Source organism: Drosophila simulans, unplaced genomic scaffold (assembly GCF_016746395.2).
Source record: "Drosophila simulans strain w501 unplaced genomic scaffold, Prin_Dsim_3.1 Segkk94_quiver_pilon, whole genome shotgun sequence".
In the NCBI taxonomy this organism is placed as follows: Eukaryota; Metazoa; Arthropoda; class Insecta; order Diptera; family Drosophilidae; genus Drosophila; species Drosophila simulans.
The window spans coordinates 1-144,179 of NW_025416889.1; the positions used below are offsets into that span (position 1 = coordinate 1).

The window sequence follows — 144,179 nt, forward strand, 5'->3', positions numbered from 1 at the left end:
ATACATATGAAAATGATTAATTATTATATGTAAGGGAAAAAATGCTGAATATTCCCACATTCTCTCAGTATTATAGAGAAAAAGCCATTATAGTGAGAGTATAGTAGTGTAAACGACCGGAATTACGACAGAGGGTTCAAAAACTACTATAGGTAGGCAGTGGTTGCCGACCTCTCATATTCAAAACTTATGTATTCATATGATTTTGGCAATTATATGAGTAAATTAAATAATATACATATGAAAATGATTAATTATTATATGTATAAGGGAAAAAATGCTGAAATATTCCCACATTCTCTCAGTATTATAGAGAAAGCCATTATAGTGAGAGGGTATAGTAGTGTAAACGACCGGAATTACGACAGAGGTTCAAAAACTACTATAGGTAGGCAGTGGTTGCCGACCTCTCATATTTTCAAAACTTATGTATTCATATGATTTTGGGAATTATATGAGTAAATTAAATAATATAATATGAAAATGATTAATTATTATATGTATAAGGAAAAAATGCTGAAATATTCCCACATTCTCTCAGTATTATAGAGAAAAGCCATTATAGTGAGAGGTATAGTAGTGTAAACGACCGGAATTACGACAGAGGGTTCAAAAACTACTATAGGTAGGCAGTGGTTGCCGACCTCTCATATTGTTCAAAACTTATGAATTCATATGATTTTGGGAATTATATGAGTAAATTAAATTATACATATGAAAATGATTAATTATTATATGTATAAGGAAAAAAATGCTGAAATATTCCCACATTCTCTTAGTATTATAGAGAAAAGCCATTATAGGGAGGGGTATAGTAGTGTAAACGACCGGAATTACGACAGAGGTTCAAAAAACTACTATAGGTAGGCAGTGGTTGCCGACCTCTCATATTGTTCAAAACTTATGTATTCATATGATTTTGGCAATAATATGAGTAAATTAAATAATAAACATATGAAAATTAATATGTATTATATGTATAAAGAAAAAAATAATCATATTATATATGAATAATGGAAAAAAAAATGAAATGTTCATATAATCTCTTAATATATAAGAGAATAGCCCGTATGTTGGGTGGCAAACGGAATTGAAAATACCCGCTTTGACGACAGCGGGTTCAAAAACTACTATAGGTAGGCAGTGGTTGCCGACCTCCCGCATTATTCGAAATATTTATTTCGGATTATGTTTATATTGGTTACATACAATAAAGTATATTATTATCCGTACAAATTTGTTTCTCAGTTCTATAGAACACGGGACTTGGCTCCGCGGATAATAGGAATATACGCTTTTTAGATAATATCGTTGAAACAAAAGTCAAGTTTCTATTATATATAGAATAACAAATCGTTTCCATATATTATCGTTAATTTTTGGAGGCAGGCAAATATTTATTTATTACCTGCCGTATAGTTGGATTATTATATCGTTACGGTATAATACAAATATGGATTCTTATGAAAGAAATATAAAATTATATATTAAATGTGGAAATATTATCATATGCGCTTGGTTTTATGTTATATATTACCAGAGAGATATATGAAAAGAGATAAATTTTAAATTTATCTTCAAAATGCAAATGATTTAACTTAATATTTATATTGGTTAAACAAAAATTGTACATGTGTGGATACAATAATTATGTATGTTGGAAATAAAATGATATTTTATAATGAAATATGTATATATAAAAAGATATAATTATAGAAACATATATATTACAATAATTATATGAAATTCTTGTTATATTGGTAAAACAAGTATAAATTAAAAATGAAATTATGGATTACGAATGCTATATAAAAATGGCCGTAATCGAATGGATATTTTACTTATAAATATATATTTAAAATTTTACCCAAAGGCGAAATATTGAATTTTATTCAATATAATAAAAATCATGGAATTATATAAAGTGAAAAATCCATATATCTATTATATTGCTTATTTCGATTCAAAAAATATGAATGGAATATGAAGGAAAAACATTATTCTGGTTGATCCTGCCAGTAGTTATATGCTTGTCTCAAAGATTAAGCCATGCATGTCTAAGTACACACGAATTAAAAGTGAAACCGCAAAAGGCTCATTATATCAGTTATGGTTCCTTAGATCGTTAACAGTTACTTGGATAACTGTGGTAATTCTAGAGCTAATACATGCAATTAAAACATGAACCTTATGGGACATGTGCTTTTATTAGGCTAAAACCAAGCGATCGCAAGATCGTTATATTGGTTGAACTCTAGATAACATGCAGATCGTATGGTCTTGTACCGACGACAGATCTTTCAAATGTCTGCCCTATCAACTTTTGATGGTAGTATCTAGGACTACCATGGTTGCAACGGGTAACGGGGAATCAGGGTTCGATTCCGGAGAGGGAGCCTGAGAAACGGCTACCACATCTAAGGAAGGCAGCAGGCGCGTAAATTACCCACTCCCAGCTCGGGGAGGTAGTGACGAAAAATAACAATACAGGACTCATATCCGAGGCCCTGTAATTGGAATGAGTACACTTTAAATCCTTTAACAAGGACCAATTGGAGGGCAAGTCTGGTGCCAGCAGCCGCGGTAATTCCAGCTCCAATAGCGTATATTAAAGTTGTTGCGGTTAAAACGTTCGTAGTTGAACTTGTGCTTCATACGGGTAGTACAACTTACAATTGTGGTTAGTACTATACCTTTATGTATGTAAGCGTATTACCGGTGGAGTTCTTATATGTGATTAAATACTTGTATTTTTTCATATGTTCCTCCTATTTAAAAACCTGCACTAGTGCTCTTAAACGAGTGTTATTGTGGGCCGGTACTATTACTTTGAACAAATTAGAGTGCTTAAAGCAGGCTTCAAATGCCTGAATATTCTGTGCATGGGATAATGAAATAAGACCTCTGTTCTGCTTTCATTGGTTTTCAGATCAAGAGGTAATGATTAATAGAAGCAGTTTGGGGGCATTAGTATTACGACGCGAGAGGTGAAATTCTTGGACCGTCGTAAGACTAACTTAAGCGAAAGCATTTGCCAAAGATGTTTTCATTAATCAAGAACGAAAGTTAGAGGTTCGAAGGCGATCAGATACCGCCCTAGTTCTAACCATAAACGATGCCAGCTAGCAATTGGGTGTAGCTACTTTTATGGCTCTCTCAGTCGCTTCCCGGGAAACCAAAGCTTTTGGGCTCCGGGGGAAGTATGGTTGCAAAGCTGAAACTTAAAGGAATTGACGGAAGGGCACCACCAGGAGTGGAGCCTGCGGCTTAATTTGACTCAACACGGGAAAACTTACCAGGTCCGAACATAAGTGTGTAAGACAGATTGATAGCTCTTTCTCGAATCTATGGGTGGTGGTGCATGGCCGTTCTTAGTTCGTGGAGTGATTTGTCTGGTTAATTCCGATAACGAACGAGACTCAAATATATTAAATAGATATCTTCAGGATTATGGTGCTGAAGCTTATGTAGCCTTCATTCATGGTGGCAGTAAAATGTTTATTGTGTTTGAATGTGTTTATGTAAGTGGAGCCGTACCTGTTGGTTTGTCCCATTATAAGGACACTAGCTTCTTAAATGGACAAATTGCGTCTAGCAATAATGAGATTGAGCAATAACAGGTCTGTGATGCCCTTAGATGTCCTGGGCTGCACGCGCGCTACAATGAAAGTATCAACGTGTATTTCCTAGACCGAGAGGTCCGGGTAAACCGCTGAACCACTTTCATGCTTGGGATTGTGAACTGAAACTGTTCACATGAACTTGGAATTCCCAGTAAGTGTGAGTCATTAACTCGCATTGATTACGTCCCTGCCCTTTGTACACACCGCCCGTCGCTACTACCGATTGAATTATTTAGTGAGGTCTCCGGACGTGATCACTGTGACGCCTTGCGTGTTACGGTTGTTTCGCAAAAGTTGACCGAACTTGATTATTTAGAGGAAGTAAAAGTCGTAACAAGGTTTCCGTAGGTGAACCTGCGGAAGGATCATTATTGTATAATATCCTTACCGTTAATAAACATTTGTTATAATACAAATAAATACAATTTACCAAAATAAAAATATTACAAAATGATTCTACGGAATCAAAAGTTAAAGTGAAAATAAAATGTAGATGGCTTTTATTTTATTTATATGTGGGGCTTGGCAACCTCATAAAAAGACTTTAACATTATTAATGTTGTTGTGCGTATTTGTGGCAGTACTTACTACAACAACGGCGTTTCCTATAAAAACAAATTCTCGAAAATGGAAATCGAAGAAACTAAACTAAATTCGAAAGTGGAAGTCGAATTAAAATTAAAATAATTTTGAATGTGGTAATCGAAATAAGTTTGTGTGTATATGGACCATAATATACACGCGTTGCGAATATGTATTGTTCATCTATGTTATGAGCATACGTTGGCTAATGCAACAACCTAAAATATACAATGTTTGTACCTGTCATCCATCAGGTTAATGTTTTATATAAATTTTGCAGTATGTGTCACCCAAAATAGCAAACCATAACCAGATTATTATGATACATAATGCTTATATGAAACTAAGACATTTCGCAACATTTATTTTAGGTATAAAAATAAATTTATTGAAGGAATTGATATATGCCAGTAAAATGGTGTATTTTTAATTTCTTTCAATAAAAACAATATTGACATTATATAAAAATGAATTATAAAACTCTAAGCGGTGGATCACTCGGCTCATGGGTCGATGAAGAACGCAGCAAACTGTGCGTCATCGTGTGAACTGCAGGACACATGAACATCGACATTTTGAACGCATATCGCAGTCCATGCTGTTATGTACTTTAATTAATTTTATAGTGCTGCTTGGACTACATATGGTTGAGGGTTGTAAGACTATGCTAATTAAGTTGTTTATAAATTTTTTATAAGCATATGGTATATTATTGGATTAAATAATGATTTTATTCATAATATTAAAAAAGAAATGAAAAACATTATCTCACATTTGAATGTGAAAAACGAAGAGAAATATTTTCTTTTTCAATCAAATAATACTGAGAAATGTCTAGCATAAAAAATTGAAATATTTTTCATCTAGAATTGTCTCTTATTAATGATTCGAAAAAAAAAAAACTTGGTTATGTTATTATTCTTCGTTGGTTCGTTAAATGGATAAAAAATAACTTTGCTTACAAGAACTATTGGAACTATTTATAACGAATTTAATTGATTGTTTTATCATTTATATATAAAGAATTTATGGCAAAATATAGTTATATATACAACCTCAACTCATATGGGACTACCCCCTGAATTTAAGCATATTAATTAGGGGAGGAAAAGAAACTAACAAGGATTTTCTTAGTAGCGGCGAGCGAAAAGAAAACAGTTCAGCACTAAGTCACTTTGTCTATATGGCAAATGTGAGATGCAGTGTATGGAGCGTCAATATTCTAGTATGAGAAATTAATGATTTAAGTCCTTCTTAAATGAGGCCATTTACCCATAGAGGGTGCCAGGCCCGTATAACGTTAATGATTACTAGATGATGTTTCCAAAGAGTCGTGTTGCTTGATAGTGCAGCACTAAGTGGGTGGTAAACTCCATCTAAAACTAAATATAACCATGAGACCGATAGTAAACAAGTACCGTGAGGGAAAGTTGAAAAGAACTCTGAATAGAGAGTTAAACAGTACGTGAAACTGCTTAGAGGTTAAGCCCGATGAACCTGAATATCCGTTATGGAAAATTCATCATTAAAATTGTAATATTTAAATAATATTATTAAGAATAATGTGCATTTTTTCCATATAAGGACATTGTAATCTATTAGCATATCCCAAATTTATCATAAAATATAACTTATAGTTTATTCCAATTAAATTGCTTGCATTTTAACACAGAATAAATGTTATTAATTTGATAAAGTGCTGATAGATTTATATTATTACAGAGCGTTAATTTTTCGGAATTATATAATGGCATAATTATCATTGATTTTTGTGTTTATTATATGCTCTTGTATGATTAACAATGCGAAAGATTCAGGATACCTTCGGGACCCGTCTTGAAACACGGACCAAGGAGTCTAACATATGTGCAAGTTATTGGGATGTAAACCTAATAGCGTAATTAACTTGACTAATAATGGGATTAGTTTTTTAGCTATTTATAGCTAATTAACACAATCCCGGGGCGTTCTATATAGTTATGTATAATGTATATTTATATTATTTATGCCTCTAACTGGAACGTACCTTGAGCATATATGCTGTGACCCGAAAGATGGTGAACTATACTTGATCAGGTTGAAGTCAGGGGAAACCCTGATGGAAGACCGAAACAGTTCTGACGTGCAAATCGATTGTCAGAATTGAGTATAGGGGCGAAAGACCAATCGAACCATCTAGTAGCTGGTTCCTTCCGAAGTTTCCCTCAGGATAGCTGGTGCATTTTAATATTATATAAAATAATCTTATCTGGTAAAGCGAATGATTAGAGGCCTTAGGGTCGAAACGATCTTAACCTATTCTCAAACTTTAAATGGGTAAGAACCTTAACTTTCTTGATATGAAGTTCAAGGTTATGATATAATGTGCCCAGTGGGCCACTTTTGGTAAGCAGAACTGGCGCTGTGGGATGAACCAAACGTAATGTTACGGTGCCCAAATTAACAACTCATGCAGATACCATGAAAGGCGTTGGTTGCTTAAAACAGCAGGACGGTGATCATGGAAGTCGAAATCCGCTAAGGAGTGTGTAACAACTCACCTGCCGAAGCAACTAGCCCTTAAAATGGATGGCGCTTAAGTTGTATACCTATACATTACCGCTAAAGTAGATGATTTATATTACTTGTGATATAAATTTTGAAACTTTAGTGAGTAGGAAGGTACAATGGTATGCGTAGAAGTGTTTGGCGTAAGCCTGCATGGAGCTGCCATTGGTACAGATCTTGGTGGTAGTAGCAAATAATCGAATGAGACCTTGGAGGACTGAAGTGGAGAAGGGTTTCGTGTGAACAGTGGTTGATCACGAGTTAGTCGGTCCTAAGTTCAAGGCGAAAGCCGAAAATTTTCAAGTAAAACAAAAATGCCTAACTATATAAACAAAGCGAATATAATACACTTGAATAATTTTGAACGAAAGGGAATACGGTTCCAATTCCGTAACCTGTTGAGTATCCGTTTGTTATTAAATATGGGCCTCGTGCTCATCCTGGCAACAGGAACGACCATAAAGAAGCCGTCGAGAGATATCGGAAGAGTTTTCTTTTCTGTTTTATAGCCGTACTACCATGGAAGTCTTTCGCAGAGAGATATGGTAGATGGGCTAGAAGAGCATGACATATACTGTTGTGTCGATATTTTCTCCTCGGACCTTGAAAATTTATGGTGGGGACACGCAAACTTCTCAACAGGCCGTACCAATATCCGCAGCTGGTCTCCAAGGTGAAGAGTCTCTAGTCGATAGAATAATGTAGGTAAGGGAAGTCGGCAAATTAGATCCGTAACTTCGGGATAAGGATTGGCTCTGAAGATTGAGATAGTCGGGCTTGATTGGGAAACAATAACATGGTTTATGTGCTCGTTCTGGGTAAATAGAGTTTCTAGCATTTATGTTAGTTACTTGTTCCCCGGATAGTTTAGTTACGTAGCCAATTGTGGAACTTTCTTGCTAAAATTTTTAAGAATACTATTTGGGTTAAACCAATTAGTTCTTATCAATTATAACGATTATCAATTAACAATCAATTCAGAACTGGCACGGACTTGGGGAATCCGACTGTCTAATTAAAACAAAGCATTGTGATGGCCCTAGCGGGTGTTGACACAATGTGATTTCTGCCCAGTGCTCTGAATGTCAAAGTGAAGAAATTCAAGTAAGCGCGGGTCAACGGCGGGAGTAACTATGACTCTCTTAAGGGGATCTGGGGTAATTGCGAGCAGAGGGGGAGTATTTTTCTGTAATTCGTAAGTCATATCATATGGTGTGCGGAAGGGGAATTTTACTCTGTAACTCACAAGTCTCTCCTTTACTCAAGTCGACTCAAAACCTCCTCGTGGTGGTCCCCGGTAATGCTAAACTTGTTTAGCAGCTAATTTGAGCGGCAAAAACTTTTTCCGATGGGCTGGTTACCCAGAGGAAATTTACTCATATTGGAACTACGAACACAAATAACGAGCCTCGGATATCTTTACACAATCTGATGACGACCCGACCCTCCGTGGATATCTTCCCGGAGGACCAATATGAACCAAACGCAGCGGCTACTCTATCTAGGGTTCCCTGCACAGTATGTGGCCGGTCCTTTAACAGCAAGAGAGGACTCGGTGTTCACATGCGATCTCGGCACCCAGACGAACTTGATGAAGAACGTCGACGTGTCGATATAAAGGCAAGGTGGAGTGAGGAAGAGAAGTGGATGATGGCGAGAAAGGAGGTTGAGCTCACAGCAAATGGACATAAACACATGAACAAGCAACTAGCGGTGTATTTTGCAAACCGCAGCGTCGAAGCCATCAAAAAGCTAAGACAGAGGGGCGATTATAAGGAGAAAATAGAGCAGATAAGAGGGCAATCTGCTCTCGTCCCGGAAGTTGCAAATCTAACCATAAGGCGCCGCCCTAGTAGAAGTGAGCAAAACCACCAAGTAACAACATCAGAAACAACTCCAATCACTCCCTTCGAACAGTCGAACAGGGAAATTTTGCGGACACTGCGTGGGTATAGCCCCGTAGAATGCCATTCCAAATGGAGAGCCCAAGAGCTACAAACGATCATTGACAGGGCAGAGCTCGAGGGAAAGGAAACCACTCTCCAATGCTTATCGCTATATCTCCTGGGAATTTTTCCGGCACAGGGTGTACGACACACGCTGACGAGACCTCCTCGGAGACCTCGGAATAGGAGAGAAAGCAGAAGGCAGCAGTATGCTGTCGTCCAGCGTAACTGGGATAAGCATAAAGGAAGATGCATCAAGTCCTTGCTAAATGGAACTGATGAGTCGGTAATGCCAAGCCAAGAAGTAATGGTTCCCTACTGGAGAGAAGTAATGACTCAGCCTAGCCCAAGCTCTTGCAGTGGAGAAGTGATACAAATGGATCACTCGCTTGAGAGGGTTTGGTCTGCTATTACGGAGCATGACCTTCGGGCGTCAAGAATCTCATTATCTTCATCTCCGGGGCCTGACGGGATAACTCCAAAATCTGCCAGGGAGGTGCCGTCAGGTATTATGTTGCGAATAATGAACCTAATTCTATGGTGCGGTAATCTACCACACTCTATCCGACTGGCCAGAACCGTCTTCATCCCGAAAACGGTGACGGCGAAGCGACCGCAAGACTTTCGTCCAATATCGGTGCCTTCAGTCCTGGTAAGACAGCTAAATGCCATATTGGCAACCCGGTTGAACTCATCAATCAATTGGGACCCGCGCCAGCGGGGCTTCTTACCTACCGACGGATGTGCCGATAATGCGACGATAGTTGACTTAGTCTTGAGGCATAGCCATAAGCACTTTAGATCTTGCTACATAGCTAATTTAGATGTAAGCAAGGCATTCGATTCTTTATCGCATGCATCTATATATGACACCTTACGTGCTTATGGTGCGCCAAAGGGCTTCGTTGACTACGTACAGAATACGTACGAGGGTGGCGGTACCAGTCTCAATGGGGACGGTTGGAGTTCAGAGGAATTCGTCCCTGCTAGAGGAGTGAAGCAGGGTGACCCTTTGTCTCCTATTCTATTTAACTTGGTAATGGACAGGTTACTTAGAAACCTACCCAGCGAAATTGGTGCCAAAGTCGGAAATGCCATTACTAACGCGGCCGCGTTTGCAGATGATTTGGTACTATTTGCTGAAACTCGAATGGGACTTCAAGTATTGTTGGACAGAACGTTGGATTTTCTATCTCTCGTCGGCCTTAAACTTAATGCCGACAAATGTTTTACCGTTGGCATTAAGGGCCAGCCGAAACAGAAGTGTACCGTGCTAGAGGCACAGAGCTTCTACGTAGGCTCGAGAGAGATTCCATCATTGAAGCGAACGGACGAGTGGAAGTACTTAGGCATCAACTTCACTGCAACTGGGAGGGTTCGATGCAATCCGGCCGAGGACATTGGTCCAAAGCTACAAAGATTGACAAAGGCCCCCCTCAAACCACAACAGAGGATGTTCGCCCTTAGGACTGTCCTTATCCCACAGCTCTATCACAAGTTAGCCCTTGGGAGTGTGGCGATAGGCGTCCTACGAAAAACTGACAAATTAATAAGATACTATGTGCGAAGATGGCTAAATCTTCCGCTGGATATGCCGATAGCATTCATTCATGCACCCCCAAAAAGTGGAGGTCTCGGAATTCCATCACTAAGATGGGTAGCTCCAATGTTAAGGCTAAGACGATTGAGTAATATTAAATGGCCTCACCTCACGCAAAACGAGGTAGCCAGCTCTTTCCTCGAAGCCGAAAAACAACGGGCCCGAGATAGATTATTAGCTGAACAAAATGAATTGTTATCGCGTCCGGCAATAGAAAAATATTGGGCGAACAAATTGTACCTCTCAGTTGATGGCAGCGGACTCCGTGAAGCGGGCCATTGGGGACCGCAACACGGGTGGGTTAATCAACCCACGCGTTTACTAACAGGAAAGGAATATATAGACGGTATTCGTCTGCGGATAAATGCCCTACCCACGAAGTCTCGTACTACAAGGGGAAGGCACGAATTGGAACGACAGTGTCGTGCAGGATGTGACGCTCCCGAAACAACAAACCACATAATGCAAAAATGTTATCGATCGCATGGGAGGCGCGTAGCTAGACACAACTGCGTAGTAAATCGAATCAAGCGGGGACTTGAGGAGAGAGGCTGCGTGGTCATTGTTGAACCAAGTCTGCAGTGCGAATCCGGCCTTAATAAACCGGACCTGGTGGCACTACGACAAGATCACATTGATGTGATCGACATACAAATTGTGACAGACGGACACTCTATGGATGATGCACACCAGCGCAAAATCAATAGATACGACAGACCGGACATACGAACTGAATTGCGTCGCAGATTCGAAGCCGCAGGTGACATTGAATTCCATTCTGCCACCCTGAACTGGAGGGGGATCTGGAGTGGTCAATCCGTTAAAAGATTGATAGCAAAGGGTCTCCTCAGCAAATATGATAGTCATATCATTAGCGTCCAGGTTATGAGAGGCAGTCTCGGTTGTTTTAAACAGTTCATGTACCTGAGCGGGTTTTCCCGAGATTGGACTTAGCTAAAACGTTTGGTTCAAAACATTTGCTTGCTGTCTTGGCATAACATCAATAAAGGCATAAACATCGCAAAACAATGGTTATATATAAATGGCTATGAGGATGGTTTTAGTACGTAGGCGTTGCGGAACTTCGGTTCAGATAGAGCAATGAATCGTGCATGCTAGGAAAACTGACCACACGCAGTGTTGGCAGCCCTAGTATCTTTCGATAGATTTCCATACCTCCGCGATCAAAAAAAAAAAAAAAAATAGCCAAATGCCTCGTCATCTAATTAGTGACGCGCATGAATGGATTAACGAGATTCCTACTGTCCCTATCTACTATCTAGCGAAACCACAGCCAAGGGAACGGGCTTGGAATAATTAGCGGGGAAAGAAGACCCTTTTGAGCTTGACTCTAATCTGGCAGTGTAAGGAGACATAAGAGGTGTAGAATAAGTGGGAGATATTAGACCTCGGTTTGGTATCGTCAATGAAATACCACTACTCTTATTGTTTCCTTACTTACTTGATTAAATGGAACGTGTATCATTTCCTAGCCATTATACGGATATATTTATTATATCTTATGGTATTGGGTTTTGATGCAAGCTTCTTGATCAAAGTATCACGAGTTTGTTATATAATCGCAAACAAATTCTTTAATAAAACGATGCATTTATGTATTTTTGATTTGAAAATTTGGTATAACTCCAATTACTCAGGTATGATCCAATTCAAGGACATTGCCAGGTAGGGAGTTTGACTGGGGCGGTACATCTCTCAAATAATAACGGAGGTGTCCCAAGGCCAGCTCAGTGCGGACAGAAACCACACATAGAGCAAAAGGGCAAATGCTGACTTGATCTCGGTGTTCAGTACACACAGGGACAGCAAAAGCTCGGCCTATCGATCCTTTTGGTTTAAAGAGTTTTTAACAAGAGGTGTCAGAAAAGTTACCATAGGGATAACTGGCTTGTGGCGGCCAAGCGTTCATAGCGACGTCGCTTTTTGATCCTTCGATGTCGGCTCTTCCTATCATTGTGAAGCAAAATTCACCAAGCGTTGGATTGTTCACCCATGCAAGGGAACGTGAGCTGGGTTTAGACCGTCGTGAGACAGGTTAGTTTTACCCTACTAATGACAAAACGTTGTTGCGACAGCATTCCTGCGTAGTACGAGAGGAACCGCAGGTACGGACCAATGGCACAATACTTGTTCGAGCGAACAGTGGTATGACGCTACGTCCGTTGGATTATGCCTGAACGCCTCTAAGGTCGTATCCGTGCTGGACTGCAATGATAAATAAGGGGCAATTTGCATTGTATGGCTTCTAAACCATTTAAAGTTTATAATTTATTTTATAAACGACAATGGATGTGATGCCAATGTAATTTGTAACATAGTAAATTAGGAGGATCTTCGATCACCTGATGCCGCGCTAGTTACATATAAAAGCATTATTTAATACAATGACAAAGCCTAGAATCAATTGTAAACGACTTTTGTAACAGGCAAGGTGTTGTAAGTGGTTGAGCAGCTGCCATACTGCGATCCACTGAAGCTTATCCTTTGCTTGATGATTCGATAAATAAATGATTTTTTCCTGTAGCCAAACACCTCGTCATCAATTTAGTGACGCATATGATATTGTCCCTATCATATAATTTTTGATATAAAGACTTTAAAGAATTGTATCAAGTTGCCAAACACCTCGTCATCAATTTAGTGACGCATATGATATTGTCCCTATCATATAATTAATATAAAGACTTTAATGAATTGTGTCAAGTTGCCAAACACCTCGTCATCAATTTAGTGACGCATATGATATTGTCCCTATCATATAATTAATATAAAGAATTTTAATGAATTGTGTCAAGTTGCCAAACACCTCGTCATCAATTTAGTGACGCATATGATATTGTCCCTATCATATAATTTTTGATATAAAGACTTTAAAGAATTGTATCAAGTTGCCAAACACCTCGTCATCAATTTAGTGACGCATATGATATTGTCCATATCATATAATTAATATAAAGACTTTAATGAATTGTGTCAAGTTGCCAAACACCTCGTCATCAATTTAGTGACGCATATGATATTGTCCCTATCATATAATTTTTGATATAAAGACTTTAAAGAATTGTATCAAGTTGCCAAACACCTCGTCATCAATTTAGTGACGCATATGATATTGTCCATATCATATAATTAATATAAAGACTTTAATGAATTGTGTCAAGTTGCCAAACACCTCGTCATCAATTTAGTGACGCATATGATATTGTCCCTATCATATAATTAATATAAAGACTTTAATGAATTGTGTCAAGTTGCCAAACACCTCGTCATCAATTTAGTGACGCATATGATATTGTCCATATCATATAATTAATATAAAGACTTTAATGAATTGTGTCAAGTTGCAAACATTCATAATTAGTGACATATGATATGTCCATAAAAAAAAAAAAAAAAAAAACACCTCGTCATCAATTTAGTGACGCATATGATATTGTCCATATCATATAATTAATATAAAGACTTTAATGAATTGTGTCAAGTTGCCAAACACCTCGTCATCAATTTAGTGACGCATATGATATTGTCCCTATCATATAATTTTTGATATAAAGACTTTAAAGAATTGTATCAAGTTGCCAAACACCTCGTCATCAATTTAGTGACGCATATGATATTGTCCATATCATATAATTAATATAAAGACTTTAATGAATTGTGTCAAGTTGCCAAACACCTCGTCATCAATTTAGTGACGCATATGATATTGTCCCTATCATATAATTAATATAAAGACTTTAATGAATTGTGTCAAGTTGCCAAACACCTCGTCATCAATTTAGTGACGCATATGATATTGTCCCTATCATATAATTAATATAAAGAATTTTAATGAATTGTGTCAAGTTGCCAAACACCTCGTCATCAATTTAGTGACGCATATGATATTGTCCCTATCATATAATTAATATAAAAACTTTTAATGAATTGTGTCAAGTTGCCAAACACCTCGTCATCAATTTAGTGACGCATATGATATTGTCCCTATCATATAATTTTTGATATAAAGACTTTAAAGAATTGTATCAAGTTGCCAAACACCTCGTCATCAACTACTATATTATGGTTGCGCCGACCTCTCATATTGTATTCTCTTATGTGTTCATAGGATTTTGGCAATTATATACGAGTAAATTAAATAATATACTTATGAAAATGATTAATTATTATATGTATAAGGGAAAAAATGCTGAAATATTCCCATATTATCTTAGTATTATAGAGGAAAGACCGTTGCCGACCTCTCATATTGTTCAAAACTTATGTATTCATATGATTTTGGCAATTAAATGAGTAAATTAAATAATATACATATGAAAATGATTAATTATTATATGTATAAGGGAAAAAATGCTGAAATATTCCCACATTCTCTCAGTATTATAGAGAAAAGCCATTATAGTGAGAGGGTATAGTAGTGTAAACGACCGGAATTACGACAGAGGGTTCAAAAACTACTATAGGTAGGCAGTGGTTGCCGACCTCTCATATTGTTCAAAACTTATGTATTCATATGATTTTGGCAATTATATGAGTAAATTAAATAATATACATATGAAAATGATTAATTATTATATGTATAAGGGAAAAAATGCTGAAATATTCCCACATTCTCTCAGTATTATAGAGAAAAGCCATTATAGTGAGAGGGTATAGTAGTGTAAACGACCGGAATTACGACAGAGGGTTCAAAAACTACTATAGGTAGGCAGTGGTTGCCGACCTCTCATATTGTTCAAAACTTATGTATTCATATGATTTTGGGAATTATATGAGTAAATTAAATAATATACATATGAAAATGATTAATTATTATATGTATAAGGGAAAAAATGCTGAAATATTCCCACATTCTCTCAGTATTATAGAGAAAAGCCATTATAGTGAGAGGGTATAGTAGTGTAAACGACCGGAATTACGACAGAGGGTTCAAAAACTACTATAGGTAGGCAGTGGTTGCCGACCTCTCATATTGTTCAAAACTTATGAATTCATATGATTTTGGGAATTATATGAGTAAATTAAATAATATACATATGAAAATGATTAATTATTATATGTATAAGGAAAAAAATGCTGAAATATTCCCACATTCTCTTAGTATTATAGAGAAAAGCCATTATAGGGAGAGGGTATAGTAGTGTAAACGACCGGAATTACGACAGAGGGTTCAAAAACTACTATAGGTAGGCAGTGGTTGCCGACCTCTCATATTGTTCAAAACTTATGTATTCATATGATTTTGGCAATAATATGAGTAAATTAAATAATAAACATATGAAAATTAATATGTATTATATGTATAAAGAAAAAAATAATCATATTATATATGAATAATGGAAAAAAAAATGAAATGTTCATATAATCTCTTAATATATAAGAGAATAGCCCGTATGTTGGGTGGCAAACGGAATTGAAAATACCCGCTTTGACGACAGCGGGTTCAAAAACTACTATAGGTAGGCAGTGGTTGCCGACCTCCCGCATTATTCGAAATATTTATTTCGGATTATGTTTATATTGGTTACATACAATAAAGTATATTATTATCCGTACAAATTTGTTTCTCAGTTCTATAGAACACGGGACTTGGCTCCGCGGATAATAGGAATATACGCTTTTTAGATAATATCGTTGAAACAAAAGTCAAGTTTCTATTATATATAGAATAACAAATCGTTTCCATATATTATCGTTAATTTTTGGAGGCAGGCAAATATTTATTTATTACCTGCCGTATAGTTGGATTATTATATCGTTACGGTATAATACAAATATGGATTCTTATGAAAGAAATATAAAATTATATATTAAATGTGGAAATATTATCATATGCGCTTGGTTTTATGTTATATATTACCAGAGAGATATATGAAAAGAGATAAATTTTAAATTTATCTTCAAAATGCAAATGATTTAACTTAATATTTATATTGGTTAAACAAAAATTGTACATGTGTGGATACAATAATTATGTATGTTGGAAATAAAATGATATTTTATAATGAAATATGTATATATAAAAAGATATAATTATAGAAACATATATATTACAATAATTATATGAAATTCTTGTTATATTGGTAAAACAAGTATAAATTAAAAATGAAATTATGGATTACGAATGCTATATAAAAATGGCCGTAATCGAATGGATATTTTACTTATAAATATATATTTAAAATTTTACCCAAAGGCGAAATATTGAATTTTATTCAATATAATAAAAATCATGGAATTATATAAAGTGAAAAATCCATATATCTATTATATTGCTTATTTCGATTCAAAAAATATGAATGGAATATGAAGGAAAAACATTATTCTGGTTGATCCTGCCAGTAGTTATATGCTTGTCTCAAAGATTAAGCCATGCATGTCTAAGTACACACGAATTAAAAGTGAAACCGCAAAAGGCTCATTATATCAGTTATGGTTCCTTAGATCGTTAACAGTTACTTGGATAACTGTGGTAATTCTAGAGCTAATACATGCAATTAAAACATGAACCTTATGGGACATGTGCTTTTATTAGGCTAAAACCAAGCGATCGCAAGATCGTTATATTGGTTGAACTCTAGATAACATGCAGATCGTATGGTCTTGTACCGACGACAGATCTTTCAAATGTCTGCCCTATCAACTTTTGATGGTAGTATCTAGGACTACCATGGTTGCAACGGGTAACGGGGAATCAGGGTTCGATTCCGGAGAGGGAGCCTGAGAAACGGCTACCACATCTAAGGAAGGCAGCAGGCGCGTAAATTACCCACTCCCAGCTCGGGGAGGTAGTGACGAAAAATAACAATACAGGACTCATATCCGAGGCCCTGTAATTGGAATGAGTACACTTTAAATCCTTTAACAAGGACCAATTGGAGGGCAAGTCTGGTGCCAGCAGCCGCGGTAATTCCAGCTCCAATAGCGTATATTAAAGTTGTTGCGGTTAAAACGTTCGTAGTTGAACTTGTGCTTCATACGGGTAGTACAACTTACAATTGTGGTTAGTACTATACCTTTATGTATGTAAGCGTATTACCGGTGGAGTTCTTATATGTGATTAAATACTTGTATTTTTTCATATGTTCCTCCTATTTAAAAACCTGCACTAGTGCTCTTAAACGAGTGTTATTGTGGGCCGGTACTATTACTTTGAACAAATTAGAGTGCTTAAAGCAGGCTTCAAATGCCTGAATATTCTGTGCATGGGATAATGAAATAAGACCTCTGTTCTGCTTTCATTGGTTTTCAGATCAAGAGGTAATGATTAATAGAAGCAGTTTGGGGGCATTAGTATTACGACGCGAGAGGTGAAATTCTTGGACCGTCGTAAGACTAACTTAAGCGAAAGCATTTGCCAAAGATGTTTTCATTAATCAAGAACGAAAGTTAGAGGTTCGAAGGCGATCAGATACCGCCCTAGTTCTAACCATAAACGATGCCAGCTAGCAATTGGGTGTAGCTACTTTTATGGCTCTCTCAGTCGCTTCCCGGGAAACCAAAGCTTTTGGGCTCCGGGGGAAGTATGGTTGCAAAGCTGAAACTTAAAGGAATTGACGGAAGGGCACCACCAGGAGTGGAGCCTGCGGCTTAATTTGACTCAACACGGGAAAACTTACCAGGTCCGAACATAAGTGTGTAAGACAGATTGATAGCTCTTTCTCGAATCTATGGGTGGTGGTGCATGGCCGTTCTTAGTTCGTGGAGTGATTTGTCTGGTTAATTCCGATAACGAACGAGACTCAAATATATTAAATAGATATCTTCAGGATTATGGTGCTGAAGCTTATGTAGCCTTCATTCATGGTGGCAGTAAAATGTTTATTGTGTTTGAATGTGTTTATGTAAGTGGAGCCGTACCTGTTGGTTTGTCCCATTATAAGGACACTAGCTTCTTAAATGGACAAATTGCGTCTAGCAATAATGAGATTGAGCAATAACAGGTCTGTGATGCCCTTAGATGTCCTGGGCTGCACGCGCGCTACAATGAAAGTATCAACGTGTATTTCCTAGACCGAGAGGTCCGGGTAAACCGCTGAACCACTTTCATGCTTGGGATTGTGAACTGAAACTGTTCACATGAACTTGGAATTCCCAGTAAGTGTGAGTCATTAACTCGCATTGATTACGTCCCTGCCCTTTGTACACACCGCCCGTCGCTACTACCGATTGAATTATTTAGTGAGGTCTCCGGACGTGATCACTGTGACGCCTTGCGTGTTACGGTTGTTTCGCAAAAGTTGACCGAACTTGATTATTTAGAGGAAGTAAAAGTCGTAACAAGGTTTCCGTAGGTGAACCTGCGGAAGGATCATTATTGTATAATATCCTTACCGTTAATAAACATTTGTTATAATACAAATAAATACAATTTACCAAAATAAAAATATTACAAAATGATTCTACGGAATCAAAAGTTAAAGTGAAAATAAAATGTAGATGGCTTTTATTTTATTTATATGTGGGGCTTGGCAACCTCATAAAAAGACTTTAACATTATTAATGTTGTTGTGCGTATTTGTGGCAGTACTTACTACAACAACGGCGTTTCCTATAAAAACAAATTCTCGAAAATGGAAATCGAAGAAACTAAACTAAATTCGAAAGTGGAAGTCGAATTAAAATTAAAATAATTTTGAATGTGGTAATCGAAATAAGTTTGTGTGTATATGGACCATAATATACACGCGTTGCGAATATGTATTGTTCATCTATGTTATGAGCATACGTTGGCTAATGCAACAACCTAAAATATACAATGTTTGTACCTGTCATCCATCAGGTTAATGTTTTATATAAATTTTGCAGTATGTGTCACCCAAAATAGCAAACCATAACCAGATTATTATGATACATAATGCTTATATGAAACTAAGACATTTCGCAACATTTATTTTAGGTATAAAAATAAATTTATTGAAGGAATTGATATATGCCAGTAAAATGGTGTATTTTTAATTTCTTTCAATAAAAACAATATTGACATTATATAAAAATGAATTATAAAACTCTAAGCGGTGGATCACTCGGCTCATGGGTCGATGAAGAACGCAGCAAACTGTGCGTCATCGTGTGAACTGCAGGACACATGAACATCGACATTTTGAACGCATATCGCAGTCCATGCTGTTATGTACTTTAATTAATTTTATAGTGCTGCTTGGACTACATATGGTTGAGGGTTGTAAGACTATGCTAATTAAGTTGTTTATAAATTTTTTATAAGCATATGGTATATTATTGGATTAAATAATGATTTTATTCATAATATTAAAAAAGAAATGAAAAACATTATCTCACATTTGAATGTGAAAAACGAAGAGAAATATTTTCTTTTTCAATCAAATAATACTGAGAAATGTCTAGCATAAAAAATTGAAATATTTTTCATCTAGAATTGTCTCTTATTAATGATTCGAAAAAAAAAAAACTTGGTTATGTTATTATTCTTCGTTGGTTCGTTAAATGGATAAAAAATAACTTTGCTTACAAGAACTATTGGAACTATTTATAACGAATTTAATTGATTGTTTTATCATTTATATATAAAGAATTTATGGCAAAATATAGTTATATATACAACCTCAACTCATATGGGACTACCCCCTGAATTTAAGCATATTAATTAGGGGAGGAAAAGAAACTAACAAGGATTTTCTTAGTAGCGGCGAGCGAAAAGAAAACAGTTCAGCACTAAGTCACTTTGTCTATATGGCAAATGTGAGATGCAGTGTATGGAGCGTCAATATTCTAGTATGAGAAATTAATGATTTAAGTCCTTCTTAAATGAGGCCATTTACCCATAGAGGGTGCCAGGCCCGTATAACGTTAATGATTACTAGATGATGTTTCCAAAGAGTCGTGTTGCTTGATAGTGCAGCACTAAGTGGGTGGTAAACTCCATCTAAAACTAAATATAACCATGAGACCGATAGTAAACAAGTACCGTGAGGGAAAGTTGAAAAGAACTCTGAATAGAGAGTTAAACAGTACGTGAAACTGCTTAGAGGTTAAGCCCGATGAACCTGAATATCCGTTATGGAAAATTCATCATTAAAATTGTAATATTTAAATAATATTATTAAGAATAATGTGCATTTTTTCCATATAAGGACATTGTAATCTATTAGCATATCCCAAATTTATCATAAAATATAACTTATAGTTTATTCCAATTAAATTGCTTGCATTTTAACACAGAATAAATGTTATTAATTTGATAAAGTGCTGATAGATTTATATTATTACAGAGCGTTAATTTTTCGGAATTATATAATGGCATAATTATCATTGATTTTTGTGTTTATTATATGCTCTTGTATGATTAACAATGCGAAAGATTCAGGATACCTTCGGGACCCGTCTTGAAACACGGACCAAGGAGTCTAACATATGTGCAAGTTATTGGGATGTAAACCTAATAGCGTAATTAACTTCACTAATAATGGGATTAGTTTTTTAGCTATTTATAGCTAATTAACACAATCCCGGGGCGTTCTATATAGTTATGTATAATGTATATTTATATTATTTATGCCTCTAACTGGAACGTACCTTGAGCATATATGCTGTGACCCGAAAGATGGTGAACTATACTTGATCAGGTTGAAGTCAGGGGAAACCCTGATGGAAGACCGAAACAGTTCTGACGTGCAAATCGATTGTCAGAATTGAGTATAGGGGCGAAAGACCAATCGAACCATCTAGTAGCTGGTTCCTTCCGAAGTTTCCCTCAGGATAGCTGGTGCATTTTAATATTATATAAAATAATCTTATCTGGTAAAGCGAATGATTAGAGGCCTTAGGGTCGAAACGATCTTAACCTATTCTCAAACTTTAAATGGGTAAGAACCTTAACTTTCTTGATATGAAGTTCAAGGTTATGATATAATGTGCCCAGTGGGCCACTTTTGGTAAGCAGAACTGGCGCTGTGGGATGAACCAAACGTAATGTTACGGTGCCCAAATTAACAACTCATGCAGATACCATGAAAGGCGTTGGTTGCTTAAAACAGCAGGACGGTGATCATGGAAGTCGAAATCCGCTAAGGAGTGTGTAACAACTCACCTGCCGAAGCAACTAGCCCTTAAAATGGATGGCGCTTAAGTTGTATACCTATACATTACCGCTAAAGTAGATGATTTATATTACTTGTGATATAAATTTTGAAACTTTAGTGAGTAGGAAGGTACAATGGTATGCGTAGAAGTGTTTGGCGTAAGCCTGCATGGAGCTGCCATTGGTACAGATCTTGGTGGTAGTAGCAAATAATCGAATGAGACCTTGGAGGACTGAAGTGGAGAAGGGTTTCGTGTGAACAGTGGTTGATCACGAGTTAGTCGGTCCTAAGTTCAAGGCGAAAGCCGAAAATTTTCAAGTAAAACAAAAATGCCTAACTATATAAACAAAGCGAATATAATACACTTGAATAATTTTGAACGAAAGGGAATACGGTTCCAATTCCGTAACCTGTTGAGTATCCGTTTGTTATTAAATATGGGCCTCGTGCTCATCCTGGCAACAGGAACGACCATAAAGAAGCCGTCGAGAGATATCGGAAGAGTTTTCTTTTCTGTTTTATAGCCGTACTACCATGGAAGTCTTTCGCAGAGAGATATGGTAGATGGGCTAGAAGAGCATGACATATACTGTTGTGTCGATATTTTCTCCTCGGACCTTGAAAATTTATGGTGGGGACACGCAAACTTCTCAACAGGCCGTACCAATATCCGCAGCTGGTCTCCAAGGTGAAGAGTCTCTAGTCGATAGAATAATGTAGGTAAGGGAAGTCGGCAAATTAGATCCGTAACTTCGGGATAAGGATTGGCTCTGAAGATTGAGATAGTCGGGCTTGATTGGGAAACAATAACATGGTTTATGTGCTCGTTCTGGGTAAATAGAGTTTCTAGCATTTATGTTAGTTACTTGTTCCCCGGATAGTTTAGTTACGTAGCCAATTGTGGAACTTTCTTGCTAAAATTTTTAAGAATACTATTTGGGTTAAACCAATTAGTTCTTATCAATTATAACGATTATCAATTAACAATCAATTCAGAACTGGCACGGACTTGGGGAATCCGACTGTCTAATTAAAACAAAGCATTGTGATGGCCCTAGCGGGTGTTGACACAATGTGATTTCTGCCCAGTGCTCTGAATGTCAAAGTGAAGAAATTCAAGTAAGCGCGGGTCAACGGCGGGAGTAACTATGACTCTCTTAAGGGGATCTCTTGGGGATCTGGGGTAATTGCGAGCAGAGGGGGAGTATTTTTCTGTAATTCGTAAGTCATATCATATGGTGTGCGGAAGGGGAATTTTACTCTGTAACTCACAAGTCTCTCCTTTACTCAAGTCGACTCAAAACCTCCTCGTGGTGGTCCCCGGTAATGCTAAACTTGTTTAGCAGCTAATTTGAGCGGCAAAAACTTTTTCCGATGGGCTGGTTACCCAGAGGAAATTTACTCATATTGGAACTACGAACACAAATAACGAGCCTCGGATATCTTTACACAATCTGATGACGACCCGACCCTCCGTGGATATCTTCCCGGAGGACCAATATGAACCAAACGCAGCGGCTACTCTATCTAGGGTTCCCTGCACAGTATGTGGCCGGTCCTTTAACAGCAAGAGAGGACTCGGTGTTCACATGCGATCTCGGCACCCAGACGAACTTGATGAAGAACGTCGACGTGTCGATATAAAGGCAAGGTGGAGTGAGGAAGAGAAGTGGATGATGGCGAGAAAGGAGGTTGAGCTCGCAGCAAATGGACATAAACACATGAACAAGCAACTAGCGGTGTATTTTGCAAACCGCAGCGTCGAAGCCATCAAAAAGCTAAGACAGAGGGGCGATTATAAGGAGAAAATAGAGCAGATAAGAGGGCAATCTGCTCTCGTCCCGGAAGTTGCAAATCTAACCATAAGGCGCCGCCCTAGTAGAAGTGAGCAAAACCACCAAGTAACAACATCAGAAACAACTCCAATCACTCCCTTCGAACAGTCGAACAGGGAAATTTTGCGGACACTGCGTGGGTATAGCCCCGTAGAATGCCATTCCAAATGGAGAGCCCAAGAGCTACAAACGATCATTGACAGGGCAGAGCTCGAGGGAAAGGAAACCACTCTCCAATGCTTATCGCTATATCTCCTGGGAATTTTTCCGGCACAGGGTGTACGACACACGCTGACGAGACCTCCTCGGAGACCTCGGAATAGGAGAGAAAGCAGAAGGCAGCAGTATGCTGTCGTCCAGCGTAACTGGGATAAGCATAAAGGAAGATGCATCAAGTCCTTGCTAAATGGAACTGATGAGTCGGTAATGCCAAGCCAAGAAGTAATGGTTCCCTACTGGAGAGAAGTAATGACTCAGCCTAGCCCAAGCTCTTGCAGTGGAGAAGTGATACAAATGGATCACTCGCTTGAGAGGGTTTGGTCTGCTATTACGGAGCATGACCTTCGGGCGTCAAGAATCTCATTATCTTCATCTCCGGGGCCTGACGGGATAACTCCAAAATCTGCCAGGGAGGTGCCGTCAGGTATTATGTTGCGAATAATGAACCTAATTCTATGGTGCGGTAATCTACCACACTCTATCCGACTGGCCAGAACCGTCTTCATCCCGAAAACGGTGACGGCGAAGCGACCGCAAGACTTTCGTCCAATATCGGTGCCTTCAGTCCTGGTAAGACAGCTAAATGCCATATTGGCAACCCGGTTGAACTCATCAATCAATTGGGACCCGCGCCAGCGGGGCTTCTTACCTACCGACGGATGTGCCGATAATGCGACGATAGTTGACTTAGTCTTGAGGCATAGCCATAAGCACTTTAGATCTTGCTACATAGCTAATTTAGATGTAAGCAAGGCATTCGATTCTTTATCGCATGCATCTATATATGACACCTTACGTGCTTATGGTGCGCCAAAGGGCTTCGTTGACTACGTACAGAATACGTACGAGGGTGGCGGTACCAGTCTCAATGGGGACGGTTGGAGTTCAGAGGAATTCGTCCCTGCTAGAGGAGTGAAGCAGGGTGACCCTTTGTCTCCTATTCTATTTAACTTGGTAATGGACAGGTTACTTAGAAACCTACCCAGCGAAATTGGTGCCAAAGTCGGAAATGCCATTACTAACGCGGCCGCGTTTGCAGATGATTTGGTACTATTTGCTGAAACTCGAATGGGACTTCAAGTATTGTTGGACAGAACGTTGGATTTTCTATCTCTCGTCGGCCTTAAACTTAATGCCGACAAATGTTTTACCGTTGGCATTAAGGGCCAGCCGAAACAGAAGTGTACCGTGCTAGAGGCACAGAGCTTCTACGTAGGCTCGAGAGAGATTCCATCATTGAAGCGAACGGACGAGTGGAAGTACTTAGGCATCAACTTCACTGCAACTGGGAGGGTTCGATGCAATCCGGCCGAGGACATTGGTCCAAAGCTACAAAGATTGACAAAGGCCCCCCTCAAACCACAACAGAGGATGTTCGCCCTTAGGACTGTCCTTATCCCACAGCTCTATCACAAGTTAGCCCTTGGGAGTGTGGCGATAGGCGTCCTACGAAAAACTGACAAATTAATAAGATACTATGTGCGAAGATGGCTAAATCTTCCGCTGGATATGCCGATAGCATTCATTCATGCACCCCCAAAAAGTGGAGGTCTCGGAATTCCATCACTAAGATGGGTAGCTCCAATGTTAAGGCTAAGACGATTGAGTAATATTAAATGGCCTCACCTCACGCAAAACGAGGTAGCCAGCTCTTTCCTCGAAGCCGAAAAACAACGGGCCCGAGATAGATTATTAGCTGAACAAAATGAATTGTTATCGCGTCCGGCAATAGAAAAATATTGGGCGAACAAATTGTACCTCTCAGTTGATGGCAGCGGACTCCGTGAAGCGGGCCATTGGGGACCGCAACACGGGTGGGTTAATCAACCCACGCGTTTACTAACAGGAAAGGAATATATAGACGGTATTCGTCTGCGGATAAATGCCCTACCCACGAAGTCTCGTACTACAAGGGGAAGGCACGAATTGGAACGACAGTGTCGTGCAGGATGTGACGCTCCCGAAACAACAAACCACATAATGCAAAAATGTTATCGATCGCATGGGAGGCGCGTAGCTAGACACAACTGCGTAGTAAATCGAATCAAGCGGGGACTTGAGGAGAGAGGCTGCGTGGTCATTGTTGAACCAAGTCTGCAGTGCGAATCCGGCCTTAATAAACCGGACCTGGTGGCACTACGACAAGATCACATTGATGTGATCGACATACAAATTGTGACAGACGGACACTCTATGGATGATGCACACCAGCGCAAAATCAATAGATACGACAGACCGGACATACGAACTGAATTGCGTCGCAGATTCGAAGCCGCAGGTGACATTGAATTCCATTCTGCCACCCTGAACTGGAGGGGGATCTGGAGTGGTCAATCCGTTAAAAGATTGATAGCAAAGGGTCTCCTCAGCAAATATGATAGTCATATCATTAGCGTCCAGGTTATGAGAGGCAGTCTCGGTTGTTTTAAACAGTTCATGTACCTGAGCGGGTTTTCCCGAGATTGGACTTAGCTAAAACGTTTGGTTCAAAACATTTGCTTGCTGTCTTGGCATAACATCAATAAAGGCATAAACATCGCAAAACAATGGTTATATATAAATGGCTATGAGGATGGTTTTAGTACGTAGGCGTTGCGGAACTTCGGTTCAGATAGAGCAATGAATCGTGCATGCTAGGAAAACTGACCACACGCAGTGTTGGCAGCCCTAGTATCTTTCGATAGATTTCCATACCTCCGCGATCAAAAAAAAAAAAAAAATAGCCAAATGCCTCGTCATCTAATTAGTGACGCGCATGAATGGATTAACGAGATTCCTACTGTCCCTATCTACTATCTAGCGAAACCACAGCCAAGGGAACGGGCTTGGAATAATTAGCGGGGAAAGAAGACCCTTTTGAGCTTGACTCTAATCTGGCAGTGTAAGGAGACATAAGAGGTGTAGAATAAGTGGGAGATATTAGACCTCGGTTTGGTATCGTCAATGAAATACCACTACTCTTATTGTTTCCTTACTTACTTGATTAAATGGAACGTGTATCATTTCCTAGCCATTATACGGATATATTTATTATATCTTATGGTATTGGGTTTTGATGCAAGCTTCTTGATCAAAGTATCACGAGTTTGTTATATAATCGCAAACAAATTCTTTAATAAAACGATGCATTTATGTATTTTTGATTTGAAAATTTGGTATAACTCCAATTACTCAGGTATGATCCAATTCAAGGACATTGCCAGGTAGGGAGTTTGACTGGGGCGGTACATCTCTCAAATAATAACGGAGGTGTCCCAAGGCCAGCTCAGTGCGGACAGAAACCACACATAGAGCAAAAGGGCAAATGCTGACTTGATCTCGGTGTTCAGTACACACAGGGACAGCAAAAGCTCGGCCTATCGATCCTTTTGGTTTAAAGAGTTTTTAACAAGAGGTGTCAGAAAAGTTACCATAGGGATAACTGGCTTGTGGCGGCCAAGCGTTCATAGCGACGTCGCTTTTTGATCCTTCGATGTCGGCTCTTCCTATCATTGTGAAGCAAAATTCACCAAGCGTTGGATTGTTCACCCATGCAAGGGAACGTGAGCTGGGTTTAGACCGTCGTGAGACAGGTTAGTTTTACCCTACTAATGACAAAACGTTGTTGCGACAGCATTCCTGCGTAGTACGAGAGGAACCGCAGGTACGGACCAATGGCACAATACTTGTTCGAGCGAACAGTGGTATGACGCTACGTCCGTTGGATTATGCCTGAACGCCTCTAAGGTCGTATCCGTGCTGGACTGCAATGATAAATAAGGGGCAATTTGCATTGTATGGCTTCTAAACCATTTAAAGTTTATAATTTATTTTATAAACGACAATGGATGTGATGCCAATGTAATTTGTAACATAGTAAATTAGGAGGATCTTCGATCACCTGATGCCGCGCTAGTTACATATAAAAGCATTATTTAATACAATGACAAAGCCTAGAATCAATTGTAAACGACTTTTGTAACAGGCAAGGTGTTGTAAGTGGTTGAGCAGCTGCCATACTGCGATCCACTGAAGCTTATCCTTTGCTTGATGATTCGATAAATAAATGATTTTTTCCTGTAGCCAAACACCTCGTCATCAATTTAGTGACGCATATGATATTGTCCCTATCATATAATTTTTGATATAAAGACTTTAAAGAATTGTATCAAGTTGCCTAACACCTCGTCATCAATTTAGTGACGCATATGATATTGTCCCTATCATATAATTAATATAAAGACTTTAATGAATTGTGTCAAGTTGCCAAACACCTCGTCATCAATTTAGTGACGCATATGATATTGTCCCTATCATATAATTAATATAAAGAATTTTAATGAATTGTGTCAAGTTGCCAAACACCTCGTCATCAATTTAGTGACGCATATGATATTGTCCCTATCATATAATTTTTGATATAAAGACTTTAAAGAATTGTATCAAGTTGCCAAACACCTCGTCATCAATTTAGTGACGCATATGATATTGTCCATATCATATAATTAATATAAAGACTTTAATGAATTGTGTCAAGTTGCCAAACACCTCGTCATCAATTTAGTGACGCATATGATATATTGTCCCTATCATATAATTTTTGATATAAAGACTTTAAAGAATTGTATCAAGTTGCCAAACACCTCGTCATCAATTTAGTGACGCATATGATATTGTCCATATCATATAATTAATATAAAGACTTTAATGAATTGTGTCAAGTTGCCAAACACCTCGTCATCAATTTAGTGACGCATATGATATTGTCCCTATCATATAATTAATATAAAGACTTTAATGAATTGTGTCAAGTTGCCAAACACCTCGTCATCAATTTAGTGACGCATATGATATTGTCCATATCATATAATTAATATAAAGACTTTAATGAATTGTGTCAAGTTGCCAAACACCTCGTCATCAATTTAGTGACGCATATGATATTGTCCCTATCATATAATTTTTGATATAAAGACTTTAAAGAATTGTATCAAGTTGCCAAACACCTCGTCATCAATTTAGTGACGCATATGATATTGTCCATATCATATAATTAATATAAAGACTTTAATGAATTGTGTCAAGTTGCCAAACACCTCGTCATCAATTTAGTGACGCATATGATATTGTCCCTATCATATAATTAATATAAAGACTTTAATGAATTGTGTCAAGTTGCCAAACACCTCGTCATCAATTTAGTGACGCATATGATATTGTCCCTATCATATAATTAATATAAAGAATTTTAATGAATTGTGTCAAGTTGCCAAACACCTCGTCATCAATTTAGTGACGCATATGATATTGTCCCTATCATATAATTAATATAAAACTTTAATGAATTGTGTCAAGTTGCCAAACACCTCGTCATCAATTTAGTTTTTTTTTTTTTTTTTTTTTTTTTTAGCGTGCGTTTATTTATTTAAAATCTGTCCTAGTGGACAATAATTAAATGGTTTTGCGGGGGAACATTAGCTTAAGGGATACTATTGTACATGTATTTGTGGCGGGTTTTATATGTGTTGTCTATTGTTGTGGAAGATCGAGAGGGTGTCTCCTCATGAGACGTCTGCTTGTTTGGCTATTGTCTAACAGGTTGGTGGCGAGGTGGTTAGGGTGGTTTTCGAGCCTTTTCAGGTATCTCTCGCTGAGCCTGGAGATTTCATCAGCGACTTGTGGGATTCCAAGTTCCCTATGTATGGCGACATTCTCGTGGTAGGGATGCGCATTACAGGCAATTCTCAAGCACCTATTCTGGAACCGCTGTATACGCAGGCGATTCGTGTGGCTTGCCGTGCCCCATAGCTGTATCCCGTAGGTCCAGATGGGCTTGAGAATTGCCTTGTACACCAGGATTTTGTGGTTCTGCCTTAGCTTGGACCCTCTCCCAATAAGCCAATGCATCTGCCTCAGACGCGCATCGGCCTGTATGCGTTTGCTGACGATGTGGGGACGCCAAGTGAGCCTGCGGTCCAGGGTAAGTCCTAGGTACTTGGGTGCGGGTGCGTTGGGAATGATGACTCCGTTTAGCGTGACCGGTGGGCAGTCTCCTCTCCTTAGTGCAAATGTTGTTTGGGTAGATTTTTCCGCGTTCACTACGATGTTCCACCTGCTGAGCCAGGGATGTAGCGCGTCCATTTGCCTTTGGATTGTTTCGGAGGCTTCTCGTGGGTCGGATGAGGAGGCGAGGAAAGCCGTGTCATCTGCATAAGTCGCTATAGTTAGGTTCCTGGAGGGGATTATGGGAAGGTCTGCGGTGTAAAGGGTGTACAGTATTGGTCCGAGCACACTGCCTTGCGGAACTCCAGCTCTGATCAGTCTGGGTAGGCTTATTGCACTTCCGCATCTGACTTGGAATGCTCTTCCCTCAGTGTAGGATTTGAGGAGGGTAAAATGGGGGCTTGGGAGGTAGGATTTGAGTTTATGGAGGAGTCCAGGATGCCAAACTCTGTCGAATGCCTGCTTCACGTCGAGCATTACAGCGCAGCAGTATTTCTTTTGCTCGAATGCCTCGAGGATCCGTTCGACTAGCCGGTGGCATTGCTCTGGTGTTCCGTGGGAGCGCCTGAAGCCAAACTGGTGATCGGGGATCAAACCAGCCTCATCCAGTACTGGCAATACTCTGCGCAAAAATACTCTTTCGAGTATTTTGGAGAGGATTGCCAGCAAACTAATCGGACGATAGGAGGCGAGATTGGCTTCAGGCTTACCAGGCTTGAGGAGGACAATAACCTCTGCTCTTTTCCACTCTTCCGGGAAGTACCCTAGCCGGAAGCAGCTGTTGTAAATGCTGGCCAGCATTTGTGTGCAGCGGAATGGGAGCATTTTTAGGGCCGCCGCATCTATACGATCCAGGCCTGGAGATTTGTTGTTCTTCAGTAGAGCAATCTCCTGCGCAACTTCCTCAGGGTCGACTGGTTCCAACGGGGGACCGGGAGAGCTTGGGCTATTGAGAAACCGGGCTGTTTCAGCATGTTCTTCGGCAGTGCAGCAGTCGAACGGAGAGAAGGCGTTGTAAAGGTGTTCGGCGAAAGCTTCTGCTCTTTCAGCATCCGAACGGCACCAGGATCCATCTGCTTTGCGCACTGCGGAAACCTTTTTGGCTGGTCGTTTAATGTGGCGGGTGACGTTCCACAGATTGTGGTCTGGGTCCCCGGGAGAGAGTTCCTCGAGGAATCTGAGGAAGGAGTCCTGGCGTAGGCTGGAGATCTTGTCCTTCAACTCCTTTGTGGCGTGATTGAGCGCTGTTTTGTCTCTTGGATTGCGCGTCAAGAACCAAACTCTCCTGAGACGCCTCTTCTCAGTCACGAGTGCCGCAATTTCCGGGGACCAGAGGTGGAGGTCCCTGCTAGGTGTTCTCGCAGTCTTTGGTGGCGGTGGGCTTGCGAATTCCGCAGCGTTTTGCATCTGCCTGGTGAGATTCCCGATAGCTTCATCAATGTTCCTGGGTGTGTTGAGGATGGGGTTCGGATTGACGGTGGAGAGCATCCAGGACGCGAACTTGGCGGCGTCGGTATATTTTCCAGTGAGCCTTCTGAGCGGGGTTTTCCTGAGGACTGGCGTGTTGATTAGCACGTTTATTGCACAGTGGTCTGACAGGAGGTCAGCATTTGTTGTGCAGCTGATCTTCGCATGCCCTATGCCTTTCGACACAGCAAAGTCCAGCAGGTCTGGAGTCTTGAGGGGATTCGTTGGCCAGTGAGTGGGCTCGCCAGTGGAGTGGCAGTCCAGTCGGTGGCGTTGCAGGTACCCAAACAGAGTTTTCCCTTTGGGGTTGTTGGCGCGCGATCCCCACCAAGAATGTTTGGCGTTATAATCTCCAGCTGCTATGAAGCGGGGCCCAAAATGCTCGAAGAACTCACTGAGGTGAGATGCTGTTATGCGGTATCTGGGGGGAAAGTAGACCGCTCCAATGTCTAAATCTCCTTGCGGGCTGACAATCCTGATGACAGGACATTGTGCCCAGTCTTGCTGAAACGCGGGCAGCTCTAGGTATTGAATACCGCTCCTGATGAGGATGGCTGCTCCACCGCGTGCTCTGCCAGAAGGATGGTCTGCATGGATGAGGTCATATCCGCTGATATTAAAGTGGGATCTGGGGGAGAAGTGGGTTTCGGCTACGAGTAGGATATCGATCTGGTGGGTCTTCAGATGGTGCTCGACTATGGCCTTGCTGTTCTGCAGGCCGTTCGCATTCCAGACGACTAGGTGGAGCTTTAGTTGCATGACTTGCTGTTGAGAATGGTGGCCACCAGCTGTGTCATCTGGGTGAACATGCGCTCCATCATCCTTTCCATCATTCCTTCCATGCGAGCGAACATCGCTTCTATCTGACCGGAGTGTGGGGTTTCTGTTTGGGTTTGGACTGGGGTTGTGGGATTCTGCGGTGCTGCGTGCACTCCGTTGAGGGCGTCTCGGTAGCTCCTGCCAGAGGTGACGTTTGGTGATGCCACGGGCGGCGCCTTGTTAGCATTAGCGACGGGCCTTGTTTTCGGAGCAGCGAGTGCTTTGGCCCTTTTGTATGCAGGGCATCCCTTGAAAGACGCAGGATGGTCCGCCTGGCAGTGGAAGCAGCACGCTTTGTCGTCCTCCCTCTTCTCACATGCCCTCGATTCGTGAGGGCCTCCACACTTTACACATCGGTATTCCAGGAAGCAGTAACGCTGTGTATGACCGAATCCTTGGCACCTGAAGCATTGAGGCACGTCGTTGAACTTCTGCGGCGGTTCAATGGTTACTACCGACCTGCAGATCCGCTTGACTTGGTAGACGTCTTTGTTGTTGCTGGAAGGCTCCAGGTTGGCGAAGAATATTCCCAGCGGTTCTTTAGTTCTTCTGCCAATGGGATTGTGCAGATCTCTAACAGCGTGCCCTTGTCTGCGAAGGTCTTCAATGATTTCCTCACGATCGGTGGAGTGGTGGAGTCCTTTGATGACAACCTTGTATGCACGTTCATCTTTCGGCTGGAAAGTCCGATGCCTCTTGTTTTGGGCCACAAGTTGGAGACGCAGAGCTGTATAGGACTCTTTGTCCGGCATCATGACACGTACGTTGTTGCCATTCACGGTCTTGTAGGTAAAATTGTTCTTCGGGCCTACAAGAGTCGTGATCATCTTGACGAGTGCCGAGATGTTGGTCACATCGGGGATAAAAATCGGAGGTGGCTTGATGGTCTTCGGGGTGGGCTTTGGTTTCTCGGGGGTCTTGGGCTTGGAATCATCTTTAGGTCCGGGTTCGTCATCAGAGCTCTCTTGGTCGTACTCGTCTTCTTCGGTCGAGAGTAAAGCGAAGGCGTTGTTGGCGAGCTTCTTGCGCAGAGCTGCGCTAGTGCTTGGCTTATCTTCCAGCTCCTCTCCCTGTGCTTTCTTTGCCGGTTTTCGCTTTATCTCGCCCGGCTCTGTATGCGAGGTGCTTCCCTCGCTGCTGGAGCTGCTCTTGCGTGTTCTCAGAGCCTTTTTGCGTGGTGTTGTTCCAAGCTTGTGGGTGCGCGGGGGGGCCTGCCAGTCCATCTTCTCCAAAGTTGATAAGGAGTGAGGAGGGGGGGGGGGGGGGAAGCTGGGCACCGTAAGCCGGTGAGCCAGGCAGCACGTGGCTGCTGCTTTGCAATTATACCGCTGCTTCGAGCACTGGGTTTTTTGCGCTGATAACACGCACACTCGGGTGTGCGATGGTGTTAGTGCGAACTACCGTTAGGTACGTTGGCTGGGCCAATCAAAACGCGCGACAAGATCACGCGACGCGAAGTGGCTGGGCACAAGTAACGGGACTTACAACTGTGAACAATTTGCTAACAATTTGCTAACAATTTGCTGTCGATCCGCAGGCACGTCTGCACTCGTCGAGTGTTCGATCGCGACTGATCAATTTAGTGACGCATATGATATTGTCCCTATCATATAATTTTTGATATAAAGACTTTAAAGAATTGTATCAAGTTGCCAAACACCTCGTCATCAATTTAGTGACGCATATGATATTGTCCATATCATATAATTAATATAAAGACTTTAATGAATTGTGTCAAGTTGCCAAACACCTCGTCATCAATTTAGTGACGCATATGATATTGTCCCTATCATATAATTAATATAAAGACTTTAATGAATTGTGTCAAGTTGCCAAACACCTCGTCATCAATTTAGTGACGCATATGATATTGTCCCTATCATATAATTTTTGATATAAAGACTTTAAAGAATTGTATCAAGTTGCCAAACACCTCGTCATCAACTACTATATTATGGTTGCGCCGACCTCTCATATTGTATTCTCTTATGTGTTCATAGGATTTTGGCAATTATATACGAGTAAATTAAATAATATACTTATGAAAATGATTAATTATTATATGTATAAGGGAAAAAATGCTGAAATATTCCCATATTATCTTAGTATTATAGAGGAAAGACCGTTGCCGACCTCTCATATTGTTCAAAACTTATGTATTCATATGATTTTGGCAATTAAATGAGTAAATTAAATAATATACATATGAAAATGATTAATTATTATATGTATAAGGGAAAAAATGCTGAAATATTCCCACATTCTCTCAGTATTATAGAGAAAAGCCATTATAGTGAGAGGGTATAGTAGTGTAAACGACCGGAATTACGACAGAGGGTTCAAAAACTACTATAGGTAGGCAGTGGTTGCCGACCTCTCATATTGTTCAAAACTTATGTATTCATATGATTTTGGCAATTATATGAGTAAATTAAATAATATACATATGAAAATGATTAATTATTATATGTATAAGGGAAAAAATGCTGAAATATTCCCACATTCTCTCAGTATTATAGAGAAAAGCCATTATAGTGAGAGGGTATAGTAGTGTAAACGACCGGAATTACGACAGAGGGTTCAAAAACTACTATAGGTAGGCAGTGGTTGCCGACCTCTCATATTGTTCAAAACTTATGAATTCATATGATTTTGGGAATTATATGAGTAAATTAAATAATATACATATGAAAATGATTAATTATTATATGTATAAGGAAAAAAATGCTGAAATATTCCCACATTCTCTTAGTATTATAGAGAAAAGCCATTATAGGGAGAGGGTATAGTAGTGTAAACGACCGGAATTACGACAGAGGGTTCAAAAACTACTATAGGTAGGCAGTGGTTGCCGACCTCTCATATTGTTCAAAACTTATGTATTCATATGATTTTGGCAATAATATGAGTAAATTAAATAATAAACATATGAAAATTAATATGTATTATATGTATAAAGAAAAAAATAATCATATTATATATGAATAATGGAAAAAAAAATGAAATGTTCATATAATCTCTTAATATATAAGAGAATAGCCCGTATGTTGGGTGGCAAACGGAATTGAAAATACCCGCTTTGACGACAGCGGGTTCAAAAACTACTATAGGTAGGCAGTGGTTGCCGACCTCCCGCATTATTCGAAATATTTATTTCGGATTATGTTTATATTGGTTACATACAATAAAGTATATTATTATCCGTACAAATTTGTTTCTCAGTTCTATAGAACACGGGACTTGGCTCCGCGGATAATAGGAATATACGCTTTTTAGATAATATCGTTGAAACAAAAGTCAAGTTTCTATTATATATAGAATAACAAATCGTTTCCATATATTATCGTTAATTTTTGGAGGCAGGCAAATATTTATTTATTACCTGCCGTATAGTTGGATTATTATATCGTTACGGTATAATACAAATATGGATTCTTATGAAAGAAATATAAAATTATATATTAAATGTGGAAATATTATCATATGCGCTTGGTTTTATGTTATATATTACCAGAGAGATATATGAAAAGAGATAAATTTTAAATTTATCTTCAAAATGCAAATGATTTAACTTAATATTTATATTGGTTAAACAAAAATTGTACATGTGTGGATACAATAATTATGTATGTTGGAAATAAAATGATATTTTATAATGAAATATGTATATATAAAAAGATATAATTATAGAAACATATATATTACAATAATTATATGAAATTCTTGTTATATTGGTAAAACAAGTATAAATTAAAAATGAAATTATGGATTACGAATGCTATATAAAAATGGCCGTAATCGAATGGATATTTTACTTATAAATATATATTTAAAATTTTACCCAAAGGCGAAATATTGAATTTTATTCAATATAATAAAAATCATGGAATTATATAAAGTGAAAAATCCATATATCTATTATATTGCTTATTTCGATTCAAAAAATATGAATGGAATATGAAGGAAAAACATTATTCTGGTTGATCCTGCCAGTAGTTATATGCTTGTCTCAAAGATTAAGCCATGCATGTCTAAGTACACACGAATTAAAAGTGAAACCGCAAAAGGCTCATTATATCAGTTATGGTTCCTTAGATCGTTAACAGTTACTTGGATAACTGTGGTAATTCTAGAGCTAATACATGCAATTAAAACATGAACCTTATGGGACATGTGCTTTTATTAGGCTAAAACCAAGCGATCGCAAGATCGTTATATTGGTTGAACTCTAGATAACATGCAGATCGTATGGTCTTGTACCGACGACAGATCTTTCAAATGTCTGCCCTATCAACTTTTGATGGTAGTATCTAGGACTACCATGGTTGCAACGGGTAACGGGGAATCAGGGTTCGATTCCGGAGAGGGAGCCTGAGAAACGGCTACCACATCTAAGGAAGGCAGCAGGCGCGTAAATTACCCACTCCCAGCTCGGGGAGGTAGTGACGAAAAATAACAATACAGGACTCATATCCGAGGCCCTGTAATTGGAATGAGTACACTTTAAATCCTTTAACAAGGACCAATTGGAGGGCAAGTCTGGTGCCAGCAGCCGCGGTAATTCCAGCTCCAATAGCGTATATTAAAGTTGTTGCGGTTAAAACGTTCGTAGTTGAACTTGTGCTTCATACGGGTAGTACAACTTACAATTGTGGTTAGTACTATACCTTTATGTATGTAAGCGTATTACCGGTGGAGTTCTTATATGTGATTAAATACTTGTATTTTTTCATATGTTCCTCCTATTTAAAAACCTGCACTAGTGCTCTTAAACGAGTGTTATTGTGGGCCGGTACTATTACTTTGAACAAATTAGAGTGCTTAAAGCAGGCTTCAAATGCCTGAATATTCTGTGCATGGGATAATGAAATAAGACCTCTGTTCTGCTTTCATTGGTTTTCAGATCAAGAGGTAATGATTAATAGAAGCAGTTTGGGGGCATTAGTATTACGACGCGAGAGGTGAAATTCTTGGACCGTCGTAAGACTAACTTAAGCGAAAGCATTTGCCAAAGATGTTTTCATTAATCAAGAACGAAAGTTAGAGGTTCGAAGGCGATCAGATACCGCCCTAGTTCTAACCATAAACGATGCCAGCTAGCAATTGGGTGTAGCTACTTTTATGGCTCTCTCAGTCGCTTCCCGGGAAACCAAAGCTTTTGGGCTCCGGGGGAAGTATGGTTGCAAAGCTGAAACTTAAAGGAATTGACGGAAGGGCACCACCAGGAGTGGAGCCTGCGGCTTAATTTGACTCAACACGGGAAAACTTACCAGGTCCGAACATAAGTGTGTAAGACAGATTGATAGCTCTTTCTCGAATCTATGGGTGGTGGTGCATGGCCGTTCTTAGTTCGTGGAGTGATTTGTCTGGTTAATTCCGATAACGAACGAGACTCAAATATATTAAATAGATATCTTCAGGATTATGGTGCTGAAGCTTATGTAGCCTTCATTCATGGTGGCAGTAAAATGTTTATTGTGTTTGAATGTGTTTATGTAAGTGGAGCCGTACCTGTTGGTTTGTCCCATTATAAGGACACTAGCTTCTTAAATGGACAAATTGCGTCTAGCAATAATGAGATTGAGCAATAACAGGTCTGTGATGCCCTTAGATGTCCTGGGCTGCACGCGCGCTACAATGAAAGTATCAACGTGTATTTCCTAGACCGAGAGGTCCGGGTAAACCGCTGAACCACTTTCATGCTTGGGATTGTGAACTGAAACTGTTCACATGAACTTGGAATTCCCAGTAAGTGTGAGTCATTAACTCGCATTGATTACGTCCCTGCCCTTTGTACACACCGCCCGTCGCTACTACCGATTGAATTATTTAGTGAGGTCTCCGGACGTGATCACTGTGACGCCTTGCGTGTTACGGTTGTTTCGCAAAAGTTGACCGAACTTGATTATTTAGAGGAAGTAAAAGTCGTAACAAGGTTTCCGTAGGTGAACCTGCGGAAGGATCATTATTGTATAATATCCTTACCGTTAATAAACATTTGTTATAATACAAATAAATACAATTTACCAAAATAAAAATATTACAAAATGATTCTACGGAATCAAAAGTTAAAGTGAAAATAAAATGTAGATGGCTTTTATTTTATTTATATGTGGGGCTTGGCAACCTCATAAAAAGACTTTAACATTATTAATGTTGTTGTGCGTATTTGTGGCAGTACTTACTACAACAACGGCGTTTCCTATAAAAACAAATTCTCGAAAATGGAAATCGAAGAAACTAAACTAAATTCGAAAGTGGAAGTCGAATTAAAATTAAAATAATTTTGAATGTGGTAATCGAAATAAGTTTGTGTGTATATGGACCATAATATACACGCGTTGCGAATATGTATTGTTCATCTATGTTATGAGCATACGTTGGCTAATGCAACAACCTAAAATATACAATGTTTGTACCTGTCATCCATCAGGTTAATGTTTTATATAAATTTTGCAGTATGTGTCACCCAAAATAGCAAACCATAACCAGATTATTATGATACATAATGCTTATATGAAACTAAGACATTTCGCAACATTTATTTTAGGTATAAAAATAAATTTATTGAAGGAATTGATATATGCCAGTAAAATGGTGTATTTTTAATTTCTTTCAATAAAAACAATATTGACATTATATAAAAATGAATTATAAAACTCTAAGCGGTGGATCACTCGGCTCATGGGTCGATGAAGAACGCAGCAAACTGTGCGTCATCGTGTGAACTGCAGGACACATGAACATCGACATTTTGAACGCATATCGCAGTCCATGCTGTTATGTACTTTAATTAATTTTATAGTGCTGCTTGGACTACATATGGTTGAGGGTTGTAAGACTATGCTAATTAAGTTGTTTATAAATTTTTTATAAGCATATGGTATATTATTGGATTAAATAATGATTTTATTCATAATATTAAAAAAGAAATGAAAAACATTATCTCACATTTGAATGTGAAAAACGAAGAGAAATATTTTCTTTTTCAATCAAATAATACTGAGAAATGTCTAGCATAAAAAATTGAAATATTTTTCATCTAGAATTGTCTCTTATTAATGATTCGAAAAAAAAAAAACTTGGTTATGTTATTATTCTTCGTTGGTTCGTTAAATGGATAAAAAATAACTTTGCTTACAAGAACTATTGGAACTATTTATAACGAATTTAATTGATTGTTTTATCATTTATATATAAAGAATTTATGGCAAAATATAGTTATATATACAACCTCAACTCATATGGGACTACCCCCTGAATTTAAGCATATTAATTAGGGGAGGAAAAGAAACTAACAAGGATTTTCTTAGTAGCGGCGAGCGAAAAGAAAACAGTTCAGCACTAAGTCACTTTGTCTATATGGCAAATGTGAGATGCAGTGTATGGAGCGTCAATATTCTAGTATGAGAAATTAATGATTTAAGTCCTTCTTAAATGAGGCCATTTACCCATAGAGGGTGCCAGGCCCGTATAACGTTAATGATTACTAGATGATGTTTCCAAAGAGTCGTGTTGCTTGATAGTGCAGCACTAAGTGGGTGGTAAACTCCATCTAAAACTAAATATAACCATGAGACCGATAGTAAACAAGTACCGTGAGGGAAAGTTGAAAAGAACTCTGAATAGAGAGTTAAACAGTACGTGAAACTGCTTAGAGGTTAAGCCCGATGAACCTGAATATCCGTTATGGAAAATTCATCATTAAAATTGTAATATTTAAATAATATTATTAAGAATAATGTGCATTTTTTCCATATAAGGACATTGTAATCTATTAGCATATCCCAAATTTATCATAAAATATAACTTATAGTTTATTCCAATTAAATTGCTTGCATTTTAACACAGAATAAATGTTATTAATTTGATAAAGTGCTGATAGATTTATATTATTACAGAGCGTTAATTTTTCGGAATTATATAATGGCATAATTATCATTGATTTTTGTGTTTATTATATGCTCTTGTATGATTAACAATGCGAAAGATTCAGGATACCTTCGGGACCCGTCTTGAAACACGGACCAAGGAGTCTAACATATGTGCAAGTTATTGGGATGTAAACCTAATAGCGTAATTAACTTGACTAATAATGGGATTAGTTTTTTAGCTATTTATAGCTAATTAACACAATCCCGGGGCGTTCTATATAGTTATGTATAATGTATATTTATATTATTTATGCCTCTAACTGGAACGTACCTTGAGCATATATGCTGTGACCCGAAAGATGGTGAACTATACTTGATCAGGTTGAAGTCAGGGGAAACCCTGATGGAAGACCGAAACAGTTCTGACGTGCAAATCGATTGTCAGAATTGAGTATAGGGGCGAAAGACCAATCGAACCATCTAGTAGCTGGTTCCTTCCGAAGTTTCCCTCAGGATAGCTGGTGCATTTTAATATTATATAAAATAATCTTATCTGGTAAAGCGAATGATTAGAGGCCTTAGGGTCGAAACGATCTTAACCTATTCTCAAACTTTAAATGGGTAAGAACCTTAACTTTCTTGATATGAAGTTCAAGGTTATGATATAATGTGCCCAGTGGGCCACTTTTGGTAAGCAGAACTGGCGCTGTGGGATGAACCAAACGTAATGTTACGGTGCCCAAATTAACAACTCATGCAGATACCATGAAAGGCGTTGGTTGCTTAAAACAGCAGGACGGTGATCATGGAAGTCGAAATCCGCTAAGGAGTGTGTAACAACTCACCTGCCGAAGCAACTAGCCCTTAAAATGGATGGCGCTTAAGTTGTATACCTATACATTACCGCTAAAGTAGATGATTTATATTACTTGTGATATAAATTTTGAAACTTTAGTGAGTAGGAAGGTACAATGGTATGCGTAGAAGTGTTTGGCGTAAGCCTGCATGGAGCTGCCATTGGTACAGATCTTGGTGGTAGTAGCAAATAATCGAATGAGACCTTGGAGGACTGAAGTGGAGAAGGGTTTCGTGTGAACAGTGGTTGATCACGAGTTAGTCGGTCCTAAGTTCAAGGCGAAAGCCGAAAATTTTCAAGTAAAACAAAAATGCCTAACTATATAAACAAAGCGAATATAATACACTTGAATAATTTTGAACGAAAGGGAATACGGTTCCAATTCCGTAACCTGTTGAGTATCCGTTTGTTATTAAATATGGGCCTCGTGCTCATCCTGGCAACAGGAACGACCATAAAGAAGCCGTCGAGAGATATCGGAAGAGTTTTCTTTTCTGTTTTATAGCCGTACTACCATGGAAGTCTTTCGCAGAGAGATATGGTAGATGGGCTAGAAGAGCATGACATATACTGTTGTGTCGATATTTTCTCCTCGGACCTTGAAAATTTATGGTGGGGACACGCAAACTTCTCAACAGGCCGTACCAATATCCGCAGCTGGTCTCCAAGGTGAAGAGTCTCTAGTCGATAGAATAATGTAGGTAAGGGAAGTCGGCAAATTAGATCCGTAACTTCGGGATAAGGATTGGCTCTGAAGATTGAGATAGTCGGGCTTGATTGGGAAACAATAACATGGTTTATGTGCTCGTTCTGGGTAAATAGAGTTTCTAGCATTTATGTTAGTTACTTGTTCCCCGGATAGTTTAGTTACGTAGCCAATTGTGGAACTTTCTTGCTAAAATTTTTAAGAATACTATTTGGGTTAAACCAATTAGTTCTTATCAATTATAACGATTATCAATTAACAATCAATTCAGAACTGGCACGGACTTGGGGAATCCGACTGTCTAATTAAAACAAAGCATTGTGATGGCCCTAGCGGGTGTTGACACAATGTGATTTCTGCCCAGTGCTCTGAATGTCAAAGTGAAGAAATTCAAGTAAGCGCGGGTCAACGGCGGGAGTAACTATGACTCTCTCTTTCATTGACAGGGCAGAGCTCGAGGGAAAGGAAACCACTCTCCAATGCTTATCGCTATATCTCCTGGGAATTTTTCCGGCACAGGGTGTACGACACACGCTGACGAGACCTCCTCGGAGACCTCGGAATAGGAGAGAAAGCAGAAGGCAGCAGTATGCTGTCGTCCAGCGTAACTGGGATAAGCATAAAGGAAGATGCATCAAGTCCTTGCTAAATGGAACTGATGAGTCGGTAATGCCAAGCCAAGAAGTAATGGTTCCCTACTGGAGAGAAGTAATGACTCAGCCTAGCCCAAGCTCTTGCAGTGGAGAAGTGATACAAATGGATCACTCGCTTGAGAGGGTTTGGTCTGCTATTACGGAGCATGACCTTCGGGCGTCAAGAATCTCATTATCTTCATCTCCGGGGCCTGACGGGATAACTCCAAAATCTGCCAGGGAGGTGCCGTCAGGTATTATGTTGCGAATAATGAACCTAATTCTATGGTGCGGTAATCTACCACACTCTATCCGACTGGCCAGAACCGTCTTCATCCCGAAAACGGTGACGGCGAAGCGACCGCAAGACTTTCGTCCAATATCGGTGCCTTCAGTCCTGGTAAGACAGCTAAATGCCATATTGGCAACCCGGTTGAACTCATCAATCAATTGGGACCCGCGCCAGCGGGGCTTCTTACCTACCGACGGATGTGCCGATAATGCGACGATAGTTGACTTAGTCTTGAGGCATAGCCATAAGCACTTTAGATCTTGCTACATAGCAAATTTAGATGTAAGCAAGGCATTCGATTCTTTATCGCATGCATCTATATATGACACCTTACGTGCTTATGGTGCGCCAAAGGGCTTCGTTGACTACGTACAGAATACGTACGAGGGTGGCGGTACCAGTCTCAATGGGGACGGTTGGAGTTCAGAGGAATTCGTCCCTGCTAGAGGAGTGAAGCAGGGTGACCCTTTGTCTCCTATTCTATTTAACTTGGTAATGGACAGGTTACTTAGAAACCTACCCAGCGAAATTGGTGCCAAAGTCGGAAATGCCATTACTAACGCGGCCGCGTTTGCAGATGATTTGGTACTATTTGCTGAAACTCGAATGGGACTTCAAGTATTGTTGGACAGAACGTTGGATTTTCTATCTCTCGTCGGCCTTAAACTTAATGCCGACATATGTTTTACCGTTGGCATTAAGGGCCAGCCGAAACAGAAGTGTACCGTGCTAGAGGCACAGAGCTTCTACGTAGGCTCGAGAGAGATTCCATCATTGAAGCGAACGGACGAGTGGAAGTACTTAGGCATCAACTTCACTGCAACTGGGAGGGTTCGATGCAATCCGGCCGAGGACATTGGTCCAAAGCTACAAAGATTGACAAAGGCCCCCTCAAACCACAACAGAGGATGTTCGCCCTTAGGACTGTCCTTATCCCACAGCTCTATCACAAGTTAGCCCTTGGGAGTGTGGCGATAGGCGTCCTACGAAAAACTGACAAATTAATAAGATACTATGTGCGAAGATGGCTAAATCTTCCGCTGGATATGCCGATAGCATTCATTCATGCACCCCCAAAAAGTGGAGGTCTCGGAATTCCATCACTAAGATGGGTAGCTCCAATGTTAAGGCTAAGACGATTGAGTAATATTAAATGGCCTCACCTCACGCAAAACGAGGTAGCCAGCTCTTTCCTCGAAGCCGAAAAACAACGGGCCCGAGATAGATTATTAGCTGAACAAAATGAATTGTTATCGCGTCCGGCAATAGAAAAATATTGGGCGAACAAATTGTACCTCTCAGTTGATGGCAGCGGACTCCGTGAAGCGGGCCATTGGGGACCGCAACACGGGTGGGTTAATCAACCCACGCGTTTACTAACAGGAAAGGAATATATAGACGGTATTCGTCTGCGGATAAATGCCCTACCCACGAAGTCTCGTACTACAAGGGGAAGGCACGAATTGGAACGACAGTGTCGTGCAGGATGTGACGCTCCCGAAACAACAAACCACATAATGCAAAAATGTTATCGATCGCATGGGAGGCGCGTAGCTAGACACAACTGCGTAGTAAATCGAATCAAGCGGGGACTTGAGGAGAGAGGCTGCGTGGTCATTGTTGAACCAAGTCTGCAGTGCGAATCCGGCCTTAATAAACCGGACCTGGTGGCACTACGACAAGATCACATTGATGTGATCGACATACAAATTGTGACAGACGGACACTCTATGGATGATGCACACCAGCGCAAAATCAATAGATACGACAGACCGGACATACGAACTGAATTGCGTCGCAGATTCGAAGCCGCAGGTGACATTGAATTCCATTCTGCCACCCTGAACTGGAGGGGGATCTGGAGTGGTCAATCCGTTAAAAGATTGATAGCAAAGGGTCTCCTCAGCAAATATGATAGTCATATCATTAGCGTCCAGGTTATGAGAGGCAGTCTCGGTTGTTTTAAACAGTTCATGTACCTGAGCGGGTTTTCCCGAGATTGGACTTAGCTAAAACGTTTGGTTCAAAACATTTGCTTGCTGTCTTGGCATAACATCAATAAAGGCATAAACATCGCAAAACAATGGTTATATATAAATGGCTATGAGGATGGTTTTAGTACGTAGGCGTTGCGGAACTTCGGTTCGGATAGAGCAATGAATCGTGCATGCTAGGAAAACTGACCACACGCAGTGTTGGCAGCCCTAGTATCTTTCGATAGATTTCCATACCTCCGCGATCAAAAAAAAAAAAAAAAAAAAAAAAAAAATAGCCAAATGCCTCGTCATCTAATTAGTGACGCGCATGAATGGATTAACGAGATTCCTACTGTCCCTATCTACTATCTAGCGAAACCACAGCCAAGGGAACGGGCTTGGAATAATTAGCGGGGAAAGAAGACCCTTTTGAGCTTGACTCTAATCTGGCAGTGTAAGGAGACATAAGAGGTGTAGAATAAGTGGGAGATATTAGACCTCGGTTTGGTATCGTCAATGAAATACCACTACTCTTATTGTTTCCTTACTTACTTGATTAAATGGAACGTGTATCATTTCCTAGCCATTATACGGATATATTTATTATATCTTATGGTATTGGGTTTTGATGCAAGCTTCTTGATCAAAGTATCACGAGTTTGTTATATAATCGCAAACAAATTCTTTAATAAAACGATGCATTTATGTATTTTTGATTTGAAAATTTGGTATAACTCCAATTACTCAGGTATGATCCAATTCAAGGACATTGCCAGGTAGGGAGTTTGACTGGGGCGGTACATCTCTCAAATAATAACGGAGGTGTCCCAAGGCCAGCTCAGTGCGGACAGAAACCACACATAGAGCAAAAGGGCAAATGCTGACTTGATCTCGGTGTTCAGTACACACAGGGACAGCAAAAGCTCGGCCTATCGATCCTTTTGGTTTAAAGAGTTTTTAACAAGAGGTGTCAGAAAAGTTACCATAGGGATAATGGCTTGTGGCGGCCAAGCGTTCATAGCGACGTCGCTTTTTGATCCTTCGATGTCGGCTCTTCCTATCATTGTGAAGCAAAATTCACCAAGCGTTGGATTGTTCACCATGCAAGGAACGTGAGCTGGGTTTAGACCGTCGTGAGACAGGTTAGTTTTACCTACTAATGACAACGTTGTTGCGACAGCATTCCTGCGTAGTACGAGAGGAACCGCAGGTACGGACAATGGCACAATACTTGTTCGAGCGAACAGTGGTATGACGCTACGTCCGTGGATATGCTGAACCTCTAAGGTCGTATCGTGCTGGACTGCAATGATAAATAAGGGCAATTTGCATTTTTTTTTTTTTTTTTTTTTTTTTTTTTTTTTTTTTATTTCGATACTGATCCGCTATACATATAAAATTATAATAAATGACAAAGAAACAATGTAAAGACTTGTACAGCAATTTGTAATTGAAGCTCATATGATATGAAGTTATTTTTTGATGTTCTATAAATGATTTTTCCTTAAACACCTCGTCATCAATTTAGTGACGCATATGATATTGTCCCTATCATATAATTTTTTTTTTTTTTTTTTTTTTTTTTATATAAAGACTTTAAAGAATTGTATCAAGTTGCCAAACACCTCGTCATCAATTTAGTGACGCATATGATATTGTCCATATCATATAATTAATATAAAGACTTTAATGAATTGTGTCAAGTTGCCAAACACCTCGTCATCAATTTAGTGACGCATATGATATTGTCCCTATCATATAATTTTTGATATAAAGACTTTAAAGAATTGTATCAAGTTGCCAAACACCTCGTCATCAATTTAGTGACGCATATGATATTGTCCATATCATATAATTAATATAAAGACTTTAATGAATTGTGTCAAGTTGCCAAACACCTCGTCATCAATTTAGTGACGCATATGATATTGTCCCTATCATATAATTATATAAAGACTTTAAAGAATTGTATCAAGTTGCCAAACACCTCGTCATCAATTTAGTGACGCATATGATATTGTCCATATCATATAATTAATATAAAGACTTTAATGAATTGTGTCAAGTTGCCAAACACCTCGTCATCAATTTAGTGACGCATATGATATTGTCCCTATCATATAATTTTGATATAAAGACTTTAAAGAATTGTATCAAGTTGCCAAACACCTCGTCATCAATTTAGTGACGCATATGATATTGTCCATATCATATAATTAATATAAAGACTTTAATGAATTGTGTCAAGTTGCCAAACACCTCGTCATCAATTTAGTGACGCATATGATATTGTCCCTATCATATAATTTTTGATATAAAGACTTTAAAGAATTGTATCAAGTTGCCAAACACCTCGTCATCAATTTAGTGACGCATATGATATTGTCCATATCATATAATTAATATAAAGACTTTAATGAATTGTGTCAAGTTGCCAAACACCTCGTCATCAATTTAGTGACGCATATGATATTGTCCCTATCATATAATTAATATAAAGACTTTAATGAATTGTGTCAAGTTGCCAAACACCTCGTCATCAATTTAGTGACGCATATGATATTGTCCCTATCATATAATTAATATAAAGAATTTTAATGAATTGTGTCAAGTTGCCAAACACCTCGTCATCAATTTAGTGACGCATATGATATTGTCCCTATCATATAATTAATATAAAAACTTTTAATGAATTGTGTCAAGTTGCCAAACACCTCGTCATCAATTTAGTGACGCATATGATATTGTCCCTATCATATAATTTTTGATATAAAGACTTTAAAGAATTGTATCAAGTTGCCAAACACCTCGTCATCAACTACTATATTATGGTTGCGCCGACCTCTCATATTGTATTCTCTTATGTGTTCATAGGATTTTGGCAATTATATACGAGTAAATTAAATAATATACTTATGAAAATGATTAATTATTATATGTATAAGGGAAAAAATGCTGAAATATTCCCATATTATCTTAGTATTATAGAGGAAAGACCGTTGCCGACTCTTATATTGTTCAAAATTATGTATTATATGATTGGAATTAAGATTAATTGGAAAAATATGATCATATGAAATATTCCAATTCTTAGTATTATAGAGAAAACCATATATGAAATTATAGTATGTAAACGAGGAATACGACAATTCATAGAAATATTATAGACTGTAAGGAATTACGACAGAGGGTTCAAAACTACTATAGGTAGGCAGTGGTCTTAAGGTAGCCAAATGCCTCGTCATCTAATTAGTGACGCGCATGAATGGATTAACGAGATTCCTACTGTCCCTATCTACTATCTAGCGAAACCACAGCCAAGGGAACGGGCTTGGAATAATTAGCGGGGAAAGAAGACCCTTTTGAGCTTGACTCTAATCTGGCAGTGTAAGGAGACATAAGAGGTGTAGAATAAGTGGGAGATATTAGACCTCGGTTTGGTATCGTCAATGAAATACCACTACTCTTATTGTTTCCTTACTTACTTGATTAAATGGAACGTGTATCATTTCCTAGCCATTATACGGATATATTTATTATATCTTATGGTATTGGGTTTTGATGCAAGCTTCTTGATCAAAGTATCACGAGTTTGTTATATAATCGCAAACAAATTCTTTAATAAAACGATGCATTTATGTATTTTTGATTTGAAAATTTGGTATAACTCCAATTACTCAGGTATGATCCAATTCAAGGACATTGCCAGGTAGGGAGTTTGACTGGGGCGGTACATCTCTCAAATAATAACGGAGGTGTCCCAAGGCCAGCTCAGTGCGGACAGAAACCACACATAGAGCAAAAGGGCAAATGCTGACTTGATCTCGGTGTTCAGTACACACAGGGACAGCAAAAGCTCGGCCTATCGATCCTTTTGGTTTAAAGAGTTTTTAACAAGAGGTGTCAGAAAAGTTACCATAGGGATAACTGGCTTGTGGCGGCCAAGCGTTCATAGCGACGTCGCTTTTTGATCCTTCGATGTCGGCTCTTCCTATCATTGTGAAGCAAAATTCACCAAGCGTTGGATTGTTCACCCATGCAAGGGAACGTGAGCTGGGTTTAGACCGTCGTGAGACAGGTTAGTTTTACCCTACTAATGACAAAACGTTGTTGCGACAGCATTCCTGCGTAGTACGAGAGGAACCGCAGGTACGGACCAATGGCACAATACTTGTTCGAGCGAACAGTGGTATGACGCTACGTCCGTTGGATTATGCCTGAACGCCTCTAAGGTCGTATCCGTGCTGGACTGCAATGATAAATAAGGGGCAATTTGCATTGTATGGCTTCTAAACCATTTAAAGTTTATAATTTATTTTATAAACGACAATGGATGTGATGCCAATGTAATTTGTAACATAGTAAATTAGGAGGATCTTCGATCACCTGATGCCGCGCTAGTTACATATAAAAGCATTATTTAATACAATGACAAAGCCTAGAATCAATTGTAAACGACTTTTGTAACAGGCAAGGTGTTGTAAGTGGTTGAGCAGCTGCCATACTGCGATCCACTGAAGCTTATCCTTTGCTTGATGATTCGATAAATAAATGATTTTTTCCTGTAGCCAAACACCTCGTCATCAATTTAGTGACGCATATGATATTGTCCCTATCATATAATTTTTGATATAAAGACTTTAAAGAATTGTATCAAGTTGCCAAACACCTCGTCATCAATTTAGTGACGCATATGATATTGTCCCTATCATATAATTAATATAAAGACTTTAATGAATTGTGTCAAGTTGCCAAACACCTCGTCATCAATTTAGTGACGCATATGATATTGTCCCTATCATATAATTAATATAAAGAATTTTAATGAATTGTGTCAAGTTGCCAAACACCTCGTCATCAATTTAGTGACGCATATGATATTGTCCCTATCATATAATTTTTGATATAAAGACTTTAAAGAATTGTATCAAGTTGCCAAACACCTCGTCATCAATTTAGTGACGCATATGATATTGTCCATATCATATAATTAATATAAAGACTTTAATGAATTGTGTCAAGTTGCCAAACACCTCGTCATCAATTTAGTGACGCATATGATATATTGTCCCTATCATATAATTTTTGATATAAAGACTTTAAAGAATTGTATCAAGTTGCCAAACACCTCGTCATCAATTTAGTGACGCATATGATATTGTCCATATCATATAATTAATATAAAGACTTTAATGAATTGTGTCAAGTTGCCAAACACCTCGTCATCAATTTAGTGACGCATATGATATTGTCCCTATCATATAATTAATATAAAGACTTTAATGAATTGTGTCAAGTTGCCAAACACCTCGTCATCAATTTAGTGACGCATATGATATTGTCCATATCATATAATTAATATAAAGACTTTAATGAATTGTGTCAAGTTGCCAAACACCTCGTCATCAATTTAGTGACGCATATGATATTGTCCCTATCATATAATTTTTGATATAAAGACTTTAAAGAATTGTATCAAGTTGCCAAACACCTCGTCATCAATTTAGTGACGCATATGATATTGTCCATATCATATAATTAATATAAAGACTTTAATGAATTGTGTCAAGTTGCCAAACACCTCGTCATCAATTTAGTGACGCATATGATATTGTCCCTATCATATAATTAATATAAAGACTTTAATGAATTGTGTCAAGTTGCCAAACACCTCGTCATCAATTTAGTGACGCATATGATATTGTCCCTATCATATAATTAATATAAAGAATTTTAATGAATTGTGTCAAGTTGCCAAACACCTCGTCATCAATTTAGTGACGCATATGATATTGTCCCTATCATATAATTAATATAAAAACTTTTAATGAATTGTGTCAAGTTGCCAAACACCTCGTCATCAATTTAGTGACGCATATGATATTGTCCCTATCATATAATTTTTGATATAAAGACTTTAAAGAATTGTATCAAGTTGCCAAACACCTCGTCATCAACTACTATATTATGGTTGCGCCGACCTCTCATATTGTATTCTCTTATGTGTTCATAGGATTTTGGCAATTATATACGAGTAAATTAAATAATATACTTATGAAAATGATTAATTATTATATGTATAAGGGAAAAAATGCTGAAATATTCCCATATTATCTTAGTATTATAGAGGAAAGACCGTTGCCGACCTCTTATATTGTTCAAAACTTATGTATTCATATGATTTTGGCAATTAAATGAGTAAATTAAATAATATACATATGAAAATGATTAATTATTATATGTATAAGGGAAAAAATGCTGAAATATTCCCACATTCTCTCAGTATTATAGAGAAAAGCCATTATAGTGAGAGGGTATAGTAGTGTAAACGACCGGAATTACGACAGAGGGTTCAAAAACTACTATAGGTAGGCAGTGGTTGCCGACCTCTCATATTGTTCAAAACTTATGTATTCATATGATTTTGGCAATTATATGAGTAAATTAAATAATATACATATGAAAATGATTAATTATTATATGTATAAGGGAAAAAATGCTGAAATATTCCCACATTCTCTCAGTATTATAGAGAAAAGCCATTATAGTGAGAGGGTATAGTAGTGTAAACGACCGGAATTACGACAGAGGGTTCAAAAACTACTATAGGTAGGCAGTGGTTGCCGACCTCTCATATTGTTCAAAACTTATGTATTCATATGATTTTGGGAATTATATGAGTAAATTAAATAATATACATATGAAAATGATTAATTATTATATGTATAAGGGAAAAAATGCTGAAATATTCCCACATTCTCTCAGTATTATAGAGAAAAGCCATTATAGTGAGAGGGTATAGTAGTGTAAACGACCGGAATTACGACAGAGGGTTCAAAAACTACTATAGGTAGGCAGTGGTTGCCGACCTCTCATATTGTTCAAAACTTATGAATTCATATGATTTTGGGAATTATATGAGTAAATTAAATAATATACATATGAAAATGATTAATTATTATATGTATAAGGAAAAAAATGCTGAAATATTCCCACATTCTCTTAGTATTATAGAGAAAAGCCATTATAGGGAGAGGGTATAGTAGTGTAAACGACCGGAATTACGACAGAGGGTTCAAAAACTACTATAGGTAGGCAGTGGTTGCCGACCTCTCATATTGTTCAAAACTTATGTATTCATATGATTTTGGCAATAATATGAGTAAATTAAATAATAAACATATGAAAATTAATATGTATTATATGTATAAAGAAAAAAATAATCATATTATATATGAATAATGGAAAAAAAAATGAAATGTTCATATAATCTCTTAATATATAAGAGAATAGCCCGTATGTTGGGTGGCAAACGGAATTGAAAATACCCGCTTTGACGACAGCGGGTTCAAAAACTACTATAGGTAGGCAGTGGTTGCCGACCTCCCGCATTATTCGAAATATTTATTTCGGATTATGTTTATATTGGTTACATACAATAAAGTATATTATTATCCGTACAAATTTGTTTCTCAGTTCTATAGAACACGGGACTTGGCTCCGCGGATAATAGGAATATACGCTTTTTAGATAATATCGTTGAAACAAAAGTCAAGTTTCTATTATATATAGAATAACAAATCGTTTCCATATATTATCGTTAATTTTTGGAGGCAGGCAAATATTTATTTATTACCTGCCGTATAGTTGGATTATTATATCGTTACGGTATAATACAAATATGGATTCTTATGAAAGAAATATAAAATTATATATTAAATGTGGAAATATTATCATATGCGCTTGGTTTTATGTTATATATTACCAGAGAGATATATGAAAAGAGATAAATTTTAAATTTATCTTCAAAATGCAAATGATTTAACTTAATATTTATATTGGTTAAACAAAAATTGTACATGTGTGGATACAATAATTATGTATGTTGGAAATAAAATGATATTTTATAATGAAATATGTATATATAAAAAGATATAATTATAGAAACATATATATTACAATAATTATATGAAATTCTTGTTATATTGGTAAAACAAGTATAAATTAAAAATGAAATTATGGATTACGAATGCTATATAAAAATGGCCGTAATCGAATGGATATTTTACTTATAAATATATATTTAAAATTTTACCCAAAGGCGAAATATTGAATTTTATTCAATATAATAAAAATCATGGAATTATATAAAGTGAAAAATCCATATATCTATTATATTGCTTATTTCGATTCAAAAAATATGAATGGAATATGAAGGAAAAACATTATTCTGGTTGATCCTGCCAGTAGTTATATGCTTGTCTCAAAGATTAAGCCATGCATGTCTAAGTACACACGAATTAAAAGTGAAACCGCAAAAGGCTCATTATATCAGTTATGGTTCCTTAGATCGTTAACAGTTACTTGGATAACTGTGGTAATTCTAGAGCTAATACATGCAATTAAAACATGAACCTTATGGGACATGTGCTTTTATTAGGCTAAAACCAAGCGATCGCAAGATCGTTATATTGGTTGAACTCTAGATAACATGCAGATCGTATGGTCTTGTACCGACGACAGATCTTTCAAATGTCTGCCCTATCAACTTTTGATGGTAGTATCTAGGACTACCATGGTTGCAACGGGTAACGGGGAATCAGGGTTCGATTCCGGAGAGGGAGCCTGAGAAACGGCTACCACATCTAAGGAAGGCAGCAGGCGCGTAAATTACCCACTCCCAGCTCGGGGAGGTAGTGACGAAAAATAACAATACAGGACTCATATCCGAGGCCCTGTAATTGGAATGAGTACACTTTAAATCCTTTAACAAGGACCAATTGGAGGGCAAGTCTGGTGCCAGCAGCCGCGGTAATTCCAGCTCCAATAGCGTATATTAAAGTTGTTGCGGTTAAAACGTTCGTAGTTGAACTTGTGCTTCATACGGGTAGTACAACTTACAATTGTGGTTAGTACTATACCTTTATGTATGTAAGCGTATTACCGGTGGAGTTCTTATATGTGATTAAATACTTGTATTTTTTCATATGTTCCTCCTATTTAAAAACCTGCACTAGTGCTCTTAAACGAGTGTTATTGTGGGCCGGTACTATTACTTTGAACAAATTAGAGTGCTTAAAGCAGGCTTCAAATGCCTGAATATTCTGTGCATGGGATAATGAAATAAGACCTCTGTTCTGCTTTCATTGGTTTTCAGATCAAGAGGTAATGATTAATAGAAGCAGTTTGGGGGCATTAGTATTACGACGCGAGAGGTGAAATTCTTGGACCGTCGTAAGACTAACTTAAGCGAAAGCATTTGCCAAAGATGTTTTCATTAATCAAGAACGAAAGTTAGAGGTTCGAAGGCGATCAGATACCGCCCTAGTTCTAACCATAAACGATGCCAGCTAGCAATTGGGTGTAGCTACTTTTATGGCTCTCTCAGTCGCTTCCCGGGAAACCAAAGCTTTTGGGCTCCGGGGGAAGTATGGTTGCAAAGCTGAAACTTAAAGGAATTGACGGAAGGGCACCACCAGGAGTGGAGCCTGCGGCTTAATTTGACTCAACACGGGAAAACTTACCAGGTCCGAACATAAGTGTGTAAGACAGATTGATAGCTCTTTCTCGAATCTATGGGTGGTGGTGCATGGCCGTTCTTAGTTCGTGGAGTGATTTGTCTGGTTAATTCCGATAACGAACGAGACTCAAATATATTAAATAGATATCTTCAGGATTATGGTGCTGAAGCTTATGTAGCCTTCATTCATGGTGGCAGTAAAATGTTTATTGTGTTTGAATGTGTTTATGTAAGTGGAGCCGTACCTGTTGGTTTGTCCCATTATAAGGACACTAGCTTCTTAAATGGACAAATTGCGTCTAGCAATAATGAGATTGAGCAATAACAGGTCTGTGATGCCCTTAGATGTCCTGGGCTGCACGCGCGCTACAATGAAAGTATCAACGTGTATTTCCTAGACCGAGAGGTCCGGGTAAACCGCTGAACCACTTTCATGCTTGGGATTGTGAACTGAAACTGTTCACATGAACTTGGAATTCCCAGTAAGTGTGAGTCATTAACTCGCATTGATTACGTCCCTGCCCTTTGTACACACCGCCCGTCGCTACTACCGATTGAATTATTTAGTGAGGTCTCCGGACGTGATCACTGTGACGCCTTGCGTGTTACGGTTGTTTCGCAAAAGTTGACCGAACTTGATTATTTAGAGGAAGTAAAAGTCGTAACAAGGTTTCCGTAGGTGAACCTGCGGAAGGATCATTATTGTATAATATCCTTACCGTTAATAAACATTTGTTATAATACAAATAAATACAATTTACCAAAATAAAAATATTACAAAATGATTCTACGGAATCAAAAGTTAAAGTGAAAATAAAATGTAGATGGCTTTTATTTTATTTATATGTGGGGCTTGGCAACCTCATAAAAAGACTTTAACATTATTAATGTTGTTGTGCGTATTTGTGGCAGTACTTACTACAACAACGGCGTTTCCTATAAAAACAAATTCTCGAAAATGGAAATCGAAGAAACTAAACTAAATTCGAAAGTGGAAGTCGAATTAAAATTAAAATAATTTTGAATGTGGTAATCGAAATAAGTTTGTGTGTATATGGACCATAATATACACGCGTTGCGAATATGTATTGTTCATCTATGTTATGAGCATACGTTGGCTAATGCAACAACCTAAAATATACAATGTTTGTACCTGTCATCCATCAGGTTAATGTTTTATATAAATTTTGCAGTATGTGTCACCCAAAATAGCAAACCATAACCAGATTATTATGATACATAATGCTTATATGAAACTAAGACATTTCGCAACATTTATTTTAGGTATAAAAATAAATTTATTGAAGGAATTGATATATGCCAGTAAAATGGTGTATTTTTAATTTCTTTCAATAAAAACAATATTGACATTATATAAAAATGAATTATAAAACTCTAAGCGGTGGATCACTCGGCTCATGGGTCGATGAAGAACGCAGCAAACTGTGCGTCATCGTGTGAACTGCAGGACACATGAACATCGACATTTTGAACGCATATCGCAGTCCATGCTGTTATGTACTTTAATTAATTTTATAGTGCTGCTTGGACTACATATGGTTGAGGGTTGTAAGACTATGCTAATTAAGTTGTTTATAAATTTTTTATAAGCATATGGTATATTATTGGATTAAATAATGATTTTATTCATAATATTAAAAAAGAAATGAAAAACATTATCTCACATTTGAATGTGAAAAACGAAGAGAAATATTTTCTTTTTCAATCAAATAATACTGAGAAATGTCTAGCATAAAAAATTGAAATATTTTTCATCTAGAATTGTCTCTTATTAATGATTCGAAAAAAAAAAAACTTGGTTATGTTATTATTCTTCGTTGGTTCGTTAAATGGATAAAAAATAACTTTGCTTACAAGAACTATTGGAACTATTTATAACGAATTTAATTGATTGTTTTATCATTTATATATAAAGAATTTATGGCAAAATATAGTTATATATACAACCTCAACTCATATGGGACTACCCCCTGAATTTAAGCATATTAATTAGGGGAGGAAAAGAAACTAACAAGGATTTTCTTAGTAGCGGCGAGCGAAAAGAAAACAGTTCAGCACTAAGTCACTTTGTCTATATGGCAAATGTGAGATGCAGTGTATGGAGCGTCAATATTCTAGTATGAGAAATTAATGATTTAAGTCCTTCTTAAATGAGGCCATTTACCCATAGAGGGTGCCAGGCCCGTATAACGTTAATGATTACTAGATGATGTTTCCAAAGAGTCGTGTTGCTTGATAGTGCAGCACTAAGTGGGTGGTAAACTCCATCTAAAACTAAATATAACCATGAGACCGATAGTAAACAAGTACCGTGAGGGAAAGTTGAAAAGAACTCTGAATAGAGAGTTAAACAGTACGTGAAACTGCTTAGAGGTTAAGCCCGATGAACCTGAATATCCGTTATGGAAAATTCATCATTAAAATTGTAATATTTAAATAATATTATTAAGAATAATGTGCATTTTTTCCATATAAGGACATTGTAATCTATTAGCATATCCCAAATTTATCATAAAATATAACTTATAGTTTATTCCAATTAAATTGCTTGCATTTTAACACAGAATAAATGTTATTAATTTGATAAAGTGCTGATAGATTTATATTATTACAGAGCGTTAATTTTTCGGAATTATATAATGGCATAATTATCATTGATTTTTGTGTTTATTATATGCTCTTGTATGATTAACAATGCGAAAGATTCAGGATACCTTCGGGACCCGTCTTGAAACACGGACCAAGGAGTCTAACATATGTGCAAGTTATTGGGATGTAAACCTAATAGCGTAATTAACTTGACTAATAATGGGATTAGTTTTTTAGCTATTTATAGCTAATTAACACAATCCCGGGGCGTTCTATATAGTTATGTATAATGTATATTTATATTATTTATGCCTCTAACTGGAACGTACCTTGAGCATATATGCTGTGACCCGAAAGATGGTGAACTATACTTGATCAGGTTGAAGTCAGGGGAAACCCTGATGGAAGACCGAAACAGTTCTGACGTGCAAATCGATTGTCAGAATTGAGTATAGGGGCGAAAGACCAATCGAACCATCTAGTAGCTGGTTCCTTCCGAAGTTTCCCTCAGGATAGCTGGTGCATTTTAATATTATATAAAATAATCTTATCTGGTAAAGCGAATGATTAGAGGCCTTAGGGTCGAAACGATCTTAACCTATTCTCAAACTTTAAATGGGTAAGAACCTTAACTTTCTTGATATGAAGTTCAAGGTTATGATATAATGTGCCCAGTGGGCCACTTTTGGTAAGCAGAACTGGCGCTGTGGGATGAACCAAACGTAATGTTACGGTGCCCAAATTAACAACTCATGCAGATACCATGAAAGGCGTTGGTTGCTTAAAACAGCAGGACGGTGATCATGGAAGTCGAAATCCGCTAAGGAGTGTGTAACAACTCACCTGCCGAAGCAACTAGCCCTTAAAATGGATGGCGCTTAAGTTGTATACCTATACATTACCGCTAAAGTAGATGATTTATATTACTTGTGATATAAATTTTGAAACTTTAGTGAGTAGGAAGGTACAATGGTATGCGTAGAAGTGTTTGGCGTAAGCCTGCATGGAGCTGCCATTGGTACAGATCTTGGTGGTAGTAGCAAATAATCGAATGAGACCTTGGAGGACTGAAGTGGAGAAGGGTTTCGTGTGAACAGTGGTTGATCACGAGTTAGTCGGTCCTAAGTTCAAGGCGAAAGCCGAAAATTTTCAAGTAAAACAAAAATGCCTAACTATATAAACAAAGCGAATATAATACACTTGAATAATTTTGAACGAAAGGGAATACGGTTCCAATTCCGTAACCTGTTGAGTATCCGTTTGTTATTAAATATGGGCCTCGTGCTCATCCTGGCAACAGGAACGACCATAAAGAAGCCGTCGAGAGATATCGGAAGAGTTTTCTTTTCTGTTTTATAGCCGTACTACCATGGAAGTCTTTCGCAGAGAGATATGGTAGATGGGCTAGAAGAGCATGACATATACTGTTGTGTCGATATTTTCTCCTCGGACCTTGAAAATTTATGGTGGGGACACGCAAACTTCTCAACAGGCCGTACCAATATCCGCAGCTGGTCTCCAAGGTGAAGAGTCTCTAGTCGATAGAATAATGTAGGTAAGGGAAGTCGGCAAATTAGATCCGTAACTTCGGGATAAGGATTGGCTCTGAAGATTGAGATAGTCGGGCTTGATTGGGAAACAATAACATGGTTTATGTGCTCGTTCTGGGTAAATAGAGTTTCTAGCATTTATGTTAGTTACTTGTTCCCCGGATAGTTTAGTTACGTAGCCAATTGTGGAACTTTCTTGCTAAAATTTTTAAGAATACTATTTGGGTTAAACCAATTAGTTCTTATCAATTATAACGATTATCAATTAACAATCAATTCAGAACTGGCACGGACTTGGGGAATCCGACTGTCTAATTAAAACAAAGCATTGTGATGGCCCTAGCGGGTGTTGACACAATGTGATTTCTGCCCAGTGCTCTGAATGTCAAAGTGAAGAAATTCAAGTAAGCGCGGGTCAACGGCGGGAGTAACTATGACTCTCTTAAGGTAGCCAAATGCCTCGTCATCTAATTAGTGACGCGCATGAATGGATTAACGAGATTCCTACTGTCCCTATCTACTATCTAGCGAAACCACAGCCAAGGGAACGGGCTTGGAATAATTAGCGGGGAAAGAAGACCCTTTTGAGCTTGACTCTAATCTGGCAGTGTAAGGAGACATAAGAGGTGTAGAATAAGTGGGAGATATTAGACCTCGGTTTGGTATCGTCAATGAAATACCACTACTCTTATTGTTTCCTTACTTACTTGATTAAATGGAACGTGTATCATTTCCTAGCCATTATACGGATATATTTATTATATCTTATGGTATTGGGTTTTGATGCAAGCTTCTTGATCAAAGTATCACGAGTTTGTTATATAATCGCAAACAAATTCTTTAATAAAACGATGCATTTATGTATTTTTGATTTGAAAATTTGGTATAACTCCAATTACTCAGGTATGATCCAATTCAAGGACATTGCCAGGTAGGGAGTTTGACTGGGGCGGTACATCTCTCAAATAATAACGGAGGTGTCCCAAGGCCAGCTCAGTGCGGACAGAAACCACACATAGAGCAAAAGGGCAAATGCTGACTTGATCTCGGTGTTCAGTACACACAGGGACAGCAAAAGCTCGGCCTATCGATCCTTTTGGTTTAAAGAGTTTTTAACAAGAGGTGTCAGAAAAGTTACCATAGGGATAACTGGCTTGTGGCGGCCAAGCGTTCATAGCGACGTCGCTTTTTGATCCTTCGATGTCGGCTCTTCCTATCATTGTGAAGCAAAATTCACCAAGCGTTGGATTGTTCACCCATGCAAGGGAACGTGAGCTGGGTTTAGACCGTCGTGAGACAGGTTAGTTTTACCCTACTAATGACAAAACGTTGTTGCGACAGCATTCCTGCGTAGTACGAGAGGAACCGCAGGTACGGACCAATGGCACAATACTTGTTCGAGCGAACAGTGGTATGACGCTACGTCCGTTGGATTATGCCTGAACGCCTCTAAGGTCGTATCCGTGCTGGACTGCAATGATAAATAAGGGGCAATTTGCATTGTATGGCTTCTAAACCATTTAAAGTTTATAATTTATTTTATAAACGACAATGGATGTGATGCCAATGTAATTTGTAACATAGTAAATTAGGAGGATCTTCGATCACCTGATGCCGCGCTAGTTACATATAAAAGCATTATTTAATACAATGACAAAGCCTAGAATCAATTGTAAACGACTTTTGTAACAGGCAAGGTGTTGTAAGTGGTTGAGCAGCTGCCATACTGCGATCCACTGAAGCTTATCCTTTGCTTGATGATTCGATAAATAAATGATTTTTTCCTGTAGCCAAACACCTCGTCATCAATTTAGTGACGCATATGATATTGTCCCTATCATATAATTTTTGATATAAAGACTTTAAAGAATTGTATCAAGTTGCCTAACACCTCGTCATCAATTTAGTGACGCATATGATATTGTCCCTATCATATAATTAATATAAAGACTTTAATGAATTGTGTCAAGTTGCCAAACACCTCGTCATCAATTTAGTGACGCATATGATATTGTCCCTATCATATAATTAATATAAAGAATTTTAATGAATTGTGTCAAGTTGCCAAACACCTCGTCATCAATTTAGTGACGCATATGATATTGTCCCTATCATATAATTTTTGATATAAAGACTTTAAAGAATTGTATCAAGTTGCCAAACACCTCGTCATCAATTTAGTGACGCATATGATATTGTCCATATCATATAATTAATATAAAGACTTTAATGAATTGTGTCAAGTTGCCAAACACCTCGTCATCAATTTAGTGACGCATATGATATATTGTCCCTATCATATAATTTTTGATATAAAGACTTTAAAGAATTGTATCAAGTTGCCAAACACCTCGTCATCAATTTAGTGACGCATATGATATTGTCCATATCATATAATTAATATAAAGACTTTAATGAATTGTGTCAAGTTGCCAAACACCTCGTCATCAATTTAGTGACGCATATGATATTGTCCCTATCATATAATTAATATAAAGACTTTAATGAATTGTGTCAAGTTGCCAAACACCTCGTCATCAATTTAGTGACGCATATGATATTGTCCATATCATATAATTAATATAAAGACTTTAATGAATTGTGTCAAGTTGCCAAACACCTCGTCATCAATTTAGTGACGCATATGATATTGTCCCTATCATATAATTTTTGATATAAAGACTTTAAAGAATTGTATCAAGTTGCCAAACACCTCGTCATCAATTTAGTGACGCATATGATATTGTCCATATCATATAATTAATATAAAGACTTTAATGAATTGTGTCAAGTTGCCAAACACCTCGTCATCAATTTAGTGACGCATATGATATTGTCCCTATCATATAATTAATATAAAGACTTTAATGAATTGTGTCAAGTTGCCAAACACCTCGTCATCAATTTAGTGACGCATATGATATTGTCCCTATCATATAATTAATATAAAGAATTTTAATGAATTGTGTCAAGTTGCCAAACACCTCGTCATCAATTTAGTGACGCATATGATATTGTCCCTATCATATAATTAATATAAAAACTTTTAATGAATTGTGTCAAGTTGCCAAACACCTCGTCATCAATTTAGTGACGCATATGATATTGTCCCTATCATATAATTTTTGATATAAAGACTTTAAAGAATTGTATCAAGTTGCCAAACACCTCGTCATCAACTACTATATTATGGTTGCGCCGACCTCTCATATTGTATTCTCTTATGTGTTCATAGGATTTTGGCAATTATATACGAGTAAATTAAATAATATACTTATGAAAATGATTAATTATTATATGTATAAGGGAAAAAATGCTGAAATATTCCCATATTATCTTAGTATTATAGAGGAAAGACCGTTGCCGACCTCTCATATTGTTCAAAACTTATGTATTCATATGATTTTGGCAATTAAATGAGTAAATTAAATAATATACATATGAAAATGATTAATTATTATATGTATAAGGGAAAAAATGCTGAAATATTCCCACATTCTCTCAGTATTATAGAGAAAAGCCATTATAGTGAGAGGGTATAGTAGTGTAAACGACCGGAATTACGACAGAGGGTTCAAAAACTACTATAGGTAGGCAGTGGTTGCCGACCTCTCATATTGTTCAAAACTTATGTATTCATATGATTTTGGCAATTATATGAGTAAATTAAATAATATACATATGAAAATGATTAATTATTATATGTATAAGGGAAAAAATGCTGAAATATTCCCACATTCTCTCAGTATTATAGAGAAAAGCCATTATAGTGAGAGGGTATAGTAGTGTAAACGACCGGAATTACGACAGAGGGTTCAAAAACTACTATAGGTAGGCAGTGGTTGCCGACCTCTCATATTGTTCAAAACTTATGTATTCATATGATTTTGGGAATTATATGAGTAAATTAAATAATATACATATGAAAATGATTAATTATTATATGTATAAGGGAAAAAATGCTGAAATATTCCCACATTCTCTCAGTATTATAGAGAAAAGCCATTATAGTGAGAGGGTATAGTAGTGTAAACGACCGGAATTACGACAGAGGGTTCAAAAACTACTATAGGTAGGCAGTGGTTGCCGACCTCTCATATTGTTCAAAACTTATGAATTCATATGATTTTGGGAATTATATGAGTAAATTAAATAATATACATATGAAAATGATTAATTATTATATGTATAAGGAAAAAAATGCTGAAATATTCCCACATTCTCTTAGTATTATAGAGAAAAGCCATTATAGGGAGAGGGTATAGTAGTGTAAACGACCGGAATTACGACAGAGGGTTCAAAAACTACTATAGGTAGGCAGTGGTTGCCGACCTCTCATATTGTTCAAAACTTATGTATTCATATGATTTTGGCAATAATATGAGTAAATTAAATAATAAACATATGAAAATTAATATGTATTATATGTATAAAGAAAAAAATAATCATATTATATATGAATAATGGAAAAAAAAATGAAATGTTCATATAATCTCTTAATATATAAGAGAATAGCCCGTATGTTGGGTGGCAAACGGAATTGAAAATACCCGCTTTGACGACAGCGGGTTCAAAAACTACTATAGGTAGGCAGTGGTTGCCGACCTCCCGCATTATTCGAAATATTTATTTCGGATTATGTTTATATTGGTTACATACAATAAAGTATATTATTATCCGTACAAATTTGTTTCTCAGTTCTATAGAACACGGGACTTGGCTCCGCGGATAATAGGAATATACGCTTTTTAGATAATATCGTTGAAACAAAAGTCAAGTTTCTATTATATATAGAATAACAAATCGTTTCCATATATTATCGTTAATTTTTGGAGGCAGGCAAATATTTATTTATTACCTGCCGTATAGTTGGATTATTATATCGTTACGGTATAATACAAATATGGATTCTTATGAAAGAAATATAAAATTATATATTAAATGTGGAAATATTATCATATGCGCTTGGTTTTATGTTATATATTACCAGAGAGATATATGAAAAGAGATAAATTTTAAATTTATCTTCAAAATGCAAATGATTTAACTTAATATTTATATTGGTTAAACAAAAATTGTACATGTGTGGATACAATAATTATGTATGTTGGAAATAAAATGATATTTTATAATGAAATATGTATATATAAAAAGATATAATTATAGAAACATATATATTACAATAATTATATGAAATTCTTGTTATATTGGTAAAACAAGTATAAATTAAAAATGAAATTATGGATTACGAATGCTATATAAAAATGGCCGTAATCGAATGGATATTTTACTTATAAATATATATTTAAAATTTTACCCAAAGGCGAAATATTGAATTTTATTCAATATAATAAAAATCATGGAATTATATAAAGTGAAAAATCCATATATCTATTATATTGCTTATTTCGATTCAAAAAATATGAATGGAATATGAAGGAAAAACATTATTCTGGTTGATCCTGCCAGTAGTTATATGCTTGTCTCAAAGATTAAGCCATGCATGTCTAAGTACACACGAATTAAAAGTGAAACCGCAAAAGGCTCATTATATCAGTTATGGTTCCTTAGATCGTTAACAGTTACTTGGATAACTGTGGTAATTCTAGAGCTAATACATGCAATTAAAACATGAACCTTATGGGACATGTGCTTTTATTAGGCTAAAACCAAGCGATCGCAAGATCGTTATATTGGTTGAACTCTAGATAACATGCAGATCGTATGGTCTTGTACCGACGACAGATCTTTCAAATGTCTGCCCTATCAACTTTTGATGGTAGTATCTAGGACTACCATGGTTGCAACGGGTAACGGGGAATCAGGGTTCGATTCCGGAGAGGGAGCCTGAGAAACGGCTACCACATCTAAGGAAGGCAGCAGGCGCGTAAATTACCCACTCCCAGCTCGGGGAGGTAGTGACGAAAAATAACAATACAGGACTCATATCCGAGGCCCTGTAATTGGAATGAGTACACTTTAAATCCTTTAACAAGGACCAATTGGAGGGCAAGTCTGGTGCCAGCAGCCGCGGTAATTCCAGCTCCAATAGCGTATATTAAAGTTGTTGCGGTTAAAACGTTCGTAGTTGAACTTGTGCTTCATACGGGTAGTACAACTTACAATTGTGGTTAGTACTATACCTTTATGTATGTAAGCGTATTACCGGTGGAGTTCTTATATGTGATTAAATACTTGTATTTTTTCATATGTTCCTCCTATTTAAAAACCTGCACTAGTGCTCTTAAACGAGTGTTATTGTGGGCCGGTACTATTACTTTGAACAAATTAGAGTGCTTAAAGCAGGCTTCAAATGCCTGAATATTCTGTGCATGGGATAATGAAATAAGACCTCTGTTCTGCTTTCATTGGTTTTCAGATCAAGAGGTAATGATTAATAGAAGCAGTTTGGGGGCATTAGTATTACGACGCGAGAGGTGAAATTCTTGGACCGTCGTAAGACTAACTTAAGCGAAAGCATTTGCCAAAGATGTTTTCATTAATCAAGAACGAAAGTTAGAGGTTCGAAGGCGATCAGATACCGCCCTAGTTCTAACCATAAACGATGCCAGCTAGCAATTGGGTGTAGCTACTTTTATGGCTCTCTCAGTCGCTTCCCGGGAAACCAAAGCTTTTGGGCTCCGGGGGAAGTATGGTTGCAAAGCTGAAACTTAAAGGAATTGACGGAAGGGCACCACCAGGAGTGGAGCCTGCGGCTTAATTTGACTCAACACGGGAAAACTTACCAGGTCCGAACATAAGTGTGTAAGACAGATTGATAGCTCTTTCTCGAATCTATGGGTGGTGGTGCATGGCCGTTCTTAGTTCGTGGAGTGATTTGTCTGGTTAATTCCGATAACGAACGAGACTCAAATATATTAAATAGATATCTTCAGGATTATGGTGCTGAAGCTTATGTAGCCTTCATTCATGGTGGCAGTAAAATGTTTATTGTGTTTGAATGTGTTTATGTAAGTGGAGCCGTACCTGTTGGTTTGTCCCATTATAAGGACACTAGCTTCTTAAATGGACAAATTGCGTCTAGCAATAATGAGATTGAGCAATAACAGGTCTGTGATGCCCTTAGATGTCCTGGGCTGCACGCGCGCTACAATGAAAGTATCAACGTGTATTTCCTAGACCGAGAGGTCCGGGTAAACCGCTGAACCACTTTCATGCTTGGGATTGTGAACTGAAACTGTTCACATGAACTTGGAATTCCCAGTAAGTGTGAGTCATTAACTCGCATTGATTACGTCCCTGCCCTTTGTACACACCGCCCGTCGCTACTACCGATTGAATTATTTAGTGAGGTCTCCGGACGTGATCACTGTGACGCCTTGCGTGTTACGGTTGTTTCGCAAAAGTTGACCGAACTTGATTATTTAGAGGAAGTAAAAGTCGTAACAAGGTTTCCGTAGGTGAACCTGCGGAAGGATCATTATTGTATAATATCCTTACCGTTAATAAACATTTGTTATAATACAAATAAATACAATTTACCAAAATAAAAATATTACAAAATGATTCTACGGAATCAAAAGTTAAAGTGAAAATAAAATGTAGATGGCTTTTATTTTATTTATATGTGGGGCTTGGCAACCTCATAAAAAGACTTTAACATTATTAATGTTGTTGTGCGTATTTGTGGCAGTACTTACTACAACAACGGCGTTTCCTATAAAAACAAATTCTCGAAAATGGAAATCGAAGAAACTAAACTAAATTCGAAAGTGGAAGTCGAATTAAAATTAAAATAATTTTGAATGTGGTAATCGAAATAAGTTTGTGTGTATATGGACCATAATATACACGCGTTGCGAATATGTATTGTTCATCTATGTTATGAGCATACGTTGGCTAATGCAACAACCTAAAATATACAATGTTTGTACCTGTCATCCATCAGGTTAATGTTTTATATAAATTTTGCAGTATGTGTCACCCAAAATAGCAAACCATAACCAGATTATTATGATACATAATGCTTATATGAAACTAAGACATTTCGCAACATTTATTTTAGGTATAAAAATAAATTTATTGAAGGAATTGATATATGCCAGTAAAATGGTGTATTTTTAATTTCTTTCAATAAAAACAATATTGACATTATATAAAAATGAATTATAAAACTCTAAGCGGTGGATCACTCGGCTCATGGGTCGATGAAGAACGCAGCAAACTGTGCGTCATCGTGTGAACTGCAGGACACATGAACATCGACATTTTGAACGCATATCGCAGTCCATGCTGTTATGTACTTTAATTAATTTTATAGTGCTGCTTGGACTACATATGGTTGAGGGTTGTAAGACTATGCTAATTAAGTTGTTTATAAATTTTTTATAAGCATATGGTATATTATTGGATTAAATAATGATTTTATTCATAATATTAAAAAAGAAATGAAAAACATTATCTCACATTTGAATGTGAAAAACGAAGAGAAATATTTTCTTTTTCAATCAAATAATACTGAGAAATGTCTAGCATAAAAAATTGAAATATTTTTCATCTAGAATTGTCTCTTATTAATGATTCGAAAAAAAAAAAACTTGGTTATGTTATTATTCTTCGTTGGTTCGTTAAATGGATAAAAAATAACTTTGCTTACAAGAACTATTGGAACTATTTATAACGAATTTAATTGATTGTTTTATCATTTATATATAAAGAATTTATGGCAAAATATAGTTATATATACAACCTCAACTCATATGGGACTACCCCCTGAATTTAAGCATATTAATTAGGGGAGGAAAAGAAACTAACAAGGATTTTCTTAGTAGCGGCGAGCGAAAAGAAAACAGTTCAGCACTAAGTCACTTTGTCTATATGGCAAATGTGAGATGCAGTGTATGGAGCGTCAATATTCTAGTATGAGAAATTAATGATTTAAGTCCTTCTTAAATGAGGCCATTTACCCATAGAGGGTGCCAGGCCCGTATAACGTTAATGATTACTAGATGATGTTTCCAAAGAGTCGTGTTGCTTGATAGTGCAGCACTAAGTGGGTGGTAAACTCCATCTAAAACTAAATATAACCATGAGACCGATAGTAAACAAGTACCGTGAGGGAAAGTTGAAAAGAACTCTGAATAGAGAGTTAAACAGTACGTGAAACTGCTTAGAGGTTAAGCCCGATGAACCTGAATATCCGTTATGGAAAATTCATCATTAAAATTGTAATATTTAAATAATATTATTAAGAATAATGTGCATTTTTTCCATATAAGGACATTGTAATCTATTAGCATATCCCAAATTTATCATAAAATATAACTTATAGTTTATTCCAATTAAATTGCTTGCATTTTAACACAGAATAAATGTTATTAATTTGATAAAGTGCTGATAGATTTATATTATTACAGAGCGTTAATTTTTCGGAATTATATAATGGCATAATTATCATTGATTTTTGTGTTTATTATATGCTCTTGTATGATTAACAATGCGAAAGATTCAGGATACCTTCGGGACCCGTCTTGAAACACGGACCAAGGAGTCTAACATATGTGCAAGTTATTGGGATGTAAACCTAATAGCGTAATTAACTTGACTAATAATGGGATTAGTTTTTTAGCTATTTATAGCTAATTAACACAATCCCGGGGCGTTCTATATAGTTATGTATAATGTATATTTATATTATTTATGCCTCTAACTGGAACGTACCTTGAGCATATATGCTGTGACCCGAAAGATGGTGAACTATACTTGATCAGGTTGAAGTCAGGGGAAACCCTGATGGAAGACCGAAACAGTTCTGACGTGCAAATCGATTGTCAGAATTGAGTATAGGGGCGAAAGACCAATCGAACCATCTAGTAGCTGGTTCCTTCCGAAGTTTCCCTCAGGATAGCTGGTGCATTTTAATATTATATAAAATAATCTTATCTGGTAAAGCGAATGATTAGAGGCCTTAGGGTCGAAACGATCTTAACCTATTCTCAAACTTTAAATGGGTAAGAACCTTAACTTTCTTGATATGAAGTTCAAGGTTATGATATAATGTGCCCAGTGGGCCACTTTTGGTAAGCAGAACTGGCGCTGTGGGATGAACCAAACGTAATGTTACGGTGCCCAAATTAACAACTCATGCAGATACCATGAAAGGCGTTGGTTGCTTAAAACAGCAGGACGGTGATCATGGAAGTCGAAATCCGCTAAGGAGTGTGTAACAACTCACCTGCCGAAGCAACTAGCCCTTAAAATGGATGGCGCTTAAGTTGTATACCTATACATTACCGCTAAAGTAGATGATTTATATTACTTGTGATATAAATTTTGAAACTTTAGTGAGTAGGAAGGTACAATGGTATGCGTAGAAGTGTTTGGCGTAAGCCTGCATGGAGCTGCCATTGGTACAGATCTTGGTGGTAGTAGCAAATAATCGAATGAGACCTTGGAGGACTGAAGTGGAGAAGGGTTTCGTGTGAACAGTGGTTGATCACGAGTTAGTCGGTCCTAAGTTCAAGGCGAAAGCCGAAAATTTTCAAGTAAAACAAAAATGCCTAACTATATAAACAAAGCGAATATAATACACTTGAATAATTTTGAACGAAAGGGAATACGGTTCCAATTCCGTAACCTGTTGAGTATCCGTTTGTTATTAAATATGGGCCTCGTGCTCATCCTGGCAACAGGAACGACCATAAAGAAGCCGTCGAGAGATATCGGAAGAGTTTTCTTTTCTGTTTTATAGCCGTACTACCATGGAAGTCTTTCGCAGAGAGATATGGTAGATGGGCTAGAAGAGCATGACATATACTGTTGTGTCGATATTTTCTCCTCGGACCTTGAAAATTTATGGTGGGGACACGCAAACTTCTCAACAGGCCGTACCAATATCCGCAGCTGGTCTCCAAGGTGAAGAGTCTCTAGTCGATAGAATAATGTAGGTAAGGGAAGTCGGCAAATTAGATCCGTAACTTCGGGATAAGGATTGGCTCTGAAGATTGAGATAGTCGGGCTTGATTGGGAAACAATAACATGGTTTATGTGCTCGTTCTGGGTAAATAGAGTTTCTAGCATTTATGTTAGTTACTTGTTCCCCGGATAGTTTAGTTACGTAGCCAATTGTGGAACTTTCTTGCTAAAATTTTTAAGAATACTATTTGGGTTAAACCAATTAGTTCTTATCAATTATAACGATTATCAATTAACAATCAATTCAGAACTGGCACGGACTTGGGGAATCCGACTGTCTAATTAAAACAAAGCATTGTGATGGCCCTAGCGGGTGTTGACACAATGTGATTTCTGCCCAGTGCTCTGAATGTCAAAGTGAAGAAATTCAAGTAAGCGCGGGTCAACGGCGGGAGTAACTATGACTCTCTTAAGGTAGCCAAATGCCTCGTCATCTAATTAGTGACGCGCATGAATGGATTAACGAGATTCCTACTGTCCCTATCTACTATCTAGCGAAACCACAGCCAAGGGAACGGGCTTGGAATAATTAGCGGGGAAAGAAGACCCTTTTGAGCTTGACTCTAATCTGGCAGTGTAAGGAGACATAAGAGGTGTAGAATAAGTGGGAGATATTAGACCTCGGTTTGGTATCGTCAATGAAATACCACTACTCTTATTGTTTCCTTACTTACTTGATTAAATGGAACGTGTATCATTTCCTAGCCATTATACGGATATATTTATTATATCTTATGGTATTGGGTTTTGATGCAAGCTTCTTGATCAAAGTATCACGAGTTTGTTATATAATCGCAAACAAATTCTTTAATAAAACGATGCATTTATGTATTTTTGATTTGAAAATTTGGTATAACTCCAATTACTCAGGTATGATCCAATTCAAGGACATTGCCAGGTAGGGAGTTTGACTGGGGCGGTACATCTCTCAAATAATAACGGAGGTGTCCCAAGGCCAGCTCAGTGCGGACAGAAACCACACATAGAGCAAAAGGGCAAATGCTGACTTGATCTCGGTGTTCAGTACACACAGGGACAGCAAAAGCTCGGCCTATCGATCCTTTTGGTTTAAAGAGTTTTTAACAAGAGGTGTCAGAAAAGTTACCATAGGGATAACTGGCTTGTGGCGGCCAAGCGTTCATAGCGACGTCGCTTTTTGATCCTTCGATGTCGGCTCTTCCTATCATTGTGAAGCAAAATTCACCAAGCGTTGGATTGTTCACCCATGCAAGGGAACGTGAGCTGGGTTTAGACCGTCGTGAGACAGGTTAGTTTTACCCTACTAATGACAAAACGTTGTTGCGACAGCATTCCTGCGTAGTACGAGAGGAACCGCAGGTACGGACCAATGGCACAATACTTGTTCGAGCGAACAGTGGTATGACGCTACGTCCGTTGGATTATGCCTGAACGCCTCTAAGGTCGTATCCGTGCTGGACTGCAATGATAAATAAGGGGCAATTTGCATTGTATGGCTTCTAAACCATTTAAAGTTTATAATTTATTTTATAAACGACAATGGATGTGATGCCAATGTAATTTGTAACATAGTAAATTAGGAGGATCTTCGATCACCTGATGCCGCGCTAGTTACATATAAAAGCATTATTTAATACAATGACAAAGCCTAGAATCAATTGTAAACGACTTTTGTAACAGGCAAGGTGTTGTAAGTGGTTGAGCAGCTGCCATACTGCGATCCACTGAAGCTTATCCTTTGCTTGATGATTCGATAAATAAATGATTTTTTCCTGTAGCCAAACACCTCGTCATCAATTTAGTGACGCATATGATATTGTCCCTATCATATAATTTTTGATATAAAGACTTTAAAGAATTGTATCAAGTTGCCAAACACCTCGTCATCAATTTAGTGACGCATATGATATTGTCCCTATCATATAATTAATATAAAGACTTTAATGAATTGTGTCAAGTTGCCAAACACCTCGTCATCAATTTAGTGACGCATATGATATTGTCCCTATCATATAATTAATATAAAGAATTTTAATGAATTGTGTCAAGTTGCCAAACACCTCGTCATCAATTTAGTGACGCATATGATATTGTCCCTATCATATAATTTTTGATATAAAGACTTTAAAGAATTGTATCAAGTTGCCAAACACCTCGTCATCAATTTAGTGACGCATATGATATTGTCCATATCATATAATTAATATAAAGACTTTAATGAATTGTGTCAAGTTGCCAAACACCTCGTCATCAATTTAGTGACGCATATGATATTGTCCCTATCATATAATTTTTGATATAAAGACTTTAAAGAATTGTATCAAGTTGCCAAACACCTCGTCATCAATTTAGTGACGCATATGATATTGTCCATATCATATAATTAATATAAAGACTTTAATGAATTGTGTCAAGTTGCCAAACACCTCGTCATCAATTTAGTGACGCATATGATATTGTCCCTATCATATAATTAATATAAAGACTTTAATGAATTGTGTCAAGTTGCCAAACACCTCGTCATCAATTTAGTGACGCATATGATATTGTCCCTATCATATAATTAATATAAAGACTTTAATGAATTGTGTCAAGTTGCCAAACACCTCGTCATCAATTTAGTGACGCATATGATATTGTCCATATCATATAATTAATATAAAGACTTTAATGAATTGTGTCAAGTTGCCAAACACCTCGTCATCAATTTAGTGACGCATATGATATTGTCCCTATCATATAATTTTTGATATAAAGACTTTAAAGAATTGTATCAAGTTGCCAAACACCTCGTCATCAATTTAGTGACGCATATGATATTGTCCATATCATATAATTAATATAAAGACTTTAATGAATTGTGTCAAGTTGCCAAACACCTCGTCATCAATTTAGTGACGCATATGATATTGTCCCTATCATATAATTAATATAAAGACTTTAATGAATTGTGTCAAGTTGCCAAACACCTCGTCATCAATTTAGTGACGCATATGATATTGTCCCTATCATATAATTAATATAAAGAATTTTAATGAATTGTGTCAAGTTGCCAAACACCTCGTCATCAATTTAGTGACGCATATGATATTGTCCCTATCATATAATTAATATAAAAACTTTTAATGAATTGTGTCAAGTTGCCAAACACCTCGTCATCAATTTAGTGACGCATATGATATTGTCCCTATCATATATTTTTGATATAAAGACTTTAAAGAATTGTATCAAGTTGCCAAACACCTCGTCATCAACTACTATATTATGGTTGCGCCGACCTCTCATATTGTATTCTCTTATGTGTTCATAGGATTTTGGCAATTATATACGAGTAAATTAAATAATATACTTATGAAAATGATTAATTATTATATGTATAAGGGAAAAAATGCTGAAATATTCCCATATTATCTTAGTATTATAGAGGAAAGACCGTTGCCGACCTCTCATATTGTTCAAAACTTATGTATTCATATGATTTTGGCAATTAAATGAGTAAATTAAATAATATACATATGAAAATGATTAATTATTATATGTATAAGGGAAAAAATGCTGAAATATTCCCACATTCTCTCAGTATTATAGAGAAAAGCCATTATAGTGAGAGGGTATAGTAGTGTAAACGACCGGAATTACGACAGAGGGTTCAAAAACTACTATAGGTAGGCAGTGGTTGCCGACCTCTCATATTGTTCAAAACTTATGTATTCATATGATTTTGGGAATTATATGAGTAAATTAAATAATATACATATGAAAATGATTAATTATTATATGTATAAGGGAAAAAATGCTGAAATATTCCCACATTCTCTCAGTATTATAGAGAAAAGCCATTATAGTGAGAGGGTATAGTAGTGTAAACGACCGGAATTACGACAGAGGGTTCAAAAACTACTATAGGTAGGCAGTGGTTGCCGACCTCTCATATTGTTCAAAACTTATGTATTCATATGATTTTGGCAATAATATGAGTAAATTAAATAATAAACATATGAAAATTAATATGTATTATATGTATAAAGAAAAAAATAATCATATTATATATGAATAATGGAAAAAAAAATGAAATGTTCATATAATCTCTTAATATATAAGAGAATAGCCCGTATGTTGGGTGGCAAACGGAATTGAAAATACCCGCTTTGACGACAGCGGGTTCAAAAACTACTATAGGTAGGCAGTGGTTGCCGACCTCCCGCATTATTCGAAATATTTATTTCGGATTATGTTTATATTGGTTACATACAATAAAGTATATTATTATCCGTACAAATTTGTTTCTCAGTTCTATAGAACACGGGACTTGGCTCCGCGGATAATAGGAATATACGCTTTTTAGATAATATCGTTGAAACAAAAGTCAAGTTTCTATTATATATAGAATAACAAATCGTTTCCATATATTATCGTTAATTTTTGGAGGCAGGCAAATATTTATTTATTACCTGCCGTATAGTTGGATTATTATATCGTTACGGTATAATACAAATATGGATTCTTATGAAAGAAATATAAAATTATATATTAAATGTGGAAATATTATCATATGCGCTTGGTTTTATGTTATATATTACCAGAGAGATATATGAAAAGAGATAAATTTTAAATTTATCTTCAAAATGCAAATGATTTAACTTAATATTTATATTGGTTAAACAAAAATTGTACATGTGTGGATACAATAATTATGTATGTTGGAAATAAAATGATATTTTATAATGAAATATGTATATATAAAAAGATATAATTATAGAAACATATATATTACAATAATTATATGAAATTCTTGTTATATTGGTAAAACAAGTATAAATTAAAAATGAAATTATGGATTACGAATGCTATATAAAAATGGCCGTAATCGAATGGATATTTTACTTATAAATATATATTTAAAATTTTACCCAAAGGCGAAATATTGAATTTTATTCAATATAATAAAAATCATGGAATTATATAAAGTGAAAAATCCATATATCTATTATATTGCTTATTTCGATTCAAAAAATATGAATGGAATATGAAGGAAAAACATTATTCTGGTTGATCCTGCCAGTAGTTATATGCTTGTCTCAAAGATTAAGCCATGCATGTCTAAGTACACACGAATTAAAAGTGAAACCGCAAAAGGCTCATTATATCAGTTATGGTTCCTTAGATCGTTAACAGTTACTTGGATAACTGTGGTAATTCTAGAGCTAATACATGCAATTAAAACATGAACCTTATGGGACATGTGCTTTTATTAGGCTAAAACCAAGCGATCGCAAGATCGTTATATTGGTTGAACTCTAGATAACATGCAGATCGTATGGTCTTGTACCGACGACAGATCTTTCAAATGTCTGCCCTATCAACTTTTGATGGTAGTATCTAGGACTACCATGGTTGCAACGGGTAACGGGGAATCAGGGTTCGATTCCGGAGAGGGAGCCTGAGAAACGGCTACCACATCTAAGGAAGGCAGCAGGCGCGTAAATTACCCACTCCCAGCTCGGGGAGGTAGTGACGAAAAATAACAATACAGGACTCATATCCGAGGCCCTGTAATTGGAATGAGTACACTTTAAATCCTTTAACAAGGACCAATTGGAGGGCAAGTCTGGTGCCAGCAGCCGCGGTAATTCCAGCTCCAATAGCGTATATTAAAGTTGTTGCGGTTAAAACGTTCGTAGTTGAACTTGTGCTTCATACGGGTAGTACAACTTACAATTGTGGTTAGTACTATACCTTTATGTATGTAAGCGTATTACCGGTGGAGTTCTTATATGTGATTAAATACTTGTATTTTTTCATATGTTCCTCCTATTTAAAAACCTGCACTAGTGCTCTTAAACGAGTGTTATTGTGGGCCGGTACTATTACTTTGAACAAATTAGAGTGCTTAAAGCAGGCTTCAAATGCCTGAATATTCTGTGCATGGGATAATGAAATAAGACCTCTGTTCTGCTTTCATTGGTTTTCAGATCAAGAGGTAATGATTAATAGAAGCAGTTTGGGGGCATTAGTATTACGACGCGAGAGGTGAAATTCTTGGACCGTCGTAAGACTAACTTAAGCGAAAGCATTTGCCAAAGATGTTTTCATTAATCAAGAACGAAAGTTAGAGGTTCGAAGGCGATCAGATACCGCCCTAGTTCTAACCATAAACGATGCCAGCTAGCAATTGGGTGTAGCTACTTTTATGGCTCTCTCAGTCGCTTCCCGGGAAACCAAAGCTTTTGGGCTCCGGGGGAAGTATGGTTGCAAAGCTGAAACTTAAAGGAATTGACGGAAGGGCACCACCAGGAGTGGAGCCTGCGGCTTAATTTGACTCAACACGGGAAAACTTACCAGGTCCGAACATAAGTGTGTAAGACAGATTGATAGCTCTTTCTCGAATCTATGGGTGGTGGTGCATGGCCGTTCTTAGTTCGTGGAGTGATTTGTCTGGTTAATTCCGATAACGAACGAGACTCAAATATATTAAATAGATATCTTCAGGATTATGGTGCTGAAGCTTATGTAGCCTTCATTCATGGTGGCAGTAAAATGTTTATTGTGTTTGAATGTGTTTATGTAAGTGGAGCCGTACCTGTTGGTTTGTCCCATTATAAGGACACTAGCTTCTTAAATGGACAAATTGCGTCTAGCAATAATGAGATTGAGCAATAACAGGTCTGTGATGCCCTTAGATGTCCTGGGCTGCACGCGCGCTACAATGAAAGTATCAACGTGTATTTCCTAGACCGAGAGGTCCGGGTAAACCGCTGAACCACTTTCATGCTTGGGATTGTGAACTGAAACTGTTCACATGAACTTGGAATTCCCAGTAAGTGTGAGTCATTAACTCGCATTGATTACGTCCCTGCCCTTTGTACACACCGCCCGTCGCTACTACCGATTGAATTATTTAGTGAGGTCTCCGGACGTGATCACTGTGACGCCTTGCGTGTTACGGTTGTTTCGCAAAAGTTGACCGAACTTGATTATTTAGAGGAAGTAAAAGTCGTAACAAGGTTTCCGTAGGTGAACCTGCGGAAGGATCATTATTGTATAATATCCTTACCGTTAATAAACATTTGTTATAATACAAATAAATACAATTTACCAAAATAAAAATATTACAAAATGATTCTACGGAATCAAAAGTTAAAGTGAAAATAAAATGTAGATGGCTTTTATTTTATTTATATGTGGGGCTTGGCAACCTCATAAAAAGACTTTAACATTATTAATGTTGTTGTGCGTATTTGTGGCAGTACTTACTACAACAACGGCGTTTCCTATAAAAACAAATTCTCGAAAATGGAAATCGAAGAAACTAAACTAAATTCGAAAGTGGAAGTCGAATTAAAATTAAAATAATTTTGAATGTGGTAATCGAAATAAGTTTGTGTGTATATGGACCATAATATACACGCGTTGCGAATATGTATTGTTCATCTATGTTATGAGCATACGTTGGCTAATGCAACAACCTAAAATATACAATGTTTGTACCTGTCATCCATCAGGTTAATGTTTTATATAAATTTTGCAGTATGTGTCACCCAAAATAGCAAACCATAACCAGATTATTATGATACATAATGCTTATATGAAACTAAGACATTTCGCAACATTTATTTTAGGTATAAAAATAAATTTATTGAAGGAATTGATATATGCCAGTAAAATGGTGTATTTTTAATTTCTTTCAATAAAAACAATATTGACATTATATAAAAATGAATTATAAAACTCTAAGCGGTGGATCACTCGGCTCATGGGTCGATGAAGAACGCAGCAAACTGTGCGTCATCGTGTGAACTGCAGGACACATGAACATCGACATTTTGAACGCATATCGCAGTCCATGCTGTTATGTACTTTAATTAATTTTATAGTGCTGCTTGGACTACATATGGTTGAGGGTTGTAAGACTATGCTAATTAAGTTGTTTATAAATTTTTTATAAGCATATGGTATATTATTGGATTAAATAATGATTTTATTCATAATATTAAAAAAGAAATGAAAAACATTATCTCACATTTGAATGTGAAAAACGAAGAGAAATATTTTCTTTTTCAATCAAATAATACTGAGAAATGTCTAGCATAAAAAATTGAAATATTTTTCATCTAGAATTGTCTCTTATTAATGATTCGAAAAAAAAAAAACTTGGTTATGTTATTATTCTTCGTTGGTTCGTTAAATGGATAAAAAATAACTTTGCTTACAAGAACTATTGGAACTATTTATAACGAATTTAATTGATTGTTTTATCATTTATATATAAAGAATTTATGGCAAAATATAGTTATATATACAACCTCAACTCATATGGGACTACCCCCTGAATTTAAGCATATTAATTAGGGGAGGAAAAGAAACTAACAAGGATTTTCTTAGTAGCGGCGAGCGAAAAGAAAACAGTTCAGCACTAAGTCACTTTGTCTATATGGCAAATGTGAGATGCAGTGTATGGAGCGTCAATATTCTAGTATGAGAAATTAATGATTTAAGTCCTTCTTAAATGAGGCCATTTACCCATAGAGGGTGCCAGGCCCGTATAACGTTAATGATTACTAGATGATGTTTCCAAAGAGTCGTGTTGCTTGATAGTGCAGCACTAAGTGGGTGGTAAACTCCATCTAAAACTAAATATAACCATGAGACCGATAGTAAACAAGTACCGTGAGGGAAAGTTGAAAAGAACTCTGAATAGAGAGTTAAACAGTACGTGAAACTGCTTAGAGGTTAAGCCCGATGAACCTGAATATCCGTTATGGAAAATTCATCATTAAAATTGTAATATTTAAATAATATTATTAAGAATAATGTGCATTTTTTCCATATAAGGACATTGTAATCTATTAGCATATCCCAAATTTATCATAAAATATAACTTATAGTTTATTCCAATTAAATTGCTTGCATTTTAACACAGAATAAATGTTATTAATTTGATAAAGTGCTGATAGATTTATATTATTACAGAGCGTTAATTTTTCGGAATTATATAATGGCATAATTATCATTGATTTTTGTGTTTATTATATGCTCTTGTATGATTAACAATGCGAAAGATTCAGGATACCTTCGGGACCCGTCTTGAAACACGGACCAAGGAGTCTAACATATGTGCAAGTTATTGGGATGTAAACCTAATAGCGTAATTAACTTGACTAATAATGGGATTAGTTTTTTAGCTATTTATAGCTAATTAACACAATCCCGGGGCGTTCTATATAGTTATGTATAATGTATATTTATATTATTTATGCCTCTAACTGGAACGTACCTTGAGCATATATGCTGTGACCCGAAAGATGGTGAACTATACTTGATCAGGTTGAAGTCAGGGGAAACCCTGATGGAAGACCGAAACAGTTCTGACGTGCAAATCGATTGTCAGAATTGAGTATAGGGGCGAAAGACCAATCGAACCATCTAGTAGCTGGTTCCTTCCGAAGTTTCCCTCAGGATAGCTGGTGCATTTTAATATTATATAAAATAATCTTATCTGGTAAAGCGAATGATTAGAGGCCTTAGGGTCGAAACGATCTTAACCTATTCTCAAACTTTAAATGGGTAAGAACCTTAACTTTCTTGATATGAAGTTCAAGGTTATGATATAATGTGCCCAGTGGGCCACTTTTGGTAAGCAGAACTGGCGCTGTGGGATGAACCAAACGTAATGTTACGGTGCCCAAATTAACAACTCATGCAGATACCATGAAAGGCGTTGGTTGCTTAAAACAGCAGGACGGTGATCATGGAAGTCGAAATCCGCTAAGGAGTGTGTAACAACTCACCTGCCGAAGCAACTAGCCCTTAAAATGGATGGCGCTTAAGTTGTATACCTATACATTACCGCTAAAGTAGATGATTTATATTACTTGTGATATAAATTTTGAAACTTTAGTGAGTAGGAAGGTACAATGGTATGCGTAGAAGTGTTTGGCGTAAGCCTGCATGGAGCTGCCATTGGTACAGATCTTGGTGGTAGTAGCAAATAATCGAATGAGACCTTGGAGGACTGAAGTGGAGAAGGGTTTCGTGTGAACAGTGGTTGATCACGAGTTAGTCGGTCCTAAGTTCAAGGCGAAAGCCGAAAATTTTCAAGTAAAACAAAAATGCCTAACTATATAAACAAAGCGAATATAATACACTTGAATAATTTTGAACGAAAGGGAATACGGTTCCAATTCCGTAACCTGTTGAGTATCCGTTTGTTATTAAATATGGGCCTCGTGCTCATCCTGGCAACAGGAACGACCATAAAGAAGCCGTCGAGAGATATCGGAAGAGTTTTCTTTTCTGTTTTATAGCCGTACTACCATGGAAGTCTTTCGCAGAGAGATATGGTAGATGGGCTAGAAGAGCATGACATATACTGTTGTGTCGATATTTTCTCCTCGGACCTTGAAAATTTATGGTGGGGACACGCAAACTTCTCAACAGGCCGTACCAATATCCGCAGCTGGTCTCCAAGGTGAAGAGTCTCTAGTCGATAGAATAATGTAGGTAAGGGAAGTCGGCAAATTAGATCCGTAACTTCGGGATAAGGATTGGCTCTGAAGATTGAGATAGTCGGGCTTGATTGGGAAACAATAACATGGTTTATGTGCTCGTTCTGGGTAAATAGAGTTTCTAGCATTTATGTTAGTTACTTGTTCCCCGGATAGTTTAGTTACGTAGCCAATTGTGGAACTTTCTTGCTAAAATTTTTAAGAATACTATTTGGGTTAAACCAATTAGTTCTTATCAATTATAACGATTATCAATTAACAATCAATTCAGAACTGGCACGGACTTGGGGAATCCGACTGTCTAATTAAAACAAAGCATTGTGATGGCCCTAGCGGGTGTTGACACAATGTGATTTCTGCCCAGTGCTCTGAATGTCAAAGTGAAGAAATTCAAGTAAGCGCGGGGTCAACGGCGGGAGTAACTATGACTCTCTTAAGAGGCTATTTACTATATTGGAACTACGAACACAAATAACGAGCCTCGGATATCTTTACACAATCTGATGACGACCCGACCCTCCGTGGATATCTTCCCGGAGGACCAATATGAACCAAACGCAGCGGCTACTCTATCTAGGGTTCCCTGCACAGTATGTGGCCGGTCCTTTAACAGCAAGAGAGGACTCGGTGTTCACATGCGATCTCGGCACCCAGACGAACTTGATGAAGAACGTCGACGTGTCGATATAAAGGCAAGGTGGAGTGAGGAAGAGAAGTGGATGATGGCGAGAAAGGAGGTTGAGCTCACAGCAAATGGACATAAACACATGAACAAGCAACTAGCGGTGTATTTTGCAAACCGCAGCGTCGAAGCCATCAAAAAGCTAAGACAGAGGGGCGATTATAAGGAGAAAATAGAGCAGATAAGAGGGCAATCTGCTCTCGTCCCGGAAGTTGCAAATCTAACCATAAGGCGCCGCCCTAGTAGAAGTGAGCAAAACCACCAAGTAACAACATCAGAAACAACTCCAATCACTCCCTTCGAACAGTCGAACAGGGAAATTTTGCAGACACTGCGTGGGTATAGCCCCGTAGAATGCCATTCCAAATGGAGAGCCCAAGAGCTACAAACGATCATTGACAGGGCAGAGCTCGAGGGAAAGGAAACCACTCTCCAATGCTTATCGCTATATCTCCTGGGAATTTTTCCGGCACAGGGTGTACGACACACGCTGACGAGACCTCCTCGGAGACCTCGGAATAGGAGAGAAAGCAGAAGGCAGCAGTATGCTGTCGTCCAGCGTAACTGGGATAAGCATAAAGGAAGATGCATCAAGTCCTTGCTAAATGGAACTGATGAGTCGGTAATGCCAAGCCAAGAAGTAATGGTTCCCTACTGGAGAGAAGTAATGACTCAGCCTAGCCCAAGCTCTTGCAGTGGAGAAGTGATACAAATGGATCACTCGCTTGAGAGGGTTTGGTCTGCTATTACGGAGCATGACCTTCGGGCGTCAAGAATCTCATTATCTTCATCTCCGGGGCCTGACGGGATAACTCCAAAATCTGCCAGGGAGGTGCCGTCAGGTATTATGTTGCGAATAATGAACCTAATTCTATGGTGCGGTAATCTACCACACTCTATCCGACTGGCCAGAACCGTCTTCATCCCGAAAACGGTGACGGCGAAGCGACCGCAAGACTTTCGTCCAATATCGGTGCCTTCAGTCCTGGTAAGACAGCTAAATGCCATATTGGCAACCCGGTTGAACTCATCAATCAATTGGGACCCGCGCCAGCGGGGCTTCTTACCTACCGACGGATGTGCCGATAATGCGACGATAGTTGACTTAGTCTTGAGGCATAGCCATAAGCACTTTAGATCTTGCTACATAGCTAATTTAGATGTAAGCAAGGCATTCGATTCTTTATCGCATGCATCTATATATGACACCTTACGTGCTTATGGTGCGCCAAAGGGCTTCGTTGACTACGTACAGAATACGTACGAGGGTGGCGGTACCAGTCTCAATGGGGACGGTTGGAGTTCAGAGGAATTCGTCCCTGCTAGAGGAGTGAAGCAGGGTGACCCTTTGTCTCCTATTCTATTTAACTTGGTAATGGACAGGTTACTTAGAAACCTACCCAGCGAAATTGGTGCCAAAGTCGGAAATGCCATTACTAACGCGGCCGCGTTTGCAGATGATTTGGTACTATTTGCTGAAACTCGAATGGGACTTCAAGTATTGTTGGACAGAACGTTGGATTTTCTATCTCTCGTCGGCCTTAAACTTAATGCCGACAAATGTTTTACCGTTGGCATTAAGGGCCAGCCGAAACAGAAGTGTACCGTGCTAGAGGCACAGAGCTTCTACGTAGGCTCGAGAGAGATTCCATCATTGAAGCGAACGGACGAGTGGAAGTACTTAGGCATCAACTTCACTGCAACTGGGAGGGTTCGATGCAATCCGGCCGAGGACATTGGTCCAAAGCTACAAAGATTGACAAAGGCCCCCCTCAAACCACAACAGAGGATGTTCGCCCTTAGGACTGTCCTTATCCCACAGCTCTATCACAAGTTAGCCCTTGGGAGTGTGGCGATAGGCGTCCTACGAAAAACTGACAAATTAATAAGATACTATGTGCGAAGATGGCTAAATCTTCCGCTGGATATGCCGATAGCATTCATTCATGCACCCCCAAAAAGTGGAGGTCTCGGAATTCCATCACTAAGATGGGTAGCTCCAATGTTAAGGCTAAGACGATTGAGTAATATTAAATGGCCTCACCTCACGCAAAACGAGGTAGCCAGCTCTTTCCTCGAAGCCGAAAAACAACGGGCCCGAGATAGATTATTAGCTGAACAAAATGAATTGTTATCGCGTCCGGCAATAGAAAAATATTGGGCGAACAAATTGTACCTCTCAGTTGATGGCAGCGGACTCCGTGAAGCGGGCCATTGGGGACCGCAACACGGGTGGGTTAATCAACCCACGCGTTTACTAACAGGAAAGGAATATATAGACGGTATTCGTCTGCGGATAAATGCCCTACCCACGAAGTCTCGTACTACAAGGGGAAGGCACGAATTGGAACGACAGTGTCGTGCAGGATGTGACGCTCCCGAAACAACAAACCACATAATGCAAAAATGTTATCGATCGCATGGGAGGCGCGTAGCTAGACACAACTGCGTAGTAAATCGAATCAAGCGGGGACTTGAGGAGAGAGGCTGCGTGGTCATTGTTGAACCAAGTCTGCAGTGCGAATCCGGCCTTAATAAACCGGACCTGGTGGCACTACGACAAGATCACATTGATGTGATCGACATACAAATTGTGACAGACGGACACTCTATGGATGATGCACACCAGCGCAAAATCAATAGATACGACAGACCGGACATACGAACTGAATTGCGTCGCAGATTCGAAGCCGCAGGTGACATTGAATTCCATTCTGCCACCCTGAACTGGAGGGGGATCTGGAGTGGTCAATCCGTTAAAAGATTGATAGCAAAGGGTCTCCTCAGCAAATATGATAGTCATATCATTAGCGTCCAGGTTATGAGAGGCAGTCTCGGTTGTTTTAAACAGTTCATGTACCTGAGCGGGTTTTCCCGAGATTGGACTTAGCTAAAACGTTTGGTTCAAAACATTTGCTTGCTGTCTTGGCATAACATCAATAAAGGCATAAACATCGCAAAACAATGGTTATATATAAATGGCTATGAGGATGGTTTTAGTACGTAGGCGTTGCGGAACTTCGGTTCAGATAGAGCAATGAATCGTGCATGCTAGGAAAACTGACCACACGCAGTGTTGGCAGCCCTAGTATCTTTCGATAGATTTCCATACCTCCGCGATCAAAAAAAAAAAAAAAAAATAGCCAAATGCCTCGTCATCTAATTAGTGACGCGCATGAATGGATTAACGAGATTCCTACTGTCCCTATCTACTATCTAGTGATAGGTTCCTCTAACCGTGCTTGTCGGAGCAAAAGGAGGAGGCCCACCGAGCCTCTCTTTCGGTACCACGGGTTGTGCAGCTATCCAAGACTGCACATTGAGGTAGGCCCCCTGGTGGGAGTATCGTGGTGGCTGTGGTTGGTACCCATATCGCGGGTAGAGCCTTCGTGTTCGACGTTTGAGTTGCGGTGCTGGTTGCGCAAAACTCGGGTGCTGTGACCCAGAGATCAGTAGAGATTTTAGGTAGATCTCGCTCCTCAGCAAGGGGGAGTGCTTGCCCGGCAAGCAAGTACTCGAATTGCTACCGGGGTGGTCGCTATGTACATAGCTATAGCTTCCAGTCCGGGACGCTTGTCTGGCGTATCCAGACTCATGCACCATGTTGATACATGCACCACTTGTGGGTGTTCAGGGTGTCGTGGTTGTAATCCCTTCAGTGTGGAACACGCCACGTAAAACAAGTTCGGAGAGGTCCGAAAGTATCTACTATCTAGCGAAACCACAGCCAAGGGAACGGGCTTGGAATAATTAGCGGGGAAAGAAGACCCTTTTGAGCTTGACTCTAATCTGGCAGTGTAAGGAGACATAAGAGGTGTAGAATAAGTGGGAGATATTAGACCTCGGTTTGGTATCGTCAATGAAATACCACTACTCTTATTGTTTCCTTACTTACTTGATTAAATGGAACGTGTATCATTTCCTAGCCATTATACGGATATATTTATTATATCTTATGGTATTGGGTTTTGATGCAAGCTTCTTGATCAAAGTATCACGAGTTTGTTATATAATCGCAAACAAATTCTTTAATAAAACGATGCATTTATGTATTTTTGATTTGAAAATTTGGTATAACTCCAATTACTCAGGTATGATCCAATTCAAGGACATTGCCAGGTAGGGAGTTTGACTGGGGCGGTACATCTCTCAAATAATAACGGAGGTGTCCCAAGGCCAGCTCAGTGCGGACAGAAACCACACATAGAGCAAAAGGGCAAATGCTGACTTGATCTCGGTGTTCAGTACACACAGGGACAGCAAAAGCTCGGCCTATCGATCCTTTTGGTTTAAAGAGTTTTTAACAAGAGGTGTCAGAAAAGTTACCATAGGGATAACTGGCTTGTGGCGGCCAAGCGTTCATAGCGACGTCGCTTTTTGATCCTTCGATGTCGGCTCTTCCTATCATTGTGAAGCAAAATTCACCAAGCGTTGGATTGTTCACCCATGCAAGGGAACGTGAGCTGGGTTTAGACCGTCGTGAGACAGGTTAGTTTTACCCTACTAATGACAAAACGTTGTTGCGACAGCATTCCTGCGTAGTACGAGAGGAACCGCAGGTACGGACCAATGGCACAATACTTGTTCGAGCGAACAGTGGTATGACGCTACGTCCGTTGGATTATGCCTGAACGCCTCTAAGGTCGTATCCGTGCTGGACTGCAATGATAAATAAGGGGCAATTTGCATTGTATGGCTTCTAAACCATTTAAAGTTTATAATTTATTTTATAAACGACAATGGATGTGATGCCAATGTAATTTGTAACATAGTAAATTAGGAGGATCTTCGATCACCTGATGCCGCGCTAGTTACATATAAAAGCATTATTTAATACAATGACAAAGCCTAGAATCAATTGTAAACGACTTTTGTAACAGGCAAGGTGTTGTAAGTGGTTGAGCAGCTGCCATACTGCGATCCACTGAAGCTTATCCTTTGCTTGATGATTCGATAAATAAATGATTTTTTCCTGTAGCCAAACACCTCGTCATCAATTTAGTGACGCATATGATATTGTCCCTATCATATAATTTTTGATATAAAGACTTTAAAGAATTGTATCAAGTTGCCAAACACCTCGTCATCAATTTAGTGACGCATATGATATTGTCCTATCATATAATTAATATAAAGACTTTAATGAATTGTGTCAAGTTGCCAAACACCTCGTCATCAATTTAGTGACGCATATGATATTGTCCCTATCATATAATTAATATAAAGACTTTAATGAATTGTGTCAAGTTGCCAAACACCTCGTCATCAATTTAGTGACGCATATGATATTGTCCTATCATATAATTAATATAAAGACTTTAATGAATTGTGTCAAGTTGCCAAACACCTCGTCATCAATTTAGTGACGCATATGATATTGTCCCTATCATATAATTTTTGATATAAAGACTTTAAAGAATTGTATCAAGTTGCCAAACACCTCGTCATCAATTTAGTGACGCATATGATATTGTCCATATCATATAATTAATATAAAGACTTTAATGAATTGTGTCAAGTTGCCAAACACCTCGTCATCAATTTAGTGACGCATATGATATTGTCCCTATCATATAATTTTTGATATAAAGACTTTAAAGAATTGTATCAAGTTGCCAAACACCTCGTCATCAATTTAGTGACGCATATGATATTGTCCATATCATATAATTAATATAAAGACTTTAATGAATTGTGTCAAGTTGCCAAACACCTCGTCATCAATTTAGTGACGCATATGATATTGTCCCTATCATATAATTAATATAAAGACTTTAATGAATTGTGTCAAGTTGCCAAACACCTCGTCATCAATTTAGTGACGCATATGATATTGTCCATATCATATAATTAATATAAAGACTTTAATGAATTGTGTCAAGTTGCCAAACACCTCGTCATCAATTTAGTGACGCATATGATATTGTCCCTATCATATAATTTTTGATATAAAGACTTTAAAGAATTGTATCAAGTTGCCAAACACCTCGTCATCAATTTAGTGACGCATATGATATTGTCCATATCATATAATTAATATAAAGACTTTAATGAATTGTGTCAAGTTGCCAAACACCTCGTCATCAATTTAGTGACGCATATGATATTGTCCCTATCATATAATTAATATAAAGACTTTAATGAATTGTGTCAAGTTGCAAACACCTCGTCATCAATTTAGTGACGCATATGATATTGTCCCTATCATAATTATTGATTTAATGTTTGTCAATACACCTCTCATTTAGTGACGCATATGATATTGTCCTATCATATAATTAATATAAAGAATTTTAATGAATTGTGTCAAGTTGCCAAACACCTCGTCATCAATTTAGTGACGCATATGATATTGTCCCTATCATATAATTAATATAAAAACTTTTAATGAATTGTGTCAAGTTGCCAAACACCTCGTCATCAATTTAGTGACGCATATGATATTGTCCCTATCATATAATTTTTGATATAAAGACTTTAAAGAATTGTATCAAGTTGCCAAACACCTCGTCATCAACTACTATATTATGGTTGCGCCGACCTCTCATATTGTATTCTCTTATGTGTTCATAGGATTTTGGCAATTATATACGAGTAAATTAAATAATATACTTATGAAAATGATTAATTATTATATGTATAAGGGAAAAAATGCTGAAATATTCCCATATTATCTTAGTATTATAGAGGAAAGACCGTTGCCGACCTCTCATATTGTTCAAAACTTATGTATTCATATGATTTTGGCAATTAAATGAGTAAATTAAATAATATACATATGAAAATGATTAATTATTATATGTATAAGGGAAAAAATGCTGAAATATTCCCACATTCTCTCAGTATTATAGAGAAAAGCCATTATAGTGAGAGGGTATAGTAGTGTAAACGACCGGAATTACGACAGAGGGTTCAAAAACTACTATAGGTAGGCAGTGGTTGCCGACCTCTCATATTGTTCAAAACTTATGTATTCATATGATTTTGGCAATTATATGAGTAAATTAAATAATATACATATGAAAATGATTAATTATTATATGTATAAGGGAAAAAATGCTGAAATATTCCCACATTCTCTCAGTATTATAGAGAAAAGCCATTATAGTGAGAGGGTATAGTAGTGTAAACGACCGGAATTACGACAGAGGGTTCAAAAACTACTATAGGTAGGCAGTGGTTGCCGACCTCTCATATTGTTCAAAACTTATGTATTCATATGATTTTGGCAATTATATGAGTAAATTAAATAATATACATATGAAAATGATTAATTATTATATGTATAAGGGAAAAAATGCTGAAATATTCCCACATTCTCTCAGTATTATAGAGAAAAGCCATTATAGTGAGAGGGTATAGTAGTGTAAACGACCGGAATTACGACAGAGGGTTCAAAAACTACTATAGGTAGGCAGTGGTTGCCGACCTCTCATATTGTTCAAAACTTATGTATTCATATGATTTTGGGAATTATATGAGTAAATTAAATAATATACATATGAAAATGATTAATTATTATATGTATAAGGGAAAAAATGCTGAAATATTCCCACATTCTCTCAGTATTATAGAGAAAAGCCATTATAGTGAGAGGGTATAGTAGTGTAAACGACCGGAATTACGACAGAGGGTTCAAAAACTACTATAGGTAGGCAGTGGTTGCCGACCTCTCATATTGTTCAAAACTTATGAATTCATATGATTTTGGGAATTATATGAGTAAATTAAATAATATACATATGAAAATGATTAATTATTATATGTATAAGGAAAAAAATGCTGAAATATTCCCACATTCTCTTAGTATTATAGAGAAAAGCCATTATAGGGAGAGGGTATAGTAGTGTAAACGACCGGAATTACGACAGAGGGTTCAAAAACTACTATAGGTAGGCAGTGGTTGCCGACCTCTCATATTGTTCAAAACTTATGTATTCATATGATTTTGGCAATAATATGAGTAAATTAAATAATAAACATATGAAAATTAATATGTATTATATGTATAAAGAAAAAAATAATCATATTATATATGAATAATGGAAAAAAAAATGAAATGTTCATATAATCTCTTAATATATAAGAGAATAGCCCGTATGTTGGGTGGCAAACGGAATTGAAAATACCCGCTTTGACGACAGCGGGTTCAAAAACTACTATAGGTAGGCAGTGGTTGCCGACCTCCCGCATTATTCGAAATATTTATTTCGGATTATGTTTATATTGGTTACATACAATAAAGTATATTATTATCCGTACAAATTTGTTTCTCAGTTCTATAGAACACGGGACTTGGCTCCGCGGATAATAGGAATATACGCTTTTTAGATAATATCGTTGAAACAAAAGTCAAGTTTCTATTATATATAGAATAACAAATCGTTTCCATATATTATCGTTAATTTTTGGAGGCAGGCAAATATTTATTTATTACCTGCCGTATAGTTGGATTATTATATCGTTACGGTATAATACAAATATGGATTCTTATGAAAGAAATATAAAATTATATATTAAATGTGGAAATATTATCATATGCGCTTGGTTTTATGTTATATATTACCAGAGAGATATATGAAAAGAGATAAATTTTAAATTTATCTTCAAAATGCAAATGATTTAACTTAATATTTATATTGGTTAAACAAAAATTGTACATGTGTGGATACAATAATTATGTATGTTGGAAATAAAATGATATTTTATAATGAAATATGTATATATAAAAAGATATAATTATAGAAACATATATATTACAATAATTATATGAAATTCTTGTTATATTGGTAAAACAAGTATAAATTAAAAATGAAATTATGGATTACGAATGCTATATAAAAATGGCCGTAATCGAATGGATATTTTACTTATAAATATATATTTAAAATTTTACCCAAAGGCGAAATATTGAATTTTATTCAATATAATAAAAATCATGGAATTATATAAAGTGAAAAATCCATATATCTATTATATTGCTTATTTCGATTCAAAAAATATGAATGGAATATGAAGGAAAAACATTATTCTGGTTGATCCTGCCAGTAGTTATATGCTTGTCTCAAAGATTAAGCCATGCATGTCTAAGTACACACGAATTAAAAGTGAAACCGCAAAAGGCTCATTATATCAGTTATGGTTCCTTAGATCGTTAACAGTTACTTGGATAACTGTGGTAATTCTAGAGCTAATACATGCAATTAAAACATGAACCTTATGGGACATGTGCTTTTATTAGGCTAAAACCAAGCGATCGCAAGATCGTTATATTGGTTGAACTCTAGATAACATGCAGATCGTATGGTCTTGTACCGACGACAGATCTTTCAAATGTCTGCCCTATCAACTTTTGATGGTAGTATCTAGGACTACCATGGTTGCAACGGGTAACGGGGAATCAGGGTTCGATTCCGGAGAGGGAGCCTGAGAAACGGCTACCACATCTAAGGAAGGCAGCAGGCGCGTAAATTACCCACTCCCAGCTCGGGGAGGTAGTGACGAAAAATAACAATACAGGACTCATATCCGAGGCCCTGTAATTGGAATGAGTACACTTTAAATCCTTTAACAAGGACCAATTGGAGGGCAAGTCTGGTGCCAGCAGCCGCGGTAATTCCAGCTCCAATAGCGTATATTAAAGTTGTTGCGGTTAAAACGTTCGTAGTTGAACTTGTGCTTCATACGGGTAGTACAACTTACAATTGTGGTTAGTACTATACCTTTATGTATGTAAGCGTATTACCGGTGGAGTTCTTATATGTGATTAAATACTTGTATTTTTTCATATGTTCCTCCTATTTAAAAACCTGCACTAGTGCTCTTAAACGAGTGTTATTGTGGGCCGGTACTATTACTTTGAACAAATTAGAGTGCTTAAAGCAGGCTTCAAATGCCTGAATATTCTGTGCATGGGATAATGAAATAAGACCTCTGTTCTGCTTTCATTGGTTTTCAGATCAAGAGGTAATGATTAATAGAAGCAGTTTGGGGGCATTAGTATTACGACGCGAGAGGTGAAATTCTTGGACCGTCGTAAGACTAACTTAAGCGAAAGCATTTGCCAAAGATGTTTTCATTAATCAAGAACGAAAGTTAGAGGTTCGAAGGCGATCAGATACCGCCCTAGTTCTAACCATAAACGATGCCAGCTAGCAATTGGGTGTAGCTACTTTTATGGCTCTCTCAGTCGCTTCCCGGGAAACCAAAGCTTTTGGGCTCCGGGGGAAGTATGGTTGCAAAGCTGAAACTTAAAGGAATTGACGGAAGGGCACCACCAGGAGTGGAGCCTGCGGCTTAATTTGACTCAACACGGGAAAACTTACCAGGTCCGAACATAAGTGTGTAAGACAGATTGATAGCTCTTTCTCGAATCTATGGGTGGTGGTGCATGGCCGTTCTTAGTTCGTGGAGTGATTTGTCTGGTTAATTCCGATAACGAACGAGACTCAAATATATTAAATAGATATCTTCAGGATTATGGTGCTGAAGCTTATGTAGCCTTCATTCATGGTGGCAGTAAAATGTTTATTGTGTTTGAATGTGTTTATGTAAGTGGAGCCGTACCTGTTGGTTTGTCCCATTATAAGGACACTAGCTTCTTAAATGGACAAATTGCGTCTAGCAATAATGAGATTGAGCAATAACAGGTCTGTGATGCCCTTAGATGTCCTGGGCTGCACGCGCGCTACAATGAAAGTATCAACGTGTATTTCCTAGACCGAGAGGTCCGGGTAAACCGCTGAACCACTTTCATGCTTGGGATTGTGAACTGAAACTGTTCACATGAACTTGGAATTCCCAGTAAGTGTGAGTCATTAACTCGCATTGATTACGTCCCTGCCCTTTGTACACACCGCCCGTCGCTACTACCGATTGAATTATTTAGTGAGGTCTCCGGACGTGATCACTGTGACGCCTTGCGTGTTACGGTTGTTTCGCAAAAGTTGACCGAACTTGATTATTTAGAGGAAGTAAAAGTCGTAACAAGGTTTCCGTAGGTGAACCTGCGGAAGGATCATTATTGTATAATATCCTTACCGTTAATAAACATTTGTTATAATACAAATAAATACAATTTACCAAAATAAAAATATTACAAAATGATTCTACGGAATCAAAAGTTAAAGTGAAAATAAAATGTAGATGGCTTTTATTTTATTTATATGTGGGGCTTGGCAACCTCATAAAAAGACTTTAACATTATTAATGTTGTTGTGCGTATTTGTGGCAGTACTTACTACAACAACGGCGTTTCCTATAAAAACAAATTCTCGAAAATGGAAATCGAAGAAACTAAACTAAATTCGAAAGTGGAAGTCGAATTAAAATTAAAATAATTTTGAATGTGGTAATCGAAATAAGTTTGTGTGTATATGGACCATAATATACACGCGTTGCGAATATGTATTGTTCATCTATGTTATGAGCATACGTTGGCTAATGCAACAACCTAAAATATACAATGTTTGTACCTGTCATCCATCAGGTTAATGTTTTATATAAATTTTGCAGTATGTGTCACCCAAAATAGCAAACCATAACCAGATTATTATGATACATAATGCTTATATGAAACTAAGACATTTCGCAACATTTATTTTAGGTATAAAAATAAATTTATTGAAGGAATTGATATATGCCAGTAAAATGGTGTATTTTTAATTTCTTTCAATAAAAACAATATTGACATTATATAAAAATGAATTATAAAACTCTAAGCGGTGGATCACTCGGCTCATGGGTCGATGAAGAACGCAGCAAACTGTGCGTCATCGTGTGAACTGCAGGACACATGAACATCGACATTTTGAACGCATATCGCAGTCCATGCTGTTATGTACTTTAATTAATTTTATAGTGCTGCTTGGACTACATATGGTTGAGGGTTGTAAGACTATGCTAATTAAGTTGTTTATAAATTTTTTATAAGCATATGGTATATTATTGGATTAAATAATGATTTTATTCATAATATTAAAAAAGAAATGAAAAACATTATCTCACATTTGAATGTGAAAAACGAAGAGAAATATTTTCTTTTTCAATCAAATAATACTGAGAAATGTCTAGCATAAAAAATTGAAATATTTTTCATCTAGAATTGTCTCTTATTAATGATTCGAAAAAAAAAACTTGGTTATGTTATTATTCTTCGTTGGTTCGTTAAATGGATAAAAAATAACTTTGCTTACAAGAACTATTGGAACTATTTATAACGAATTTAATTGATTGTTTTATCATTTATATATAAAGAATTTATGGCAAAATATAGTTATATATACAACCTCAACTCATATGGGACTACCCCCTGAATTTAAGCATATTAATTAGGGGAGGAAAAGAAACTAACAAGGATTTTCTTAGTAGCGGCGAGCGAAAAGAAAACAGTTCAGCACTAAGTCACTTTGTCTATATGGCAAATGTGAGATGCAGTGTATGGAGCGTCAATATTCTAGTATGAGAAATTAATGATTTAAGTCCTTCTTAAATGAGGCCATTTACCCATAGAGGGTGCCAGGCCCGTATAACGTTAATGATTACTAGATGATGTTTCCAAAGAGTCGTGTTGCTTGATAGTGCAGCACTAAGTGGGTGGTAAACTCCATCTAAAACTAAATATAACCATGAGACCGATAGTAAACAAGTACCGTGAGGGAAAGTTGAAAAGAACTCTGAATAGAGAGTTAAACAGTACGTGAAACTGCTTAGAGGTTAAGCCCGATGAACCTGAATATCCGTTATGGAAAATTCATCATTAAAATTGTAATATTTAAATAATATTATTAAGAATAATGTGCATTTTTTCCATATAAGGACATTGTAATCTATTAGCATATCCCAAATTTATCATAAAATATAACTTATAGTTTATTCCAATTAAATTGCTTGCATTTTAACACAGAATAAATGTTATTAATTTGATAAAGTGCTGATAGATTTATATTATTACAGAGCGTTAATTTTTCGGAATTATATAATGGCATAATTATCATTGATTTTTGTGTTTATTATATGCTCTTGTATGATTAACAATGCGAAAGATTCAGGATACCTTCGGGACCCGTCTTGAAACACGGACCAAGGAGTCTAACATATGTGCAAGTTATTGGGATGTAAACCTAATAGCGTAATTAACTTGACTAATAATGGGATTAGTTTTTTAGCTATTTATAGCTAATTAACACAATCCCGGGGCGTTCTATATAGTTATGTATAATGTATATTTATATTATTTATGCCTCTAACTGGAACGTACCTTGAGCATATATGCTGTGACCCGAAAGATGGTGAACTATACTTGATCAGGTTGAAGTCAGGGGAAACCCTGATGGAAGACCGAAACAGTTCTGACGTGCAAATCGATTGTCAGAATTGAGTATAGGGGCGAAAGACCAATCGAACCATCTAGTAGCTGGTTCCTTCCGAAGTTTCCCTCAGGATAGCTGGTGCATTTTAATATTATATAAAATAATCTTATCTGGTAAAGCGAATGATTAGAGGCCTTAGGGTCGAAACGATCTTAACCTATTCTCAAACTTTAAATGGGTAAGAACCTTAACTTTCTTGATATGAAGTTCAAGGTTATGATATAATGTGCCCAGTGGGCCACTTTTGGTAAGCAGAACTGGCGCTGTGGGATGAACCAAACGTAATGTTACGGTGCCCAAATTAACAACTCATGCAGATACCATGAAAGGCGTTGGTTGCTTAAAACAGCAGGACGGTGATCATGGAAGTCGAAATCCGCTAAGGAGTGTGTAACAACTCACCTGCCGAAGCAACTAGCCCTTAAAATGGATGGCGCTTAAGTTGTATACCTATACATTACCGCTAAAGTAGATGATTTATATTACTTGTGATATAAATTTTGAAACTTTAGTGAGTAGGAAGGTACAATGGTATGCGTAGAAGTGTTTGGCGTAAGCCTGCATGGAGCTGCCATTGGTACAGATCTTGGTGGTAGTAGCAAATAATCGAATGAGACCTTGGAGGACTGAAGTGGAGAAGGGTTTCGTGTGAACAGTGGTTGATCACGAGTTAGTCGGTCCTAAGTTCAAGGCGAAAGCCGAAAATTTTCAAGTAAAACAAAAATGCCTAACTATATAAACAAAGCGAATATAATACACTTGAATAATTTTGAACGAAAGGGAATACGGTTCCAATTCCGTAACCTGTTGAGTATCCGTTTGTTATTAAATATGGGCCTCGTGCTCATCCTGGCAACATGAACGACCATAAAGAAGCCGTCGAGAGATATCGGAAGAGTTTTCTTTTCTGTTTTATAGCCGTACTACCATGGAAGTCTTTCGCAGAGAGATATGGTAGATGGGCTAGAAGAGCATGACATATACTGTTGTGTCGATATTTTCTCCTCGGACCTTGAAAATTTATGGTGGGGACACGCAAACTTCTCAACAGGCCGTACCAATATCCGCAGCTGGTCTCCAAGGTGAAGAGTCTCTAGTCGATAGAATAATGTAGGTAAGGGAAGTCGGCAAATTAGATCCGTAACTTCGGGATAAGGATTGGCTCTGAAGATTGAGATAGTCGGGCTTGATTGGGAAACAATAACATGGTTTATGTGCTCGTTCTGGGTAAATAGAGTTTCTAGCATTTATGTTAGTTACTTGTTCCCCGGATAGTTTAGTTACGTAGCCAATTGTGGAACTTTCTTGCTAAAATTTTTAAGAATACTATTTGGGTTAAACCAATTAGTTCTTATCAATTATAACGATTATCAATTAACAATCAATTCAGAACTGGCACGGACTTGGGGAATCCGACTGTCTAATTAAAACAAAGCATTGTGATGGCCCTAGCGGGTGTTGACACAATGTGATTTCTGCCCAGTGCTCTGAATGTCAAAGTGAAGAAATTCAAGTAAGCGCGGGTCAACGGCGGGAGTAACTATGACTCTCTTAAGGATTCTAAGGGAGTATGACTGGGATTTTGGGGCATCTGGGGGTAATTGCGAGCAGAGGGGGAGTATTTTTCTGTAATTCGTAAGTCATATCATATGGTGTGCGGAAGGGGAATTTTACTCTGTAACTCACAAGTCTCTCCTTTACTCAAGTCGACTCAAAACCTCCTCGTGGTGGTCCCCGGTAATGCTAAACTTGTTTAGCAGCTAATTTGAGCGGCAAAAACTTTTCCGATGGGCTGGTTCCCCAGAGGAAATTTACTCATATTGGAACTACGAATACAAATAACGAGCCTCGGATATCTTTACACAATCTGATGACGACCCGACCCTCCGTGGATATCTTCCCGGAGGACCAATATAAACCAAACGCAGCGGCTACTCTATCTAGGGTTCCCTGCACAGTATGTGGCCGGTCCTTTAACAGCAAGAGAGGACTCGGTGTTCACATGCGATCTCGGCACCCAGACGAACTTGATGAAGAACGTCGACGTGTCGATATAAAGGCAAGGTGGAGTGAGGAAGAGAAGTGGATGATGGCGAGAAAGGAGGTTGAGCTCACAGCAAATGGACATAAACACATGAACAAGCAACTAGCGGTGTATTTTGCAAACCGCAGCGTCGAAGCCATCAAAAAGCTAAGACAGAGGGGCGATTATAAGGAGAAAATAGAGCAGATAAGAGGGCAATCTGCTCTCGTCCCGGAAGTTGCAAATCTAACCATAAGGCGCCGCCCTAGTAGAAGTGAGCAAAACCACCAAGTAACAACATCAGAAACAACTCCAATCACTCCCTTCGAACAGTCGAACAGGGAAATTTTGCGGACACTGCGTGGGTATAGCCCCGTAGAATGCCATTCCAAATGGAGAGCCCAAGAGCTACAAACGATCATTGACAGGGCAGAGCTCGAGGGAAAGGAAACCACTCTCCAATGCTTATCGCTATATCTCCTGGGAATTTTTCCGGCACAGGGTGTACGACACACGCTGACGAGACCTCCTCGGAGACCTCGGAATAGGAGAGAAAGCAGAAGGCAGCAGTATGCTGTCGTCCAGCGTAACTGGGATAAGCATAAAGGAAGATGCATCAAGTCCTTGCTAAATGGAACTGATGAGTCGGTAATGCCAAGCCAAGAAGTAATGGTTCCCTACTGGAGAGAAGTAATGACTCAGCCTAGCCCAAGCTCTTGCAGTGGAGAAGTGATACAAATGGATCACTCGCTTGAGAGGGTTTGGTCTGCTATTACGGAGCATGACCTTCGGGCGTCAAGAATCTCATTATCTTCATCTCCGGGGCCTGACGGGATAACTCCAAAATCTGCCAGGGAGGTGCCGTCAGGTATTATGTTGCGAATAATGAACCTAATTCTATGGTGCGGTAATCTACCACACTCTATCCGACTGGCCAGAACCGTCTTCATCCCGAAAACGGTGACGGCGAAGCGACCGCAAGACTTTCGTCCAATATCGGTGCCTTCAGTCCTGGTAAGACAGCTAAATGCCATATTGGCAACCCGGTTGAACTCATCAATCAATTGGGACCCGCGCCAGCGGGGCTTCTTACCTACCGACGGATGTGCCGATAATGCGACGATAGTTGACTTAGTCTTGAGGCATAGCCATAAGCACTTTAGATCTTGCTACATAGCAAATTTAGATGTAAGCAAGGCATTCGATTCTTTATCGCATGCATCTATATATGACACCTTACGTGCTTATGGTGCGCCAAAGGGCTTCGTTGACTACGTACAGAATACGTACGAGGGTGGCGGTACCAGTCTTAATGGGGACGGTTGGAGTTCAGAGGAATTCGTCCCTGCTAGAGGAGTGAAGCAGGGTGACCCTTTGTCTCCTATTCTATTTAACTTGGTAATGGACAGGTTACTTAGAAACCTACCCAGCGAAATTGGTGCCAAATTCGGAAATGCCATTACTAACGCGGCCGCGTTTGCAGATGATTTGGTACTATTTGCTGAAACTCGAATGGGACTTCAAGTATTGTTGGACAGAACGTTGGATTTTCTATCTCTCGTCGGCCTTAAACTTAATGCCGACAAATGTTTTACCGTTGGCATTAAGGGCCAGCCGAAACAGAAGTGTACCGTGCTAGAGGCACAGAGCTTCTACGTAGGCTCGAGGGAGATTCCATCATTGAAGCGAACGGACGAGTGGAAGTACTTAGGCATCAACTTCACTGCAACTGGGAGGGTTCGATGCAATCCGGCCGAGGACATTGGTCCAAAGCTACAAAGATTGACAAAGGCCCCCCTCAAACCACAACAGAGGATGTTCGCCCTTAGGACTGTCCTTATCCCACAGCTCTATCACAAGTTAGCCCTTGGGAGTGTGGCGATAGGCGTCCTACGAAAAACTGACAAATTAATAAGATACTATGTGCGAAGATGGCTAAATCTTCCGCTGGATATGCCGATAGCATTCATTCATGCACCCCCAAAAAGTGGAGGTCTCGGAATTCCATCACTAAGATGGGTAGCTCCAATGTTAAGGCTACCTCACGCACAACGAGGTAGCCAGCTCTTTCCTCGAAGCCGAAAAACAACGGGCCCGAGATAGATTATTAGCTGAACAAAATGAATTGTTATCGCGTCCGGCAATAGAAAAATATTGGGCGAACAAATTGTACCTCTCAGTTGATGGCAGCGGACTCCGTGAAGCGGGCCATTGGGGACCGCAACACGGGTGGGTTAATCAACCCACGCGTTTACTAACAGGAAAGGAATATATAGACGGTATTCGTCTGCGGATAAATGCCCTACCCACGAAGTCTCGTACTACAAGGGGAAGGCACGAATTGGAACGACAGTGTCGTGCAGGATGTGACGCTCCCGAAACAACAAACCACATAATGCAAAAATGTTACCGATCGCATGGGAGGCGCGTAGCTAGACACAACTGCGTAGTAAATCGAATCAAGCGGGGACTTGAGGAGAGAGGCTGCGTGGTCATTGTTGAACCAAGTCTGCAGTGCGAATCCGGCCTTAATAAACCGGACCTGGTGGCACTACGACAAGATCACATTGATGTGATCGACATACAAATTGTGACAGACGGACACTCTATGGATGATGCACACCAGCGCAAAATCAATAGATACGACAGACCGGACATACGAACTGAATTGCGTCGCAGATTCGAAGCCGCAGGTGACATTGAATTCCATTCTGCCACCCTGAACTGGAGGGGGATCTGGAGTGGTCAATCCGTTAAAAGATTGATAGCAAAGGGTCTCCTCAGCAAATATGATAGTCATATCATTAGCGTCCAGGTTATGAGAGGCAGTCTCGGTTGTTTTAAACAGTTCATGTACCTGAGCGGGTTTTCCCGAGATTGGACTTAGCTAAAACGTTTGGTTCAAAACATTTGCTTGCTGTCTTGGCATAACATCAATAAAGGCATAAACATCGCAAAATAATGGTTATATATAAATGGCTATGAGGATGGTTTTAGTACGTAGGCGTTGCGGAACTTCGGTTCAGATAGAGCAATGAATCGTGCATGCTAGGAAAACTGACCACACGCAGTGTTGCCAGCCCTAGTATCTTTCGATAGATTTCCATACCTCCGCGATCAAAAAAAAAAAAAAAAAATAGCCAAATGCCTCGTCATCTAATTAGTGACGCGCATGAATGGATTAACGAGATTCCTACTGTCCCTATCTACTATCTAGCGAAACCACAGCCAAGGGAACGGGCTTGGAATAATTAGCGGGGAAAGAAGACCCTTTTGAGCTTGACTCTAATCTGGCAGTGTAAGGAGACATAAGAGGTGTAGAATAAGTGGGAGATATTAGACCTCGGTTTGGTATCGTCAATGAAATACCACTACTCTTATTGTTTCCTTACTTACTTGATTAAATGGAACGTGTATCATTTCCTAGCCATTATACGGATATATTTATTATATCTTATGGTATTGGGTTTTGATGCAAGCTTCTTGATCAAAGTATCACGAGTTTGTTATATAATCGCAAACAAATTCTTTAATAAAACGATGCATTTATGTATTTTTGATTTGAAAATTTGGTATAACTCCAATTACTCAGGTATGATCCAATTCAAGGACATTGCCAGGTAGGGAGTTTGACTGGGGCGGTACATCTCTCAAATAATAACGGAGGTGTCCCAAGGCCAGCTCAGTGCGGACAGAAACCACACATAGAGCAAAAGGGCAAATGCTGACTTGATCTCGGTGTTCAGTACACACAGGGACAGCAAAAGCTCGGCCTATCGATCCTTTTGGTTTAAAGAGTTTTTAACAAGAGGTGTCAGAAAAGTTACCATAGGGATAACTGGCTTGTGGCGGCCAAGCGTTCATAGCGACGTCGCTTTTTGATCCTTCGATGTCGGCTCTTCCTATCATTGTGAAGCAAAATTCACCAAGCGTTGGATTGTTCACCCATGCAAGGGAACGTGAGCTGGGTTTAGACCGTCGTGAGACAGGTTAGTTTTACCCTACTAATGACAAAACGTTGTTGCGACAGCATTCCTGCGTAGTACGAGAGGAACCGCAGGTACGGACCAATGGCACAATACTTGTTCGAGCGAACAGTGGTATGACGCTACGTCCGTTGGATTATGCCTGAACGCCTCTAAGGTCGTATCCGTGCTGGACTGCAATGATAAATAAGGGGCAATTTGCATTGTATGGCTTCTAAACCATTTAAAGTTTATAATTTATTTTATAAACGACAATGGATGTGATGCCAATGTAATTTGTAACATAGTAAATTAGGAGGATCTTCGATCACCTGATGCCGCGCTAGTTACATATAAAAGCATTATTTAATACAATGACAAAGCCTAGAATCAATTGTAAACGACTTTTGTAACAGGCAAGGTGTTGTAAGTGGTTGAGCAGCTGCCATACTGCGATCCACTGAAGCTTATCCTTTGCTTGATGATTCGATAAATAAATGATTTTTTCCTGTAGCCAAACACCTCGTCATCAATTTAGTGACGCATATGATATTGTCCCTATCATATAATTTTTGATATAAAGACTTTAAAGAATTGTATCAAGTTGCCAAACACCTCGTCATCAATTTAGTGACGCATATGATATTGTCCCTATCATATAATTAATATAAAGACTTTAATGAATTGTGTCAAGTTGCCAAACACCTCGTCATCAATTTAGTGACGCATATGATATTGTCCCTATCATATAATTAATATAAAGAATTTTAATGAATTGTGTCAAGTTGCCAAACACCTCGTCATCAATTTAGTGACGCATATGATATTGTCCCTATCATATAATTTTTGATATAAAGACTTTAAAGAATTGTATCAAGTTGCCAAACACCTCGTCATCAATTTAGTGACGCATATGATATTGTCCATATCATATAATTAATATAAAGACTTTAATGAATTGTGTCAAGTTGCCAAACACCTCGTCATCAATTTAGTGACGCATATGATATTGTCCATATCATATAATTAATATAAAGACTTTAATGAATTGTGTCAAGTTGCCAAACACCTCGTCATCAATTTAGTGACGCATATGATATTGTCCCTATCATATAATTAATATAAAGACTTTAATGAATTGTGTCAAGTTGCCAAACACCTCGTCATCAATTTAGTGACGCATATGATATTGTCCATATCATATAATTAATATAAAGACTTTAATGAATTGTGTCAAGTTGCCAAACACCTCGTCATCAATTTAGTGACGCATATGATATTGTCCCTATCATATAATTTTTGATATAAAGACTTTAAAGAATTGTATCAAGTTGCCAAACACCTCGTCATCAATTTAGTGACGCATATGATATTGTCCATATCATATAATTAATATAAAGACTTTAATGAATTGTGTCAAGTTGCCAAACACCTCGTCATCAATTTAGTGACGCATATGATATTGTCCCTATCAAATAATTAATATAAAGACTTTAATGAATTGTGTCAAGTTGCCAAACACCTCGTCATCAATTTAGTGACGCATATGATATTGTCCCTATCATATAATTAATATAAAGACTTTAATGAATTGTGTCAAGTTGCCAAACACCTCGTCATCAATTTAGTGACGCATATGATATTGTCCCTATCATATAATTAATATAAAAACTTTTAATGAATTGTGTCAAGTTGCCAAACACCTCGTCATCAATTTAGTGACGCATATGATATTGTCCCTATCATATAATTTTTGATATAAAGACTTTAAAGAATTGTATCAAGTTGCCAAACACCTCGTCATCAATTTAGTGACGCATATGATATTGTCCATATCATATAATTAATATAAAGACTTTAATGAATTGTGTCAAGTTGCCAAACACCTCGTCATCAATTTAGTGACGCATATGATATTGTCCCTATCATATAATTAATATAAAGACTTTAATGAATTGTGTCAAGTTGCCAAACACCTCGTCATCAATTTAGTGACGCATATGATATTGTCCATATCATATAATTAATATAAAGACTTTAATGAATTGTGTCAAGTTGCCAAACACCTCGTCATCAATTTAGTGACGCATATGATATTGCCCCTATCATATAATTTTTGATATAAAGACTTTAAAGAATTGTATCAAGTTGCCAAACACCTCGTCATCAACTACTATATTATGGTTGCGCCGACCTCTCATATTGTATTCTCTTATGTGTTCATAGGATTTTGGCAATTATATACGAGTAAATTAAATAATATACTTATGAAAATGATTAATTATTATATGTATAAGGGAAAAAATGCTGAAATATTCCCATATTATCTTAGTATTATAGAGGAAAGACCGTTGCCGACCTCTCATATTGTTCAAAACTTATGTATTCATATGATTTTGGCAATTAAATGAGTAAATTAAATAATATACATATGAAAATGATTAATTATTATATGTATAAGGGAAAAAATGCTGAAATATTCCCACATTCTCTCAGTATTATAGAGAAAAGCCATTATAGTGAGAGGGTATAGTAGTGTAAACGACCGGAATTACGACAGAGGGTTCAAAAACTACTATAGGTAAGGCAGTGGTTGCCGACCTCTCATATTGTTTAAAACTTATGTATTCATATGATTTTGGCAATTATATGAGTAAATTAAATAATATACATATGAAAATGATTAATTATTATATGTATAAGGCAGTGGTTGCCGACCTCTCATATTGTTCAAAACTTATGTATTCATATGATTTTGGCAATTATATGAGTAAATTAAATAATATACATATGAAAATGATTAATTATTATATGTATAAGGGAAAAAATGCTGAAATATTCCCACATTCTCTCAGTATTATAGAGAAAAGCCATTATAGTGAGAGGGTATAGTAGTGTAAACGACCGGAATTACGACAGAGGGTTCAAAAACTACTATAGGTAGGCAGTGGTTGCCGACCTCTCATATTGTTCAAAACTTATGTATTCATATGATTTTGGCAATTATATGAGTAAATTAAATAATATACATATGAAAATGATTAATTATTATATGTATAAGGGAAAAAATGCTGAAATATTCCCACATTCTCTCAGTATTATAGAGAAAAGCCATTATAGTGAGAGGGTATAGTAGTGTAAACGACCGGAATTACGACAGAGGGTTCAAAAACTACTATAGGTAGGCAGTGGTTGCCGACCTCTCATATTGTTCAAAACTTATGTATTCATATGATTTTGGGAATTATATGAGTAAATTAAATAATATACATATGAAAATGATTAATTATTATATGTATAAGGGAAAAAATGCTGAAATATTCCCACATTCTCTCAGTATTATAGAGAAAAGCCATTATAGTGAGAGGGTATAGTAGTGTAAACGACCGGAATTACGACAGAGGGTTCAAAAACTACTATAGGTAGGCAGTGGTTGCCGACCTCTCATATTGTTCAAAACTTATGTATTCATATGATTTTGGCAATTATATGAGTAAATTAAATAATATACATATGAAAATGATTAATTATTATATGTATAAGGGAAAAAATGCTGAAATATTCCCACATTCTCTCAGTATTATAGAGAAAAGCCATTATAGTGAGAGGGTATAGTAGTGTAAACGACCGGAATTACGACAGAGGGTTCAAAAACTACTATAGGTAGGCAGTGGTTGCCGACCTCTCATATTGTTCAAAACTTATGTATTCATATGATTTTGGGAATTATATGAGTAAATTAAATAATATACATATGAAAATGATTAATTATTATATGTATAAGGGAAAAAATGCTGAAATATTCCCACATTCTCTCAGTATTATAGAGAAAAGCCATTATAGTGAGAGGGTATAGTAGTGTAAACGACCGGAATTACGACAGAGGGTTCAAAAACTACTATAGGTAGGCAGTGGTTGCCGACCTCTCATATTGTTCAAAACTTATGAATTCATATGATTTTGGGAATTATATGAGTAAATTAAATAATATACATATGAAAATGATTAATTATTATATGTATAAGGAAAAAAATGCTGAAATATTCCCACATTCTCTTAGTATTATAGAGAAAAGCCATTATAGGGAGAGGGTATAGTAGTGTAAACGACCGGAATTACGACAGAGGGTTCAAAAACTACTATAGGTAGGCAGTGGTTGCCGACCTCTCATATTGTTCAAAACTTATGTATTCATATGATTTTGGCAATAATATGAGTAAATTAAATAATAAACATATGAAAATTAATATGTATTATATGTATAAAGAAAAAAATAATCATATTATATATGAATAATGGAAAAAAAAATGAAATGTTCATATAATCTCTTAATATATAAGAGAATAGCCCGTATGTTGGGTGGCAAACGGAATTGAAAATACCCGCTTTGACGACAGCGGGTTCAAAAACTACTATAGGTAGGCAGTGGTTGCCGACCTCCCGCATTATTCGAAATATTTATTTCGGATTATGTTTATATTGGTTACATACAATAAAGTATATTATTATCCGTACAAATTTGTTTCTCAGTTCTATAGAACACGGGACTTGGCTCCGCGGATAATAGGAATATACGCTTTTTAGATAATATCGTTGAAACAAAAGTCAAGTTTCTATTATATATAGAATAACAAATCGTTTCCATATATTATCGTTAATTTTTGGAGGCAGGCAAATATTTATTTATTACCTGCCGTATAGTTGGATTATTATATCGTTACGGTATAATACAAATATGGATTCTTATGAAAGAAATATAAAATTATATATTAAATGTGGAAATATTATCATATGCGCTTGGTTTTATGTTATATATTACCAGAGAGATATATGAAAAGAGATAAATTTTAAATTTATCTTCAAAATGCAAATGATTTAACTTAATATTTATATTGGTTAAACAAAAATTGTACATGTGTGGATACAATAATTATGTATGTTGGAAATAAAATGATATTTTATAATGAAATATGTATATATAAAAAGATAAATTATAGAAACATATATATTACAATAATTATATGAAATTCTTGTTATATTGGTAAAACAAGTATAAATTAAAAATGAAATTATGGATTACGAATGCTATATAAAAATGGCCGTAATCGAATGGATATTTTACTTATAAATATATATTTAAAATTTTACCCAAAGGCGAAATATTGAATTTTATTCAATATAATAAAAATCATGGAATTATATAAAGTGAAAAATCTATATATCTATTATATTGCTTATTTCGATTCAAAAAATATGAATGGAATATGAAGGAAAAACATTATTCTGGTTGATCCTGCCAGTAGTTATATGCTTGTCTCAAAGATTAAGCCATGCATGTCTAAGTACACACGAATTAAAAGTGAAACCGCAAAAGGCTCATTATATCAGTTATGGTTCCTTAGATCGTTAACAGTTACTTGGATAACTGTGGTAATTCTAGAGCTAATACATGCAATTAAAACATGAACCTTATGGGACATGTGCTTTTATTAGGCTAAAACCAAGCGATCGCAAGATCGTTATATTGGTTGAACTCTAGATAACATGCAGATCGTATGGTCTTGTACCGACGACAGATCTTTCAAATGTCTGCCCTATCAACTTTTGATGGTAGTATCTAGGACTACCATGGTTGCAACGGGTAACGGGGAATCAGGGTTCGATTCCGGAGAGGGAGCCTGAGAAACGGCTACCACATCTAAGGAAGGCAGCAGGCGCGTAAATTACCCACTCCCAGCTCGGGGAGGTAGTGACGAAAAATAACAATACAGGACTCATATCCGAGGCCCTGTAATTGGAATGAGTACACTTTAAATCCTTTAACAAGGACCAATTGGAGGGCAAGTCTGGTGCCAGCAGCCGCGGTAATTCCAGCTCCAATAGCGTATATTAAAGTTGTTGCGGTTAAAACGTTCGTAGTTGAACTTGTGCTTCATACGGGTAGTACAACTTACAATTGTGGTTAGTACTATACCTTTATGTATGTAAGCGTATTACCGGTGGAGTTCTTATATGTGATTAAATACTTGTATTTTTTCATATGTTCCTCCTATTTAAAAACCTGCACTAGTGCTCTTAAACGAGTGTTATTGTGGGCCGGTACTATTACTTTGAACAAATTAGAGTGCTTAAAGCAGGCTTCAAATGCCTGAATATTCTGTGCATGGGATAATGAAATAAGACCTCTGTTCTGCTTTCATTGGTTTTCAGATCAAGAGGTAATGATTAATAGAAGCAGTTTGGGGGCATTAGTATTACGACGCGAGAGGTGAAATTCTTGGACCGTCGTAAGACTAACTTAAGCGAAAGCATTTGCCAAAGATGTTTTCATTAATCAAGAACGAAAGTTAGAGGTTCGAAGGCGATCAGATACCGCCCTAGTTCTAACCATAAACGATGCCAGCTAGCAATTGGGTGTAGCTACTTTTATGGCTCTCTCAGTCGCTTCCCGGGAAACCAAAGCTTTTGGGCTCCGGGGGAAGTATGGTTGCAAAGCTGAAACTTAAAGGAATTGACGGAAGGGCACCACCAGGAGTGGAGCCTGCGGCTTAATTTGACTCAACACGGGAAAACTTACCAGGTCCGAACATAAGTGTGTAAGACAGATTGATAGCTCTTTCTCGAATCTATGGGTGGTGGTGCATGGCCGTTCTTAGTTCGTGGAGTGATTTGTCTGGTTAATTCCGATAACGAACGAGACTCAAATATATTAAATAGATATCTTCAGGATTATGGTGCTGAAGCTTATGTAGCCTTCATTCATGGTGGCAGTAAAATGTTTATTGTGTTTGAATGTGTTTATGTAAGTGGAGCCGTACCTGTTGGTTTGTCCCATTATAAGGACACTAGCTTCTTAAATGGACAAATTGCGTCTAGCAATAATGAGATTGAGCAATAACAGGTCTGTGATGCCCTTAGATGTCCTGGGCTGCACGCGCGCTACAATGAAAGTATCAACGTGTATTTCCTAGACCGAGAGGTCCGGGTAACCGCTGAACCACTTTCATGCTTGGGATTGTGAACTGAAACTGTTCACATGAACTTGGAATTCCCAGTAAGTGTGAGTCATTAACTCGCATTGATTACGTCCCTGCCCTTTGTACACACCGCCCGTCGCTACTACCGATTGAATTATTTAGTGAGGTCTCCGGACGTGATCACTGTGACGCCTTGCGTGTTACGGTTGTTTCGCAAAAGTTGACCGAACTTGATTATTTAGAGGAAGTAAAAGTCGTAACAAGGTTTCCGTAGGTGAACCTGCGGAAGGATCATTATTGTATAATATCCTTACCGTTAATAAACATTTGTTATAATACAAATAAATACAATTTACCAAAATAAAAATATTACAAAATGATTCTACGGAATCAAAAGTTAAAGTGAAAATAAAATGTAGATGGCTTTTATTTTATTTATATGTGGGGCTTGGCAACCTCATAAAAAGACTTTAACATTATTAATGTTGTTGTGCGTATTTGTGGCAGTACTTACTACAACAACGGCGTTTCCTATAAAAACAAATTCTCGAAAATGGAAATCGAAGAAACTAAACTAAATTCGAAAGTGGAAGTCGAATTAAAATTAAAATAATTTTGAATGTGGTAATCGAAATAAGTTTGTGTGTATATGGACCATAATATACACGCGTTGCGAATATGTATTGTTCATCTATGTTATGAGCATACGTTGGCTAATGCAACAACCTAAAATATACAATGTTTGTACCTGTCATCCATCAGGTTAATGTTTTATATAAATTTTGCAGTATGTGTCACCCAAAATAGCAAACCATAACCAGATTATTATGATACATAATGCTTATATGAAACTAAGACATTTCGCAACATTTATTTTAGGTATAAAAATAAATTTATTGAAGGAATTGATATATGCCAGTAAAATGGTGTATTTTTAATTTCTTTCAATAAAAACAATATTGACATTATATAAAAATGAATTATAAAACTCTAAGCGGTGGATCACTCGGCTCATGGGTCGATGAAGAACGCAGCAAACTGTGCGTCATCGTGTGAACTGCAGGACACATGAACATCGACATTTTGAACGCATATCGCAGTCCATGCTGTTATGTACTTTAATTAATTTTATAGTGCTGCTTGGACTACATATGGTTGAGGGTTGTAAGACTATGCTAATTAAGTTGTTTATAAATTTTTTATAAGCATATGGTATATTATTGGATTAAATAATGATTTTATTCATAATATTAAAAAAGAAATGAAAAACATTATCTCACATTTGAATGTGAAAAACGAAGAGAAATATTTTCTTTTTCAATCAAATAATACTGAGAAATGTCTAGCATAAAAAATTGAAATATTTTTCATCTAGAATTGTCTCTTATTAATGATTCGAAAAAAAAAAACTTGGTTATGTTATTATTCTTCGTTGGTTCGTTAAATGGATAAAAAATAACTTTGCTTACAAGAACTATTGGAACTATTTATAACGAATTTAATTGATTGTTTTATCATTTATATATAAAGAATTTATGGCAAAATATAGTTATATATACAACCTCAACTCATATGGGACTACCCCCTGAATTTAAGCATATTAATTAGGGGAGGAAAAGAAACTAACAAGGATTTTCTTAGTAGCGGCGAGCGAAAAGAAAACAGTTCAGCACTAAGTCACTTTGTCTATATGGCAAATGTGAGATGCAGTGTATGGAGCGTCAATATTCTAGTATGAGAAATTAATGATTTAAGTCCTTCTTAAATGAGGCCATTTACCCATAGAGGGTGCCAGGCCCGTATAACGTTAATGATTACTAGATGATGTTTCCAAAGAGTCGTGTTGCTTGATAGTGCAGCACTAAGTGGGTGGTAAACTCCATCTAAAACTAAATATAACCATGAGACCGATAGTAAACAAGTACCGTGAGGGAAAGTTGAAAAGAACTCTGAATAGAGAGTTAAACAGTACGTGAAACTGCTTAGAGGTTAAGCCCGATGAACCTGAATATCCGTTATGGAAAATTCATCATTAAAATTGTAATATTTAAATAATATTATTAAGAATAATGTGCATTTTTTCCATATAAGGACATTGTAATCTATTAGCATATCCCAAATTTATCATAAAATATAACTTATAGTTTATTCCAATTAAATTGCTTGCATTTTAACACAGAATAAATGTTATTAATTTGATAAAGTGCTGATAGATTTATATTATTACAGAGCGTTAATTTTTCGGAATTATATAATGGCATAATTATCATTGATTTTTGTGTTTATTATATGCTCTTGTATGATTAACAATGCGAAAGATTCAGGATACCTTCGGGACCCGTCTTGAAACACGGACCAAGGAGTCTAACATATGTGCAAGTTATTGGGATGTAAACCTAATAGCGTAATTAACTTGACTAATAATGGGATTAGTTTTTTAGCTATTTATAGCTAATTAACACAATCCCGGGGCGTTCTATATAGTTATGTATAATGTATATTTATATTATTTATGCCTCTAACTGGAACGTACCTTGAGCATATATGCTGTGACCCGAAAGATGGTGAACTATACTTGATCAGGTTGAAGTCAGGGGAAACCCTGATGGAAGACCGAAACAGTTCTGACGTGCAAATCGATTGTCAGAATTGAGTATAGGGGCGAAAGACCAATCGAACCATCTAGTAGCTGGTTCCTTCCGAAGTTTCCCTCAGGATAGCTGGTGCATTTTAATATTATATAAAATAATCTTATCTGGTAAAGCGAATGATTAGAGGCCTTAGGGTCGAAACGATCTTAACCTATTCTCAAACTTTAAATGGGTAAGAACCTTAACTTTCTTGATATGAAGTTCAAGGTTATGATATAATGTGCCCAGTGGGCCACTTTTGGTAAGCAGAACTGGCGCTGTGGGATGAACCAAACGTAATGTTACGGTGCCCAAATTAACAACTCATGCAGATACCATGAAAGGCGTTGGTTGCTTAAAACAGCAGGACGGTGATCATGGAAGTCGAAATCCGCTAAGGAGTGTGTAACAACTCACCTGCCGAAGCAACTAGCCCTTAAAATGGATGGCGCTTAAGTTGTATACCTATACATTACCGCTAAAGTAGATGATTTATATTACTTGTGATATAAATTTTGAAACTTTAGTGAGTAGGAAGGTACAATGGTATGCGTAGAAGTGTTTGGCGTAAGCCTGCATGGAGCTGCCATTGGTACAGATCTTGGTGGTAGTAGCAAATAATCGAATGAGACCTTGGAGGACTGAAGTGGAGAAGGGTTTCGTGTGAACAGTGGTTGATCACGAGTTAGTCGGTCCTAAGTTCAAGGCGAAAGCCGAAAATTTTCAAGTAAAACAAAAATGCCTAACTATATAAACAAAGCGAATATAATACACTTGAATAATTTTGAACGAAAGGGAATACGGTTCCAATTCCGTAACCTGTTGAGTATCCGTTTGTTATTAAATATGGGCCTCGTGCTCATCCTGGCAACAGGAACGACCATAAAGAAGCCGTCGAGAGATATCGGAAGAGTTTTCTTTTCTGTTTTATAGCCGTACTACCATGGAAGTCTTTCGCAGAGAGATATGGTAGATGGGCTAGAAGAGCATGACATATACTGTTGTGTCGATATTTTCTCCTCGGACCTTGAAAATTTATGGTGGGGACACGCAAACTTCTCAACAGGCCGTACCAATATCCGCAGCTGGTCTCCAAGGTGAAGAGTCTCTAGTCGATAGAATAATGTAGGTAAGGGAAGTCGGCAAATTAGATCCGTAACTTCGGGATAAGGATTGGCTCTGAAGATTGAGATAGTCGGGCTTGATTGGGAAACAATAACATGGTTTATGTGCTCGTTCTGGGTAAATAGAGTTTCTAGCATTTATGTTAGTTACTTGTTCCCCGGATAGTTTAGTTACGTAGCCAATTGTGGAACTTTCTTGCTAAAATTTTTAAGAATACTATTTGGGTTAAACCAATTAGTTCTTATCAATTATAACGATTATCAATTAACAATCAATTCAGAACTGGCACGGACTTGGGGAATCCGACTGTCTAATTAAAACAAAGCATTGTGATGGCCCTAGCGGGTGTTGACACAATGTGATTTCTGCCCAGTGCTCTGAATGTCAAAGTGAAGAAATTCAAGTAAGCGCGGGTCAACGGCGGGAGTAACTATGACTCTCTTAAGGAAACTCCATGCTTATGTATATTTGGATTTTCGCACAGGTGTACGACACACCTGACGAACTCCTCGGAGACCTCGAATAGAGAGAAAGCAGAAAGCAGTATCTGTCGTCCAGCGTAACTGGAAAAAAAAAGATGCATCAAGTAAATGGAATAGAAAAAAAGAATAATGGTTACGGAAGAAGTAATGACCAGCCTAGCCAAGCTCTTGCAGTGGAGAAGTGATACAAATGGATCACTCGCTTGAGAGGTTTGGTCTGCTATTACGGAGCATGACCTTCGGGCGTCAAGAATCTCATTATCTTCATCTCCGGGCCTGACGGGATAACTCCAAAATCTGCCAGGGAGGTGCCGTCAGGTATTATGTTGCGAATAATGAACCTAATTCTATGGTGCGGTAATCTACCACACTCTATCCGACTGGCCAGAACCGGCATAGCCATAAGCACTTAGACTTGCAATAGCTAATTTAGATTAACAAGGCATTCGATTCTTATCGCATGCATCTATATATGACACCTTACGTGCTTATGGTGCGCCAAAGGGCTTCGTTGACTACGTACAGAATACGTACGAGGGTGGCGGTACCAGTCTCAATGGGGACGGTTGGAGTTCAGAGGAATTCGTCCCTGCTAGAGGAGTGAAGCAGGGTGACCCTTTGTCTCCTATTCTATTTAACTTGGTAATGGACAGGTTACTTAGAAACCTACCCAGCGAAATTGGTGCCAAAGTCGGAAATGCCATTACTAACGCGGCCGCGTTTGCAGATGATTTGGTACTATTTGCTGAAACTCGAATGGGACTTCAAGTATTGTTGGACAGAACGTTGGATTTTCTATCTCTCGTCGGCCTTAAACTTAATGCCGACAAATGTTTTACCGTTGGCATTAAGGGCCAGCCGAAACAGAAGTGTACCGTGCTAGAGGCACAGAGCTTCTACGTAGGCTCGAGAGAGATTCCATCATTGAAGCGAACGGACGAGTGGAAGTACTTAGGCATCAACTTCACTGCAACTGGGAGGGTTCGATGCAATCCGGCCGAGGACATTGGTCCAAAGCTACAAAGATTGACAAAGGCCCCCCTCAAACCACAACAGAGGATGTTCGCCCTTAGGACTGTCCTTATCCCACAGCTCTATCACAAGTTAGCCCTTGGGAGTGTGGCGATAGGCGTCCTACGAAAAACTGACAAATTAATAAGATACTATGTGCGAAGATGGCTAAATCTTCCGCTGGATATGCCGATAGCATTCATTCATGCACCCCCAAAAAGTGGAGGTCTCGGAATTCCATCACTAAGATGGGTAGCTCCAATGTTAAGGCTAAGACGATTGAGTAATATTAAATGGCCTCACCTCACGCAAAACGAGGTAGCCAGCTCTTTCCTCGAAGCCGAAAAACAACGGGCCCGAGATAGATTATTAGCTGAACAAAATGAATTGTTATCGCGTCCGGCAATAGAAAAATATTGGGCGAACAAATTGTACCTCTCAGTTGATGGCAGCGGACTCCGTGAAGCGGGCCATTGGGGACCGCAACACGGGTGGGTTAATCAACCCACGCGTTTACTAACAGGAAAGGAATATATAGACGGTATTCGTCTGCGGATAAATGCCCTACCCACGAAGTCTCGTACTACAAGGGGAAGGCACGAATTGGAACGACAGTGTCGTGCAGGATGTGACGCTCCCGAAACAACAAACCACATAATGCAAAAATGTTATCGATCGCATGGGAGGCGCGTAGCTAGACACAACTGCGTAGTAAATCGAATCAAGCGGGGACTTGAGGAGAGAGGCTGCGTGGTCATTGTTGAACCAAGTCTGCAGTGCGAATCCGGCCTTAATAAACCGGACCTGGTGGCACTACGACAAGATCACATTGATGTGATCGACATACAAATTGTGACAGACGGACACTCTATGGATGATGCACACCAGCGCAAAATCAATAGATACGACAGACCGGACATACGAACTGAATTGCGTCGCAGATTCGAAGCCGCAGGTGACATTGAATTCCATTCTGCCACCCTGAACTGGAGGGGGATCTGGAGTGGTCAATCCGTTAAAAGATTGATAGCAAAGGGTCTCCTCAGCAAATATGATAGTCATATCATTAGCGTCCAGGTTATGAGAGGCAGTCTCGGTTGTTTTAAACAGTTCATGTACCTGAGCGGGTTTTCCCGAGATTGGACTTAGCTAAAACGTTTGGTTCAAAACATTTGCTTGCTGTCTTGGCATAACATCAATAAAGGCATAAACATCGCAAAACAATGGTTATATATAAATGGCTATGAGGATGGTTTTAGTACGTAGGCGTTGCGGAACTTCGGTTCAGATAGAGCAATGAATCGTGCATGCTAGGAAAACTGACCACACGCAGTGTTGGCAGCCCTAGTATCTTTCGATAGATTTCCATACCTCCGCGATCAAAAAAAAAAAAAAAAAATAGCCAAATGCCTCGTCATCTAATTAGTGACGCGCATGAATGGATTAACGAGATTCCTACTGTCCCTATCTACTATCTAGCGAAACCACAGCCAAGGGAACGGGCTTGGAATAATTAGCGGGGAAAGAAGACCCTTTTGAGCTTGACTCTAATCTGGCAGTGTAAGGAGACATAAGAGGTGTAGAATAAGTGGGAGATATTAGACCTCGGTTTGGTATCGTCAATGAAATACCACTACTCTTATTGTTTCCTTACTTACTTGATTAAATGGAACGTGTATCATTTCCTAGCCATTATACGGATATATTTATTATATCTTATGGTATTGGGTTTTGATGCAAGCTTCTTGATCAAAGTATCACGAGTTTGTTATATAATCGCAAACAAATTCTTTAATAAAACGATGCATTTATGTATTTTTGATTTGAAAATTTGGTATAACTCCAATTACTCAGGTATGATCCAATTCAAGGACATTGCCAGGTAGGGAGTTTGACTGGGGCGGTACATCTCTCAAATAATAACGGAGGTGTCCCAAGGCCAGCTCAGTGCGGACAGAAACCACACATAGAGCAAAAGGGCAAATGCTGACTTGATCTCGGTGTTCAGTACACACAGGGACAGCAAAAGCTCGGCCTATCGATCCTTTTGGTTTAAAGAGTTTTTAACAAGAGGTGTCAGAAAAGTTACCATAGGGATAACTGGCTTGTGGCGGCCAAGCGTTCATAGCGACGTCGCTTTTTGATCCTTCGATGTCGGCTCTTCCTATCATTGTGAAGCAAAATTCACCAAGCGTTGGATTGTTCACCCATGCAAGGGAACGTGAGCTGGGTTTAGACCGTCGTGAGACAGGTTAGTTTTACCCTACTAATGACAAAACGTTGTTGCGACAGCATTCCTGCGTAGTACGAGAGGAACCGCAGGTACGGACCAATGGCACAATACTTGTTCGAGCGAACAGTGGTATGACGCTACGTCCGTTGGATTATGCCTGAACGCCTCTAAGGTCGTATCCGTGCTGGACTGCAATGATAAATAAGGGGCAATTTGCATTGTATGGCTTCTAAACCATTTAAAGTTTATAATTTATTTTATAAACGACAATGGATGTGATGCCAATGTAATTTGTAACATAGTAAATTAGGAGGATCTTCGATCACCTGATGCCGCGCTAGTTACATATAAAAGCATTATTTAATACAATGACAAAGCCTAGAATCAATTGTAAACGACTTTTGTAACAGGCAAGGTGTTGTAAGTGGTTGAGCAGCTGCCATACTGCGATCCACTGAAGCTTATCCTTTGCTTGATGATTCGATAAATAAATGATTTTTTCCTGTAGCCAAACACCTCGTCATCAATTTAGTGACGCATATGATATTGTCCCTATCATATAATTTTTGATATAAAGACTTTAAAGAATTGTATCAAGTTGCCAAACACCTCGTCATCAATTTAGTGACGCATATGATATTGTCCCTATCATATAATTAATATAAAGACTTTAATGAATTGTGTCAAGTTGCCAAACACCTCGTCATCAATTTAGTGACGCATATGATATTGTCCCTATCATATAATTAATATAAAGAATTTTAATGAATTGTGTCAAGTTGCCAAACACCTCGTCATCAATTTAGTGACGCATATGATATTGTCCCTATCATATAATTTTTGATATAAAGACTTTAAAGAATTGTATCAAGTTGCCAAACACCTCGTCATCAATTTAGTGACGCATATGATATTGTCCATATCATATAATTAATATAAAGACTTTAATGAATTGTGTCAAGTTGCCAAACACCTCGTCATCAATTTAGTGACGCATATGATATTGTCCCTATCATATAATTTTTGATATAAAGACTTTAAAGAATTGTATCAAGTTGCCAAACACCTCGTCATCAATTTAGTGACGCATATGATATTGTCCATATCATATAATTAATATAAAGACTTTAATGAATTGTGTCAAGTTGCCAAACACCTCGTCATCAATTTAGTGACGCATATGATATTGTCCCTATCATATAATTAATATAAAGACTTTAATGAATTGTGTCAAGTTGCCAAACACCTCGTCATCAATTTAGTGACGCATATGATATTGTCCATATCATATAATTAATATAAAGACTTTAATGAATTGTGTCAAGTTGCCAAACACCTCGTCATCAATTTAGTGACGCATATGATATTGTCCCTATCATATAATTTTTGATATAAAGACTTTAAAGAATTGTATCAAGTTGCCAAACACCTCGTCATCAATTTAGTGACGCATATGATATTGTCCATATCATATAATTAATATAAAGACTTTAATGAATTGTGTCAAGTTGCCAAACACCTCGTCATCAATTTAGTGACGCATATGATATTGTCCCTATCATATAATTAATATAAAGACTTTAATGAATTGTGTCAAGTTGCCAAACACCTCGTCATCAATTTAGTGACGCATATGATATTGTCCCTATCATATAATTAATATAAAGAATTTTAATGAATTGTGTCAAGTTGCCAAACACCTCGTCATCAATTTAGTGACGCATATGATATTGTCCCTATCATATAATTAATATAAAAACTTTTAATGAATTGTGTCAAGTTGCCAAACACCTCGTCATCAATTTAGTGACGCATATGATATTGTCCCTATCATATAATTTTTGATATAAAGACTTTAAAGAATTGTATCAAGTTGCCAAACACCTCGTCATCAACTACTATATTATGGTTGCGCCGACCTCTCATATTGTATTCTCTTATGTGTTCATAGGATTTTGGCAATTATATACGAGTAAATTAAATAATATACTTATGAAAATGATTAATTATTATATGTATAAGGGAAAAAATGCTGAAATATTCCCATATTATCTTAGTATTATAGAGGAAAGACCGTTGCCGACCTCTCATATTGTTCAAAACTTATGTATTCATATGATTTTGGCAATTAAATGAGTAAATTAAATAATATACATATGAAAATGATTAATTATTATATGTATAAGGGAAAAAATGCTGAAATATTCCCACATTCTCTCAGTATTATAGAGAAAAGCCATTATAGTGAGAGGGTATAGTATGTAAACGACCGGAATTACGACAGAGGGTTCAAAAACTACTATAGGTAGGCAGTGGTTGCCGACCTCTCATATTGTTCAAAACTTATGTATTCATATGATTTTGGCAATTATATGAGTAAATTAAATAATATACATATGAAAATGATTAATTATTATATGTATAAGGGAAAAAATGCTGAAATATTCCCACATTCTCTCAGTATTATAGAGAAAAGCCATTATAGTGAGAGGGTATAGTAGTGTAAACGACCGGAATTACGACAGAGGGTTCAAAAACTACTATAGGTAGGCAGTGGTTGCCGACCTCTCATATTGTTCAAAACTTATGTATTCATATGATTTTGGCAATTATATGAGTAAATTAAATAATATACATATGAAAATGATTAATTATTATATGTATAAGGGAAAAAATGCTGAAATATTCCCACATTCTCTCAGTATTATAGAGAAAAGCCATTATAGTGAGAGGGTATAGTAGTGTAAACGACCGGAATTACGACAGAGGGTTCAAAAACTACTATAGGTAGGCAGTGGTTGCCGACCTCTCATATTGTTCAAAACTTATGTATTCATATGATTTTGGGAATTATATGAGTAAATTAAATAATATACATATGAAAATGATTAATTATTATATGTATAAGGGAAAAAATGCTGAAATATTCCCACATTCTCTCAGTATTATAGAGAAAAGCCATTATAGTGAGAGGGTATAGTAGTGTAAACGACCGGAATTACGACAGAGGGTTCAAAAACTACTATAGGTAGGCAGTGGTTGCCGACCTCTCATATTGTTCAAAACTTATGAATTCATATGATTTTGGGAATTATATGAGTAAATTAAATAATATACATATGAAAATGATTAATTATTATATGTATAAGGAAAAAAATGCTGAAATATTCCCACATTCTCTTAGTATTATAGAGAAAAGCCATTATAGGGAGAGGGTATAGTAGTGTAAACGACCGGAATTACGACAGAGGGTTCAAAAACTACTATAGGTAGGCAGTGGTTGCCGACCTCTCATATTGTTCAAAACTTATGTATTCATATGATTTTGGCAATAATATGAGTAAATTAAATAATAAACATATGAAAATTAATATGTATTATATGTATAAAGAAAAAAATAATCATATTATATATGAATAATGGAAAAAAAAATGAAATGTTCATATAATCTCTTAATATATAAGAGAATAGCCCGTATGTTGGGTGGCAAACGGAATTGAAAATACCCGCTTTGACGACAGCGGGTTCAAAAACTACTATAGGTAGGCAGTGGTTGCCGACCTCCCGCATTATTCGAAATATTTATTTCGGATTATGTTTATATTGGTTACATACAATAAAGTATATTATTATCCGTACAAATTTGTTTCTCAGTTCTATAGAACACGGGACTTGGCTCCGCGGATAATAGGAATATACGCTTTTTAGATAATATCGTTGAAACAAAAGTCAAGTTTCTATTATATATAGAATAACAAATCGTTTCCATATATTATCGTTAATTTTTGGAGGCAGGCAAATATTTATTTATTACCTGCCGTATAGTTGGATTATTATATCGTTACGGTATAATACAAATATGGATTCTTATGAAAGAAATATAAAATTATATATTAAATGTGGAAATATTATCATATGCGCTTGGTTTTATGTTATATATTACCAGAGAGATATATGAAAAGAGATAAATTTTAAATTTATCTTCAAAATGCAAATGATTTAACTTAATATTTATATTGGTTAAACAAAAATTGTACATGTGTGGATACAATAATTATGTATGTTGGAAATAAAATGATATTTTATAATGAAATATGTATATATAAAAAGATATAATTATAGAAACATATATATTACAATAATTATATGAAATTCTTGTTATATTGGTAAAACAAGTATAAATTAAAAATGAAATTATGGATTACGAATGCTATATAAAAATGGCCGTAATCGAATGGATATTTTACTTATAAATATATATTTAAAATTTTACCCAAAGGCGAAATATTGAATTTTATTCAATATAATAAAAATCATGGAATTATATAAAGTGAAAAATCCATATATCTATTATATTGCTTATTTCGATTCAAAAAATATGAATGGAATATGAAGGAAAAACATTATTCTGGTTGATCCTGCCAGTAGTTATATGCTTGTCTCAAAGATTAAGCCATGCATGTCTAAGTACACACGAATTAAAAGTGAAACCGCAAAAGGCTCATTATATCAGTTATGGTTCCTTAGATCGTTAACAGTTACTTGGATAACTGTGGTAATTCTAGAGCTAATACATGCAATTAAAACATGAACCTTATGGGACATGTGCTTTTATTAGGCTAAAACCAAGCGATCGCAAGATCGTTATATTGGTTGAACTCTAGATAACATGCAGATCGTATGGTCTTGTACCGACGACAGATCTTTCAAATGTCTGCCCTATCAACTTTTGATGGTAGTATCTAGGACTACCATGGTTGCAACGGGTAACGGGGAATCAGGGTTCGATTCCGGAGAGGGAGCCTGAGAAACGGCTACCACATCTAAGGAAGGCAGCAGGCGCGTAAATTACCCACTCCCAGCTCGGGGAGGTAGTGACGAAAAATAACAATACAGGACTCATATCCGAGGCCCTGTAATTGGAATGAGTACACTTTAAATCCTTTAACAAGGACCAATTGGAGGGCAAGTCTGGTGCCAGCAGCCGCGGTAATTCCAGCTCCAATAGCGTATATTAAAGTTGTTGCGGTTAAAACGTTCGTAGTTGAACTTGTGCTTCATACGGGTAGTACAACTTACAATTGTGGTTAGTACTATACCTTTATGTATGTAAGCGTATTACCGGTGGAGTTCTTATATGTGATTAAATACTTGTATTTTTTCATATGTTCCTCCTATTTAAAAACCTGCACTAGTGCTCTTAAACGAGTGTTATTGTGGGCCGGTACTATTACTTTGAACAAATTAGAGTGCTTAAAGCAGGCTTCAAATGCCTGAATATTCTGTGCATGGGATAATGAAATAAGACCTCTGTTCTGCTTTCATTGGTTTTCAGATCAAGAGGTAATGATTAATAGAAGCAGTTTGGGGGCATTAGTATTACGACGCGAGAGGTGAAATTCTTGGACCGTCGTAAGACTAACTTAAGCGAAAGCATTTGCCAAAGATGTTTTCATTAATCAAGAACGAAAGTTAGAGGTTCGAAGGCGATCAGATACCGCCCTAGTTCTAACCATAAACGATGCCAGCTAGCAATTGGGTGTAGCTACTTTTATGGCTCTCTCAGTCGCTTCCCGGGAAACCAAAGCTTTTGGGCTCCGGGGGAAGTATGGTTGCAAAGCTGAAACTTAAAGGAATTGACGGAAGGGCACCACCAGGAGTGGAGCCTGCGGCTTAATTTGACTCAACACGGGAAAACTTACCAGGTCCGAACATAAGTGTGTAAGACAGATTGATAGCTCTTTCTCGAATCTATGGGTGGTGGTGCATGGCCGTTCTTAGTTCGTGGAGTGATTTGTCTGGTTAATTCCGATAACGAACGAGACTCAAATATATTAAATAGATATCTTCAGGATTATGGTGCTGAAGCTTATGTAGCCTTCATTCATGGTGGCAGTAAAATGTTTATTGTGTTTGAATGTGTTTATGTAAGTGGAGCCGTACCTGTTGGTTTGTCCCATTATAAGGACACTAGCTTCTTAAATGGACAAATTGCGTCTAGCAATAATGAGATTGAGCAATAACAGGTCTGTGATGCCCTTAGATGTCCTGGGCTGCACGCGCGCTACAATGAAAGTATCAACGTGTATTTCCTAGACCGAGAGGTCCGGGTAAACCGCTGAACCACTTTCATGCTTGGGATTGTGAACTGAAACTGTTCACATGAACTTGGAATTCCCAGTAAGTGTGAGTCATTAACTCGCATTGATTACGTCCCTGCCCTTTGTACACACCGCCCGTCGCTACTACCGATTGAATTATTTAGTGAGGTCTCCGGACGTGATCACTGTGACGCCTTGCGTGTTACGGTTGTTTCGCAAAAGTTGACCGAACTTGATTATTTAGAGGAAGTAAAAGTCGTAACAAGGTTTCCGTAGGTGAACCTGCGGAAGGATCATTATTGTATAATATCCTTACCGTTAATAAACATTTGTTATAATACAAATAAATACAATTTACCAAAATAAAAATATTACAAAATGATTCTACGGAATCAAAAGTTAAAGTGAAAATAAAATGTAGATGGCTTTTATTTTATTTATATGTGGGGCTTGGCAACCTCATAAAAAGACTTTAACATTATTAATGTTGTTGTGCGTATTTGTGGCAGTACTTACTACAACAACGGCGTTTCCTATAAAAACAAATTCTCGAAAATGGAAATCGAAGAAACTAAACTAAATTCGAAAGTGGAAGTCGAATTAAAATTAAAATAATTTTGAATGTGGTAATCGAAATAAGTTTGTGTGTATATGGACCATAATATACACGCGTTGCGAATATGTATTGTTCATCTATGTTATGAGCATACGTTGGCTAATGCAACAACCTAAAATATACAATGTTTGTACCTGTCATCCATCAGGTTAATGTTTTATATAAATTTTGCAGTATGTGTCACCCAAAATAGCAAACCATAACCAGATTATTATGATACATAATGCTTATATGAAACTAAGACATTTCGCAACATTTATTTTAGGTATAAAAATAAATTTATTGAAGGAATTGATATATGCCAGTAAAATGGTGTATTTTTAATTTCTTTCAATAAAAACAATATTGACATTATATAAAAATGAATTATAAAACTCTAAGCGGTGGATCACTCGGCTCATGGGTCGATGAAGAACGCAGCAAACTGTGCGTCATCGTGTGAACTGCAGGACACATGAACATCGACATTTTGAACGCATATCGCAGTCCATGCTGTTATGTACTTTAATTAATTTTATAGTGCTGCTTGGACTACATATGGTTGAGGGTTGTAAGACTATGCTAATTAAGTTGTTTATAAATTTTTTATAAGCATATGGTATATTATTGGATTAAATAATGATTTTATTCATAATATTAAAAAAGAAATGAAAAACATTATCTCACATTTGAATGTGAAAAACGAAGAGAAATATTTTCTTTTTCAATCAAATAATACTGAGAAATGTCTAGCATAAAAAATTGAAATATTTTTCATCTAGAATTGTCTCTTATTAATGATTCGAAAAAAAAAAACTTGGTTATGTTATTATTCTTCGTTGGTTCGTTAAATGGATAAAAAATAACTTTGCTTACAAGAACTATTGGAACTATTTATAACGAATTTAATTGATTGTTTTATCATTTATATATAAAGAATTTATGGCAAAATATAGTTATATATACAACCTCAACTCATATGGGACTACCCCCTGAATTTAAGCATATTAATTAGGGGAGGAAAAGAAACTAACAAGGATTTTCTTAGTAGCGGCGAGCGAAAAGAAAACAGTTCAGCACTAAGTCACTTTGTCTATATGGCAAATGTGAGATGCAGTGTATGGAGCGTCAATATTCTAGTATGAGAAATTAATGATTTAAGTCCTTCTTAAATGAGGCCATTTACCCATAGAGGGTGCCAGGCCCGTATAACGTTAATGATTACTAGATGATGTTTCCAAAGAGTCGTGTTGCTTGATAGTGCAGCACTAAGTGGGTGGTAAACTCCATCTAAAACTAAATATAACCATGAGACCGATAGTAAACAAGTACCGTGAGGGAAAGTTGAAAAGAACTCTGAATAGAGAGTTAAACAGTACGTGAAACTGCTTAGAGGTTAAGCCCGATGAACCTGAATATCCGTTATGGAAAATTCATCATTAAAATTGTAATATTTAAATAATATTATTAAGAATAATGTGCATTTTTTCCATATAAGGACATTGTAATCTATTAGCATATCCCAAATTTATCATAAAATATAACTTATAGTTTATTCCAATTAAATTGCTTGCATTTTAACACAGAATAAATGTTATTAATTTGATAAAGTGCTGATAGATTTATATTATTACAGAGCGTTAATTTTTCGGAATTATATAATGGCATAATTATCATTGATTTTTGTGTTTATTATATGCTCTTGTATGATTAACAATGCGAAAGATTCAGGATACCTTCGGGACCCGTCTTGAAACACGGACCAAGGAGTCTAACATATGTGCAAGTTATTGGGATGTAAACCTAATAGCGTAATTAACTTGACTAATAATGGGATTAGTTTTTTAGCTATTTATAGCTAATTAACACAATCCCGGGGCGTTCTATATAGTTATGTATAATGTATATTTATATTATTTATGCCTCTAACTGGAACGTACCTTGAGCATATATGCTGTGACCCGAAAGATGGTGAACTATACTTGATCAGGTTGAAGTCAGGGGAAACCCTGATGGAAGACCGAAACAGTTCTGACGTGCAAATCGATTGTCAGAATTGAGTATAGGGGCGAAAGACCAATCGAACCATCTAGTAGCTGGTTCCTTCCGAAGTTTCCCTCAGGATAGCTGGTGCATTTTAATATTATATAAAATAATCTTATCTGGTAAAGCGAATGATTAGAGGCCTTAGGGTCGAAACGATCTTAACCTATTCTCAAACTTTAAATGGGTAAGAACCTTAACTTTCTTGATATGAAGTTCAAGGTTATGATATAATGTGCCCAGTGGGCCACTTTTGGTAAGCAGAACTGGCGCTGTGGGATGAACCAAACGTAATGTTACGGTGCCCAAATTAACAACTCATGCAGATACCATGAAAGGCGTTGGTTGCTTAAAACAGCAGGACGGTGATCATGGAAGTCGAAATCCGCTAAGGAGTGTGTAACAACTCACCTGCCGAAGCAACTAGCCCTTAAAATGGATGGCGCTTAAGTTGTATACCTATACATTACCGCTAAAGTAGATGATTTATATTACTTGTGATATAAATTTTGAAACTTTAGTGAGTAGGAAGGTACAATGGTATGCGTAGAAGTGTTTGGCGTAAGCCTGCATGGAGCTGCCATTGGTACAGATCTTGGTGGTAGTAGCAAATAATCGAATGAGACCTTGGAGGACTGAAGTGGAGAAGGGTTTCGTGTGAACAGTGGTTGATCACGAGTTAGTCGGTCCTAAGTTCAAGGCGAAAGCCGAAAATTTTCAAGTAAAACAAAAATGCCTAACTATATAAACAAAGCGAATATAATACACTTGAATAATTTTGAACGAAAGGGAATACGGTTCCAATTCCGTAACCTGTTGAGTATCCGTTTGTTATTAAATATGGGCCTCGTGCTCATCCTGGCAACAGGAACGACCATAAAGAAGCCGTCGAGAGATATCGGAAGAGTTTTCTTTTCTGTTTTATAGCCGTACTACCATGGAAGTCTTTCGCAGAGAGATATGGTAGATGGGCTAGAAGAGCATGACATATACTGTTGTGTCGATATTTTCTCCTCGGACCTTGAAAATTTATGGTGGGGACACGCAAACTTCTCAACAGGCCGTACCAATATCCGCAGCTGGTCTCCAAGGTGAAGAGTCTCTAGTCGATAGAATAATGTAGGTAAGGGAAGTCGGCAAATTAGATCCGTAACTTCGGGATAAGGATTGGCTCTGAAGATTGAGATAGTCGGGCTTGATTGGGAAACAATAACATGGTTTATGTGCTCGTTCTGGGTAAATAGAGTTTCTAGCATTTATGTTAGTTACTTGTTCCCCGGATAGTTTAGTTACGTAGCCAATTGTGGAACTTTCTTGCTAAAATTTTTAAGAATACTATTTGGGTTAAACCAATTAGTTCTTATCAATTATAACGATTATCAATTAACAATCAATTCAGAACTGGCACGGACTTGGGGAATCCGACTGTCTAATTAAAACAAAGCATTGTGATGGCCCTAGCGGGTGTTGACACAATGTGATTTCTGCCCAGTGCTCTGAATGTCAAAGTGAAGAAATTCAAGTAAGCGCGGGTCAACGGCGGGAGTAACTATGACTCTCTTAATCTAACCATAAGGCGCCGCCCTAGTAGAAGTGAGCAAAACCACCAAGTAACAACATCAGAAACAACTCCAATCACTCCCTTCGAACAGTCGAACAGGGAAATTTTGCAGACACTGCGTGGGTATAGCCCCGTAGAATGCCATTCCAAATGGAGAGCCCAAGAGCTACAAACGATCATTGACAGGGCAGAGCTCGAGGGAAAGGAAACCACTCTCCAATGCTTATCGCTATATCTCCTGGGAATTTTTCCGGCACAGGGTGTACGACACACGCTGACGAGACCTCCTCGGAGACCTCGGAATAGGAGAGAAAGCAGAAGGCAGCAGTATGCTGTCGTCCAGCGTAACTGGGATAAGCATAAAGGAAGATGCATCAAGTCCTTGCTAAATGGAACTGATGAGTCGGTAATGCCAAGCCAAGAAGTAATGGTTCCCTACTGGAGAGAAGTAATGACTCAGCCTAGCCCAAGCTCTTGCAGTGGAGAAGTGATACAAATGGATCACTCGCTTGAGAGGGTTTGGTCTGCTATTACGGAGCATGACCTTCGGGCGTCAAGAATCTCATTATCTTCATCTCCGGGGCCTGACGGGATAACTCCAAAATCTGCCAGGGAGGTGCCGTCAGGTTTATGTTGCGAATAATGAACCTAATTCTATGGTGCGGTAATCTACCACACTCTATCCGACTGGCCAGAACCGTCTTCATCCCGAAAACGGTGACGGCGAAGCGACCGCAAGACTTTCGTCCAATATCGGTGCCTTCAGTCCTGGTAAGACAGCTAAATGCCATATTGGCAACCCGGTTGAACTCATCAATCAATTGGGACCCGCGCCAGCGGGGCTTCTTACCTACCGACGGATGTGCCGATAATGCGACGATAGTTGACTTAGTCTTGAGGCATAGCCATAAGCACTTTAGATCTTGCTACATAGCTAATTTAGATGTAAGCAAGGCATTCGATTCTTTATCGCATGCATCTATATATGACACCTTACGTGCTTATGGTGCGCCAAAGGGCTTCGTTGACTACGTACAGAATACGTACGAGGGTGGCGGTACCAGTCTCAATGGGGACGGTTGGAGTTCAGAGGAATTCGTCCCTGCTAGAGGAGTGAAGCAGGGTGACCCTTTGTCTCCTATTCTATTTAACTTGGTAATGGACAGGTTACTTAGAAACCTACCCAGCGAAATTGGTGCCAAAGTCGGAAATGCCATTACTAACGCGGCCGCGTTTGCAGATGATTTGGTACTATTTGCTGAAACTCGAATGGGACTTCAAGTATTGTTGGACAGAACGTTGGATTTTCTATCTCTCGTCGGCCTTAAACTTAATGCCGACAAATGTTTTACCGTTGGCATTAAGGGCCAGCCGAAACAGAAGTGTACCGTGCTAGAGGCACAGAGCTTCTACGTAGGCTCGAGAGAGATTCCATCATTGAAGCGAACGGACGAGTGGAAGTACTTAGGCATCAACTTCACTGCAACTGGGAGGGTTCGATGCAATCCGGCCGAGGACATTGGTCCAAAGCTACAAAGATTGACAAAGGCCCCCCTCAAACCACAACAGAGGATGTTCGCCCTTAGGACTGTCCTTATCCCACAGCTCTATCACAAGTTAGCCCTTGGGAGTGTGGCGATAGGCGTCCTACGAAAAACTGACAAATTAATAAGATACTATGTGCGAAGATGGCTAAATCTTCCGCTGGATATGCCGATAGCATTCATTCATGCACCCCCAAAAAGTGGAGGTCTCGGAATTCCATCACTAAGATGGGTAGCTCCAATGTTAAGGCTAAGACGATTGAGTAATATTAAATGGCCTCACCTCACGCAAAACGAGGTAGCCAGCTCTTTCCTCGAAGCCGAAAAACAACGGGCCCGAGATAGATTATTAGCTGAACAAAATGAATTGTTATCGCGTCCGGCAATAGAAAAATATTGGGCGAACAAATTGTACCTCTCAGTTGATGGCAGCGGACTCCGTGAAGCGGGCCATTGGGGACCGCAACACGGGTGGGTTAATCAACCCACGCGTTTACTAACAGGAAAGGAATATATAGACGGTATTCGTCTGCGGATAAATGCCCTACCCACGAAGTCTCGTACTACAAGGGGAAGGCACGAATTGGAACGACAGTGTCGTGCAGGATGTGACGCTCCCGAAACAACAAACCACATAATGCAAAAATGTTATCGATCGCATGGGAGGCGCGTAGCTAGACACAACTGCGTAGTAAATCGAATCAAGCGGGGACTTGAGGAGAGAGGCTGCGTGGTCATTGTTGAACCAAGTCTGCAGTGCGAATCCGGCCTTAATAAACCGGACCTGGTGGCACTACGACAAGATCACATTGATGTGATCGACATACAAATTGTGACAGACGGACACTCTATGGATGATGCACACCAGCGCAAAATCAATAGATACGACAGACCGGACATACGAACTGAATTGCGTCGCAGATTCGAAGCCGCAGGTGACATTGAATTCCATTCTGCCACCCTGAACTGGAGGGGGATCTGGAGTGGTCAATCCGTTAAAAGATTGATAGCAAAGGGTCTCCTCAGCAAATATGATAGTCATATCATTAGCGTCCAGGTTATGAGAGGCAGTCTCGGTTGTTTTAAACAGTTCATGTACCTGAGCGGGTTTTCCCGAGATTGGACTTAGCTAAAACGTTTGGTTCAAAACATTTGCTTGCTGTCTTGGCATAACATCAATAAAGGCATAAACATCGCAAAACAATGGTTATATATAAATGGCTATGAGGATGGTTTTAGTACGTAGGCGTTGCGGAACTTCGGTTCAGATAGAGCAATGAATCGTGCATGCTAGGAAAACTGACCACACGCAGTGTTGGCAGCCCTAGTATCTTTCGATAGATTTCCATACCTCCGCGATCAAAAAAAAAAAAAAAAAAAAAAAAAATAGCCAAATGCCTCGTCATCTAATTAGTGACGCGCATGAATGGATTAACGAGATTCCTACTGTCCCTATCTACTATCTAGCGAAACCACAGCCAAGGGAACGGGCTTGGAATAATTAGCGGGGAAAGAAGACCCTTTTGAGCTTGACTCTAATCTGGCAGTGTAAGGAGACATAAGAGGTGTAGAATAAGTGGGAGATATTAGACCTCGGTTTGGTATCGTCAATGAAATACCACTACTCTTATTGTTTCCTTACTTACTTGATTAAATGGAACGTGTATCATTTCCTAGCCATTATACGGATATATTTATTATATCTTATGGTATTGGGTTTTGATGCAAGCTTCTTGATCAAAGTATCACGAGTTTGTTATATAATCGCAAACAAATTCTTTAATAAAACGATGCATTTATGTATTTTTGATTTGAAAATTTGGTATAACTCCAATTACTCAGGTATGATCCAATTCAAGGACATTGCCAGGTAGGGAGTTTGACTGGGGCGGTACATCTCTCAAATAATAACGGAGGTGTCCCAAGGCCAGCTCAGTGCGGACAGAAACCACACATAGAGCAAAAGGGCAAATGCTGACTTGATCTCGGTGTTCAGTACACACAGGGACAGCAAAAGCTCGGCCTATCGATCCTTTTGGTTTAAAGAGTTTTTAACAAGAGGTGTCAGAAAAGTTACCATAGGGATAACTGGCTTGTGGCGGCCAAGCGTTCATAGCGACGTCGCTTTTTGATCCTTCGATGTCGGCTCTTCCTATCATTGTGAAGCAAAATTCACCAAGCGTTGGATTGTTCACCCATGCAAGGGAACGTGAGCTGGGTTTAGACCGTCGTGAGACAGGTTAGTTTTACCCTACTAATGACAAAACGTTGTTGCGACAGCATTCCTGCGTAGTACGAGAGGAACCGCAGGTACGGACCAATGGCACAATACTTGTTCGAGCGAACAGTGGTATGACGCTACGTCCGTTGGATTATGCCTGAACGCCTCTAAGGTCGTATCCGTGCTGGACTGCAATGATAAATAAGGGGCAATTTGCATTGTATGGCTTCTAAACCATTTAAAGTTTATAATTTATTTTATAAACGACAATGGATGTGATGCCAATGTAATTTGTAACATAGTAAATTAGGAGGATCTTCGATCACCTGATGCCGCGCTAGTTACATATAAAAGCATTATTTAATACAATGACAAAGCCTAGAATCAATTGTAAACGACTTTTGTAACAGGCAAGGTGTTGTAAGTGGTTGAGCAGCTGCCATACTGCGATCCACTGAAGCTTATCCTTTGCTTGATGATTCGATAAATAAATGATTTTTTCCTGTAGCCAAACACCTCGTCATCAATTTAGTGACGCATATGATATTGTCCCTATCATATAATTTTTGATATAAAGACTTTAAAGAATTGTATCAAGTTGCCAAACACCTCGTCATCAATTTAGTGACGCATATGATATTGTCCCTATCATATAATTAATATAAAGACTTTAATGAATTGTGTCAAGTTGCCAAACACCTCGTCATCAATTTAGTGACGCATATGATATTGTCCCTATCATATAATTAATATAAAGAATTTTAATGAATTGTGTCAAGTTGCCAAACACCTCGTCATCAATTTAGTGACGCATATGATATTGTCCCTATCATATAATTTTTGATATAAAGACTTTAAAGAATTGTATCAAGTTGCCAAACACCTCGTCATCAATTTAGTGACGCATATGATATTGTCCATATCATATAATTAATATAAAGACTTTAATGAATTGTGTCAAGTTGCCAAACACCTCGTCATCAATTTAGTGACGCATATGATATTGTCCCTATCATATAATTTTTGATATAAAGACTTTAAAGAATTGTATCAAGTTGCCAAACACCTCGTCATCAATTTAGTGACGCATATGATATTGTCCATATCATATAATTAATATAAAGACTTTAATGAATTGTGTCAAGTTGCCAAACACCTCGTCATCAATTTAGTGACGCATATGATATTGTCCCTATCATATAATTTTTGATATAAAGACTTTAAAGAATTGTATCAAGTTGCCAAACACCTCGTCATCAATTTAGTGACGCATATGATATTGTCCATATCATATAATTAATATAAAGACTTTAATGAATTGTGTCAAGTTGCCAAACACCTCGTCATCAATTTAGTGACGCATATGATATTGTCCCTATCATATAATTAATATAAAGACTTTAATGAATTGTGTCAAGTTGCCAAACACCTCGTCATCAATTTAGTGACGCATATGATATTGTCCATATCATATAATTAATATAAAGACTTTAATGAATTGTGTCAAGTTGCCAAACACCTCGTCATCAATTTAGTGACGCATATGATATTGTCCCTATCATATAATTTTTGATATAAAGACTTTAAAGAATTGTATCAAGTTGCCAAACACCTCGTCATCAATTTAGTGACGCATATGATATTGTCCATATCATATAATTAATATAAAGACTTTAATGAATTGTGTCAAGTTGCCAAACACCTCGTCATCAATTTAGTGACGCATATGATATTGTCCCTATCATATAATTAATATAAAGACTTTAATGAATTGTGTCAAGTTGCCAAACACCTCGTCATCAATTTAGTGACGCATATGATATTGTCCCTATCATATAATTAATATAAAGAATTTTAATGAATTGTGTCAAGTTGCCAAACACCTCGTCATCAATTTAGTGACGCATATGATATTGTCCCTATCATATAATTAATATAAAAACTTTTAATGAATTGTGTCAAGTTGCCAAACACCTCGTCATCAATTTAGTGACGCATATGATATTGTCCCTATCATATATTTTTTGATATAAAGACTTTAAAGAATTGTATCAAGTTGCCAAACACCTCGTCATCAACTACTATATTATGGTTGCGCCGACCTCTCATATTGTATTCTCTTATGTGTTCATAGGATTTTGGCAATTATATACGAGTAAATTAAATAATATACTTATGAAAATGATTAATTATTATATGTATAAGGGAAAAAATGCTGAAATATTCCCATATTATCTTAGTATTATAGAGGAAAGACCGTTGCCGACCTCTCATATTGTTCAAAACTTATGTATTCATATGATTTTGGCAATTAAATGAGTAAATTAAATAATATACATATGAAAATGATTAATTATTATATGTATAAGGGAAAAAATGCTGAAATATTCCCACATTCTCTCAGTATTATAGAGAAAAGCCATTATAGTGAGAGGGTATAGTAGTGTAAACGACCGGAATTACGACAGAGGGTTCAAAAACTACTATAGGTAGGCAGTGGTTGCCGACCTCTTATATTGTTCAAAACTTATGTATTCATATGATTTTGGCAATTATATGAGTAAATTAAATAATATACATATGAAAATGATTAATTATTATATGTATAAGGGAAAAAATGCTGAAATATTCCCACATTCTCTCAGTATTATAGAGAAAAGCCATTATAGTGAGAGGGTATAGTAGTGTAAACGACCGGAATTACGACAGAGGGTTCAAAAACTACTATAGGTAGGCAGTGGTTGCCGACCTCTCATATTGTTCAAAACTTATGTATTCATATGATTTTGGGAATTATATGAGTAAATTAAATAATATACATATGAAAATGATTAATTATTATATGTATAAGGGAAAAAATGCTGAAATATTCCCACATTCTCTCAGTATTATAGAGAAAAGCCATTATAGTGAGAGGGTATAGTAGTGTAAACGACCGGAATTACGACAGAGGGTTCAAAAACTACTATAGGTAGGCAGTGGTTGCCGACCTCTCATATTGTTCAAAACTTATGAATTCATATGATTTTGGGAATTATATGAGTAAATTAAATAATATACATATGAAAATGATTAATTATTATATGTATAAGGAAAAAAATGCTGAAATATTCCCACATTCTCTTAGTATTATAGAGAAAAGCCATTATAGGGAGAGGGTATAGTAGTGTAAACGACCGGAATTACGACAGAGGGTTCAAAAACTACTATAGGTAGGCAGTGGTTGCCGACCTCTCATATTGTTCAAAACTTATGTATTCATATGATTTTGGCAATAATATGAGTAAATTAAATAATAAACATATGAAAATTAATATGTATTATATGTATAAAGAAAAAAATAATCATATTATATATGAATAATGGAAAAAAAAATGAAATGTTCATATAATCTCTTAATATATAAGAGAATAGCCCGTATGTTGGGTGGCAAACGGAATTGAAAATACCCGCTTTGACGACAGCGGGTTCAAAAACTACTATAGGTAGGCAGTGGTTGCCGACCTCCCGCATTATTCGAAATATTTATTTCGGATTATGTTTATATTGGTTACATACAATAAAGTATATTATTATCCGTACAAATTTGTTTCTCAGTTCTATAGAACACGGGACTTGGCTCCGCGGATAATAGGAATATACGCTTTTTAGATAATATCGTTGAAACAAAAGTCAAGTTTCTATTATATATAGAATAACAAATCGTTTCCATATATTATCGTTAATTTTTGGAGGCAGGCAAATATTTATTTATTACCTGCCGTATAGTTGGATTATTATATCGTTACGGTATAATACAAATATGGATTCTTATGAAAGAAATATAAAATTATATATTAAATGTGGAAATATTATCATATGCGCTTGGTTTTATGTTATATATTACCAGAGAGATATATGAAAAGAGATAAATTTTAAATTTATCTTCAAAATGCAAATGATTTAACTTAATATTTATATTGGTTAAACAAAAATTGTACATGTGTGGATACAATAATTATGTATGTTGGAAATAAAATGATATTTTATAATGAAATATGTATATATAAAAAGATATAATTATAGAAACATATATATTACAATAATTATATGAAATTCTTGTTATATTGGTAAAACAAGTATAAATTAAAAATGAAATTATGGATTACGAATGCTATATAAAAATGGCCGTAATCGAATGGATATTTTACTTATAAATATATATTTAAAATTTTACCCAAAGGCGAAATATTGAATTTTATTCAATATAATAAAAATCATGGAATTATATAAAGTGAAAAATCCATATATCTATTATATTGCTTATTTCGATTCAAAAAATATGAATGGAATATGAAGGAAAAACATTATTCTGGTTGATCCTGCCAGTAGTTATATGCTTGTCTCAAAGATTAAGCCATGCATGTCTAAGTACACACGAATTAAAAGTGAAACCGCAAAAGGCTCATTATATCAGTTATGGTTCCTTAGATCGTTAACAGTTACTTGGATAACTGTGGTAATTCTAGAGCTAATACATGCAATTAAAACATGAACCTTATGGGACATGTGCTTTTATTAGGCTAAAACCAAGCGATCGCAAGATCGTTATATTGGTTGAACTCTAGATAACATGCAGATCGTATGGTCTTGTACCGACGACAGATCTTTCAAATGTCTGCCCTATCAACTTTTGATGGTAGTATCTAGGACTACCATGGTTGCAACGGGTAACGGGGAATCAGGGTTCGATTCCGGAGAGGGAGCCTGAGAAACGGCTACCACATCTAAGGAAGGCAGCAGGCGCGTAAATTACCCACTCCCAGCTCGGGGAGGTAGTGACGAAAAATAACAATACAGGACTCATATCCGAGGCCCTGTAATTGGAATGAGTACACTTTAAATCCTTTAACAAGGACCAATTGGAGGGCAAGTCTGGTGCCAGCAGCCGCGGTAATTCCAGCTCCAATAGCGTATATTAAAGTTGTTGCGGTTAAAACGTTCGTAGTTGAACTTGTGCTTCATACGGGTAGTACAACTTACAATTGTGGTTAGTACTATACCTTTATGTATGTAAGCGTATTACCGGTGGAGTTCTTATATGTGATTAAATACTTGTATTTTTTCATATGTTCCTCCTATTTAAAAACCTGCACTAGTGCTCTTAAACGAGTGTTATTGTGGGCCGGTACTATTACTTTGAACAAATTAGAGTGCTTAAAGCAGGCTTCAAATGCCTGAATATTCTGTGCATGGGATAATGAAATAAGACCTCTGTTCTGCTTTCATTGGTTTTCAGATCAAGAGGTAATGATTAATAGAAGCAGTTTGGGGGCATTAGTATTACGACGCGAGAGGTGAAATTCTTGGACCGTCGTAAGACTAACTTAAGCGAAAGCATTTGCCAAAGATGTTTTCATTAATCAAGAACGAAAGTTAGAGGTTCGAAGGCGATCAGATACCGCCCTAGTTCTAACCATAAACGATGCCAGCTAGCAATTGGGTGTAGCTACTTTTATGGCTCTCTCAGTCGCTTCCCGGGAAACCAAAGCTTTTGGGCTCCGGGGGAAGTATGGTTGCAAAGCTGAAACTTAAAGGAATTGACGGAAGGGCACCACCAGGAGTGGAGCCTGCGGCTTAATTTGACTCAACACGGGAAAACTTACCAGGTCCGAACATAAGTGTGTAAGACAGATTGATAGCTCTTTCTCGAATCTATGGGTGGTGGTGCATGGCCGTTCTTAGTTCGTGGAGTGATTTGTCTGGTTAATTCCGATAACGAACGAGACTCAAATATATTAAATAGATATCTTCAGGATTATGGTGCTGAAGCTTATGTAGCCTTCATTCATGGTGGCAGTAAAATGTTTATTGTGTTTGAATGTGTTTATGTAAGTGGAGCCGTACCTGTTGGTTTGTCCCATTATAAGGACACTAGCTTCTTAAATGGACAAATTGCGTCTAGCAATAATGAGATTGAGCAATAACAGGTCTGTGATGCCCTTAGATGTCCTGGGCTGCACGCGCGCTACAATGAAAGTATCAACGTGTATTTCCTAGACCGAGAGGTCCGGGTAAACCGCTGAACCACTTTCATGCTTGGGATTGTGAACTGAAACTGTTCACATGAACTTGGAATTCCCAGTAAGTGTGAGTCATTAACTCGCATTGATTACGTCCCTGCCCTTTGTACACACCGCCCGTCGCTACTACCGATTGAATTATTTAGTGAGGTCTCCGGACGTGATCACTGTGACGCCTTGCGTGTTACGGTTGTTTCGCAAAAGTTGACCGAACTTGATTATTTAGAGGAAGTAAAAGTCGTAACAAGGTTTCCGTAGGTGAACCTGCGGAAGGATCATTATTGTATAATATCCTTACCGTTAATAAACATTTGTTATAATACAAATAAATACAATTTACCAAAATAAAAATATTACAAAATGATTCTACGGAATCAAAAGTTAAAGTGAAAATAAAATGTAGATGGCTTTTATTTTATTTATATGTGGGGCTTGGCAACCTCATAAAAAGACTTTAACATTATTAATGTTGTTGTGCGTATTTGTGGCAGTACTTACTACAACAACGGCGTTTCCTATAAAAACAAATTCTCGAAAATGGAAATCGAAGAAACTAAACTAAATTCGAAAGTGGAAGTCGAATTAAAATTAAAATAATTTTGAATGTGGTAATCGAAATAAGTTTGTGTGTATATGGACCATAATATACACGCGTTGCGAATATGTATTGTTCATCTATGTTATGAGCATACGTTGGCTAATGCAACAACCTAAAATATACAATGTTTGTACCTGTCATCCATCAGGTTAATGTTTTATATAAATTTTGCAGTATGTGTCACCCAAAATAGCAAACCATAACCAGATTATTATGATACATAATGCTTATATGAAACTAAGACATTTCGCAACATTTATTTTAGGTATAAAAATAAATTTATTGAAGGAATTGATATATGCCAGTAAAATGGTGTATTTTTAATTTCTTTCAATAAAAACAATATTGACATTATATAAAAATGAATTATAAAACTCTAAGCGGTGGATCACTCGGCTCATGGGTCGATGAAGAACGCAGCAAACTGTGCGTCATCGTGTGAACTGCAGGACACATGAACATCGACATTTTGAACGCATATCGCAGTCCATGCTGTTATGTACTTTAATTAATTTTATAGTGCTGCTTGGACTACATATGGTTGAGGGTTGTAAGACTATGCTAATTAAGTTGTTTATAAATTTTTTATAAGCATATGGTATATTATTGGATTAAATAATGATTTTATTCATAATATTAAAAAAGAAATGAAAAACATTATCTCACATTTGAATGTGAAAAACGAAGAGAAATATTTTCTTTTTCAATCAAATAATACTGAGAAATGTCTAGCATAAAAAATTGAAATATTTTTCATCTAGAATTGTCTCTTATTAATGATTCGAAAAAAAAAAACTTGGTTATGTTATTATTCTTCGTTGGTTCGTTAAATGGATAAAAAATAACTTTGCTTACAAGAACTATTGGAACTATTTATAACGAATTTAATTGATTGTTTTATCATTTATATATAAAGAATTTATGGCAAAATATAGTTATATATACAACCTCAACTCATATGGGACTACCCCCTGAATTTAAGCATATTAATTAGGGGAGGAAAAGAAACTAACAAGGATTTTCTTAGTAGCGGCGAGCGAAAAGAAAACAGTTCAGCACTAAGTCACTTTGTCTATATGGCAAATGTGAGATGCAGTGTATGGAGCGTCAATATTCTAGTATGAGAAATTAATGATTTAAGTCCTTCTTAAATGAGGCCATTTACCCATAGAGGGTGCCAGGCCCGTATAACGTTAATGATTACTAGATGATGTTTCCAAAGAGTCGTGTTGCTTGATAGTGCAGCACTAAGTGGGTGGTAAACTCCATCTAAAACTAAATATAACCATGAGACCGATAGTAAACAAGTACCGTGAGGGAAAGTTGAAAAGAACTCTGAATAGAGAGTTAAACAGTACGTGAAACTGCTTAGAGGTTAAGCCCGATGAACCTGAATATCCGTTATGGAAAATTCATCATTAAAATTTAATATTTAAATAATATTATTAAGAATAATGTGCATTTTTTCCATATAAGGACATTGTAATCTATTAGCATATCCCAAATTTATCATAAAATATAACTTATAGTTTATTCCAATTAAATTGCTTGCATTTTAACACAGAATAAATGTTATTAATTTGATAAAGTGCTGATAGATTTATATTATTACAGAGCGTTAATTTTTCGGAATTATATAATGGCATAATTATCATTGATTTTTGTGTTTATTATATGCTCTTGTATGATTAACAATGCGAAAGATTCAGGATACCTTCGGGACCCGTCTTGAAACACGGACCAAGGAGTCTAACATATGTGCAAGTTATTGGGATGTAAACCTAATAGCGTAATTAACTTGACTAATAATGGGATTAGTTTTTTAGCTATTTATAGCTAATTAACACAATCCCGGGGCGTTCTATATAGTTATGTATAATGTATATTTATATTATTTATGCCTCTAACTGGAACGTACCTTGAGCATATATGCTGTGACCCGAAAGATGGTGAACTATACTTGATCAGGTTGAAGTCAGGGGAAACCCTGATGGAAGACCGAAACAGTTCTGACGTGCAAATCGATTGTCAGAATTGAGTATAGGGGCGAAAGACCAATCGAACCATCTAGTAGCTGGTTCCTTCCGAAGTTTCCCTCAGGATAGCTGGTGCATTTTAATATTATATAAAATAATCTTATCTGGTAAAGCGAATGATTAGAGGCCTTAGGGTCGAAACGATCTTAACCTATTCTCAAACTTTAAATGGGTAAGAACCTTAACTTTCTTGATATGAAGTTCAAGGTTATGATATAATGTGCCCAGTGGGCCACTTTTGGTAAGCAGAACTGGCGCTGTGGGATGAACCAAACGTAATGTTACGGTGCCCAAATTAACAACTCATGCAGATACCATGAAAGGCGTTGGTTGCTTAAAACAGCAGGACGGTGATCATGGAAGTCGAAATCCGCTAAGGAGTGTGTAACAACTCACCTGCCGAAGCAACTAGCCCTTAAAATGGATGGCGCTTAAGTTGTATACCTATACATTACCGCTAAAGTAGATGATTTATATTACTTGTGATATAAATTTTGAAACTTTAGTGAGTAGGAAGGTACAATGGTATGCGTAGAAGTGTTTGGCGTAAGCCTGCATGGAGCTGCCATTGGTACAGATCTTGGTGGTAGTAGCAAATAATCGAATGAGACCTTGGAGGACTGAAGTGGAGAAGGGTTTCGTGTGAACAGTGGTTGATCACGAGTTAGTCGGTCCTAAGTTCAAGGCGAAAGCCGAAAATTTTCAAGTAAAACAAAAATGCCTAACTATATAAACAAAGCGAATATAATACACTTGAATAATTTTGAACGAAAGGGAATACGGTTCCAATTCCGTAACCTGTTGAGTATCCGTTTGTTATTAAATATGGGCCTCGTGCTCATCCTGGCAACAGGAACGACCATAAAGAAGCCGTCGAGAGATATCGGAAGAGTTTTCTTTTCTGTTTTATAGCCGTACTACCATGGAAGTCTTTCGCAGAGAGATATGGTAGATGGGCTAGAAGAGCATGACATATACTGTTGTGTCGATATTTTCTCCTCGGACCTTGAAAATTTATGGTGGGGACACGCAAACTTCTCAACAGGCCGTACCAATATCCGCAGCTGGTCTCCAAGGTGAAGAGTCTCTAGTCGATAGAATAATGTAGGTAAGGGAAGTCGGCAAATTAGATCCGTAACTTCGGGATAAGGATTGGCTCTGAAGATTGAGATAGTCGGGCTTGATTGGGAAACAATAACATGGTTTATGTGCTCGTTCTGGGTAAATAGAGTTTCTAGCATTTATGTTAGTTACTTGTTCCCCGGATAGTTTAGTTACGTAGCCAATTGTGGAACTTTCTTGCTAAAATTTTTAAGAATACTATTTGGGTTAAACCAATTAGTTCTTATCAATTATAACGATTATCAATTAACAATCAATTCAGAACTGGCACGGACTTGGGGAATCCGACTGTCTAATTAAAACAAAGCATTGTGATGGCCCTAGCGGGTGTTGACACAATGTGATTTCTGCCCAGTGCTCTGAATGTCAAAGTGAAGAAATTCAAGTAAGCGCGGGTCAACGGCGGGAGTAACTATGACTCTCTTAAGGTAGCCAAATGCCTCGTCATCTAATTAGTGACGCGCATGAATGGATTAACGAGATTCCTACTGTCCCTATCTACGGCATCAATGGCACTATCTGCAAGGCAGTCTGGCGCGCCATACCCGAGCACCTTGCATCGTTGTTTTCCCGATGCATCCGATTAGGATATTTTCCCGCCGAATGGAAGTGCCCACGAGTTGTCTCGCTGCTCAAAGGGCCAGATAAGGACAAGTGTGAGCCCTCCTCATATAGAGGAATATGCTTGCTACCAGTCTTTGGTAAGGTGCTCGAGGCCATCATGGTGAATCGTGTGAGAGAAGTTCTTCCGGAAGGCTGCAGATGGCAGTTTGGATTTCGCCAAGGACGATGTGTGGAGGATGCTTGGAGGCACGTGAAGAGCAGTGTTGGTGCCAGCCCGGCGCAATACGTGCTCGGCACATTCGTGGACTTCAAAGGAGCATTCGACAACGTCGAATGGAGTGCTGCACTCCGCCGACTAGCCGACTTGGGATGCCGGGAGATGGGCTTGTGGCAGAGCTTTTTCTCCGGCCGAAGAGCAGTGATCCGAAGCAGTTTCGGTACTGTGGATGTACCGGTAACTAGAGGCTGCCCGCAGGGATCAATCAGTGGCCCATTTATCTGGGACATACTGATGGATGTACTGCTTCAGCGTCTCCAGCCGTATTGCCAGCTGAGTGCATACGCGGATGACTTGCTGCTTCTCGTCGAGGGAAATTCCCGAGCTATGCTAGAGGAAAAAGGTGCACAGCTGATGTCCATCGTAGAAGCGTGGGGAGCGGAAGTTGGCGTTGCCGTCTCGACCAGCAAGACGGTAATAATGCTGCTGAAAGGTACCTTGAGACGTGCGCCTACGGTGAGGTTTGCTGGAGCGAACCTTCCGTATGTGCGTAGCTGTCGGTACCTTGGCATCACGGTCAGTGAAGGAATGAAATTCCTCACGCACATAGCTTCGCTTCGCCAGCGAATGACCGGAGTCGTTGGAGCATTGGCGCGTGTGCTTCGAGCAGACTGGGGCTTCAGTCCTCGAGCCAGGCGGACCATATATGACGGACTCATGGCACCTTGTGTGCTGTTTGGTGCCCCGGTATGGTATGACACCGCCGAGCAAGTAGCCGCCCGGAGAAGACTAGCCTCCTGCCAGAGGCTAATCCTGCTTGGAAGCCTCTCGGTGTGCCGAACTGTGTCCACAGTGGCACTGCAGGTACTTGGTGGAGCTCCCCCGCTTGACTTGGCTGCTAAATTTCTAGCGGTCAAATACAAGCTGAAGCGTGGATACCCGCTGGAGGAGAACGACTGGCTATACGACGAGGACACTACGTGTCTAAGCTGGAAGCAGAGGAAGACGCGCCTAGAAGAGTGCTTACTGCAGAATTGGCAGAATAGATGGGATGACGACAGCGAGCCAGGACGGGTGACGCATAAGTTCATCCCATACGTCACTCTTGCCTATCGGAATCCAAGCTTTGGATTCTCGATGAGGACGTCTTACCTGCTGACAGGTCACGGGTCGTTTAACGCATTTTTGCAAGGGAGAGCCCTCAGCGATACCACTGCTTGCGCCTGTGGAGATCCATATGAGGATTGGATGCACATATTGTGCGCCTGCCCCCTATATGCAGATTTGCGGAACCTCGATGGACTTGGAGTGCAGCGCCTTGGCGAAAACTGGACCTTCGATAGAATCCTGGAAGATCAACAGAGGACTCAACAGCTGGCAGAGTTTGCGGACGAGGTGTTCCGTAGGAGGAGGGGCGTTTAGCCCAAAACTTCGCCGTGTGGTTAGCGGGCGAGAATACTTCCACAGCCTGCTATTGCTTGTCGTAAGAGGCGACTAATATAGCGATAGGTTCCTCTAACCGTGCTTGTCGGAGCAAAAGGAGGAGGCCCACCGAGCCTCTCTTTCGGTACCACGGGTTGTGCAGCTATCCAAGACTGCACATTGAGGTAGGCCCCCTGGTGGGAGTATCGTGGTGGCTGTGGTTGGTACCCATATCGCGGGTAGAGCCTTCGTGTTCGACGTTTGAGTTGCGGTGCTGGTTGCGCAAAACTCGGGTGCTGTGACCCAGAGATCAGTAGAGATTTTAGGTAGATCTCGCTCCTCAGCAAGGGGGAGTGCTTGCCCGGCAAGCAAGTACTCGAATTGCTACCGGGGTGGTCGCTATGTACATAGCTATAGCTTCCAGTCCGGGACGCTTGTCTGGCGTATCCAGACTCATGCACCATGTTGATACATGCACCACTAGTGGGTGTTCAGGGTGTCGTGGTTGTAATCCCTTCAGTGTGGAACACGCCACGTAAAACAAGTTCGGAGAGGTCCGAAAGTCACTGTCCCTATCTACTATCTAGCGAAACCACAGCCAAGGGAACGGGCTTGGAATAATTAGCGGGGAAAGAAGACCCTTTTGAGCTTGACTCTAATCTGGCAGTGTAAGGAGACATAAGAGGTGTAGAATAAGTGGGAGATATTAGACCTCGGTTTGGTATCGTCAATGAAATACCACTACTCTTATTGTTTCCTTACTTACTTGATTAAATGGAACGTGTATCATTTCCTAGCCATTATACGGATATATTTATTATATCTTATGGTATTGGGTTTTGATGCAAGCTTCTTGATCAAAGTATCACGAGTTTGTTATATAATCGCAAACAAATTCTTTAATAAAACGATGCATTTATGTATTTTTGATTTGAAAATTTGGTATAACTCCAATTACTCAGGTATGATCCAATTCAAGGACATTGCCAGGTAGGGAGTTTGACTGGGGCGGTACATCTCTCAAATAATAACGGAGGTGTCCCAAGGCCAGCTCAGTGCGGACAGAAACCACACATAGAGCAAAAGGGCAAATGCTGACTTGATCTCGGTGTTCAGTACACACAGGGACAGCAAAAGCTCGGCCTATCGATCCTTTTGGTTTAAAGAGTTTTTAACAAGAGGTGTCAGAAAAGTTACCATAGGGATAACTGGCTTGTGGCGGCCAAGCGTTCATAGCGACGTCGCTTTTTGATCCTTCGATGTCGGCTCTTCCTATCATTGTGAAGCAAAATTCACCAAGCGTTGGATTGTTCACCCATGCAAGGGAACGTGAGCTGGGTTTAGACCGTCGTGAGACAGGTTAGTTTTACCCTACTAATGACAAAACGTTGTTGCGACAGCATTCCTGCGTAGTACGAGAGGAACCGCAGGTACGGACCAATGGCACAATACTTGTTCGAGCGAACAGTGGTATGACGCTACGTCCGTTGGATTATGCCTGAACGCCTCTAAGGTCGTATCCGTGCTGGACTGCAATGATAAATAAGGGGCAATTTGCATTGTATGGCTTCTAAACCATTTAAAGTTTATAATTTATTTTATAAACGACAATGGATGTGATGCCAATGTAATTTGTAACATAGTAAATTAGGAGGATCTTCGATCACCTGATGCCGCGCTAGTTACATATAAAAGCATTATTTAATACAATGACAAAGCCTAGAATCAATTGTAAACGACTTTTGTAACAGGCAAGGTGTTGTAAGTGGTTGAGCAGCTGCCATACTGCGATCCACTGAAGCTTATCCTTTGCTTGATGATTCGATAAATAAATGATTTTTTCCTGTAGCCAAACACCTCGTCATCAATTTAGTGACGCATATGATATTGTCCCTATCATATAATTTTTGATATAAAGACTTTAAAGAATTGTATCAAGTTGCCAAACACCTCGTCATCAATTTAGTGACGCATATGATATTGTCCCTATCATATAATTAATATAAAGACTTTAATGAATTGTGTCAAGTTGCCAAACACCTCGTCATCAATTTAGTGACGCATATGATATTGTCCCTATCATATAATTAATATAAAGAATTTTAATGAATTGTGTCAAGTTGCCAAACACCTCGTCATCAATTTAGTGACGCATATGATATTGTCCCTATCATATAATTTTTTGAATATAATAAAGACTTTAAATGAATTGTATCAAGTTGCCAAACACCTCGTCATCAATTTAGTGACGCATATGATATTGTCCCTATCATATAATTTTTGATATAAAGACTTTAAAGAATTGTATCAAGTTGCCAAACACCTCGTCATCAATTTAGTGACGCATATGATATTGTCCATATCATATAATTAATATAAAGACTTTAATGAATTGTGTCAAGTTGCCAAACACCTCGTCATCAATTTAGTGACGCATATGATATTGTCCCTATCATATAATTTTTGATATAAAGACTTTAAAGAATTGTATCAAGTTGCCAAACACCTCGTCATCAATTTAGTGACGCATATGATATTGTCCATATCATATAATTAATATAAAGACTTTAATGAATTGTGTCAAGTTGCCAAACACCTCGTCATCAATTTAGTGACGCATATGATATTGTCCCTATCATATAATTAATATAAAGACTTTAATGAATTGTGTCAAGTTGCCAAACACCTCGTCATCAATTTAGTGACGCATATGATATTGTCCATATCATATAATTAATATAAAGACTTTAATGAATTGTGTCAAGTTGCCAAACACCTCGTCATCAATTTAGTGACGCATATGATATTGTCCTATCATATAATTAATATAAAGACTTTAATGAATTGTGTCAAGTTGCCAAACACCTCGTCATCAATTTAGTGACGCATATGATATTGTCCTATCATATAATTAATATAAAGACTTTAATGAATTGTGTCAAGTTGCCAAACACCTCGTCATCAATTTAGTGACGCATATGATATTGTCCCTATCATATAATTAATATAAAGAATTTTAATGAATTGTGTCAAGTTGCCAAACACCTCGTCATCAATTTAGTGACGCATATGATATTGTCCCTATCATATAATTAATATAAAAACTTTTAATGAATTGTGTCAAGTTGCCAAACACCTCGTCATCAATTTAGTGACGCATATGATATTGTCCCTATCATATATTTTTTGATATAAAGACTTTAAAGAATTGTATCAAGTTGCCAAACACCTCGTCATCAACTACTATATTATGGTTGCGCCGACCTCTCATATTGTATTCTCTTATGTGTTCATAGGATTTTGGCAATTATATACGAGTAAATTAAATAATATACTTATGAAAATGATTAATTATTATATGTATAAGGGAAAAAATGCTGAAATATTCCCATATTATCTTAGTATTATAGAGGAAAGACCGTTGCCGACCTCTCATATTGTTCAAAACTTATGTATTCATATGATTTTGGCAATTAAATGAGTAAATTAAATAATATACATATGAAAATGATTAATTATTATATGTATAAGGGAAAAAATGCTGAAATATTCCCACATTCTCTCAGTATTATAGAGAAAAGCCATTATAGTGAGAGGGTATAGTAGTGTAAACGACCGGAATTACGACAGAGGGTTCAAAAACTACTATAGGTAGGCAGTGGTTGCCGACCTCTTATATTGTTCAAAACTTATGTATTCATATGATTTTGGCAATTATATGAGTAAATTAAATAATATACATATGAAAATGATTAATTATTATATGTATAAGGGAAAAAATGCTGAAATATTCCCACATTCTCTCAGTATTATAGAGAAAAGCCATTATAGTGAGAGGGTATAGTAGTGTAAACGACCGGAATTACGACAGAGGGTTCAAAAACTACTATAGGTAGGCAGTGGTTGCCGACCTCTCATATTGTTCAAAACTTATGTATTCATATGATTTTGGGAATTATATGAGTAAATTAAATAATATACATATGAAAATGATTAATTATTATATGTATAAGGGAAAAAATGCTGAAATATTCCCACATTCTCTCAGTATTATAGAGAAAAGCCATTATAGTGAGAGGGTATAGTAGTGTAAACGACCGGAATTACGACAGAGGGTTCAAAAACTACTATAGGTAGGCAGTGGTTGCCGACCTCTCATATTGTTCAAAACTTATGAATTCATATGATTTTGGGAATTATATGAGTAAATTAAATAATATACATATGAAAATGATTAATTATTATATGTATAAGGAAAAAAATGCTGAAATATTCCCACATTCTCTTAGTATTATAGAGAAAAGCCATTATAGGGAGAGGGTATAGTAGTGTAAACGACCGGAATTACGACAGAGGGTTCAAAAACTACTATAGGTAGGCAGTGGTTGCCGACCTCTCATATTGTTCAAAACTTATGTATTCATATGATTTTGGCAATAATATGAGTAAATTAAATAAT

General features: G+C 37.6%; 22 non-coding genes and 8 pseudogenes across 22 annotated transcripts; all 30 read left to right on the plus strand.

Moving 5' to 3' along the window:
• The first annotated feature begins 1,999 nt into the window (after positions 1-1,999).
• Positions 2,000-3,994, plus strand: LOC120285722. Its single transcript, XR_005544942.1, has one exon. It is a non-coding gene; the product is annotated as a small subunit ribosomal RNA (ribosomal RNA).
• A 689-nt stretch (positions 3,995-4,683) lies between these two features.
• On the plus strand, positions 4,684-4,862 carry LOC120285709. The gene has a single exon (XR_005544929.1). It is a non-coding gene; the product is annotated as a 5.8S ribosomal RNA (ribosomal RNA).
• Positions 4,863-5,256: 394 nt separating this feature from the next.
• On the plus strand, positions 5,257-12,819 carry LOC120285740 (annotated as a pseudogene).
• Positions 12,820-16,641: 3,822 nt separating this feature from the next.
• LOC120285723 lies at positions 16,642-18,636 on the plus strand. Its single transcript, XR_005544943.1, has one exon. It is a non-coding gene; the product is annotated as a small subunit ribosomal RNA (ribosomal RNA).
• A 689-nt stretch (positions 18,637-19,325) lies between these two features.
• Positions 19,326-19,504, plus strand: LOC120285720. The gene has a single exon (XR_005544940.1). It is a non-coding gene; the product is annotated as a 5.8S ribosomal RNA (ribosomal RNA).
• Positions 19,505-19,898: 394 nt separating this feature from the next.
• LOC120285741 lies at positions 19,899-27,471 on the plus strand (annotated as a pseudogene).
• An 8,203-nt stretch (positions 27,472-35,674) lies between these two features.
• Positions 35,675-37,669, plus strand: LOC120285724. Its single transcript, XR_005544944.1, has one exon. It is a non-coding gene; the product is annotated as a small subunit ribosomal RNA (ribosomal RNA).
• A 689-nt stretch (positions 37,670-38,358) lies between these two features.
• Positions 38,359-38,537, plus strand: LOC120285731. The gene has a single exon (XR_005544951.1). It is a non-coding gene; the product is annotated as a 5.8S ribosomal RNA (ribosomal RNA).
• Positions 38,538-38,931: 394 nt separating this feature from the next.
• On the plus strand, positions 38,932-45,492 carry LOC120285746 (annotated as a pseudogene).
• Positions 45,493-52,264: 6,772 nt separating this feature from the next.
• LOC120285719 lies at positions 52,265-54,259 on the plus strand. The gene has a single exon (XR_005544939.1). It is a non-coding gene; the product is annotated as a small subunit ribosomal RNA (ribosomal RNA).
• Positions 54,260-54,948: 689 nt separating this feature from the next.
• On the plus strand, positions 54,949-55,127 carry LOC120285742. The gene has a single exon (XR_005544957.1). It is a non-coding gene; the product is annotated as a 5.8S ribosomal RNA (ribosomal RNA).
• A 394-nt stretch (positions 55,128-55,521) lies between these two features.
• LOC120285733 lies at positions 55,522-59,483 on the plus strand. Its single transcript, XR_005544953.1, has one exon. It is a non-coding gene; the product is annotated as a large subunit ribosomal RNA (ribosomal RNA).
• Positions 59,484-63,166: 3,683 nt separating this feature from the next.
• On the plus strand, positions 63,167-65,161 carry LOC120285721. The gene has a single exon (XR_005544941.1). It is a non-coding gene; the product is annotated as a small subunit ribosomal RNA (ribosomal RNA).
• Positions 65,162-65,850: 689 nt separating this feature from the next.
• LOC120285747 lies at positions 65,851-66,029 on the plus strand. The gene has a single exon (XR_005544958.1). It is a non-coding gene; the product is annotated as a 5.8S ribosomal RNA (ribosomal RNA).
• Positions 66,030-66,423: 394 nt separating this feature from the next.
• Positions 66,424-70,385, plus strand: LOC120285734. The gene has a single exon (XR_005544954.1). It is a non-coding gene; the product is annotated as a large subunit ribosomal RNA (ribosomal RNA).
• A 3,288-nt stretch (positions 70,386-73,673) lies between these two features.
• LOC120285725 lies at positions 73,674-75,668 on the plus strand. The gene has a single exon (XR_005544945.1). It is a non-coding gene; the product is annotated as a small subunit ribosomal RNA (ribosomal RNA).
• A 689-nt stretch (positions 75,669-76,357) lies between these two features.
• LOC120285710 lies at positions 76,358-76,536 on the plus strand. Its single transcript, XR_005544930.1, has one exon. It is a non-coding gene; the product is annotated as a 5.8S ribosomal RNA (ribosomal RNA).
• Positions 76,537-76,930: 394 nt separating this feature from the next.
• Positions 76,931-84,772, plus strand: LOC120285745 (annotated as a pseudogene).
• Positions 84,773-88,846: 4,074 nt separating this feature from the next.
• LOC120285726 lies at positions 88,847-90,841 on the plus strand. Its single transcript, XR_005544946.1, has one exon. It is a non-coding gene; the product is annotated as a small subunit ribosomal RNA (ribosomal RNA).
• A 689-nt stretch (positions 90,842-91,530) lies between these two features.
• LOC120285711 lies at positions 91,531-91,709 on the plus strand. The gene has a single exon (XR_005544931.1). It is a non-coding gene; the product is annotated as a 5.8S ribosomal RNA (ribosomal RNA).
• Positions 91,710-92,101: 392 nt separating this feature from the next.
• On the plus strand, positions 92,102-99,666 carry LOC120285743 (annotated as a pseudogene).
• Positions 99,667-104,456: 4,790 nt separating this feature from the next.
• LOC120285718 lies at positions 104,457-106,450 on the plus strand. Its single transcript, XR_005544938.1, has one exon. It is a non-coding gene; the product is annotated as a small subunit ribosomal RNA (ribosomal RNA).
• Positions 106,451-107,139: 689 nt separating this feature from the next.
• On the plus strand, positions 107,140-107,318 carry LOC120285712. Its single transcript, XR_005544932.1, has one exon. It is a non-coding gene; the product is annotated as a 5.8S ribosomal RNA (ribosomal RNA).
• Positions 107,319-107,711: 393 nt separating this feature from the next.
• Positions 107,712-114,118, plus strand: LOC120285738 (annotated as a pseudogene).
• A 3,921-nt stretch (positions 114,119-118,039) lies between these two features.
• Positions 118,040-120,034, plus strand: LOC120285727. The gene has a single exon (XR_005544947.1). It is a non-coding gene; the product is annotated as a small subunit ribosomal RNA (ribosomal RNA).
• Positions 120,035-120,723: 689 nt separating this feature from the next.
• LOC120285713 lies at positions 120,724-120,902 on the plus strand. The gene has a single exon (XR_005544933.1). It is a non-coding gene; the product is annotated as a 5.8S ribosomal RNA (ribosomal RNA).
• A 393-nt stretch (positions 120,903-121,295) lies between these two features.
• On the plus strand, positions 121,296-128,183 carry LOC120285739 (annotated as a pseudogene).
• Positions 128,184-132,047: 3,864 nt separating this feature from the next.
• LOC120285728 lies at positions 132,048-134,042 on the plus strand. Its single transcript, XR_005544948.1, has one exon. It is a non-coding gene; the product is annotated as a small subunit ribosomal RNA (ribosomal RNA).
• Positions 134,043-134,731: 689 nt separating this feature from the next.
• Positions 134,732-134,910, plus strand: LOC120285714. The gene has a single exon (XR_005544934.1). It is a non-coding gene; the product is annotated as a 5.8S ribosomal RNA (ribosomal RNA).
• Positions 134,911-135,303: 393 nt separating this feature from the next.
• On the plus strand, positions 135,304-141,545 carry LOC120285744 (annotated as a pseudogene).
• Positions 141,546-144,179: the final 2,634 nt, after the last annotated feature.